Source organism: Cervus canadensis, chromosome 2, assembly GCF_019320065.1.
Source record: "Cervus canadensis isolate Bull #8, Minnesota chromosome 2, ASM1932006v1, whole genome shotgun sequence".
In the NCBI taxonomy this organism is placed as follows: domain Eukaryota; kingdom Metazoa; phylum Chordata; class Mammalia; order Artiodactyla; family Cervidae; genus Cervus; species Cervus canadensis.
In genome coordinates this window covers 44,652,078-44,796,256 of record NC_057387.1, presented here as the reverse complement: position 1 = coordinate 44,796,256, position 144,179 = coordinate 44,652,078, and the positions used below count along the sequence as shown (strand labels likewise).

General features: G+C 35.8%; 1 protein-coding gene and 1 pseudogene across 5 annotated transcripts; one reads left to right on the top strand and one right to left on the bottom strand.

The window, feature by feature from the left end:
* Positions 1-38,085: 38,085 nt before the first annotated feature.
* On the top strand, positions 38,086-121,200 carry PTBP2 (polypyrimidine tract binding protein 2). 5 transcript variants are annotated; one of them, XM_043460577.1, is made up of 14 exons: positions 38,086-38,227; positions 39,883-39,913; positions 62,995-63,070; positions 79,646-79,818; positions 80,773-80,916; positions 86,349-86,513; positions 86,604-86,714; positions 95,122-95,317; positions 112,224-112,363; positions 113,829-113,862; positions 114,281-114,373; positions 119,146-119,362; positions 119,468-119,545; positions 119,711-121,200. In XM_043460577.1, the coding sequence occupies exons 1-14, from the start codon at positions 38,220-38,222 to the stop codon at positions 119,838-119,840; spliced, it is 1,596 nt and encodes a 531-aa protein (XP_043316512.1). In that variant the 5' UTR covers positions 38,086-38,219; the 3' UTR covers positions 119,841-121,200. The 5 variants fall into 5 exon arrangements, with proteins under 5 accessions (XP_043316512.1, XP_043316511.1, XP_043316510.1 ...); XM_043460576.1 differs by having other exon boundaries at positions 119,708-121,200; XM_043460575.1 differs by having other exon boundaries at positions 112,209-112,363.
* LOC122437490 lies at positions 85,176-85,275 on the bottom strand (annotated as a pseudogene).
* Positions 121,201-144,179: the final 22,979 nt, after the last annotated feature.

The following is a 144,179-nucleotide window of genomic DNA, read 5'->3' as shown; positions in this document are numbered from 1 at the left end:
CTTTGCCAACAAAAGTCCATCTAGTCAAGGCTGTGATTTTTCCAGTGATCACGTATGGATGTGAGAGTTGGGCTATACAGAAAGCTGAGCGCTGAAAAATTGATGCTTTTGAACTGTGGTGTTGGAGAAGACTCTTGAGAGTCCCTTGGACTGCAAGGAGATCCAACCAGTCCATCCTAAAGGAGATCAGTCCTGAATGTTCACTGGAAGGACTGATGTTAAAGCTGAAACTCCAATATTTTTGGCCCCCTCATGCTAAGAGTTGACTCATTGGAAAAGACCCTGATGCTGGGAGGGATTGGGGGCAGGAGGAGAAGGGGACGACAGAGGATGAGATGGCTGGATGGCATCACCGACTCGATGGACATGAGTTTGAGCAAACTCCGGGAGTTGGTGATGGACAGGGAGGCCTGGCATGCTGCAATTCATGGGGTCACAAAGAGTTGGATATGATTGAGCGACCGAACTGAACTGAACTGAAAAGAGCATTAAATTTAAACTTAGAGACATAGAGCAATATCACTTGGATCTGGTTGATTGGCCATCATGCTCAACAATATGAGTTCACTTTAGATGCAATTTACACAAGTTAGCTGATAATAGTCCAAGCAGGGAAAAAGGCTGATTGAGAAGCATATCATCTTTCTCTTCATGTATCTCTGTTTCTCTTTTTCATCTTCTTTCTTCATTTCCAGTTCAGGAAATACAGTCCTCATGCAAACCTAGTTAAAAAGCTATTGCCATCTTGTCCTGCTCTCTTGGACCTCCCAGCATATTCCCTCCCCTAAATTTCTGAACTGTTGAGATTTACACATATTTTAATGATTAAAACAAATATACATATCTGTACTGAATAGAATAAAAGCCCTGCAAAACTTTGTATTATCCTCAGACTGTAGAGAACCTATTAAACAAAGAAAAAAATCAATAAAATTTCAACTGATTGAATAATTTAACAAAACCTTTTGCTGGAAAAAACATATATATAGATACCAATATCTGTCTATCTATAGACAGAGAGGAAGACATGTATACACATATATAAGTATCTTTGTATACATATGTATACATACATATACATGTGTATATATATATATATGCATGTGTGTGTGTACAGATATATATCTCAATAAACTTATGCAAATATAATATACACTATTTTCATGATTTTCCTGAATAAAAAACATCTAGATAAACCTACCTAAATGTTTTCCTGACTTATACTTTATAACAAATCAATAATTTAGTGCAGTAGCGTCAGTGGGGCATAGAGATTGTCCAAAAAATATATCTCAGGGTAACTTCATAAATTTTGTTTAATTTTTTTGTAAGACATATACATATATTCTTATCTTTTGCTAAGTGATTTGTCCAGTGTTTTTGAGTTGACCTTTTGTCCTTAATGGTCTTTCAGGTCTCTACCAATCAAATATCTCACTCTTATAATTGCAAACTTTTAAATAAGTAAATAAATTGAAATTTTCACCAATTCAAATTAATTCATGTCTTCCTAAACCAGGCAAATTTGTGATACTTCCTGGTACATAAATAGAGCAAGTATAATGCTTAGTTAACAAAGATGACCCACTTTATAGGTACTCACTAAATATTTGTTGAATGATTCAATGTATGAATCCTATAAAATCAGAACTGAAAGACTAACTTGGTTCATTTTTCTTTATTTCACAAAACTTCAACCCCCAAACATGGGGAAAGTCACTCAGTGAAAGAGAATGTGAGTATCTATATTAATTCCTTATGAATGCTTCAAAGATTTAAATACAGATTTACAAGATGAATTTGTCCTGGATGTATTTCTTAAATGATCTTTTTTTTTTTCCACTATCACAACTGCTTTAAATTATTGATTAGTCAGTAGAATATAAGTCAAGAGTACATTTTAGTGAGAGACATCTATGCAGGAGCACCATGAAATGTACATGAGTTTGAGTAAACTCCAGGAGTTGGTGACGGACAGGGAAGCCTAGCATGCTGCAGTCCATGGGGTGCAAAGAGTTGGACACAACTGAGTGACTGAAGTGAACTGAACCATGAAATAGGGTTCTCTTTAAGTTTTTGAGTATGAGGTTCCCTGAAGAGTCAGTGGGTGAAGAATTTACCTGCAATTCAAGAGACACAGGAGATGTGTGTTTTGGGGAAGATCCCCTGGAGGAGGAAAATGGCAACCCACTTGAGTATTCTTGCCTGAAAAATCCCATGGACAGAGGGGCCTAGTGGGCTACAGTCCAAAGAGTCCCAAAGAGTCAGACACAACTGAGTAACTACATACACGTGTAAATATTCCATTAAGGGGTTTTGCTGATGTGGTCATGATGATGTGCTGCTTATATCTCTTGTGGGGAGCAAAATTCATTGAAGGCCTCAGCAGCCAACGCTCCTTTAGATCCACCCCATTTGGAGGCTGATTACATCAGGGCTGTGGCTTCCAGACACAAACTGAACATGGTGAAGGGGAAAAGATGAGTCTTACAAGACATGGTACTCTTAATGAGTGGCTTTGGCTCAAGGACTCTCTGTTAGACTGATCAGAACTTTCTCAGAACTGAGCTTCAGTTGAAGACTCTTTGCATTGGTCTATCCTTCCTCCTCCCCTCTTTCACAAGTGTCAAACCCATCTGGCAGTCTGAATGTTCTTCCCATTTTTTTTTTGGATCAGTGCACTGATCCCTTTATCTTTTATACCCAATAAATCTCATACACTTCTAATCTCCCATTGGTTTCTCAGACTACCCAAACAAACAGAACTGAACAATTGAGTTGAAAGTGTTTTTTTCTCTTTAAAATCTTCTCCAGGGTTGGAGAATCATGTAGGCTTTTATAGAACTCTTACTCTGTCCAGTACAGATATGTGAATTAGTATTAACCATTAAAATATGAATAGATCCCAACAGTTTGAAACTTTGATTTATAGTAGAAATGGCAGAAGGGCAAGGCAAACCCAAAATAGCTTTCAGCTAAGTCTGCATGGGTATATTAAGCCCCTGGGTTGGAAACGGAGATAGGAGATGAAACAGAGAATCATGGCCTACGTCTCACTAGCCCAGAGTGTCTCTGCTTAGAGTTTCACTGGCTAATTCATTCAAACTGCCTCCAAAGTGAAGTCAGGTAGCTAAAAACACTGGTTGTTGAACACAATCAAATCCAAGAGTTATTGCTGCTTTATTTCTGACCCCAAGAATTAGTATTTTTTAGCACAGTTTGAAAGTGAAAATTTATGAACTCAAAAATTAGCATTTCTAGCACAGTTTAAATGTCATTTAAAAAAAATTTTTTTTATGGGTAGCCAAGCTTCATTTGTGAAATTCAAAGCAAAGTTTATCTTAAAAGATCTGATCAAACTATTCTGTTTTAGTACAGGTAAAAAAAAGTCAGGATTTTTTTTTTTTTTTGATCAAAAAAGTCTGTCTAAGGAGCCCTCAAATACATACTTATATGTTATCTAATTTTTAAAGCAGCATTTTATTCCAATTTAACTTCACTAGGTTGGCAGCAATGCTTTGGATGTACTTTACCTATTCAATGTAGCAATTCTTTTTTTTTTTCCATTAATTTTACATCGTTTGTTTTATTGAATTTTACTATTATTTTCTTATTGTAAATATGAAAATAATTTTGAAACAAAGAAGAAGTTATAAATTGCATAAGCTGTAGAAATGTTAAAATATAACATAAAAACTACAATATATAAATACTTGCATTGGTTGACAAAACAGAGGAAACATTACTTGAAGTCATTACAATTGTATACCTACACAACTATCAAAGAAAAATTCTTTTAGTATGAACTATTTAACAGACACTACTGGGACACCTTGAGGACATCTAGAAAAAGAATAAAATGGTGTTGAAAATATCAAATGTAAATGAGAATAAATGGAGAGGCCAGAGAGTGTTGCTTGAAATGGGTGTGGGACTCGCTGGCCTATAGAGGAAATCATTACAAAAACCCACTAAGGTAACAAGTTCCTTGGTCCCAGACATATTACAGTTTCTACTTCATATGTACAAAGTTAGTTTTCCTCGCCCCAACAAATATGCCTTTTGGGGGCTTCCCTGGTGGCTCAGAGGTAAAGAATTCACCTGCCAAAGCAGGAGACATGGGTTCAATCCCTGATCTGGGAAGATCCCACATGACGTGGAGCACCTAAGTCTGAGCACTGTAACTATTGAGTCTGTACTCTAGAGCCTGGCAGCCACAACTACTGAGCCCATGCAGTCTAGAGACTGTGCTCTGCAATGAGAGAAGCCATCTCAATGAGAAGCCTGAGCACTGCAACTAGAGAGTATCCTCTTCTTGCTGAAACTAGAGAAAAGCCCACATAGCAAGAAAGACCCAGCACAGCCAAAAATAATAAATAATTTTTTAAGTGTCCTTTGGAGGATGTGTAATCATGATTATATCGTTATTTGCCCATTCAGTGTCTCTGCTTGACCATGTATGAGTGGAGATGAGTTATAATGCAACCACTTCAAGTGAGGGGAAATTATGACACAGACCAGCCATACCTGCCTCCAAAAACCTCTGACAAAGACAAATCCTGGGTTTAAATCAGAAGATTCATCATTTACTAATATATTTCCCTGATTGTAAATCAGCTCTCTTCCCCAAAACCACTCCTAAGAGAATATAAACTCCTTTGGGGCAGGTGTCTTTGTAGATGTGTTCTACTGTTGCATCCCAAGCACCAAGAATAGTGGCTAGCATAGAGTAGGTACTCAAACAATAAAATGTATTGAATGAATAGGTCTCCCTCCCCGAGGAGACTGTAAGACACTTGGGAACAAGAACCATATTGAACTGGGTTTTGTACATCCACCATCCAGTTCACTCTCTGAGACCTCTCTGCATCAGTGAATATTTGTTAAATTAATTATTTGGAAGTAGAACCAGTAGAAAAAAAAATTTCTTTCCAATCCAGAGATAGGGCATTGGAATCTACCTTTGGGCCAAGCATAGATGTCTTTTGTTTATCAGGTGTCCTGCAAGCTCTTCTAGTCAGCTGTAGAGTTCAAGGACAAGTATGACAATGCAATTCATTTTCTATGAAATTCACATAGAAGCTGATTCAGTTCTCAGGAGAGAGCATGAACTAAGGTAGCATTTACTGGATCTCAAGCATTTAAGCATCACTTTTAAAGTTGCTTCTTCCCCTACATCACAGCTGCACTGATATATTTTTCAATTATTTATTATAAAACAATTTTTGATTTAAAGAAGAGTTGTACAGATAGTACATAGAGTTCCCATATACCCTTCACCCAGTTTCCCCTAATGCTGACATCTTATACAACCATGAAACACTTGTCAACACATGGAAATTAACATTGATACGGCACTACTAATTGTACTGTACTTGTATTTTACCAGTTTTTCTACTATCATCATTTTTTGTTCCAGAATTCAACCCAGAATACCATGTTGCATTTATAATGATTCCTTAGTCCCCTTCTAAACTGTTATAATTTCTTGGTCTTTCCTTGTTTCTTCATGATCTTGCCTAACAGACACTTATGAAGATTTGTGGTCAGTAATCCTATAGACTGTCTCTTAATCTGAGTATGTCTACTGTGTCATGATTAGACTAAGTTTATAGATTTGGAGGAAGAATCTCACAAAGGTGAAGTATACTAGTCCATTAATTTTTGTATTCCAAATGATGCTGCTATTTTACAAAACAAAGTGAACATTTTATATCACATGCAACACCTGTCAAAACTGGTGCCAGTATTGGACTGCGCTAAGCCTAGAAATCCCAGTACGTAGTTCTTTTGTTTACTAAAGCAGTGGAATACATGCACTAGAGATACAAACATAAGCTGGATGCCTAGTCTGGAGTGGAGGTCAAGGCCTAAATTAATTGTGAGGGTGAAAACACCTGCCCCTGCTTTGGTCCTTCTAGTGACTAATCTCAGAAGCTTCTGGAGAAAAGAAAATGAGAAAGAGACTATTTAGTGGGCAAATATCCAAGTTTCTTATATTGATATCATGAGTAATGACAGTATAATAAATTGCATATTGTAAATGCAATAAGTATTTGTTGATGAATAAACAAATAAATGGCCAGACAACAAAACCACATCATCTGTATGACTAACAGAATACTGAGCTCTCTGGGCAATGGATCTGGCCCAAGATGTCTGGCAGTTTTTCTCTTTAGATGTCATAGTAACCTGCAAAATTAGCTTTACAATAGGTAGTTGAAGAGAAACTGCTGGTAAGATCACATCAAAGGTTACATTAAGTATAAAAGTTAGAAATTAAGTCTAACCACACATAACAAGCTTCTTCTTGCTGCCTTTTTTTGAACCAAAAGGAAGATCCTAGGAAAGATCTTTTTGTTTCCCTTATTTTAATTAAATCAATATATCTAACAATCTTAAGGCACTTACATTTTTAATAACATTAAAATGAAGCATATTATAGACATTGCTGACAAGAGCTTACTTTCTCTTGCCAAACTTAATGCAGAATATATTATTGGTCATATTTTATTTTCATTATTTTTAAGGGCTTTACCTGGAGGAATCTAAAAATGCACACATCACTGAAAAGGCAGTTTTGCTCTTTCAGAAATAATTCCTCCTTAAAGAATGTCGCTGGCTTAAAGAAAATTTGGAATAGGTTTTCTCTTTGAAAAAACTCATATGATTGAAGAGATTTCACCTTCAAAGAGTTTTACTCCAGAGGGAGCCCCCTTTGAGAATTTTAAGCATTGCATGGGAAATGTATTCTTTGAAGATTTTCATGTTAAAAAACAGTTGCATGACTTGGGTATCCTCTTTGAAGTTTTTTTTTAAACAATATTTAAAGGATTTCCCCCTTTGAATGTTTTCATGTTATTGAGTACTGATTTTCTGAAAAATGTTATTCTCTGTTCAAGTGGTTTGCTTTTCTTTTTATTTTTCCCTATTATTAACATACCTTTAATTATTTTGTTCTGATAAGAGAGATTGAAGATATTAATATACCAGGACCCCTCCTAACTGCTATAAAACTAGGATTGGATTTCTTAGCCTCACGCTGCATCAAATCAGCTTCAGAAGTACTATAAAAATTACTACCCCATTTAAGGAACCAACATAGAAATATGACCTAGCATAGGAAGCTCTGTAAGAATTGTCAGTGTCTGGATGAATTACTCAAGAGCAGCATTAAGTGATTACAGATAATAGAGAACACCTTAATGAATTTTATCATCCTGTCCCTAAATCGGATACAGCTCAAGAAGAGACAAATCTTTTAGAGTAGATTAGATGAGGCATATAAAGACTAATATCTGATTTCTTTTATTTGACTAACTTCCTATGAGACTCTACAATATTGTATCAAATAGGACACAAAATAAATAAGATATCAGCCTTACTCTTGAGAAGTTTACAATCTTACAAGAAGGCATAAAATGGACACAAATAGCTATGATGTCAGATTTTGTGTTAATTAAGTGCATCAGTAGTAAAAGCCCTTATCAGTGTAGATAGAAAAGAAAGGCTGTTTCTGATTAGAGGGACAAACATCTTCATATAGGAGGGGACATTTTAGATAAGCATTAAGGCAGTGTTTCCAACTGGAGAATATAACAGTAACCCATAACTGGGTCAAGAAATCGATCTAGTGGGATGAGATTAGCATTTTCTTTTAGTGATATGGAATGGTAGAGAACAGAACACAATACAATCAAAAAGAAGTTTTCTATGACTCAAAGTAAGGGAAAATATACTTTGAGGAAAATTCTGCTTTTTTATTTTTTATGTACATATGTATGTGCATTAGGTTGCAAGTAAAACATGTTTCTTTCAGTAGGTCTCAGTAAAACAAAGCAAACAAAGCAAAAACCATTTGAAACTCACTATGTTAAAAATGGAAAAGATTCAAGGAAGGAAGTGAGCTAGGAGAATAGACATAGTTTTGGCAGAGGTCAAAAGATAGAAACACACTGAAGGATGTGTCTTGAAAAATAATTCAGTGTCTTGAAGATAGAGTTCACTAGAGGAGTGAGAAAAGAATGGAAAAGTAAAATGAGGTGAGGAAAGGAACAAATTTTGTATAAACTTGAAATCCAAGCCACAGACTTCACGTATTATTCTAATATAGAGAGGAACCACTGAAAATCTGGGGGAGGAAGTAACAATATCAGAGTTTGTACTAGGAAGATTAATCCATCAGGGATAGGTTGCAGGAAGTAGAAATTATACATGGGAGAGAGATTAGTGGTGTATTGCAATACTGGCTGAACAAGAGTGGAGTTTGTCATTTTTTAACTAAATATTGTGGCTTAGAGAGTAAAGTGTCTGCCTGCAATGCAGGAGACCCAGGTTCAATCCCTCAGTCAGGAAGATTCCCCTGGAGACGGAAATGGCAACCCACTCCAGTACTCTTGCCTGGGAAATCTCATGGACGGAGGAGCCTGGGAGGCTGCAGTCCGTGGGATCCTAAAGAGTCGGACACGACTAAGCGACTCCACTTTCACTTTCACAAATATATAGACATCATAAATCCAAATTTTAAAATTCTAAAGTAGGGTTAAGAAGCATAACTTATTGTGTTTTTCTTATAAAGAAATAAGCTTAAAAAAACCTTTCCTTCTAATTGTATTCTTTAAATAAGAATGAAAAAAATTACACAACATTGTGACAATGCTACAAGTAAACACTGCAAAAACTGGGAATGAATTCATAGGTCTTTTCTTATTTTTTTATTATTATTAGCGTTCTTTTTCCTAATCTCTTAAAAATTAAAACTTCAAGAATTTTTGAAGGTATGTCACTGTTATATTAATAATGTTTATATAAAGACGGAATTCATATTGCTAATATGGCTAAGCATCACCATAACTTAAGAAAACTACTCAAATGCCAGAATTCTACCTAATACCCCACATATTTCAGCCTCTAGCATAATTTCTGATAAACAGTAAGTTCATGGACACCACCAGATGGTCAATACCAAAATCAGATGGATTATATTCTTTGTATCCAAAGCTGGAGAAGCTCTTTACAGTCAACAAAAACAAGACCAGGAGCTGACTGTGGCTCAGATTATGAACTGCTTATTGCAAAATTCAGACTTAAATTGAAGAAAGTAGGGAAAAGCACTGGACCATTCAGGTATGACCTAAATCGAATTCCTTATAGTTATACAGTGGAAGGGACAAATAGATTCAAGGGATTAGATCTAATAGAGTGCCTGAAGAACTATGGACAGAGGTTCATAGCATTGTACAGAAGGCAGTGATCAAAACCATACCCAAGAGGAAGAAATGCAAAAAGGCAAAATGGTTGTGTGAGGAGGACTTACAAATAGCTGAGAAACAAAGAAAAGCAAAAGGCAAAGGAGAAAGGAAAAATATATCCATCTGAACGTAGAGGTCCAAAGAATAGCAAGGAGAAATAAGAAAATCTTCCTCAGTAATCAATGCAAAGAAATAGAGGAAAACATCCTGGAGTGTGAAGTCAAGTGGACCTTAGGAAACATCACTAGAAACAAAGCTAGTGGAAGTGAGCTATTTAAAATCCTAAAAGATAATACTACTAAAGTGCTTCACTCAACCTGCCAGAAAATTTGGAAAACCCAGGAGTGGCCACAGGACTGGAAAAGGTCAGTCTTCATTCCAATCCCAAAGAAAAACATTGCCAAAGAATGTTCAAACTACTGCACAATTGCACTCACCTCACACGCTAGAAAAGTAATGCTCAGAATTCTCCAAGATAAGCTTCAGCAACTGAGAACTTCCAGATGTTCAAACTGGATTTAGAAAAGGCAGAGGAACCAGAGATCAAATTGCCAACATCCATTGGATCATAGAAAAAGTAAAAGAATTCCAGAAAAACATCTACTTCTTCTTCTTTGACTATGCTAAAGCCTTTGACTGTGTGAAAGTCACTCAGTCATGTCCAACTCTCCGCTACCCCATGGACTATACAGTCCAAGGAATTTTCCAGGCCAGAATACTAGAGTGGGTAGCCTTTCCCTTCTCAAGGGGATCTTACCAACCCAGGGATCAAACCCAGGTCTCGCATTGCAAGTGGATTCTTTACCAGCTGAGCCACCAGGGAAGCCCAAGAATATTGGAGTGGGTAGCCCATCTCTTCTCCAGGAGATCTTCCAAACCCAGGAATCAAACCATGGTTTCCTGCATTGCAGGTAGATTCTTTACCAGCTGAGCTACCAGGGACTGTGTGGATCACAACAAACCATGGAAAAGTCTTAAAAAGATGGGAATATCAGATTACCTTACTTGACTCCTGGGAAATTTGTATGCAAGTCAAGAAGAAACAGTTAGAACTGGACATGGAACACCAGACCGGTTCCAAATTGGGAAAGGAGTATGTCAAGGCTGTATATTGTCACCTTGCTTATTTAATTTATATGCACAGTACATCATGAGAAATGCCAGGCTGGATGAACCACAAGCTGGAATCAAAGTTGCAGGGAGAAATATCGATAACTTCAGATATGCAGATGACACCACCCTTATGGCAGAAATTGAAGAGGAACTAAGGAACCTCTTGATGAAAGTGAGAGAGGAGAGTGAAAAGGCTGGTTTAACACTAAACATTCAAAAAACAAAGATCATGGCATCTGGTCCCATTACTTCATGGCAAATAGAAGGGGAAACAATGGAAACAGTGACAGACTTTATTTTCTTGGGCTCCAAAATCACTGCAGACAATGACTGCAGCCATGAAATTAAAAGATGCTTGTTCTTTGGAAGAAAAGCTATAACCAACTTAAACAGCATAGTAAAAAGCAGAGACATTATTTTACCCGCAAAGGTCCATATAGTCAAATCCATGGTTTTTCCAGGAATCATGTATAGATGTGAGAGTTGGACCATAACGAAAGCTGAGCATTAAAGAATTGATGCTTTTGAACTGTGGTGTTGGAGAAGACTCTTGCATGTCTTGGACTGTAAGGAGATCCAACCAGTCCATCCTAAAGGAGATCAGTCCTGAATATTCACTGGAAGGACTGATGTTGAACCTGAAGCTTCAATACTTCTGCCACCTGATGCAAAGAACTGACTCATTGGAAATGACCCTGATGCTGGGAAAGATTGAAGGCAGGAGGAGAAGGGGATGACAGAGGATGAGTTGACGTCAGAGGATGAATGACAGGATGGATGACATCACCGACTGCATTGACATTAGTTTGAGGAAGCTCTGGGAGTTGGTGATGGACAGGGAAGCCTGGTGCTCTGCAGTCCGTAGGGTCACAAAGAGTCAGACACGACTGTGCAACTGACTGAACTGAATTTTTCTATGCTTGCTTGGCATGTAGAACTACAGGATTCCCACTGAAATTTGAATTCATATAAACAATGGTATTTTTGGTATAAATATGTTCCACTTCAGAAAACAAATACTTTTTTACTATAAGGACGTCCCAAATATTCAAGTTACACAAAATTACACTAAAAAAATTGATTTTTCTGACATTCAAATTTCACTGTCTCATATTTTTATTTGGCGAACTGTAATAGTAGGAGTTCATTAATATTAAATTTTAAAAATGAATGCTTATATATGGTTCTTTTTTTATTGGTACAAAATAGACATAATATAAAATGTATAATTTTAACCACTTTAAGTGCACAATTCAGGGGCATTTAGTACATTCATGTTGTTGTGCTACCGTCACCATGATCTGCCTCCAGATCTTTCACCATCCCAGACTGAAACTCTGTACCCATGCACACACTATTCTACCTTTTGTCTCTATGAACTTGTCTATTTAAAGTCTCTCATATAACTGGAGCGGGCTTCCCGGATGGCTCAGTGGTATAGAATCTACCTGCAATATAGGAGACACGAATTCAATCCCTGGGTCAGGAAGGTCCCCTAGAGAAAGAAATGGCAACCCACTGCATTATTCTTGCCTGTGAAATTCCCTGGCTAGAGGAGCCTGGAGGGCTACAGTTCATGGGGTCGCAAAGGAGTTCAGCATTACTTAGTGACTAAACAACCACAACAACAGCTTAACTGGAGCCCTGAACCCCTGACACATTGTCTGACTGTGGATCCCTAACAAAGCCTTCTTCCCAACTGCCACTCTGGACTGGCACAATAACCTGTTACAACATGTTCAGTAAGCTACTAGAGCAAATATTTGTTAGTGTAAGTTGCATTCTTTTTTATTATTTTGAAAAATTTACAATCTCTAATACATCACTGGGCATTTTGAAATGATGTGTGGCAACTATAAATTTAATATTTAAAAATCTTTGTTTAATTTTCAGCTCTATTAAAGCAATTTTGTACCATTCTCCATATATATGAGATGGTTGCTAAGGAACTATTCAATGTAAATATCAAGTAATTCAGGTTTGGGCTTCAAAGGGCAAAGAGCTAAATTTTAGAGATCTTTGGAAGATAATAGTGGTTTTCTTTCTTTCTTTTTTTTTTTTTTTGTCCCCACCTTGAAAATGCAGAGAGATATTCTGAAGTCTCCGTTTGTTTCTGTGCAAGATGGATCAACCATGACGCCCGTGCTTGTCTATCATGACACTCATCCCATCTTACAGTGATTAACACCCTCCTTTGAGCTAAGAATTATTCTGTGTGAAAACTGTCTTGTGTATCCTCCTCAGTTCCTTGGGTCTAATAAATTGCTATTTATTTTTGCTTTAAGAAATCAATTATGTTTTGAAGAAATTTTTTAAATGAAAAAAAAAAAAACCTTTAAATATACCACATATTCACCTTTTCAGGCATTTTTATTCCTTCATTAGGATTTAATTCCCTCTCTAGTATAATTTTCCTTTTATCTGAGGAAACCATAGTACCAATATGCTGATAATTTTCTCAACTTTGTCTGGAATAGGATTTCATTTTCCTTAACTTCTGAAAGATATTTTCTCTGAGTATAGAATTCTAGTTTGAAAGGAAAAATTTTCAACACTTTAAAGATGTCATTGCACATCATCTGGATTGCAATTTTTTCTGGAAAGAGATCTGCAATCATATTTTATTTCTTCTGTCTGGTTTTAAGATTTTCTCTTCGTCACTGATTTTCAACAATTTGATTATGATGTGGCATATGTAGGGGGTTTTTGTGTGCTCATCATGATTGGTGTTTCTTGAATTCTTGAATCTGTGAGTTAATAGTTTTATCAAATTTGGAAATTTTTCATTCATTAATTTGTCAGGTATTTCCAGTCTTCCCTTCCCTATTCAGAACTTCAATTATCCATGTTTTAGACCATTTACTATTGTACCATGGGACATTGAAATTCTGTTCATTTTTTTTCAGTCTTTTCTTCCTTCTTATATATCAGTTTGGATAGTTTCTATTGATTTTTATGTCTTCAAGTTCATTGATCTTTTCTTCAGCAGTGTTTAAAAGCTCCATTAAACCTATCCACAAAATATTTTATTTCAACTATTATCTTTTTCAGCTTTAGAAGTTCCATGTGATTTTTTAATTTCTTAGTTATACATGTTATATAAAAATGATTTTATATAAAATAATCTTTTAACATCTTTTATTTCTGTCATTATATTTATATTTGCCATTATACTTATAAGCATATGTATAATCACTTTTAAAACTTCTGCTAAAACCCATCATCCCTATAATTTTGAGGTATATTTCTATTAATTTACATCTTTCTTGCATGAGTCTCTTTTTCTGCTGGCTTACATGTCTTGTAAATTTGTATTGAGTTCTGGACATAACAAAGTTTACTTTGGTCTGTATCATGTTTCACTGTCTTTTAAAGAGAGTTAAATTATTTTGGTAGACATTTAAGTTAGTTTTGGGCTTCCCTGACAACTCAGATGGCAATAAAGAATCTGACCACAATGCAGGAGACCCTGGTTCAAGCCCTGGATCAGGAAAATCCCCTGGAGAGAGAAATGACAACCCACTTCAGTATTCTTGCCTGGAGAATTCCATGGACAGAGGAGCCCAGTGGGGTACAATCCATGGGGTTGCAAAGAGTTGGACAAGACTGAGTGACTAATACTGACTTTCAGATCAATTTAGCTACTTTCATATCAATTTAACACATTTTTAGGGGGAGGGGTGCTTGGTCAGGGAAGGTGAAGAGTAATCTTAACACCGCAAGGGTTGTTTAGCTCCACTGTTAGAGCATGACATTTCTGTGGTCTCCACTGAATACACGGGAAATTCAATGAAGACTCTACCACGGTTTGTGTGTCTGTTTAGTCATTCAGTTGTGTCTGATTCTGTGTGACTCCATGGACTGTAGCCCTCCAGGCTACTCTGTCCATGGGATTCTCTAGGCAAGAATACTGGAGTGGGGTGCCATTCCCTTCTCCAGGGAATCCTCCTGACCCAGGGATGAACCTGGTTCTCTTGCATTGCAGGCAGATATTCTTTACCGCCTGAGCCACCGAGGCTATACCCAGACAAAGATACTGGAGCTCAAATATCTCCCCACCCTGTGAGAGCAGTGATCACTACTCAGCTTACAGATCATCAGTCATTCTTTGACCAGCTTTATGGAGGTTTATTCCATGCATGTGTAGCTCAGTATTCGCCAGTAGACTCTAGGGTAACTCTCATAGATTTCTGGAGCAATTCCTCTGCTTTCCTTCTGTTTCAGATTCTCATCAGTTCAAATTTCAAGTGATTCAGCCTCTTCTAAATCTGATATCTGTCACCTCAACTTAGTGAGACTGTCATATCGTGCTTTGTTTAATTCTCTCCTCACTATATTTCAGAAAGTGCCTTCAGGGACAAATTGGACAGATCATAGGGCTCACTTCATTTTTTTCCTTTTCTCAGTCTTGCACTGTTTGTTGTCCAGTGTATGAAAACATTTGTTTATATTTTTCAAGTTTTACAGTGTTTCTTATTTTAATGGTAGGAGGGCATGTCAGGTCCCAATTACTTTTTATGGCCAAGGATACTAATGAGCCCAGGCCAGATTCTTATCTGTGATTGACTTGTCTTGGCTATTTACAAACGAAATTTCCATTTTTCCCTGCTGTATTAGCCAAGAACTCTGATCTCACTATATAGAAATGTGTTCAGGTTGATTACTCCTGAGAGCTAGAGATAGAACACAGCAATCTTAGAAGAAAAAGTATATAGAGTGGCCTACTCCCTGTGGACATAATTTCTGCTTTAGGGAAAGGACCTTTTCCACACTGCAGCTGGGCCAGATGCCCAGATTGGTGAACTTTATGGCTACCAGGGTTCACTCAGGTCTTGGCCACTATTTCTTAACCCAGGTGGTATTAATTCCATTAATACTCTTTGTTTATGAGCACTTGTGTCTGGTATGGATGAAATATTTCACAGCGAAAATTCAGTTTCACACTGCAATACAATAAAGGATTTGGTAGATCAAGGTTGAAAAAAAATGTAGTTTCTACCCTCAAGGACCTATGAGGTATGTGTGGTAATATAGTTGTGGGCCCAGACTTAAAGAGAGAATTAGAAAATAACAGATAAAAATAGGTGATGGAGAGCGACAGGATATCATTACAGCAAAAAAAAGAAAGAGTTTTACTGTGACTTATTAAATGACTCCAGTAAAGTAAGCAGAAATTAATTAAGCAAAGGAAATGTGTTATTCAGTGTGGTGTACTGTGGGAAAGTTGGGAAGGTCATAAACAGGTGTAAACAAGGGCGTTGAGGCAAGAATGATATGCTAGGTGCAGGAACTATTGGTGTCCTATTTATCTGGGGCATAAAGTGGGAGACTGGGAGTGTCCAAAAGTGAGGTTCAACAACATGAAGAGTTTGCATACCATGTAAATAAAGCTTGGACTTTACAGTGAAAGGGAGTCATTAAAATATTTTGAGAAGAATGATTCCATATTCAGATCTGGTTTTACAGAAATCCTGTGGAGTGTAGAGTTCATATGAATAAGAATAGTGGTTAAAAGAGTCAAAAGTTATTATAGTAATTGAGTTAAGAGAAGATGCTTGTCCCTGAACAAAATTAAGTGATAGTGGGAGTCATTGATAGATTAAGGACCTGGATGATATAATATCCAGAAACTATAAGAGGTACCCTTCATCCTCAAAATTAGAGGAAAAGAGTAAGGGTGAATGGTTTGTCTAAATTATCTCATAGGTAAGGGATGTCCAGTTAAGAGAGATTATATATCATGGCCGCAGTTTTCTCAGTGGAAGTAGCCTGAAACTGAATGGAGAGTTTGATAAGATTTGTGCCAATTTGGATTCGGAGCTGAGGGAGAGGATGCTAAGTACAACTCAAGGGATTAATAGAAGAAGCTGAGGATCCAACCGAGTTTTTTGAAAATATGATTTTATGGAGGCAACATCTGTAAGACTGGGAGATGTTTCACAAGTGGCACTTAACTGTTCAGGTGGAGGAAAGAGAAGGTGATACATTAGAGCTTTGACTGGAATGCTATCGGGAGGAATTGGGAGTATAGCACTTGGGAGTTTTGTTGTTGTTTTTGTTTTGAGCAGTAGTTAAAAGCTTTCTCTAAATAATCAAATCTACCTTCTAAAACTTCTCTCTCATACTCCTATAATGAAGGGGAGAGAAATGTATTCATCAGAATTCCTCTAGGGAAGAACAGTATTACAAGGAAGAATTATTTCTTGATGTTTTGAGTGAGACCCTCAGAGACAAGTTGAAGCGATAAATGATGGTCACTAAAACTATACACGTGAGAGAGGAAGGACGTTTTGTTTTGCTTCAACGGAGAGGAGAGCACAAAATCAGGAAGAGAGAAGAAAAAGAAAGCTGTAGAAGTCTAACCTCAGCACAGTGTAACTTCATTGTCACCTCCAAATATTCAGGATCAATCTCATGGACGCTTGGTGGAAGCTGATTTATTACGTAAACTAAACAAGGGATTGAATTTCACATATATGTTAGTGCAAGCTGTAAGGATGTAGGAAACATAAACACAGGCTGCTGCTGCTGCTAAATCGCTTCAGTCGTGTCCAACTCTGTGTGACCCCGTAGACGGCAGCCCACCAGGCTCCCCAGTCCCTGGGATTCTCCAGGCAAGAACACTGGAGTGGGTTGCCATTTCCTTCTCCAATTAACGAAAGTGAAAACTGAAAGTGAAGTCGTTCAGTTGTGTCTGACTCTTTGCGACCCCATGGACTGCAGCCTCCCAGGCTCCTCCGTCCATGGGATTTTCTAGGCAAGAGTACTGGAGTGGGGTGCCATTGCCTTCTCCAATAGACACAGGAGCTGGAGGCAAAGTAGATCATAAAAATCTAAGCTCCCAGGAGTGGACACTGGTGATTCACACCAACTTTATCTTTAGTGGCAGGAAAGCCTCCACAATAGCTTCTCAGGGGTAGAATTCAAACCAGTCCCTCCATATCTCCTGACTGCCTGGCATGTGCCTTACACATGGGAAGCATTCAATAGATAAACTCCATTCTGAGTCATCTGTCTCAAGGATGCATGCTACCTTTTACAAGAGGAACAGGAAAGAAAATAGTGACTGGATCTGTAACCTTTCACTGCCTTCAAATAAACAACTCAAAGCACAGTTCCGCACTGTCATTTTCATATAACAAGGGCACAACATTTTCAAACACTGGAGTGCTAGGAAAGCACAGGTAAGTGTTCTAAGAAAGACTGGACTAACAGAAACACGCTTGCATTAAGTATCTATTGTGAATTTATGTGGCTGGGCTGTAGGTAAAGCCACTCATAGCAATCTGTACCCAAAGCCATAGGTGTCTGTTTCTAAAGGTTAAATGCTGGCTCTCTGTTCTCCTCTGGCTGGTTCAGGACATTATCTGCCAAAAACTTATCATGTTGGCCACTAAAGTGCCTAATACCAGGTTAACCGATAATCAAGCTAAATTCATGCTTAGGATTCTAGCAAGATAGGAGCGTCACATTTTTTGCTTGTTTGTTTCAATGAAAGGCTTCCAAACAGTCACTAGAGGAAAATGCATTGGTCAAGGTTTAGGGGTTTTTCCCCCATCCTAAATTTTGGATTAAATTGTGAGCTGGAGAGATTTGAGGGGCAGGGGCAGTTTTCTTAGGCCCCTTTAGAGTCTCTGGATGGGTCTGATAATCAAATTGACAAAGATTAACAAGAGAAAAGCATACAAATTTTATTGAATTTTTACATGTACGGGGAGCCTTCACAAGAGAACAAAGACCTGAAGAGGTGCCTAGAACAGGAAGCTGTTATTTTATTCCTCTTAGAAAAAGAAGTAGTAAGTTTGTGAAGAATTGACCAAAGCAGTTTGGGGTATGGGTGGTGAAGAAATAACTAGGAAGGTAAGGGTGAGTTTAACAAGGTCTGTTTGTGCAGATTTCCCCACCTCTGGTAATAAGAATGTTGTCTTTCATTCTGGTACAGGAAGTGAATCTTTCACATATTTTTCTTCTTCTTCAGAGAAGAAGAGTATTGGGGGGTGATGGGAGGTCAGAGTGACCTTCCTGCTTCTGCCCTTTTCAAAAAATAAGGTATTAACGGTAATAAGGTTACCTATTTTAGTGAGTCCAGACCCCATAAGATGGAAACCTTAATTTTGTAACTAATTATGTCTTTAAAAAACCACTCTGGCTTATAAAATATCTGGTGGATATTTTCAGCAGACATATCCAGCTTGGTGGCTCAGATGGTTAAGAATCCACCTGCAATGCAGGAGACCCAGTTTCGATCCCTCGGTCAGGAAGATTCCCTGTAGAAGGGAGTGGATACCCACTCCAGTATTCTTGCCTGGAGAATTCTATGGACAGAGAAGCCAGGGGGGCTACAGTCCTCAGGGTTGCAAGAGTCAGTCATGGCTGAGTGACAAACACTTTCACATTTCAACAGACATAATGGTGATGGGTCCTAAGCAAAAAGGTACCAAACAAGATGAGGTAGTCACTGAAGAAAGGGGAAATAAATGTCCAAGTTCACTTAACATAGATGAAAGGCAGCAACTATTTCACCATTTCATCTTATTCATTTGCTGTCAAGTCTGAAGTAACTCAGACTTTTCCAGCTAACAACATGTTGACTAATAAAAATCCTTAGGGGACTGATTGAACAAATAGATAAGAATTATTCATAAATTAACCATAATTATCATATCAATTGTATGTAAATTAATTACTTCTGAAGTACTTAAGGGTGTTGAAGGTGCTTAGAAATAGTTTATAGTTAATGTTATTTTAAACATTCTGCTTACACTTAGACAATTAAGTCGTGTTGTTTGTAAGTAAGGAATTCTTTTGGGGAAGATGAACTTTATATAAGTATGACTCAATCTCCGAAGTTCTAAAAGCCACAAAAATCTGAATATTGTGGAGTTTTTCTTTTAAAAGTTTTATTGTAGGCTTCTAAATCTTCTCTCTCTCTTTTTTTTTTAAGAGATTTTGGGAAGGAGATCCAGAAGATATGCCTACACTCGACAAGTATTAAAAAAGGTCCAAAGATATACTTCATAAATTATTAAAACCTGGGCTTAAAATATACCCAAATTGGTCACTTTGCATTCCAAAGCACATACAACATCAGAGTAGCCAGGCTGCCATCTTCTATTTAACTATATTCATGTGTCCAATGGAATGTAGGGAGGGAATAATCTCTTCCTCTGCTTATTTAAGTTCTCCAATTTGGACCTGTAAATTAGACTGACAAAAGACAGATTAACAAGAGAAAAGCAAACAGAAGTTTATTAACATGTATATCCCAGGTATGAAAGGAGAGACTCAGGGATTAGTAACTCAAAGGGATGGCTAGACCTTCAGTTCATACAGTATTTTAACAAAGGAATAAAAATTTTTAAAGAAGTAACAAGACAAAGGAAAAGGAGCCTCTAGGTCTCAAATTGTTAGAAGATAAATATCTGTGTATCCAATGGTTAGTAAAGGCTAGTTAGTAAACTTTGTTATGCTGATTCCTCTGGTGCTGTCTCCAAGCTGATGAGGGTCTAAATTTCTAAATCTGTCTCTAGTGGGGGACATCTTTGTAAATGTTTGTTCTCCTTTTAAACAAATTAGGAGGAGAACAGAGGACTTTTCTTTCATCTGCTTCTTCTCAATTGCCTTCAGCTCAAAATCATTCTTATGCCAAAGTGGCGTATTTGGGGTGGCAAATTCTTCTACTCTCAGGGACAAGATTTTGTTTGCTGCTGTTAAAACAGCAAACTTCTGTATTGGTAGACAATATAAAAAAGAGATAGCTTTTGATGAGACATAAATAAGCCATGCTGCTTGTTAATAACAAAAGAAAATATTTGTCCATTGCATTAATCAAGGTAAAATCAAAATAATATCAGATTACTAGCATTAACATTGTTACTGATCTCAGGTTCAGCTTTCACTGCTCAAAAGCCAATAATTTGAGAGACAAGTGTACGTAGAAGGAAAGGTGCTTAATCAAAATAATATCAGATTACTAGCATTAACATTGTTACTAATCTCAGGTTCAGGTTTCACTGCTCAAAAGCCAATAATTTGAGAGACAAGTGTCCGCAGAAGGAAAGGTGCTTTAATCAGAAAGGCAGGCAATCTGGGGAGATGGTGGATGTGTGTCCAGAGACTAACTCCAAAGATTCTGCTGAGTCATGACAGTTTTTAAAGTTTTAAAAGGGGGAAGAATCTCAGTAAGTCATCAGGTCAGGAGGTTGGGTTCTAGTCATTCTCCATTGAGTGCCGACTGGCTGACTCTCTCTTCAGATGTTATTTTACCAGAGTGATCTGCCTGGAGGAATCCTTTGGGAACTGTTAGGAGTAGAGAGCTAATTATTCTTTACTTAATTCTTCATTCTTCTTTATAGATAGGAAAAAAATCAACAAGTTAGACAAGGCTGGTGTGCATTCAGGAGAGCATAAGTCAGGTGTTAGTTTTGACAGCTTAGTGATCTCTTTCCTATAATTAGATTCTTTTAAGGTTAGAGGAGAATAGAAATTGGCAAACAGGAAAGGGGCAAAAAAGCTGCTTTCAATATCAGTGGGAAAATACCCAATTCTCCTTTTTAGAAGCTTCAAATCAAAGACAATCTCCAGGCTATACTAAGTGTCATGAAAAAGTTACTGACATAAATATCTTGGTGCTTTATGTATTTCAGTATTTTAGAGAAACTATGAACTCTTTATTTGGCTTTTCCCCCTCTTCAGAGATATCAAGAGTCTCCAATAGGTAACAGTTTTACAAAACAGTCTTGTAACTTTCAAAAATTTAAAAGTGGAAATATCTACCCTGATTTCCTACCAAAACATCTTATAGGAACCTCACGTATTCTGCTGCTTAAAACCTTCCAACAGCTTCTTGTTGCATTGCCTTTAGGATAAGGTTCAAAATCCTTTCTTTTTGTTGTTCAGTTGCTAAGTCATGTCTGACTCTTTGTGACTCCATGAACTGCAGCATGCCAGGATTCCCTCTATCTCCCAGAGTTTGCTCAAACTTATGTCCATTGAGTCGGTGATGCCATCCAAACACATCATCTTCTGTCGTCCCACTTCTCCTCCAGCCCTCAATCATTCCCAGCATCAGGGTCTTTTCCAAAGAGTTGGCTATTTCCATCAGGTGGCCAAAGTATTGAAGATTCAGCTTCAGCATCAGTCCTTCCAATGAAAATTCAGGGTAGATTTCCCTTAGGATTGACTGGTTTGATCTCCTTGCTTTACAAGGGACTCTCAAGAGCCAAACTTCTTAGGTAGGCACACACAGACATTTCATTACCAGGTTGTCTCTTCACACTCCATTCCTTACAACAAAATCTCCAACACCATTATTACCTCTCTGTACAGGTTCCGTGGAAAAGGAAATGGCAACCCACTCCAGTATTCTTGCCAGGAGAATCCCATGGACAGAGGAGCCTGGCGGGCTATAGTCCCTGTGATCACGAGAGTCAGACATGACTTAGTGACTAAACCACCACCACCACAGGTTCCAAAGACTTCATTCTATCTCCTGACACGCTCTTTTGCACGTGCTGTTTCCTCTTATCTGAAATGCTCTTGCCTGTCTCATTTATTGGCAACCTGAGGCCTGAAGCTTCAACCACCCAGAGAACTCTCTCTATCTCACATTCTCCCCAATACTGCAGGCCTTCCTTTATGCTTCCGATTTTACGAGAGCTGTACTGAATTTTCTTTTTTTTTTTTTGCACTGAATTTTAATAATTGATTTTCCTAGCTCCTCCTTAACAGTTCAGTTCAGTTCAGTTGCTCAGTCACGTCCAACTCTTTGTGATACCATGGACTATAGCATGGCAGACCTCCCTTTCCATCACCAACTCCCGGAGTTTACTCAAACTCATGTCCATTGAGTCGGTGATGCCATCCAACCATCTCATCCTCTGTTGTCCCCTTCTCCTGCCTTCAATCATTCCCAGAATCAGGGATTTTTCCGATGAGTCAGCTCTTTGTATCAGGGGCCCAAAGTACTGGAGTTTCAGCTTCAGCATCAGTCCTCCCAATGAATACTCAGGACTGATTTCCTTTAGGATGGATTGGTTGGATCTCCTTGCAGTCCAAGGGACTCTCAAGAGTCTTCTCCAACACCACAGTTCAAAAGCATCAGTTCTTTAGCACTCACCTTTCTTAATAGTCCAACTCTCACATCCATACATGACTACTGGAAAACCATAGCTTTGACTAGTAGGACCTTTGCTGGCAAAGTAATGTCTCTGCTTTTTAATATGCTGTCTAGGTTGGTCATAACTTTTCTTCAAACGAGCAAGCTTCTTTTAATTTCATGGTTGCAGCCACCATCTGCAGTGATTTTGGAGCCCCCCAAAATAAAGTCTGTCACTGTTTCCATTGTTTCTCCATCTATTTACCATGAAGTGATGGGACCAGATGCCATGATCTTAGTTTCTAAATGTTGAGTTTTAAGCCAACTTTTTCACCCTTCTCTTTCACTTTCATCAAGAGGCTCTTTAGTTCTTCTTCACTTTCTGCCATAAGGGTGGTGTCATCTGCGTATCTGAGATTATTGATGTTTCCCCTGGCAAACTTAATTCTACCTTGTGCTTCATCCAGCCCAATGAAGTACATTTCACCTGATGTACTCTGCATATAAGTTAAATAAGCAGGGTGACAATATACAGCTTTGATGCACACCTCTCCCGATTTGGAACCAGTCTTGTTCCATGTCCAGTTCTAACTGCTGCTTCCTGACCTGCATACAGATTTCTCAGGAAGCAGATCAGATAATCTGGTATTCCCATCTCTTTCAGAATTTTCCACAGTTTGTTATGATCCACACACTCAAAGGCTTTGGCATAGTCAATAAAGCAGATGTAAATGTTTTTCTGCAACTTTCTTGCTTTTTTGATGATCCAACAGATATTGGCAATTGAATCTCTGGTTCCTCTGCCTTTTCTAAATCTGGCTTGAACATCTGGAAGTTCATGGTTCACATGTTGTTGAAGCCTGGCTTGGAGAATTTTGAGCATTACTTTGCTAGCATGTGAGATGAGTGCAATTGTGCAGTAGTTTGAGCATTCTTTGGCATTGCCTTTCTTTGGGATTGGAATGAAGATTGACCTTCCAGTACTGTGGCCACTGTTGAATTTTCCAAATTTGCTGACATATTGAGTGCAGCACTTTCATAGCATCACCTTTCAGGATTTGAAATAGCTCAACTGGAATTCCATCACCTTCACTAGCTTTGTTCATAGTGATGCTTCCTAAGATCCACTTGACTTCACATTCCAGGATGTCTGGCTCTAGGTGAGTGATCACACCATCGTGATTATCTGGGTCATGAAGATCTTTTTTGTATAGTTCTTCTGTGTATTCTTGCCACCTCTTCTTACTATTTTCTGCTTCTGTTAGGTCCCTGCAATTTCTGTCCTTTATTGTGCCCATCTTTGCATGATGATCCCTTGGTATCTCTAATTTTCTTGAAGAGATCTCTAGTCTTTCCCATTCTATTGTTTTCCTCCATTTCTTTGCATTGACCACTGAGGAAGGCTTTTTTATCTCTCCTTGCTCTCCTTTGGAACTCTACATTCAAATGAGTATATCTTTCCTTTTCTCCTTTACATTTCATTTCTCTTCTTTTCACAGCTATTTGTAAGGCTTCCTCAGACAAACATTTTGCCTTTTTGCATTTCTTTTTCTTGGGGATGGTCTTGAGCCCTGCCTCCTGTACACTGTCACGAACTCTGTCCATAGTTCTTCAGGCTCTCTGTCTATCAGATCTAATCCTTTGAATCTATTTGTCAGTTTCACTGTATAATCATAAGGGATTTCATTTTCCCTATTTTCTTCAGTTTAAGTCTGAATTTGGCAATAAGGAGTTCATGATCTGAGCCACAGTCAGCTCCTGGTCTTGTTTTTGCTGACTGTGTAGAGCTTCTCCATCTTTGGCTACAAAGAATATAATCAATCTGATTTCAGTGTTGACCATCTGGTGATGTCCATATGTAGAGTCTTCTCTTGTGTTGTTTGAAGAGGGTGTTTGCTATGACCAGTGCATTCTCTTGGCAAAACTCTATTAGCCTTTGCCTTGCTTCATTCTGTACTCCAAGGCTAAATTTGCCTGTTACTCCAGGTGTCTCTTGACTTCCTAGTTTTGCATTCTAGTCCCCTATAATGCAAAGGACATCTTTTTTTTGGTGTTAGTTCTAGAATGTCTTGTAGGTCTTCATAGAACTGTTCAACTTCAGCTTCTTCAGCATTACTGGTTGGGGCATAGACTTGGATTAGCATGATATTGAATGGTTTGCCTTGGAAACGAACAGAGGTCATTCTGTTGTTTTTGAGAATGCATCCAAGTACTGCACTTGGACCATTTTGTTGATTATGATGGCTACTCCATTTCTTCTAAGGGATTCTTGCCCACAGTAGTAGATATAATGGTCATCTGAGTTAAATTCACCCATTGCAGTCCATTTTAGTCCACTGATTCCTAAAATTTCAATGTTAACTCTTGCCATCTCCTGTTTGACCACTTCCAATTTGTCTTGATTCATGAACATACCATTTCAAGTTCCTATGCAAGATTGCTTTTTATAGCATTGGACTTTACTTCTATCCCCCATCACATTCACAGCTGGTTGTTGTTCTTTCTTTCTGGAGTTATTTCACCACTGATCTCCAGGAGCATATTGGGCATCTTCTGAGCTGGGGAGTTCATCTTTCAGTGTCCCATAATTTTGCCTTTTCATACTGTTCATGGGGTTCTCAAGGCAAAAACACTGAAGTGGTTTGCCATTCCCTTCTCCAGTAGACCATGTTTGTGCCTCTTGGAGGGCACAGGCAGAACCTTGTGTGCACCAGGACCCAGGAGAAAGGAGCAGTGTCCCCACAAAAGACTGACCCAGATTTGCCTGTGAGTGTCCAGGAGTCTCCAGCGGAGGCGTATGTTGACGGTGGCCTGCTGCAGGGTTGGAGGCACTGAGTGTAACAGTGCATGGAGCTTCTGAAGGCGGTCACCATTATCTTCATTACCTCCACCATAGTTTGGCCTCAGGTAAATAACAGGGAGGGTAGGCAGCCCCACCCATCAACAGAAAATTGGATTAAAGATTTACTGAGCAAAGCCCTGCCCATCAGAACAAAACCCAGTCTCCCCCTCAGTCAGTCTCTCCTGTCAAGAAGCTTCGATAAGCCTTTTATCCTTTTCCATCAGAGGGCAGACAGACTGAAAACCACAATCACAGAAAACTAACTAATCTTATCACATGGACCACAGCCTTGTCTAACTCAGTGAACCTATGAGCCATGCTGTGTAGGGCCACCCAAGATGGATGGGTCACGGTGAAGAGTTCTGACAAAATGTGGTCCACTGGAGAAGGGAATGGCTCCTCCTTCTACCAGAAGTCAAATTAGATGAGGCTGAGGACTGTTGGACTGTTTTGTTTCTTTGCTTGTTTTCATCCTTATGGCTTCAGTACCTCACACAGAGATTTAAGATATGGTACATTTCTAGTAAATTATATGTTAAATAACTTAATTTTCAAAAATTTTGAACAGCCACAGTCAATGTATTTCCATACTTACACAGACAGTGTTATACTGCAGTCTCATACTGTTTTATCTTCTTCTAAGTTTCTTCTTAAATATTATTTTATCAGAATTGGCTTCCCTAATTTCCCTATTAAAACACATCACTCAGTTCTCATTTATTGCCTTTTTCCTACCCTGCCTTGCTATTTTTCTATCTAGCAGTTATCATCTCCTGACATATATATGAATATATATGAGTTTATGCATACATGAATATATACACACACACATATAGTGTGATTATATTCCTAGTCCCTAAAATAGAGTCCGAAACATAGAAAGTGTAAATTCTTTCATTTAACAAATATTTATTGTTAATAAGATTAGTATTTTGTAGATCCAGGCACCATTCTAAAGGCTTGGGGTACATTGATGAGCAAAGAGCTTTCCCTTGTGAGTGTCCAGGGTGAGAGACTATTGAAGGAAAGAAAGGAAACAAAAAATAAGTTTAATACAAAAGGAAATTGTTTACTATATTGAAAGATGTTATGAAGTGAAAGTAGGGTAAAGAGGATCAGATTTGCTACGGGGACAATTTACACTATTATTAAATAGGACAGTCAAACAAATATTTATGAATAAATAAACATTTATTGATTATATAAATATGTATTGTGTGAACACATACTTGTCTAATGAATGAATGAATATCTCTTATTGCATGTGGTCAACTATTTTATACCTATTTAAACTTGCAATAGTTAAATAACTTTGGCTCACCAACAACAACATGAATGGTAACTTCTAGAGTGGAAACTTATTTTTGTTTGAACTGGATATTTCACCTCATGTAAAAAGGAATCGAAAATCTATATTTTCAAGTAAAATAACCTGATCATAGACTCTTCAAGTTGGAAGGAAACCTATACACCTCTAATCATGCCATTTCACAATATTTCTTTTAGCAAAAAATCATTTAGTGCCACCCAGTTTAGGCAACTGACACAAGAGCCAGCTCTCCTGAACTACTCATCCTTTGCTCTTTCCATTTCTAATTCAGACAGTCTTTTCTGAATCAAATTATTAGCTTTATATAAATGCAACACACTTTATATCAATAGGTAAAGTCAATTTGTTTTTCTGTATTTCAGTCTTCCAAACTATGAAACAGGATAAGGAGGAAAAGATATGCCATCTACTGTCCAGCAAGATCACTAGAAATAATAATTTCTAAGTAAACTTTCTCCTAACTTTCCACTTTAGCTCATTTGTCTTATATATCTAATCACTTATTCATATATTCAAACATTTTTATTGAGTGTCAATTCTGGTCCAGGCACTGTGCTAAGCATGTACAATAGAGAGATGATTACCACTTGATTTAGCGAAGTCTATTCATTAATTCATTTCATAATGATTTATTGACTATTTGCTTTGTGCCAGGCATTGTTCTAAGTGTTGGAAGAGCAACAAAGGACAAAAAATGCAAATTTATTGTTCTCCTGTAGTTTGCATTTTGGGCGATGAGACAAATAATAATCAATTAAACATTTAGACATACAGTATACTCTTAGGCTGTTAATTCTTAAGGAGAAAAAAAGAAGTAAGGCAGAGAATAAAGTAATGGAAAAGAGTTGTTATTTCAAGCAGAACTGTTTGGGAAGGCCTCTCTGAGGTGGGGTCACTTCTGAACAAGACTAGAAGGAAGGCAGAAAAACATGCAAAGAGAGAAAAGCATTCAAGACAGCCCAGCCTGAGGCTGACATGCTTGGCAGTAGATTCTGGATTCAGCAAGGTGGCCTGTGTCAGTGGTATGCTGGAACTGGCTTGTGCACGGGCTTGAGAACCAACTAGGCTCACATCTTCCCAAATTCATGTTTATGGCTTGAAATCAAACATGGAGGAAATATTTGAAAGTGAAAGTGAAAGAAAGTGAAGTCATCAGTCATGTCTGACTCTTTGCAACCCCATGGACTGTAGTCCACCAGGTTCCTCTGTCCATGGGATTTTCCAGGCATGAAGACTGGAGTGGGTTACCATTTCCTTCTCCAGGAGATCTTCCCAACCCAGGGATTGAACTCAGGTCTCCTGCGTTGTAGGCAGACGCTTTACCTAGCCACATGCAAATCAGCAAACATGACCAATCAGAGCTTTTCTCCCAGTTGTGAAACATTTTCCAGTGTTCAGCCTCTGTTCCCATGCACTGAGGCAGAGGAGAGTAGTGGTGGTGAGATTATCTCAGGGGGCAGATCTGACTTCCATGAGACCGGTTCACATGGTGGAGATCTGGCCAAAAGCTTATGCTTGTTTTCTTAAGCATCCCTACAATTTCCCCACACTACATTTACTTTTTCCAATTGGCAGAGTATGAGTCCCAATTAATGTGTAGAGAGAATCTTAACCTTTACCCTTTATATATAAACAGTAGATTTCATTTATTAATCCAGAACCTAGAAATGCAGATAAACAGCGGTTAAAAGCAAAATAAAATATTTATTAAATGCAAGTAATACAAAGAATTTGACTAGCTTGTTAGCTTAAGGGGACAAATAGAGCAAGAGTGAAAATGAGAAAGAGAGAAACTCAAGAACAGGAAAACCATTGGGCCTTAGGAAGGACTGAAATAGGAACTGGAAAGCCTGATAGTCGAGCAGCATAAACACTCATTCAGTTTTATTCTTTCTTTGCATCAGCTACATTCTTTTAATCCTTCTACAGACCAGTTATCTATACTCATTAGCTCATATGGTAGAATTCATTTGCTAGAATATGATTGTTTTACTTCTGGATTCAGATGTTACCTTTCTAACCACATAAGAAGGCCAGTTGAAAGATTTTTCTCCTACCTCTAAATTTCTAGGTGGAAGAATCTGACTGATTCAGTTTCCTAAGCTGCACACCCCTAGTCTAATTACCTATGTCCAAAGGAGCTGGGCTCTCACAATACAAATCTGACTGCTGGAAGCCCATCCATGTAAAAAGAGTCAAGGAATGAAGAAGGAGGTAGATGTTTTTATGGGTAAAGCAAATATCCTATAAGTGCTCACATCAAAATACTTCAGATCTGATTCTAGAGTAGAAAATAACTCTAAAATTAGAGTTCAATCTACCGCCAAATGCAGTGACTTCTGCTATCCTCTCTCTGACCCATGGATGTATTCAGTATCTGCTTGGATAGCAGAAAGCTGACTAAAGCCTGAGGCAGCTCATTCCAGAGTGAGGCAGTTTCATTGTTAAAAGGTCCATTCGTACACAGAGCTGAGATCTCTATAACTTCAATCCATTCTGCTTTGTGGAACAATATATGCCTAAATTCTTCCTGGCAGCCCTTTATTCATTAGAAGGGGGTCGCAGAGAGTCGGACACGACTGAGCAACTGAACTGAACTGAACTGAACTAACACGTTCTTCACTGATGTTCCCCAGAGTAAAAACATTTCCAACTCCTTCATTCTTTTTCTCTGGTATGAATCACCTATCCTTCATACTTTAATAATTAGTTTGCTTTCAGTTGCCTAAAAAAGATATTTTTGTTTCAAGTGTATAAAGCCCTAAAGGAATCACCTTGGCTCACATCATTGGCAAGTCCAGAGTTTTCTGCAAGTGGGTGATCCAGCAGCTAGGTTGCTCATTCATCCTTTAACAAAGGATTGAGGAGCACCGACTATGTGCCAGGCATTTGTACTAGGCACTCGAGGTATGTCAGGCCCCAAATAAACCACCATTCTACAGCTTATATTCTAGTGGAGAAAGACTTACGGTAAACAATAAATGTAAAAATATAAACAAATTGAATAGTAAGTTAGAATGTGGTAGGTGCTTTTACTAAAATAAAAAAGTAGAACAAGGAAAGGGGGCTGAGATTATTGAGAGTGGGGTACAAAGGCTGTATCAGGGTAACATTCTTTGAGATTTGAATGAAGACTTAAAGATGAAGACTTTATTGAGGGTGTACATAGGAGATGGGCAGGGGATATTTGAAGGAAGAGAAGAGAAACAGATTTAGAGAAGATACTAAGGTGAGACAGTGCCTGCAATATTCTAACAGGAAAGGCCAGTACATCAGTAAGGAATGAGTATAAAAAAGGAGAGTCACTAAAGATGAGGACAGAGACAGGACAGGGGACCAGATCATGTCAGATTTATAAACCTTTGTAAGGACCTTGCCTTTTACTCAAAGTGAAATCAAGCTCCATTTCCAGCTTCTGAGCAGAGTAGTGACAAGATTTTGCTTACAAAAGAAACTTCCTGGCTCCTATTAAAAATAGATTATTGGAAAGATAAGGAAGCTGTGGTACATATACACCATGGAATATTACTCAGCCAGTAAAAAGAATTCATTTGAATCAGTTCTAATGAGATGGATGAAACTGGAGCCCATTATACAGAGTGAAGTAAGCCAGAAAGATAAAGACCATTACACTATACTAACACATATATATGGAATTTAGAAAGATGGTAATGATAACCCTATATGCAAAACAGAAAAAGAGACACAGATGTACAGAACAGACTTTTGGACTCTGTGGGAGAAGGCGAGGGTGGGATGTTTCAAGAGAACAACATCGAAACATGTATATTATCTAGGGTGAAACAGATCACCAGCCCAGGTTGGATGCATGAGACAAGTGCTCGGACCTGGTGCACTGGGAAGACCCAGAGAGATCGGGTAGAGAGGGAGAAGGGAGGGGGGATTGGGATGGGGAATACATGTAAATCCATGGCTAATTCATGTCAATGTATGACAAAAACCACTACAATATTATAAAGTAATTAGCCTCCAACTAATAAAAATAAATGAAAAAAAAAAAAGAATGTAGTATAAAGAAAAACAAATAGATTATTGGAAGGGAAGAGTTTCTTTCTGTCCTTCTGAGGGTTTATGTTTAGGTAGTCTCCTGTTGTGATTTTAGTGTGGTTACCAGCACTGATCAGAACTACATGCTTCCATGTTTGTGTCTATGAGATTTCATGCTGACTGACCCATCCTTAACACAACCTCTGTTTTCAATGGAATGCCATGCTCTGATTAGCCTTAGGTCTGGATGACCTGAAATTATCACTATGGAAGGAGGGGGATGATTACTTTGATTGGCTTACCCCTCACCAAATTGCATGGCTATCCATAAAGAGGAGAGGTCTGCCAACAATATTGTTTTCTACAATTATCCTCGTACAACTATTTTTTTTTTTTTAACACATTCCAACTAAACAAAGTCCATGGGAAAAATTTGAGTCAAATATAATGAAACTATTACCTTCTTAATTGAATACTTTTATTTTATTAAGAATCCTAACTGCTTTGGGTCAATGCTTCATTTTTTCTGTATAGAATGTATCATCAAGCCACATACCCCTTAACATGTAGAACCTTTTACAGTTGATTTTTTAAAACCTAAATAGAAGAATTTACATTTATATTCCTATTGAATTCCTTTCAGTATCATTTTGAATACTGATTGTATCTTCCTAATATAAAGTACCTGTCACTTGCAAATTTGGAAAAAATATTAAATACATTATAAATATTAAATACATTAAATAAGGACAAAATCATATTTGTTTCTTCTTCTTTAAAACATACCTTATTTTCTCTAATAGAAAATGGGTGTAGAGGGTAAGAGAATCAGACTTGAAGTAACAATGCTCCAACAGAAATATCTGTTGCAAGATAATTAAGAGATTTAGCCAAATCTGAACAATTTTCAGCTCTCATTTCTCATTTTTCATTGCTGGTGTTAAGGAGTAAATGTATTCAAATTACTTTGAACACTCTAGATTATTAAAATGGATTTTGAAAAGGCTGAAGGTTTCCATTTGTTATTTGGTTCCTTACTGTGTGAAGTTACCAAAGAAAGTTAGTTTGGAAGAGTTACTCATTCCGGGAATGAGCTTCAAAGCTGTAGTTTTATTTGCAGACCACTTGTCAGTCATCATTTGTGTGGTTATTTGCATAAAGGTAAGTAAATTATAATGTGGATTTTATAATACATTTATACTATTTCATAGTTTATGATATTATAAAACAAAACGATGTTGTTTCTTTTGTATTTAGCATATTTTTCATCTTTTACTTTTCTGCACATTTTTCTTTATTTTTTCACATTCGCTCCCTTAGTTTAGTTCTTTATGCATGATCATTCTAAAAACTGCTGATCCGCTTAAACTATTGTGTTCTCTTCCAAGAATAATCTTTATTATATGCACAATATAGGAAGGACAGCCAGCTATGCTGAGCTTTTTTCAGTGAACATGTAGATAAGCAGTCACTTTTGCAGAATACAAAAGAGGCAATGTTTGTGCTAAGACAGTCCTTTGCTCGCTGCCATCTAATCCTTTCTTTTTTTAATGTAAAATTTATTTTTACCAAAGTAACACATGCACAAAACTTAAAAAGTAAATAGTTTTGGAAGATTTATCATGAAATAAACAAAATCCAAACTATATTCTTTTGTCTCACTCTTTTCTTATCCCTAAGTATTACGCCACAGAAACAACTGCATTCAACTCTTTCCTGATTTTCCTGGTATTTACCTCCATGCTTCTGAACAGTATGTTCATCTGCCATTTTCTCATCTATAAATGCTAGACATTATCTATTGGCTTCCTACTTTGGAACAGGAGAATTTGCATTCCCATCACATACACATATGCATACATCCATGCTTCTCCTCCATCCTCCCATGAAATTGCTTCACACTCTTAATTTTATTAATATTCAGTGCTTACGTTTTTATGGAGATGTAACTATTTTTATAACTGATTCACAGTGTACATAATTATATCTCCTTACAACTTTTTATTTATTTTGAAGCTAATTTTTAAAAAATTTTCATGTATCTTTTATTAATTTTACCCCTAAGCTGGCCAACAGTGCTATAAAACTCTGCTCAATATAGTCAGACATTTTCAGTCTATAAGTTCCGTGTTTTTCCTTGGAGACATGTTTTCTGGAGCTCTCTGGTCTCATACTGCATTGGAACCCTAGGACTGCTATATGGCTGTATAGCTGTTGGTCTAGGCCTTCTTTCATTGGTACCTAATTTTCTTCTCTTACATGTTGGATCTCTGGTTTCCTGGGTACCATGTCTTCTTTACTGATACAATGCTTCATTGGGAAATATGTCTTTCAGAAGACTGACGAATTACAAGTGTGTAGGGAATAAACTTTTTGACATTTAGTATATCCAGAGGTGGGTTTCCCTGGTGGCTCAGCTGGTAGAGAATCCACCTGCAATTTTGGAGACCTGGGTTTGATCCCTGGGTTGGGAATATCCCCTGGAGAAGGGAAAGGATGCAGGTCAAGAAGAAAGAGTTAGAACCAGATATGGAACACCAGACTGGTTCCAAATTGGGAAAGGAGTACGTCAAGACTGTATATTATCACCCTGTTTTTTAACTTACATGCAGAGTACATCATGGGAAATGCCAGGCTGGATGAAGCACAAGCTGAAATCAAGAAGAAGAAATATCAATAACCTCAGATACACAGATGACACCACCCTTATGGCAGAAAATGAAGAAGAACTAAAAAGCCTCTTAATGAAAATGAAAGAGGAGAGTGAAAAGCTGGCTTAAAACTCAACAATCCCAAAATGAAGATCATGGCATCCAGTCTCATCATTTCATGGCAAACAGAAGGGGAAACAATGAAAACAGTGACAGACTTTGAGCTCCAAAATCACTGCAGGTGGTGACTGCAACCATGAAATTAAAAGATACTTGCTCCTTGAAAGAAGCTATGACCAACCTAGACGGCATATTAAAAAGCAGAGACATTACTTTGCCAACAGAGGTCCATCTAGTCAAAGTTATTTTTCCAGTAGTCATGTATGGATGTGAGAGTTGGACTATAGAGAAAGCTGAGCCCTGAAGAATTGATGCTTTTGAACTGTGGTGTTGGAGAAGACTCTTGAGAATCCCTTGGACTGCAAGGAGATCCAACCAGTCAATCCTAAAGGAAATCAGTCCTGAGTATTCATCAGAAGGACTAATGCTGAAGCTGAAAGTCCAATACTTTGGCCACCTGATACAAAGAAATGACTCATTGGAAAAGACCCTGATGCTGGGAAAGATTGAAGGCAGGAAGAAAAGGGGACAACAGAGGATGAGATGGTTGGATGGCATCACTGATTTGACAGACATGAGTATGAGCAAGCTCTGGGAGTTGGTGATGAACAGGGAAGCCTGGCATGCTGTAGTCCATGGGCTGCAAAGAGTCTGACTGAGCAACTGAACTGAACTGAACTGATATCTAGAGGTATCTTTATTCTACTTTCACAATTGATACTTTGGAAAGGAATCCTTTCAGTACTCAGCTTTGTGGGATATTTGCCTGAGGTGGAGGAGGGAGGTGGGCATTGACAGGTGAAATTAGTACAGTTTTACTTTGGATGTTTCTTATTATAAGTGAGGCTGAGGATTTATAATTTTTGCTTTTACTTTCCTATGATGTTTGTTAATATTTCATTCATATGCTTTCCCATTTTTAAAATTTGGTTGTTGGACTTTGATTTTTTTATTTTTAGGTGTATATTAGAGATATCAGCCCTTTTTAATGATAAGAATTGGTAATATTTTCCAGCAAGGACTCAAGGACCTGGAAGGTAATTTGGTAGGATCTTTTAAAATAAAAAGTGTATTCTACCCAGAAATTTATAGTATCTATCCAGAAGAGATATTCATACATGTGAAAAATGACCTAGAAATAGGAATATTCATCACAAAATTTTTTGTAAATAGCAAGATTGGAGGCAACATAAGTATTATCTATGAGTTCTAGTTAAATAAATCATTATTCTTATTTGATGGAATATTATGCAGCTATATATAAAGAATGGGGGCTTCCCTGGTGGCTCAGTGGTAAAGAAAAACTGCCTGCCAAAGCAGGAGACATGTGTTTGATCCCCGGGTTGGGAAGGTCCCCTGGAGAAGAAAATGGCAACCTACCCTAGTATTCTTGCCTGGGAAATCCCATGGACAGTGGAATCTGGTGGGCTATAGCCCATAGCGTTGCAAAGAGTCAGACACGACTGAGGAAATGAGCTTGCACATTGACATATATAAAGAATAAAATAGTTCTTAATGTGGTTACTGATAAGGACAGATCTCTAAAATATATTCTTAAGTTAAAAAATAAGTTATAGGACAATGTGTACTATGGTTACTACTTATTTTTTAACTCTGTATGTAGTCAATTTATACATTAAAATATATGTGGAAGAATATACCAGTAAACTGGTAGGATGGGTTTCCTCAGTAGCTAAAGATATGTGCTTTTTTTGGTTGACAGATTTATTGATATACAAATTACATATTATGAAAATCATCAGTATTAAGTATATAATTCAATGAATTTTTTTATATTTAGTATATTGTATAACTATCACCACAATTACTTTTAGAATATTTCCATTAGCCTAAAAATACATACTCCCCCAGAATTATCTAATTGACCCTACGATTATTTCCTCTTTTCATAAGAAGGAAAGCAGCATAAAAAAGTTAAAGGAAGTCTTTAGTAATATAGGCATGAAAGATGTAAAGCTAGGAATAAAATCAGAATATTATGAAAAGATCCTATCTCCTATTTTTAGTGCATCAATATTAGACCTCATTTTGACTTAACATACACTGAAATTTAGATTTAATCATTGTTCACATAGGTTTAAATCTCTGTAAAAGGTCAAAACATTTACCACTCAGAGGAGAAAGATCATTATACTGAAAAAAGATATTGAAATGAAAATAATACTGTACAGGCACTTCAACTTTTATTGCCTTATTTTGTTAGGAAGTCATAAACACTAATATAGTCTTGTCATATATTATAAACGTTGATCATCTGCTAATGTTGAGATTAATAATTTCCACCATGGTTAACTCATAAAATCACACAAATCTCAATTTGGATGAGGTTTTAGAAATTTATCTGTGACATTTTCTCAGATTTATTCCACTAGATATCAGCCAATCTAATTATGTTAGTGATGTGTTTAACCTTTGTGAAAGTCTTCATATAGATTTATTTATATGAATATTATTGGTGCTAAAAAATCCAAGGGCCAAAAATTTGCAACCTGTTCCTTCTCAAGTGAATAATAATACTTAGTAACAACAACAACAAAATAGGATGATGATAGCACCCTTTATTCCTTTATTGAGCATTTACTATATGCTCTAGTGAGCTAGAGTTCTGCTTTACATACATTAGGACTTTTAAGTTCAGTCATCTGGGAGGAAGGGCTTATTTTTAATCCCATTTTTATTTACAGTAGAGGAAATCCCACTAACATCAGTAAATGAAACTTTTTCCTGGAGAGGTTAATGAACATGTCTAGTGTCACACATCTACTAAACGAAAAGAGCTCTGATTTGATTCCAATCGTTAATCAGCATGCTTTTGTGATGTAGTTGTTGCATTAGTCTCACTTCTGGTTTTACGTTGTATCATCCTTTTATTTCTTCATTTCACTTTATATATTTTACCTACTACTTTTTGTGTCTTGACTTGTAAGGAAACTTAATTTTTTTCTAGAAAGTGATGGGTTTAAATAAGTAAGCACACTATTTTCTGTCCATAGTCTTGTATTTTATTAGGAGAAAAAAAAAAAAGAAAAACACGTTTTTGTGAACATTATAGTTTGGACTTGGTTAACAGGGTAAAGTTTTTTTGTTTGTTTTGCCACCTAAGGACAGGTTTCCTTTGGTGGAGCAGTTTGTCTTTCCCAAGATAAAACAAGAGCTAATGAATCAACATTGATCGAGTCACTGTAGGGGAATACAGAGAATTATGGTAGAGTTCCTGCCCTTTGGGAGCTTACATATTTAATTGTTGAGTGAAAATACATGTTCAAAACCACAAACGTTTGAAAAGTGATTATTAATGGCACTGATAATGGGTCCTCTATGTATCATAAGTTAATGTTAAAAGCAAAGGGAAGACACTGTAGGAAATAACGGTTATTTATTTTTTTTAAGAAATTCTAATCCCTGAAGCAAATCAAGAATTTTTAACATTTGAGTGCTTTGAAGAGTTCTATTTGGACCAGATGTTCTATAAGTTTTGTTCAAGTTAAAAACAATGTAATTTCATGAATCATAAAGTATATTTAGTACAGTAAAATTCCAAATAGTAAAAGGATAAGAGGTTTGTATGAAGGAGATACAGGAAAGCCCAGAGTAGTCACTGAGAGTAACTGGAGAGACAAAGAGAATATTTTTCATTTCCCGGGATTAGAAGTGTGCGTATGTGTGTGTTGTGGTTGCGGGGGAAGGACGGAGGATAGAGAAAATTCGCCAACTGAGCAAAGTTTTCAAAAACAGATGCCTTTTCAAACGTTGAGCCTCTGATAAACACACTTTAAAGGAATTGTCTAATATGCTTTTAAAATTTAAAAGGAGACAGGTGAGAGATCTAGAAAAGGGAGTCAATTTGAGTAGCCCATCGTAGTGTTTCCTCCATCTTTAACCAATGGTAAAGATGGAGCTAGTACTTCCATCCCCACTTGCTCTTTCAAGCCCCCAAATGGTAGATCTTACTGTTGGTAGCAGATTTCTTACCAACTTTTTAATACATCTCTCAACCTGTGTTCTCTTCCATCCAGGTATTGTGAATATTTCCTACAGGTGCCCACTAATCATCAGCTGAGTGAGGTGAGAATCATGTCTTTCTCCACTTGGAACTGCAAGTGTCTGGAAGCAAAGGCCTATGTTTCCATCTAATGTCTACTTGCTTCAGAAGGACTGTTTTCATTGAGCAGTGGTCTTGGTTAATGGGATAAAGTTTCTTTTGGTTTTGGGTTTTGAGAGGATGGAGAAGTCTGTTAATAAAAGATGGCATAGTAAAAAAAGAAAAAAGCTATGAAATAGTTTTTGCTCGGCCCATCTAAGTCAAGGGTAGCCAAGTTGGGACCTGCTTTGGAGGGAAAAGTGGAGGAGGTCTTTGGGCAGTCCTGCGGTCCAGGGAACACCCTCCCGAGGTCCAGGGCAGTGGGTGTGGAGGGCTGGGTGCCCTCTCGGGGCAACAGGGACTTCGGGCACGAACGTACACTAGAAGTCAAGCAAGCCACGCTGCTCAGCAACAGGCCGAGGCCCAGAGCGCAAAGGGCGGAGGGCCCCAGGCGCGCGGCGGCGCGTAGGAGGCCACTGCGGCGGCGCCCCCTCCCCGTCGTCCTCGCGCCCCGCCGCTCGCCGCCCGCAGCCGGGCGCCGGCGCGCTCGGCTCTTTCCGCCGCCGCCGCTGCCACGCGCTGCCCCGTGCGCTCCGGCACCTTCGGCAATTTCCGTCGGGCTCTAGCCGCCATTTTCTCTCCGCTTGTGTGTCTCGCCGGCTGCGTGGCTCGGTTCTTGTGAGCGAAGCTTTGTTCGGTTCGGCAATGGACGGGTAGGTAACGGGGTTGGCGAAGTGGTGTATGAGAGGGGAGTGGGGCCCGCCTGTGGCCCCGTCCGGGGTCGGGCAGAAACCCTCTGGCGGCCCCTCCCAGGGCTGGGCTGCCGTTACCCAACCCCCGCCCCATCGCACACACCCCTCCCTGGGCTTCCTCCGGCGGGCTCAGGTCGAGAAAACGGGGAGAAAGCGGACTCGTAGGCTTGGCCGGCATTGGGGCGACGACCCCGGAGAAGCAGCGGGTCTTGGAGGGGCGGCGAGGGATGGGGTGGGGGCCCCAGAACGTCTCGCCCGGCCCTTCCCCCCTCTAGGAGCCATTTCGATCCGTAACCGGGGACCCGGACCCCGGACGAGCGGTTCTGGTGGGAGCGAGTGTAGCGGCCGGAGAGCGAGGCCTACGTTGGCGGGGGGAGGGCTTCCCGCTGAGAGAAGAGAGGGCCCCCCGGACCCCCTCCCTAGAAGTCGCAGGCCTTCTTGGCCACGCCTGGCCCGCCCTGGCTGGGGGAGATGCCGGTGGCGGGAGCTCCGGGGAAAGCTAAGTGGGAGCCGCGGGGGAAGGGGGGCGGGGAGGCGTGCGGCGGCGGGAGGAAGGGGGAGGGCAGATGTCACACTCCTTTGTTTTCACTGGAGTCTGCTAGTGGGGGCGGGAGGCTGAAAAATGCCTTTCTGTGCGGCCTAAGAACGTTGAAGGCTTGGCAGAAGGGCCCAGAAATTAAATCATCTCAAATACGAAGTGTTTGTGGTGGACATCAGTCACATGGGCAAAGGCTAAGAGCTGTGGCCGAAAGAAGAGCAGATAGCCAACACAGGGCCATTTTTTCAGCTACTTTGATCAGTTTCTGGAAAAACAAAACTCTTAAAAAGCCAGAACCATCTTCACCTTTGAGGCTGGCGATAGAATGCTAAGTAAGTGAGGTGAGGCAAAGGCTTCGGGAAATGATACGGGACCAGGGTCTCCCTGGTACTTAACGTTCCACACCTGAAAAGACTCTAATAATTTAACTCATTGTTAAAGGAGACACCCTTTAGGGCGAAATATAACCGTATTCAGCCCGTTTGGGAGCATAGGAAAACAGTATCTTTTATTGGTATCTGTGGCTGTATTTGAAAGGTCAGAAGTAAAATACGAGGTATTTTTAAGCATCTGGAGTTCGATGTTTTTTAGAAGATACCAGGTGCAGATCTAATAAAAGTTAACAGACTAACGAAATTTGAGTCATCCTAGAGGTTCTCTAAAGATTATTTTCTAAATGAAACATCCAAATTTCCCTGTTTTCCCCAGATCCACATGGAAATAGATGGCAAAATTTGTACAGAATTACATGTTTCCTCATCCTATTAAGATAACTAAAGAGTTGAATTAAGTTTTAAATTAGTAACCTAAGTGTAGCGGGACATTATGTAGGCTTTGGGATTTTGTTCTTTTTGCTATTTGAAATTTAAAAAATACCGAAACTGAGTTTCCTCACGCGTTTGAAAGTCATTTCTAGAAAGCCAAGTTGATAATGTTCCACTGACCATCTATATGTGTGTTTTCCATCTGCATTTTGAGTGGAAGATGTATGAATGATGAACTATCATAAAAAGTTTCAGTCAAACAATGACCATTTGAAGAACTAGAGGTTGAAGCTTTTTGTTTGTTTGTTTTACAGAATTGTCACTGAGGTTGCAGTTGGCGTAAAGGTAGGAAAACAGTGTTTAAAATTAATGAAAACTGGGTTCCTCGATCTACTCAGTGTATTATCATTATTAATGGAAACTTTCTGTTGACTTTTGAAAACTATAATATAGCTTACAAAAATTCAAGTGGAAAGTATTTGTTGAATTTTTAAAATTGGTTTATATAAATAGTTTTAACCTAAATAGACAACCATAAATTTTCTAGCAAAGCAGTCTCTGAGAATAACATTTTAAAGTATGAATGGTGCTCAAGGAATTGAAGAAGCTTTCAGACATGGCTTCTTGTAAATATAAAATGATAACCCAATTTTCTGAGGGGAAATTATGGTTTTAAATGGACAAATAAGTGATTTGACATAAATGATATAATTATAGTAATAAAAGATTTTTTTCACTCTGCTTTTCTGTTATGAAGTCTTGAGATAGGTTCACCAGTAATAAGCTTCATTAGAAATCAGTTACCCTGATTTTTAAAAAAAGATCAACTTGTTCAGGCACTTCGCTTCAAATTTGAGTCAGAAGTTACAGAGTTGGTTTATGTGTCTATTAAAGAAAGTTAGTCCTTACAGTAGAGATTGTTTAGAATCTTGCCTCACTCACTTTGGCCAGAAAAACTATTCATACTTTAAACCTTAGATGTAGTGCTTAGGCCTTTCATTTCCTTGAATCCTTGTACATTTTAACATTGGGATGTATTACAAATTTTCGTTTGTAAACCTTTCTGCCCTGTTAGGGCACGATTCTTAAATCTTTAATTTTCCAAGCCTGGCAAAATGTCTTCCAAGCCTAGATCTCAAATACTTGTTGGATGCAAGACATTTACCTCCTTCAAGTGTGAGTGGTCATGAGAGGCAGTTTGCTCTTGAGAGTCTAGTTATGCCTGACTATTCTAAATAATTTTTGGAATTCTTAAAATTTCATCAATAATAATGTGATATTCTTTAGAACATTTGGAGATATTTTGTGTTTTCTTGCTTATTTTCTGTCCTCTCTAGTAAATTAAAGTCCAGGCTCTACTATTTTGCCTTATCTGTTAAGTTCATATTATGTAGATTGAAGGAGAAGTAATGAGCTTTTTGTGGGAAGGTGTATTTATTTTTATTCAGCAGCGCTGTTTTCTAAGTTAAGAGGGTCAGATATAGTAACCATCCAGGCATATCTTCTGGAAGTGAATTTTTAAGAAGAATATAAATGATGCAAGTTTGAGTTGTCAATTACTGGATAGGGAGAAAAGGAATTCACAAAACCTAGAACAAGCAGAAGGAAATAAAGATGCTTGGAAGAGGGTGTTCAGATGTGGTTTATTGGCAGTTTTCTACATCAGTAGTTTGAAGAGGGAATGTTAGAAAATGATGTTAAAGTGGTTACTAGCCTTTTTTTGGTCTATTGTTTAATATAAAAGTTTTGATAACTGAAGTTGTATTTTTATAATCTGCTAGGATAATAGTTAAGAATTTTTCCTTTGGCATCAGATTTATGTGCAAGTAATTAAGTTTTCATGAAATTTAAAAAATAATACATGTGTGTAGTAAAAAAAAATTCAAGTGAAAAATATTTCTCCCTGACTTCCAGTCCTTTTTCTTAGGTGTAGGTAATTACGTTAAAATCTTTTTGGTGCATGTTTTTTTTCCTGAACTTACTAGTTTACATATTACCACATACAAACATCCTTGTTTAGTTACACAAATGGATTTATGCCATGTGTACTGGCCCATATTGTGCCTTAAAAAAAAAAGCTTTATTGAGATGTAATTTGAGATAAACCACCTATATTTAAGGCATACAATGTTTTGACATATATACACCTATGAACCACTGCTATCAGGATAATGAACCCCAGGAGTATCATTTTGCCCCTTAGTAATTCCTCCCTTCTGCCTTTCTTTCCCCAACCAACCCCTGATCTGCTTTCTGTCACTGTAGATTAGTTTGCAGTTTTCAGAATTTTAAATAAAGAGTCATACAGTTTGTATCCTCTTTTTCCCTGGATCATTCCACTCAGCATTATTATATTGGAATTTCACTCATGTTGTGTATCAATAGTTGATTCCTTTTTATTGCTTAGTAGTACTACATTGTACAGACATACAGCAGTTTGTTTATCCACACAGCTCTTGAGGGACATTTGGATTGTTTCCAGTTTGGGTCTATTATAAATAAAGTTTCTGTGAACATTCCTGTGCAGGTCTTTTTGTGAACAAATGCTTTCATTTCTCTTCAGGAAATACCTATAATTAGAATGGCTAGATGATATAGTTAGGCAAATGTTTAACTTTTTAACAAATTGCAGTTTTCCAAAGTGGTTAAATTTTTACGTTGCTACCAGTTTACTGCTGGTGGCGTCCTCCATCTGCATCCTCTCTAGTGCTTGTTACTGTTTTTTTCTTAATTGTAGATAGTCTCATGGATGTGAACTGGTAATCTCTTTGTGGTTTTATTTTTCATTTTTTCAGTGTCTTTGGTGTTGAACATTTTTTCATGGACTTTTTTGCAAGCTGTATGTCATTGGTTAAGTCTGTTTAAATGTCCACTTTTCAAATTGATTTATTTCCTTAAGTTTTGAGAAGTCTACATTCTGGTTACAAGTTCTTTATCAGATATATGGTTTACAGTATTTTCTGCCTTTTTTGCTTTGATTCTCTCAACAGTGTTTTGAAAAATAGCATTTTAAAATTCTGATGAATTTAAGTTTACCAGGTGTGTGTTAGTGTGACTCATGCTTTTGGTCATATCTAAGTCATCTTTAGGGCTTCCCTGGTGGCTCAGCGAGGGCTTCCCAGTGGATCAGGGGTAAAGAAACTGCCTGCAATGCAGAAGATACAGGTTCAATCCCTGGGTTAGGAAGATTCCCTGGAGAAGGAAATGGCAACCCACTCTAGTATTTTTCCTTGGGAAATACCATGGACAGAGGAGCCTGGTGGGTTGCAGTCCATGGAGTCACAAAAGAGTCTGAAGTGACTTAGTGACTAAGTAACAAAAACAGGCCATCTTTGTGAAATTCCAGGTCACAAAGATTTCTCCTTTGTTTTCTGATAGATTTTATAGTTTTTAGTTTTACATTGAAGTTCTTTTTAACTTTTTTTAATATGATGCAATGTATGAATCAAGATTTTTTGGATTTGAATATGGACATTCACTTTTTTTACCATGATTTGTTGAAAAGACTTTTTTCCTATTGAATTGACTGTGCATCTTGGTCAAAAACAGTTATGTATCTACATATGATTCTGTGTCTGTTATATATTCTTTTCCATTGACCCGTTTTTGTCTTATTTAGTAGCCAAAAATGTACTGTCTTAATTACTGTAGTTTTATATCAAATCTTGAAATAAAGTAGAACTTTGTTCTATTAAAAGTTGTTTTGGCTCTTCTGGGTCCTTTACATTTTCCTATGAGTCAGTTTCTACAGAAAGGCCTGCTGGAATTTAATTGAAATTAACTTGAATCAATAGAGCAATTTGGGGAAAATTTAACGTCTTATTGTTGATTTTTCTTCACTCTTGAACACAAATTATTTTAACATTTAATTCATTCTTTTACTTTTTGGAGCAGTGTTTTTAGTTTTCACTGTACAGATTTTTTGTTTGTTTTTTTACTCAGATTTGTCCTTATTTTGTATTTTTTTTGGGTGCTATTCTAAGTAATTTTTAAAAATGTCCATGTTATTAATATATAGAAATATTATTTTTACTCGTTGCTTTTGTATTTTGCACATTTGCCAGACATTTTTTTTTTTGGTAGACGCCATCATTTCTGTGTACACTGTTTATCATATTTTCTATCTGGATGTCTTTTCTTTTTCTTACCTATGGCATTTAGTTGTTCAATCACTAAGTATGAAAAGGCATCTAGTGCAGTGTTTAAATAAGGAGAGCAAGCATTCTTACTTTGTTGCTGAAATTAAATACCTTAAATGACATTATTTTTTTTCTTAAATGTTTGGTACAGTTCATCAGTGAAGCTGTATGGGTTTGCTGTTTTTGTGGGAAGGTTTTAAACTACACATTCAATTTATTGAATAGATATAGGACTATTCAGATTATCCTTTTCCTTTTGAGTGAGCTTTGGCAATTTTGTTTTCATAGAATTAGTCTGTTTCATCAAAGTTGCTAAACTTTTTCATCAAAAGTTGCTAAACTTATTTGTAGGGTTGTTTAAAAAAAATTGCATTACATTTTTATGTTTTTAATATGTAGAATCTATAGTGATGTCACCTCTCTCATTCCTGATACTGATAATTAGTGTCTTCTCTTTTCCCTTATCAGTCTGGCTAGAAATACATTGATTTTGTTAACTTAAATAATCAGCTTTTGGCTTCATTGAGTTTTCCGTGTTTTCCATTTCCCATTTTATTGATTTCTGCTGTTCTAATGTTCTGCTTTGTATTTAGTTTGCTTTTTTCCTGTTTAATGTTGAAGTTGATGTAGTTGACATGGTATCTTTTCTAATACAGCAGATTAATGTTATATATTTTCATACAAATATTGCTTTCATGGCATCCCTCAAGTTTTGACATGTAAGCTTCTTTTCATTCAGTTCAGAGTACATCTACCATGTTTATTTCTTTGACCCATGGGTTATTGAGAGGTATGTTATTTAACTTCCAAGTATTTGGAATTTTCCATATGCTTTTTTTTTCTTTGCTTCTAATTTAATTCATTGTGCCTGGAGAACATATTTTGGAAGACTTAAATCTTTGTAATTTTTTCTTATTTTATGGTTTAGATATAATACATCCTGTTAGTTTTAAGTGCTTTATAGAGAGGTGTATTCTGTTGTGAGGCGATATGTTCTGTACATGTCAACTAGGTCATGCTTATTGGTAGTGTTGTTCAAGTGATGTCTTTCCTAATCTTTCTATTGCTGTCACTTACTGTAAAAATGATACTGAAATCCCCTATATTATGCATTCATTTGTTTTGCCCTGCATTTATTTCATTTTCACTTTATATTTTTGAAATTACAATTAGTACATAAATGTTTAAGATTACTATGTCCTCTTGATTCATTCACCTTTTTATTATTATACAGTGACCATTTTTATTCCTGGTAATCTTCTTTGCTTTAAGGTATACTTTTTCTAATTTTAATAGTCATCTTGGCTTTGTTTTGAGTAGAGTTCACATGGTGTATCTTTTTCCATTATGTTACTTTCAGACTATTTGTATCCTTCAGTTTAAAGTGTAGTTCTTGTAGACTATAGGTGGTCAAAGTATTGGAGCTTCAGCTTCAGCATCAGTCCTTCCAATGAATGTTCAGGGTTCACTTTCTTTAGAATTGACTGGTTTGATCTCCTTGCTGTCCAGGGGACTCTGAAGAGTTTTCTCTAGCACCACAGTTCAAAAGTATCATTTCTTAAGCGCTCAGCCTTCTTCACAGTCCAGCTCTCACATCTGTACATGATTACTAGAAAAACCATAGCTTTGACTATATGAACCTTTGTTGACAAAGTGATGTCTCTGTTTTTTAATGTGCTCTCTAGTTTTGTCATAGCTTTTCTTCCAAGGAGCGAGTGTCTTTGAATTTCATGGCTGCATTCATTGCCTGAAGTTATTTTGGAGCCCAGGAAAATAAAATCTGTCACTTGTTTCCACTTTTTCCCCTTCTATTTGCCATTAAGTGGTGGGATCAGATGATTGATCTTAGTTTTTTTAATTTTGAGTTTCAAGCCAACTTTTTCACACTCCTTTTTCACCCTCATCATGAGGCTTTTGTAGTTCCTCTTGGCTCTCTGCCATCAAAGTATTAGAATACTTCTCCCCTTTTGGCCTGTGTACTATTGTTATTGTAGCATTTTATTTCTACATGTTATAAATTCTATAGTGCATTCTTTAAGTAGCCATTTATCTTTTTAAAAGACTTAAACAACAAGAGAAATAACCTTCTACTTTACATAGTTATGCACTTGCCTTGAATACTCAGGGAGGATTCTCTGCAGATTTCCAGAGTTCTCTTTGTGCACCTCTCTTGAACTCTGCCAAACAAACTTGAGCTGCTTTGATCTTGGCTTTTTGACTTTTAACTCTCAGGGAATTTTTTGAAGTTCAACGTGGTTTCCTTATCAGAGATGGGCCTTGACCTGGACTTTCTCAAGCCAGTAAGCTGGGACAATCATGGCCTGTCCCATGGTCCATCATTGTCTAGTGTCCAGTGGTCTTGAAAAACAGTGTTGTATATATTACGTGTGACTTTTTTGTTTTCCTAAGTAGGGTAGATTGGTCCATTGTTACACCTTCTTGGCCAGAAGTAGAAGTTCACTTAAAAAGTTTACTTAATATGGTCTCTGCAATTATAGTTTTGTCTTCTTTGTTACATGGGTGCATCACAGTGTAGTTGCTTTACACATCACAGTTTAGTTCCACATCGACTAATGCTTTGATTTAATTATTTTTGCAGTTAACAGGTGAGCATATTAAAAGTAAAAGTAAAAATGCTGTGTCAAATTAAATTACAGTTAAAGAGTTTATTAAAACCGCAGTGCCAAAAAGATTCTTACTCATTTGTTTTCTACAGTTGTGTATGGGAGTGCTTGTTTTTCTGCACCCTTACCAATTCTGAGTTTTAATGAAAATTTAGAATATTAGCTAATTTTAGGGTAAAAAAAGCTTTGTAATTTATATTTTGAAATAGGTGAGGTTTTAAAACTTTGGCTTTCTGTTTCTGTGAACTGCCTCTTTGAATATGTGATCTATTTTAATGATTATCTTGTTGGTCCAACTCTATATAAAAAGATAATTGATTCATATGCATTATAGGTACTTTTTCCCTACAGTTTTATTACATTTTTGGGCATTTAGATGTTGCCCACCAGGCTCCCTGGTCCATGGGGTTCTCCAGGCAAGAATACTGGAGTGGGTAGTCATTCCCTTCTCCGGGGGTTTTCCCCAACCCAGGAATTGAACCCGTGTCTCCTGCATTGCAGGCAGATTCTTTACCCTCTGAGCCACCAGGGAAGCACATTTGAATTATTAAGTAGTATAATTCAGCTTTTTTTTCTGTTTGATACTTAAACATTTTAAACTTAAGTTTCTTTAGAATTGAGATTAAATTCTCAATTTATAAATTGAATATTAAATGTGATTGTACATAAAAAGTATTTTCCATGAACTAAGTCCTTTATTAATATTAACCAGTTTATACTACATGTAGAATATCCAGTTTTTGTATCTCTGGGGTATGTTGAAATCTCATTTTTCATTATCCCTATGAATGTTTTCATTGATGTTAATTAGTTTAGTCCCTCAGTTGTATACAACTCTTTGCGACCCCACGGACTGCAGCACACCAGGCCTCCCTGTCCATCACCAACTTCTGGAGTTTGCTCAAACTCATGTCCATTGAGTCGGTGATGCCATTCAGCCATCTCATCCTCTGCCGATCCCTTCTCTTCCCGCCTTCAGTCTTTTACAGCATCAGGGTCTTTTCCAGTGAGTCAGTTCTTTGCATCAGGTGGCCAAAGCATTGGAGTTTCAGCTTCAGCATCAGTTCTTCCAATAAATATTCAGCCCTGATTTCCTTGAGGATGGACTAGTTGGATCTCCTAGCAGTCCAAGGGACTCTCAAGAGTCTTCTCCAACACCAGAGTTCAAAAGTATCAATTCTTGGGCACTTAGCCTTCTTTATAGACCCCTTTTTATTTGGTTAGGTCAGTGAGACTGTGAAACAGAAAAATACAAATTTCTGTTTTGTAGATTTTAATAGAAAGTTTGTTGCATTTCTTAAAAAAAAAATTTTTTTTTTAATCTCTAGGTGATTTGTTTCAGAGATTATTTCTATACTCTTAATCATTTTGCCTCTGTGAAATTCTTTCAGAATAATGGGCCCAAATAGTTAGCTTTTTTCAGGTTAAATTTCACTAGAATTTTGAAAGCACCAGTTGTAATCTGCTGAATGCAAAGACAGTTTAAGTTGTAATATGGGTATTTTATTCAGCATCATTGGCTTTCCTAGATAATTGCAATAAAATAGTACTAAACATAACCTTTTCTGCAGTAGTTGAATATAACTGATTGATGACCAGTATTTTAACCATAAACTGTGTTATTTGGGTTTTTAGGTTTTGAGTTTTCTTAAAATGTTACATAATGCTTGCTAGGGTATTTATATTAGAAATTCAAATTAAAGACATTTATAGTGTGTCTACTAAATGACAGCACTGTGTTAAAACCTGGTGATGCGAGGACACTGAGAATAGAATGTCTGTGTCTTGAGGACAGAGACCTCACTTGTTCTGTTGATTTCCATCATTGGTAGTACATATTACATGATACATACTCAGTATACTTAATGACTCTTGAAGGGTCTCTGCCTTCAGTATGCTCATAATCTCATGAGCTACTTATCAGTGAAAAGGTCAGTGCCAATTTTATTGCTTAACATTCTTCCTTTTCCCTGGAGATCCAAAAGAGCTATATCTTCCAGGACCTCATCTAGTTAAAGTCATAAATATACTAAAACAAGGTTTATGAAAATGCCCTAAGGCTACAGTAGGGAACATTAGTTGGTAGAATCAGAGTAGATTTCATGAATTTGGTAGATTGTGACCAGTACATGTAAATGTTTGGGAGCAGAACTGAGCAATATATGTTGAGGGAAAGACATGTCTAAGGTTGTGTCAGTAGGCTGCCACAGATTCATAACCATTGAATAATCAGCTAAATCATTTGAATTGTACTGCATAGTTTGTATGTGGGAGGGAGAGAAAATACAGGATGTCAGATAGGTAGGCAGAAAGTTTGTACTTCATGTGGTGGGCAGTATTCCATATACCTGTTCAGTTCAGTTTAGTCACTCAGTTGTGTCCAACTCTTTGCGACCCCATGGACCGCAGCACGCCAGGCTTCCCTGTCCATCGCCAACTCCCGGAGTCTACTCAAACTCATGTCCATTGAGTCGGTGATGCCATTCAACCATCTCATCCTCTGTCGTCCCCTTCTCCTCCTACCTTCAGTCTTTCCCGGCATCAGGGTCTTTTCCAGTGAGTCAACTCTTTGCATCAGGTGGCCAAAGTATTGGAGTTTCAGCTTCAACGTCAGTCCTTCCAATGAACATTCCGGACTGATTTCCTTTAGGATGGACTGGTTGGATCTCCTTGCAGTCCAAGGGACTCTCAAGAGTCTTCTCCAACACCACAGTTCAAAAGCATCAATTCTTCTGCACTCAGCTTTCTTTATAGTCCAACTCTCACATCCATACATGACTACTGGAAAAACCATATACCTGTAAGCTACCATATATGAAAGTAGCTCATTATTCTATTTTTAGAATGTCTAGACTGAGCTGCAGAATCCTTAGCTTTGGCATTATATGGAACACTATGATTTAGAATCATGATCCTCTGTAGTTAACTGTTCAGATATCTTTTTTGGTTCATTTGTGTTGCTAAATTAAAAGCTGAATAGCTTTCTTAATTTAGTTTTAGCTATTCATGAAGGGCTAAGGTGGCTAGGTAATCTTTTTACTTGAAAAGTAATAAAATAGAAAAGTTACGGAAGAAATGTGTTTTTGAGTAATGATTCTTGTTATAGCTATTGTGGTGAATTTTGAACATAGAAAAAAGACGTAGTAGTATCAGAAACTGTTATTTATTTGTCACTCAGTCCAAACAATCATCAACAGACAACCCATTGCTAAAATTTAGGCTATCCACACTCTACTTTTCTTCTCTTATGTTATTTTGAGAAAAATTCTGGGTATTTGTTTTCATTCGTAAATGCTTGGTGTGTCTCTTTTAAAGATAGAGTCAGTTCTCTCTCCTTCCCTCCCTCTCTGATTTAAAGAAATACAACCACAATGCACTCCCTCCAATAGGAAAAAAAAAAACAACAGCAGCATCAGTAATTGCTTAATGTTCTCAAGTGCCAGATTTGTGTTAAGATTTCTATTTGCCTTGTAAAAGTTGTAGTATGTTTACTGGTTTTATTTTTAGGAGTACAGAAGGTTGAGGATCAAATAAGATCAACACATTCAGTAAATAAATTTTTTCAGTCTGCAAATTATCCTTTTATCCTTGTGAGGTTTTTATTATTATATTTTATTTTTGAAGAAAACTGGTTGTTGGTCGTACAGAGTTATCCATGGTCTGCATCTACTGATTGTATTCTGATGTTATAATTATTATGTTCTCCATATATGTCAGTTGGTGGATGGATCTAGAGACCATCACGTTCTCTTGATTTTTAGTAATATTTTGTAAGTGATGGAATGTTTTTCCATTAAAAGATACATAATAGCTGATTTTTTATTTTTGCGTATGTCTGTGTGACACTTTTTTCAAGAACATTCAATTTAATAACTTTGTTAAAAAACCTGTTTATGCTCAGCATAGTCTGCTCGGTAAGTATCTGTTCATCAGTCTTCTTAAAGGGTATATGTGAAGATGTGTATCTTGAAAGGCCAAATAAAATTTTTATAATAAAGATGCAGTATTAAAATATGGGTTGGAATTATTGATGGTGAAAAAGAAATGTTTTGTCAGTGTTCAGTTCAGTCGCTCAGTCGTGTCTGACTCTGTCAGTGTAGGTCTTGTCAAATTAAAAACACATGATTTAGAATTAACAGACGAGTTAATATTGAACAAGGAAACCTCTGAGTTTCAGTTTTACAACTTTTAAAATGGGTTTAACGGGACCTATTTCAAAAGTTGTCTTGATTGAACAGTATGTAAAAGAATTAGCACAGAATGGTACATAACTGCTCAAATGATGGTGATGCTTTTTATTATAGTTCTTTAATCTGTAAGTGAGCTAGTGAGTGCAGTTGCTCAGTCATGTCTGACTCTTTGCGACCCCAGGGACTGTAGCCCACCAGGCTCCTCCGTCCATGGGATTTTCCAGGCAAGAATACTGGAGTGGGTTGCCATTTCCTTCTCCAGAAGATCTTCCCGATCCAGGGATTGAACCCAGGTCTCCCGCATTGTAGGCAGATGCTTTACCGTCTGAGCCACTAGAGATTCCTGTAAATCTGTAAATCCTGAGAAGGAGCACTTTACTAGAAGTCAGCTTCAAAGTTTTCATTTATTTTCTTGGAGTTTTTATATATTGATTTAAGGAGTTTTTCCTTTTATTGATTCTTAGGAGTTTTTATGTATTGTGGGTACTACAGCTTTGTTGTACAAGGTACAGGTAAACTTCCTGTCGTGGCTATTTTTTTTTTTTTTTAATGATGTTAGATTTGGAAATACTAACATTAAATTTTTTTTAGCTTTAAGAAATTTGTTTTAAATTGGTCTTTTATATAATCTTCCAGATTTTATTTTGAACATTTAAAAATTTTGATTTTCACATTTAGGGCCTCAGTCTACTTGAAATTTAATTTTAGTGTGTTATAAAGGTTATATGATTTTTTCCTCTTATGGCTAACAAATTTGCTACAAACTTGATTGATTCATGTTTTTCCTACTGATCTGCAGTATTAATTATCATATTTCCATATATGTGAGAAACTTCCCTGGGCTATCTCTTCCGTTTCATTGTTTGTGACTATCCTATTGCTATCAATACATGTCTTAATTTAATGTAGCATCATGATAAGTCTTGGAATTTTGGTGAGTAAATTTCACAACTTTTCTTAAAAACTGTCCTTGGCATTTTTTTTTTCATATAAATATATTTGTGTGTATGTGTATAATATACAAGATAAGATGGCTGGGTTCCATGAGGACTTTTGATTTTTGATTATAGTTGTACTAAATTTATAAATTAATTGGAGAGCATATTTCTTCTCCATGATATTTTATTTGTAAAAGACATGCTCAATGCAGAAACTTAATGCTTTAGGCAAAAATGAAAATAAATCACTGGCAATTTTACCAAAGCTGATGCGTTGTACTTCCCATCATTTGTCCTACATGTTGCAAGGATTTTAAACAGCTTGTGTGTAAGGCATGAGGAGAGAGAGAGGCTTTTTTTGACAAATAGTTTGATTTCTTCCAAAGTTATTTTTCAGATTTATTTCTTTTTAATTGGAGGATAATTGCCTCTCAATATAGTATTGGCTTCTGCAATACAACAACATGAATCAGCCATAGGTATACGTATGTCCCCTCCCTCTTGATCCTTGCTCCCACCTCGCATCAAAGTTTACTGATTTATTCCGTTATTCAGTACTTTGCTATTTCTCAGAATTTTATAGCATTTTTTAATTCTCCCTTTTTTATTTTTACTAAAAGCACATATTCATATTTTACCGTTTATTTTTCTTGTCGGAGGCCTTATTTTACTGGTTTTCTCAAAGTACCAGCTTCTGTAATTTTTTTGTTTCAAATTTCACTGATTCCTGTTTTTATCTCTTTCTACCCAGCTAGCTTTGTTTTATTATTTTTTGTCACTTTACATGCTAAACATGTTTATTTTCTTATTTAAAAATGCATTTAAGATTAAGAAAAATCAGTTGATACTTTCGGCAGTAAGCTTGGATTTATAGAGTTCTTTTTCCTTTTTTTTTTTTAAGATTGTGATATAATTGACATATAACATTGTATTATTTTCAGGTATGCAGCATGATTTGTGAAACAATTACCAGAATAAGTTTAGTTAACATCCATTGCCATACATAGTTAAATTTTTTTCCTTGTGCTGAGAACTTTTAAGATTTACTTTAGGCAACTTTCAAATACTGTTAACTATATCAGCATGTGTACATGGTCAGGGCTAATTTATGGGCTTCCTTGGTAGCTCAGCTGGTGAACAATCCGCCTGCAACGTGGGAGACCTGGGTTTGTTCCCTCGGTTGGCAAGATCCCCCGGAGGAGGGAACGGCTACCCACTCCAGTATTCTGGCCTGGAAAATTCCATGGACAGAGGGGCCTGGCAGGCTACAGTCCCATCGGTTGCAAAGAGTTGGACACGATTGAGTGACTTTCACTTTGACTTTCTCACTTTATGTCAGAATTCCAAGTTTGTACCTTTTGGCCACCATCTTTACCGCCTCCCCCCACCTCCTACTGCCCCAGACTGTGGTTCTGGAATTCAGTGTTTTGGGTTTTTGTTTTTTAAGAGTTTATAGGTAAATGAGATCATACAGTGTTTATCTCTGTCTGACTTATTTCACTTAATCCTATGACCTCATTTGCATGTTGTTGCAAATGGTAAATTCTTCTGTTTATGGTTGTTATGAAGATTAACCACATTTTCTTCATCCATTGATGGAGACCTAAGTTGTTTCCCTGTCTTGACTGTTGTAAATAGTGCTACAGTGAACATGGGGGTGCAAATGTCTAGATAGTGATTTTGTTTCTTTTAGATAAATATCCACAAATGGTATTACTGGATCATGCAGTTATATTTTGTAAAATTTTTTGAGAAACTTGCATAGTGTTTTCCTTAGTGGGTACATCAGTTTACAGTCCCATCATCACTGCCCAAGTGTTCCCATTTCTCCAAATCCCTGCTAATGCTCGTTATTTCTTTTTTGATAGCATCCATCCACCTAACAGGTGTGAGGTGATACTTCATTGTGATTTTGATCGGCATTTCACTGATTTATGATTGAGTACCTTTTCGTGTATCTATTATTGGTCATTTGTATGTCAATTTAAGTCCTCTGCCCATTCTTTAATCGTACTATTTATTTTTTCTGAGTTGTATGAGTTTCTTATATATATTTGATATTAACATTTCATATATGATACGCACATTTTTCCTTCCACCCATCTTGTTGATGGTTTCCTTTACCCTATAGAAGCTAAAGTTTGACATAGTCCTAATTACTTTTGCTTTTGTTGCCTTTGCTTTTGGTGTCAAATCCAAAAAGTCACTGCTAAGATTGATTTCAAGGCGCTTACTACTTACGTTTTCTTCTGGGAGTTTTATAGTTTCAGCCTTTTTGTTCAAATTTTTAGTACATTTTGAGTTCATTCTTCTGCATGAGGCTGTCCAGGTTTCTCAGCATCATTTTGAAGAGACTGTTTTTCCTCACTGTATACTGTTGGCTCCTTCTTTGTAAACTGACCATGGATTATTTCTGAACTCTGTACAATTAATCTATAATAGTCTGCTTTTATGCCCATATTATACTGTTTTGAGTTACTCTGTATTACAGTTTAAGACCAAGAGGTGTGCTGCCTTCACTTTTGTTCTTTCTCAAGATTGCTTTGGTTCGTAGGGATTTTTTGTTGTTTCTTTTAGGATTTTTTCTATTCTATTTTATGAAGAATGTCGTTGGAATTTTGATGATTGCTTTGAATCTGTAGATGGCTCTGAGTAGTATGGGCATTTTAACAGTATACTTCCAATCCATGAGCATAAATGGAAAGAATACCTTTCCATTTGGGTCTTCTTCAATTTCTTCCATCAGTGTCTTTTACCTTTGTCACTTTTTTAAGCTTTGTGAAAGCTTCAAAATGTACAAACGTGGGGTGAATGGTATAATAGTACACTTCTTTTGCCTTCCTTTGGAAGAATGTTAAAGCAAATCATGGCGACAATTTTATATCATTCCTAAATATTTCAGTGTGTATCTCTAGCAGATGCAGTCTCTTGAAGATATTTTTTATCATTATACCTAATAAAATTTTAAAGAATTTTTCTGTTGCTGTTTAAGTGTAGTTGAGTGTGTTAATCGATCAGTCGTGTCTGACTCTTCGCAATCCCGTGGAGCCTGCCAGGTTCTCTGTCCATGGGATTCTCCAGGCAAGAATACTGGAGTGGATTGCCATTTCCTCCTCCAGGGGGAAATGTCAAATGTAGTTGATACACTATATTATGATTTAGGAGTACAACATAATGATTCAACATTTATACGCATTACAAATTGGTCACTGTAAGTCTAGTAACCATTTGTGACCATATAAAATTATTACAATATTGTTACTACATTCCCCATGCTGTGCATTACATCCCAGTAACTTACTTAGAACTGGAAGTTTGTATCGCTTAGTTACCTTCACTTATTTTGCCCATCCCACCCAACCACTAAAATGTGTTTTTTAAGTTACTTTTTGGTTGCGCCGGGTTTTCGTTGCTAACTTAGGCTTTATCTAGTTGCAGTGTGCAGGCTTCTCATTGTGGTGGCTTCTCTTGTTGTGGAGCAGGGACAGGGACTCCATAGAGTGTGGGCTCAGTTGTTCTGGTGCATAAACTCAGTTGCTCTTCTGCATGTGGGATCTTCCCGGACCAGGGATCAAGCCCGTGTGCCCTGCATTAGCAGGTGGAGTCTTATCCACTGTACCACTAGGGAAGTCCCTAAAATAATTTCTTAATACCATGTAATCTCCAACAGTAGTAGTCAGAATTTCCTGATCCCTTTAAAGAAATCTTGTATATTTTCTTTTTAAATCAGGGATCAAGGGAAGGCAGCTTACTGATTTGGCACTTTTAGGTCTGTATCCCTGCTGGAGGGCAAGACAACCCACTCCAATATTCTTGCTTGGAGAATCCGCATGGAAAGAGGAGCCTGGTGGGCTACAGTCCATAGGGTGGAAAAGAGTCAGATGCAACTGAAGCGACAAAGCATGCATTCAAGCAAGTCTATTTATAGGACATTTTTTTTTCCCTCCCTCCCCCTTTCTTGATTTTCTATTAAAGAAACTGGGTCATCTGTTCGTACAATTTCTTGAAAATTATGCTTTTGCTGATTTTACCTCTATGTTGTCATTTTGTCTGTTTCTCATATCCTTTATCTCTTGTGTACTTGTGTGTGTCGTTGTTCAGTCGTGTCCGACTCTCTGTGACCCTGTGGACTGTAGCCTACGAGGCTCCTCTGTCCATGGGATTTTCCAGGCAAGAGTACTGGAGTGGGTTGCCATTTCCTTCTCCAGGGGATCTTCCCAGTCCAGGGATCAAACCCGGGTTTCCTGCAGGTAATAGGACTTGATCAGATTGAGGTTTAATTTTCAGCAAGAATACTTTGTAAATGTGCTGTGTAATTTCAAGTGTATCACCCTAGAAGGAACATATCTAGTTATCTTTTTGTGATGTTGATATTTATCAGTAGGTTCAGGTGTTCTCAGCTTGATGCATCCAGCATAGAGTGCTCCATCATCTTTTTGTACTAATGGGTTTTAGTAGGTAATAATTGCATAATTCCACTGGGTGTTGCAAAAATGGTGATACTCTTCTCCTGCATATGTTACTTAGTATTTTTCTATTCAGGAGAACTTTTCCTCTCAAATATTTGGTTATACCAAAACACCCTTACTAAAAAAAAACAGGAGAGATTTTTGTTAAAAATTTTCCTTATGAGCTGCTAACTCTAGCCTAAACTCCAGTGTAATGTGAATTCTTTATTGTTGGTGAAAGTGTCATTGTGAAGGCAAGGATTTTTACATTTAGTCTTACTGCAGTGATCATTTCTTTAAAAATGTTTAAATTTCCTCATCTTGGGCCATCAGCAGCTCATAGTATCACTAGTTTTGCTACTTACCTAAAGTATTATTTTTTTCTCAAAAATTTTAGTTAGCTGGAAATCATGGGTCCTTTAGTGGGACCTGGTCTTTAGAGACAATAATAATGTGGGTGCAAAGGTGCCAATGACTTTTATGTTTGTTATTGTTTCCAATTTTTTTAATTGACAAAGCTAACAGAATAGGACATATATATTTGTGTTCATTTCCAATTCGTACATAATTTTACTATTTTTCCTTTTCCAATTTTTTGTTGGTATCTCTTGTAGGCTGAAAATGCTTGCTAATGTTAACATAATTGCATATATATTTCTTTAAAAAGCAACATCAGTGTTAACATTGTAGTATATTTTTTGTAATATAATGTAATTTTAAGATTTGTTTTGTAATTATTTTTGTTCTCAAAGTGTATTTCATGAAAAATGTATAATAGGTTTGCCAACAGGTACATTTGCTTTTTTCCATAAGATGACTCTAGTATTGCTTAGTTATCTTTGTATTAACTTCAGTTGGAACAATTTTGTTAGTTTTTTCTTTTTTCATTTTGTTTACTTGAGACAATTTTGTTAGATTGTATTCTGACAGCTATCATATCAGCATGCATTTTTAAAAAACTTACTAAAATTGGTGAATTTTTGTGTAACCATTTTACAATTGAGGATGGAGGGGAAAGCAACATTTTCAGCATATTATGCTTTATTATTTCAAGGAAGGTAAAATGCAACTGAAATACCAAAAAGGACTTGTGTAGTATATGGAGAAGGTGCTGTGACTGGTCAAGTGTGTCAAAAGTGGTTAATCAAAGTTTTCATGCTGGGGATTTTTTGCTGGATGATTCTCCAAGGTTGGGTAGACCAGTTGAAGTCCATAGCGATCAAATTGAGACATTCATTGAGAACAGTTGATGTTACACCATGTGGGAGATAGCTGACATACTCTAAATAAGTCACATCAAGCCTTGAAAATCCTTGGCACCAGCTTGGTTATGTTAATTGTTTTGATGTCTGGGTTCCACATAAGTGAAAAAAACCTTCTTGATGCTGTTCTCTACTTGAACATAGCGAAAACGTTCTGTTTTTAAAACAAATTGTGCCAAGCACTGAAAAGTGGATACTGTACAATCAGGTGGAATGGAAGAGATTGTGGGACAAGCGAGTTGAACTACCACCAGCCAAACACCAGTCTTCATCCAAAGAAAGTGATGTTGTGTATATGGTGGGATTGGAAAGCAGTTCTTTAATAAGGGCTCCCTCTGGGGAACCAAATGATTAATTTCAGTAAATATTGCTGACCAACTGGAAATTAGACCAACTGAAAGCAGCACTCGATAAAAATTGTGGATTTATTCAACAAAAAATGCATCATCTTCTATCAGGATAATGCAATACTGCATGTTTATTTGATGACCAGGCCCCCCCAAAAAACTACTACAACTTATCTGGGAAGTTCTGATTCATCAGCTATATTCACCAGATTTTGCACCTTTGGATTTCCATTTATTTTGGTCTTTATAAAATTCACTTAATGGAAAAGATTTCAATTCTTTAGGGGACTGTAAAAAGCACCTGAACAGTTCTTTACTCAAAAAGTCTTTAGATGATAGAATTATGAAGTTATGCCTGAAAAATGACAGAAAGTAGTGGAACAAAACAGTGAATGTGTTGTTCAATAAAGTTCCTGGTAAAAATGAAAAATGTGTCTTTTATTTTTACTTAAAAACAAATTTTTTGGTTAGCCCAATACAATTACAGGATTTTAAAGTTTATTGAGATAATTTTGTGTGTGGCTCTACCATCACCCTGATAGTTAGATTTATTTGTTACATTTTGATTTTCATTTTTACGGAATATTTTTTCACTTTGAATAAATTTTCCAAAGTCAAAGTTGCAAAACAAGCTACATTCATAGATGACTTCTACTGTTCATTCTACTTTGCTTGTTCTATCCCCTTACAAAGGGTTTCTACTTTGATTAATTTTTGGTTTATTATTTTATTTAATAGAAAATGTGAGCTTCTTCTGCATGCTCCCTCCTAGCATCTTAGAGAAAAGATAGCACAGAATACACAGGGTTTAATATCTTGACTTTTTAAGGTAATGATAAACATACCCTGGAAGGTAAATATACCCTGAAAATCACTCCATGGCTATACATGGAAAATCTTCTCATTTCTTTATCCTACTGGTTAGAAAGTATGCAGGTTCCTCAGTTCCCCATAGCCTGCCCAGCATATTGAAATGCTTGGGATTTTGCCAGTCTGAGAAGTGAGATGTCATCTAAGTCTAGTATTGACTTTTTTTTTCTTTCTTTCTTTCTTTTTTTTTTTTTACTATGAGCAAGATTAAGGGTAATTTTCATTTCATGTACTGAAAACTAATTTCTTGCTGCTTATTTTATGAGTAACTTGTCTTTTAAAGTTTCTTATTACTCTGTGAAATTTACAGTCATTTTTGGCTCAAATTTTTATAAACAGTTTCAAAATCTTACCTGAATAAACTACAACAATTAGATTTAGTTCTGTTTTTCTTTTCTCTTATTTTCATTAAAATATCTTATCATGTTTGATCAAATATTACGATCTGTACAATTTCTTATTTTTGAAATTTACTGAGGTATTCATTACATAGTATGTGATCCACTCTTGTGACTTACATATTCATAGATAAAAAGAAGTTTTCTTCTGAAAAGTTTTATAGTCTTATCTATTCTGTTTGTCTCTAATTTACCAAAAAAAAAATTTTAGTTACTACACTGTATTAACTGGGGATCTAGTTTTATTTCTTTTTGCTTGTATGGAACAGCTAGCCAATTGAAATATGCAGTGTCTTTTTTTTTTTTTTTCTTCACGTTACAGGGGTATGTATATGTTAAAGTGTAAGCTACTGTAACAAAATGTAAATGCAGAACATAGTGGCATGAATAGCCTAGAAGTTTATTTTTCATAAAAGTCCTGCAGCTGTAAGAAAATGGCGTCATTGTGCTCCATGAGGTTTTTCATTGAGCTAAGTGTTTTTCATCTGGTCGCTTCAGTTTTTCCCCTGAGCTTTTATTCTTATGTGCATGACTTAATGAGGTATAATGAGCTATCTTTTTTTGTTTTGTCTCTTTTGTTGTCTTGTTTTCAAAAACTCAAAAGCTTGATTTTATTGATCCTCTTTTGTGTGTCATTGTTAAATTTATTTTGTATTTTTATTGAATATGTGAGTTTGTGCTCTTGTGGTGTTTAGCAGGTATATTCCTCTCTCCATGGAATCTTCCAAGTGAGAAATATTGGAGTGGGTTGCCATTTCCTTCTCCAAGGGATCTTCCCAACCCAGGGATTGAATCTGCATCTCTTACATCTCCTGTATTGGCAGGTGGATTCTTTACCACTTGCATCACCTGGAAAGTCCATATTCATATATAGAAATACTCAATATTGTCAGGATGTCAGCTCTTCGCAAAATGATGTATAGAGTCAATGCAATCCCAGTCAAAATTCCAGCAAGTTATTTTGTGTGTATCAACAAACTGATTGTGAAGTTTATACAGAGAAGCAAAAACCTCAGAATAGTCAACACAGTATTGAAGGACAATAACAAAGTTGGAGGACTGATACTACTCAACTTCAAGATTTAATATGAAGCCACAGTGATCAAGGCAGCCTGGTTTTGGTGAAAGAATAGATAAGTTGATCAGTGAAACAGAATAGATAGCCCAGGATAGAGCCCCTTATAAATAGAGTCAAACCTATTTTTGACAAAGAGGCAAAGGCAATAAAGTGGAGCAAAGATAGTCTCTCTGACAAGTGCTAGTGAAATAACTGAAATCCATGTGCAAAAGAATGAATTGAGACAGATATAAACTTTTCACAAAAATTAACTCAAGGTGGACCATATACCTAAATGTAAAATGCTAAACCATAAAACTCTTAGAAGATAACGTGGGAGAAAAATCTCGATAACTTAGGTATAAAGGTATCTTTTCAGGTACAACACCAAAGACATAACCCAAGAAAGAAATAATTGATTAGCTGGACTTGATTAAAATCAGTAATTTTTTCTCTGTGAAAGATAACTAGAAGACAAGCCACAGACTTGGAGAAAATACTTGCAAATAATACACAGGACAAAGGGCTGTTAACTAAAATACACAGAACTTTCAAACTCGGCAGTAAGAAAGTAACCTGATTAGAAAGTGGACCAAAAATTTGACACCTCACCAAGGAAGATATACAGATGGCAGATACACATATGAAAAAATGTTGCACATCATATGTCATTAAGTAAATGCAAACAGAAACAACAGTGAGATACTGCTACACTATCAGAATAGCCAAAATCTGAAACGCTGGCACCCATAAAGGCCGGGGAGGATATGGAGTGTCAGGAAATCTCATAGATTCCTGGTGGGAATGCAGAATTATATAGCCACTTTGGGAAAAGGTTAAAGTGTCTGCCCACAATGCGGGAGACCCAGGTTTGATTCCTGGGTCAGGAAGATCCCCTGGAGAAGGAAATAGCAACCCACTCCAGTATTCTTGCCTGGAAAATCCCGTGGATGGAGGAGCCTGGTAGTCTAGAGTCCACAGGGTTGCGAAGAGTTGGACACGACTGAGCTACTTCACTTTCACTTTCTTGGAAAACAAATTAGCTGTTTTTACAAAGCTGAACATACTTGTACTATATGATCCAGCAGCTCCTTGATATTTATTCAAAGGTGTTGAAAACTTACGTATACACAGAAACCTGCACATGTATCTTAAGAGGAGCTTTATTCATAATTGCTAAAACATGAAATCAACCAAGATGTCCTTCAGTAGGTGAATGGATTAGTAAACTGTAGTACATAACATTGTGGTATTTATCAGCAGTAAAACAAAATGAATTTTCAAGCAACGAAAAGGTGTGGGGGTATCTGGTAGCATAAATGCAGATTACTAAATGGAAGAAGCCAATTGAGAATGCTGCATACTGTAAGATTCCAGCTGTATTCTGAAAAAGGCAAAACTATGGAGACAACAAAATTCAGGATTTGGAAGGAGTTTGCATGAATAGCCAGAGCACAGAGGATTTGGGGGGTAGTGAAAATAATGTTAAAAAAAAAATGTTAAAAGATGGATATATGTCACTACACATTTGCCCATACCCATTGAATGTACAGCATTAAACCTTAGGTAAACTGGACTTTGGGTGATTATGATACATTAATGATCGTTGGTAATAAATGTACCAGTTTGGTGGAGGATGCTGGTAATGGAGGAGGCTATGCATGTGTGGTGGCCAGGAGTATATGAGAAATCTGTTCCTTCTTCTCAATTTTATTTTAAATTAGTGTTCTAAAAAAATTAAAAAGAAAGCAAACTAGGAAACAAGAAGTTGTTGATAGTTAACCAGTAATGTTTATTAGCAGTTCTTAAACTTTAGCATTCATCAGAAACACCTGGAGGGCTTGTTAATGAACTCAGGTTGTTGGATCCTGTCTCTGTTGTTTTCTTCAGTAGGTCTAGGATGGATCTGAGAACATATTTTGCTAAGGAAATTTCCAGGTTTTTAATGTTGCTCTAGGGACCACAATTTAAGGATCTCTTAAGTATCTAATTCTGTATGTTATGTTCTTATAAAACAGTGCCATGCTGTATCTTTCATACCTTGATTAAAAAATTAAAGATGATGTAAATATGGCATTAATGTGACTTGATACTGTGTGTTTATTTTTCTTGTACTTCTCTGAGCTTGATGTTAGCAAATAGTTTGCTTTTAAAACAATGAGGACAATGACGTATGAATATTTATCACTTTTACATTTATTGTAATACAGCTTATTAAAGAATGAGTTTAACACAGATTAGCATGAAGCTTATGGTTAATTAGAATTATTTTGGACTTTCTGAAATGCTCTGATAAATTACCTCCTTTGTATATTTTTTTTCCATTTTGGTGGTTGCATTCAACTTTGTACTGTTTGTCTAAATCAGCTAGTATTGATTTAGTTATTTTAAATATTGCTTACCAGTGTTTGTAAGTACATACTTCAAATAGGCAAAACAGTTGATTTAGCTATTTTAAATATTAGTGTGCTCATATGTACTTTTGTAAGTACGCACATTTTAAAAATAGCTGAAACGGCATTGCTTGGTTTGAACAAACCATGCAGTTCTAAGAACATATAAACATATGATTCATATGATTTTTCTTTAAAGGATTTGAAGACATGATTTTCTCTTCTTATATTGGTAGAAAGAAATTTCTCATTCCATAGATTTTGCCTTTGCTTACAGTGTTCTAGCCATTGAAACATATACCTGTTTAATTTCAATGATTATGAAGATGAGTTGCCCAGATCATTACTGTGAAGTTCTCATTTTCTAAAGACCTGAATTACCTGGATGAGTAAAGGATATGAGGTTGAAGGTTCACAGTGTCTGTGAGAAAGTTCAACTGCTTTGGTATTTGCTTATTAAAAAATTGATATAGTTTTCCAAAGCTTTTGATTATGAAACCTAGTCATTTTTCCTACTTATTGCCTTTTGGACTTGGGTGAATGGAAGGAAGGACATACTGTTGGCTTTGTGAGAAAGGAAGTTATGGATAGGAGAGTGGAGTTAACGTATTATTTCAGGAATTAAATTATTTTTATTCCCAGTAGTGTAACACCTGACATTTTTCAGTGACACTATTTGAAAAGTTACAGAGAAGTGACTTTCAGATTAACATTTTTAAATTTAAAGGGGTCTTATGCTAGTCTGTTCTTGTTTTTATAGAGAGGATCTGACGAACTACTCTCAGGCAGTGTTCTCAGTAGTCCAAACTCTAACATGACCAGCATGGTGGTTACAGGTAAGTGTTACTCTCTTAACAGTCTCATTATTTGCCATTTTGCAGGGCAGAATGTTACAAGTTCGGTGTGCTTTACCAGAATAGCATTTATTTTTAAATGCTTTGTGTTGAAACATTTTAGAGGAAATTTTGCTACAGTATATATGTATCAAGTGGAAAAAAAAAACTGAAGTGGATGTCTTGTGGTCAAGTAATTAAATCTGATAGCTTTTTTAAAAAATGACAAATGTAAGCTTTTTTTTCTTTCATTTACAAGTTTCCTCACTCTCACTTCTTTTGTACTTTCGTGTTTAGCTCTCATGTTTGTATGTCATAAAATATTTTTACTATAAGTATTTCTTCTCAATCCCACAAATCCTACAGCCCCAAATACAAGATTCAGTTGCATAGTTGTCTTTTTTATGTGGTTTCAGTATGTTTCTCTGCTGTAACAGTATTGTAATTCTTTGACTTGATTTCCTTTATTTACTTGAAAATGTAAGATTTGTTTACTTCACAAGGTATTTAAACTTTATATATTTGAAATAATTGGTTGGTTGTATTGTCTGTCTGTAAATATGTGGACCAATATTTAGACCTTAGATTTTTGGCCAGTGGACCAAATTTGAATCTGATGATGAATGAATGAGTTTGCTTTATAACTGTACATTTTATGTTATTTACCTTAACCAAGGTTTCTTTTTACTAAACCCTTTCCTGAATTACTTGTTTGAGGAATCAGTTACATTGAGCAATATAAAGATTGTAAAAGAATGAAAGCATTTTGATTTTCTTTAGATAACCTCGCCCATGTATTTGTACACCTCAGTGCACACATACAGACCCTGCAAGTTAAATAAAAATTATAATGAAGTATTCTCCAAATATAGTTATAATAATGATAAGATGAATTTTTCTTCACACTGTCATTACTGAGTTTTCCATGTCACAATTACAAAGCAAAATTACTGACCATGATTTTGAAAGTCAGGGTACCATGTGCAGATAATTGAACGAACAAGCTCAGATGTCTGTATCTCTGCCAGTTTCATTTTTTGGAAACTGTACATTTAATGATTGATAATGGAAATGTTTTTAAAACTGATTTGTAGGGCTATGACAGACTAGTAGCAGCCTTTCCTTCTTTCCATCTTCCCTCAAAATGAAAAAATATAAAATAGAGTAAAATATGTAGGACAGCTGTTGTCTGGAATTGATGAGTAAATAGTGTAAGATGGTGATCCTTGAGATAAAGGAAACATGTGAAATGAATCTCATAGTTTGGCTTTTCTCCTTTGAGGTACCCTACTGTTGTAGAACATGGAGGAGGAACCCAAGCAGAGCATGAAGGTTTCACTGTGCTGAAGAGAGTAAGATTGGAATTCAGAGCTTCTGAGACATTTGGAATTTATGGAGAAGGATCCTGAAAAAGGAACTCGTTCGAGGGTTTGGGCATAGGTCAGAAGGCAGAATTTGGTGTAGGGATTCTTAAATCAGAATTTTGAATAATGACTGGGCTGCACATGTGCAGGTTAACACTCTCATAGTCTGTCAGGAATGACCTACTGTGGGGCTGAGAGTTAGAATGGTGATTCCATAGGTTGTACAGTGCTCTGAGACATTGGAGTTCTGGAAAGTTAGAATGCATACGTCTTGTGGATTACCTCAAACATTCTCTTTAGGCTGCAGAATGGTCAGGCTTTCAGAGAAAGGATCATACACTAATATTAATAGTAACAATCATTAAGACTAAGTTAAGAGACTGTGATAGTCCAGTCTGACAAGACGTGAAGAATTCACCAGTAATTTAATAGCCTGCCTAAATAAAACAGTATCCCCTAAGGGAGACAACATGATTCAGTCTTCCCACAATTATCCACAATATCCTACCTACATCAAATGTTACAATCATGTGAAGAAGTATTCAATAAGAATAGACCTCAAAATGTTCTAAATATTGGAATTTGTAGACAGAGACTATAAGTATTTTTAAAGCTGTGAAAGAAAATATTGAAAGAATGAACATGGAAGAATGTGTTGAGAAAGCTATAAAGAAAGCATATAGAAATGCTGTAACTGAAAAATACCATATTCACACAGTATTTGGAATGAAAAATTCACTAATTGAGACTAACAAGTTTGGAGACAACTGAAGAAAGGTTAGTGAACTTGAGTACAGATGGATAGAGATTATTCAGTTTCCAGAGAGAATAAAATTATGCCTTTGGATGATCAGGCAGTCTCATGTATGTGTCCTTGGAGTTCTCAGAGAGGGAGTAAAGAGAATGCTGCCAAATACGTATGTAATTGAAGCAGTAATAACTGAAAATGTCTAAAATCTGAAGAAAAATACCAAGTAGGATAAAAAAAAAAACGTTGCTCAGTCACTAAGTCATGTCAGCCTTTTTGCGACCCCATAAACTGCATTACTCCAGGCTTCCCTGTCCTTCACCATCTCCCAGAGTTTGCTCAAACCCATGTCCATTGAGTTGGTGATGCCATCCAACTGTCTCATCCTCTGTCGCCCCCTTCTGCCCTCAACCTTTCTCAGCATCAGAATCTTTTCCAATGAGTAGGTTCTACACATCAGGTGACCAAAGTATTGGAGCTTCAACAAAGATGCATAGTTAAAAGCTAGTAGAAATTCGGAGGACTGACTCCTGTTTTCAAGTTATTGTAAATCCTAAAGTAATCAAAACAATATCATATTAACATAAAGGTACGTAGATTAGTGGAACAGAATAGAGAGTCCAAGAAAAAAGCCACAGAATTACGGACAACTGGTTTTTGACAAAGGTACAAAGGCAATTCAGTAGAGGGGAAAAAATTAGATTTTTCAGCAGAGAGTTGTATCATATCATAGGATATCCATATGCTGCCAACAACAGCAGCAGCAGCAAGCTTCTTGGATCTATGTTTTGTTGTTTAGTTGTTAATTTGACCCCAAAAGCATGGTCTATGAGAGAACAAATGGGACTTGATCTGTTTTAAAAACTTAACATTATTCAAAATACAGTTAAGAGAATGAAAAGACAAGCCATAGAGTGGCAGACATCTTTACAAAGCATGCAGTTGATAAAGGATTTTTATCCAGAGTAAAAATTAAAGCTAAAGTGAGACAACATTGCCTATTTCTACAATAGCCAATATTTAAAAGAGTGACCATACTAAGTGTTGAAAAGGATGTAAGGGTACTGTAACACTCATATACTGTTGATGGGAATGTAAAATTGTAGAACTATTTTGGAAAACAATTTGGCAGTTTCTTAAAAACATTAAACATTTACTGTATGATCCAACTTTGTTTCCTAGGTACTTAACCCAAGAAAAATGATAGCATATACTCATCACTCATGTAAATGTTTATAGTAGCTTTATTTGTAACATCTAAAGCCTAGAACAACCCAAGGGTCCATCAGTGACTCTATTGGCATTGAATTTCATGCATACAATGAAATACTGCTTAGCCATATAGAGTGACCTATTGTTCTATGAGCTTTTCTGGTGGCTCAGTGGTAAAGAACCTGCCTGCCAATACAGGAGGTATGGGTTCCATTCCTGGGTTGAGAAGATCCCCTGGAGAATGAAGTGGCAACCTATTCCAGTATTCTTGCTTGGGAAATCCCATGGACAGAGGAGTCTGATGGGCTACAGTCTGTGGTGTTGCAAAAGAGTCAGAGACAACTTAGCAACTAAACACAACAACAAAGCCAAGGGTATGGGCCGGGGGGGGAGGGTTTGTAAAGGACATAAGGAATTTGGAGATGATGGGTATGTATATTCTTTTATGCTGAAGGTTTCATAGATGTAAACATATGTCAAAACTTGTCAGACGACTGTAGCTTTATATGAAGCTTATTTTACATGAATTGTATCTCAGAAACACTGTTTAAAATAAAAAACCCATAGAGGAATTAAAATGGAATACTGTCAAATATTGCAAGAGAAGAACAACAAAACACTGGACAGTTAGAAAATTAATGGCTAGATGTTAAACCCAGTCATAAATCTCTAAATGTAAATTGGCTAAACTAACATAGTCTCGTAGTAACCACTGGTTATATAAGGCTATAGAGCATGTAGAATGTGACTACTCTTAATTGATAAGTGAATGGGTGGTGTGCTTCAAAGATGTCATACTGAAAAAATAAGGATGTAAAACATCTAAAAAATTTTTTGAAGTACTGATTATATGTTGATGTGGTGGCTTACATTGTGAAGAATCTGCCTGCAATGCAAGAGACCCAGGTTCGATCCCTGGGTCAGCAAGATCCCTTGGAGAAGGAAATGGCAACCCACTCCAGTGTTCTTGTGTGGAGAATTCCTTGGACAGAGGGTAGGAGCCTGGTGGGCTACAGTCCATGGGGTTGCAAAGAGTCAGATATGACTGAGTGACTAACACTTCACTTTCACAGTAATATTTCAGATATATTGTATTAAAATATATATTAAAATTAATTTCACTTTCTTTTACTTCTCGGTATGGTTACTAGAAACTTAAAAGTATGTGATTTGTATATTTCTTTTGGATACTAGTGGTCTAAGAAGTTCAATTAAAAGACAAAGTCATACTGGATTAAAAAGTACTACACTGTCTACTTCTGAAGTCAGGTTGAAGTACAGAGACACAAGTTGGAAAAGGATGGAAAATAATATTTCATGCAAATATAGCACAGGAAAGTTCATGTAACTATATTGATATCAGATGAATTAGAATTCAAGATAAGAAGTATTGGCTGTATTGTTATAAAAAGACATATTTCTTAGTGTCAAAAGGGTCAGTATATTGGAAAACATAACGTTCCTTAATCTGTATATTAGTAATACCAGTTTCAAAGTACATTTTAAAAATGACAAAAGAGAAGCAGAAAAATCTACAATTTTAAATTTAAAACTGGGCATTTTAATATTGTTCATAGTAATCAATAAGACAAATCAATCTTAAAAAATACATGGAAGTTTTGAACAATGCTATTGGCTCAGCTTAACTTATATTTATAAAACATGGAGTAACTGCAGAATAACTTTTAAAGCCAATATAGGATGTTCAACATGATTTTAAAAGTAAATTTCAAATGATAGAAAGTTTGTACAGTATCTGATTATTCTGGGATTTAACTAAAAATAAAAAACAGTAAGAAATCTAGGAAATTGCCAAATATTTAGAAATTTCCATAATTCTGTACAGCACATGAATCATAGGATATTTCTGATTGAGTAAAAATGAAAACACAACAAAATTGTATTTTCTCAGAATATAGAAGAAAATATAGAAATGTTCCCCACACCACCTCCAAGAAGTGCATGGGGGGAAATAGTTTTGTACCTACATTAGATACTTATCTACCTTTGTTGGCTCCATATTAAAAAAAAATGGCTTAAAATTCCTTTTGAGAAAGAAAAAACAAATTACTGGTATCAGTAGTGGAAGTGGAGGTATTACTATAGATCCCATACAGTGATCCATAGATCCTTATTATAGGAAAATAAGACAGTATTACAGGCATCAGTAATGCCAATAAATTCAACAAATGAAATAGAGAATTTCTTTTATAAATTTAGTTTAAAAAACATATTTTAGATTAACTCTCTATACATTAATAGGTAGTATTATAGGCATCAGTAATGCCAATAAATTCAACAAATGAACTAGACAAATTTCCTTACAAATCTAGTTTAAAAAAACTGGTAGATTACCTCTTAAATATTATTATAGATATAGGTTATCTTTATATCTATTATCAAAATTGAATTTTTAATTTAAAAAAGTGTTAGTCACTCAGTCGTCTCTGAGTCTTTGCTTTGTGACCCTGTGGACTATAGCCTGTCAGCTTCCTCTGTCCTTGGAATTCTCCAGGCAAGAATACTGGAGTGGGTAACTGTGCCTTTCTCCATGGGATCTTCCCAGCCCAGGGATCAAACCTGGGTTTCCTGTATTGAAGGCAGATTCTTTACTGTCTGAGCCACCAGGGAAGCCCTAAGTTATTTTTCCACAAAGATTTCTCAGGCATAGGTGGTTTCACTGTTGAATTGTATGAAATGTCAAAGAAAGAAATAGTCATTTTTTAACCTTTTAGACAAAGAGAATGCTCCTTAATTCACTTTATGAAGCTACTGAAATCAAAATGTAACAAAGATAATATAAGAAATACAGATTTCACACTAATACTTTTCATTTACATAAATGTGGACATTCTTCACAAGATATTAGCAAATCACATTCAGCAGTATGTAAAAGATAATTCACGATGACTAATTGAGATTTACCCCTTGATTGTAGGGTTTACCAGTGGCAAATGAACTCTACATAATCACAGTAATAGAATAACAGAGGAAAAAAAATCACCAGGTTAATAGAAGCAGAAAAAGCCTTTAACAAAAAATACAGCATCTATTCATGATAAAAAGTTCTCAGAAAGCTAACAAGAAAAGGGAACCTTCTACAAGATACACAGAGGGGATCTACTAAGAGCCTACAACAAATTTCATTCATGATAGTGGAACACTGAATATTTTCTTAAAATTAGAAATGAAGTAAGGATGTGTCTTCCCAGAATATTTCTAGCTTTTACTTTCTTTAAGGCAAGTAAAATAAATAAAAAGCATAAAGTTTAGAAGGGGAGAAGTAAAACTGCCTTATTCACAGTCAACATGATTTTTAAAATAGAAAACTCAATAGAATCCAAGTGATTTTTAGAACAGATATGGGATACAGTTCAGATTTTTTTCTGATAGTCTTAGCAAATTTTTGGAAAATGAACTTTTAAAAAATCCATTTATGGGAACTTTAGAAAAAATATGCAACTTTTTGTTAAAGTTCTTGATGTGTTATACTAAGGAGACTGAACTTTTTTAGAAAAGATTTACATTTTAGAAAGGATTTTTGTTCTGTTTGTGTGTGTGTTTTTTTTTTTTTAAGGTGGCAGAGGCAAATTGAAGATATCAAGGTCCTTAATTTTAGAGTCTGAGAAGTAGAATATGGAGAAAATGATGTATCAAGAAATTGGAAGAATTTCTGAGTTGGGAAGTAGACTTTGATAGAAGTATTAAGAGTTTTGGCCTGGAATCACTGGGTAATGGATAGTACAATAGTTCTGTTAACAAAAGGAACAAAGTAGAGAAATTTGATTTGATTTTGTTGAAAAGAAAGAACAGTCTGTTAATTGTCTTCCTTTTTTTAAAGGATGTTTAGAATAACAATACTTTATGACTAAAGAATGAATCAAGTCTTTTTGTAGTGACGGAATAAAGTTTCTTAAAGCCTGTTTTAACATGAGAAATTTATATGCATTCATTTTATTTTACCTTTTCTGAACAGAGGCATTGAGTTTTAAAATTTTTGTGTTTTTCCTAACATAGATGAGGGTAGGATCTGTGTATATGCAGACAGATGCCAATTTGAATCATAAGACCTTTGAAAACCAGTAGCTGTACTTAGCTAGAAAAATAAACAATTGTCATCCAAATGTCTCAAAAATGGACTTTACAGACAATATTACTAGGACATTTTTATGATTGTCAGATGCAAAATAGTATTTCATTTTTATGTTCCAGCTTTTTCCATGTCTGTTCTAATTGACTTTATAGAATTCTTGCTTCCAGTAGCATGTCTCAGCAGCCTTTCCCTGTCTAGACTGTCTTCCTCTACAGCTGTATTTCTGTCAAAGAAAAAAAGAATTTAGGCGTGGGGGAAGTTAATGTTATTAGAAACTTAGTCTTGGGGAAATAATCTTGAACTATTTTGTATTAAACTAGTTCCTTTAGAAGTTAAACATTTCAAAGACACAGCTCTGATGGATTGGAATTGGATTTTATTGGAAGGAATGTGTAATTATTTGAAAGTGGGGAGGAGGCTTGACAGTGGTAAGATAGGGTCTGTCTTGAGTCCATTTTATATAGGTATGGAGATGGGATACTTCTTTAAGTTAGGTGTATTTCTGTCAGTGCTGGTGTTAATCTATAATATCAGGGTTTATTATTGCTGAAAGTATGACTTTTTATTTCATTATGTGAATCATTTTCCAGATTTTGTTACATGTTACTCAGAACTGTTTGAGATATGTCTGTTTTAACTTTTATATACAGACATTTTTTATATGATGTCATTTCATTTTATTGTAATGTTTTGAAACTATTCCAGCACATTGTTTCAGTTTGAATCTCTATGAGGGTCCTAACAACATGTCCTCTTGCACAGAGGTGATGGGAGCCTTCCTCTAATATAGTCTGCATGCTTAGTCGGTCAGTAGTCAGTCATGTCTGACTATTTGTGACCGTATGGAATGTAGCCCGCCAGGTTCCTCTGTCCTTGGAATTCTCCAGGCGAGAATACCAGAGTGGGTTGCCATTTGCTCCTCCAGAGTATCTTCCCGACCCAGGGTTGAACCCACATTTCTCCTGTATTGGTACGTGGATTCTTTACAACTGAGCCACCTGGGAAACCCCTTTGTTGTCCAGTTGCTCAGTCACGTCCAACTGTTTGTGACCCCACAGACTGCAGCACGCCAGGCTTTCCTGTCCTTCACCGACTCGCAGAGTTTGCTCAGACTCATACCCATTGAGTTGGTGATATCATCCAGCCATCTCATCCTCTGTCATCCCCTTCTCCTTCTTTCCCAGCGTTAGGGTCTTTTCTAATAAGTCGGCTCCTCGCATCAGGTGGCCACAGTACTGGAGCTTCAGAATCAGTCCTTCCAATGAATATTCAGGATTGATTTCCTTTAGCATTGACTGGTTTTATTTCCTTGCAGCCCAAGGGACTCTCAGGAGCCTTCTCCAACATCACAGTTCAAGAGCATGAATTCTTTGGTGCTCAGCCTTCTTTATGGTCCAACTCTCACATCTGTACATGACTCCTGGAAAAAATCACATCCATAGCCTTGGTAATACTGACCTTTGTCAGCAAAGTAATGTCTCTGCTTTTTAATGCACTAAGCTTGTCATTGCTTTTCTTCCAAGGAGCAAGCATCTTTTAATTTCATTGCTCCAGGCACCGTCTGCATTGATGTTGGAGCCTAAAAACATTGTCACTGTTTTCATTGTTTCCCCGTTTATTTGCCATGAAGTGTTAGGACCAGATGCCATGATCTTTGATTTTGAATGTTGAGTTTTAAGCCAGCTTTTTCACTCTTCATCAAGAGGCTCTTTTGTTCCTCTTCATTTTCTGCCATATGGGTGGTGTCATCTGCATATCTGAGGTTATTGATATTTCTCCCTGCAGTCTTGATTCCAGCTTGTGCTCCATCCAGCCCAGCATTTCTCATGATGTATTCCGCATACAAGTTAAAATAAACAGGGTGACAGTATACACCAATTTTGTGCCCAATTTTGAACCAGTCCGTTGTTCCACGTCTGGTTCTAACTGTTGCTTCTTGACCTGCATACAGGCTTTGCAGAGGCAGGTAAGGTAGTCTGGTATTCCTGTCTGTTTAAGAATTTTCCACAGTTTGTTGTGATCCACATAGCCAAAGCCTTTCGCATAGTCAATGAAGCAGATGTTTTTGTAGAATTCTCTTGCTTTTTCTGTGACCCAAAGAATGTTGGCAGTTTGATCTCTGATTCCTCTTGCCTTTTCTGAACCCACCTTAAACATCTGGAAGTTCTGGGTTCATGTACTGTTGAAGCCTAGCTTGGAGAATTTTGAGCATTACTTTACTTGCATGTGAAATGAGTGCAATTGTGAGGTAGTTTGAACATTCTTTGACATTGCCTTTCGTTGGGATTGGAATGAAAACTGACCTTTTCCAGTCCTGTGGCCACTGCTGAGTTTTCCAAATTTGTTTGCACATTGAGTGCAGCATTTGCACAGAATCATCTTTTAGGATTTATAATAGCTCAACTGGAATTCCATCATCCCCACTAGCTTTGTTCGTAGTAATGCTTCCTAAGTCACACTTGACTTCGCACTCCAGAGTGTCTGGCTTTAGGTGAGTGATCCCACCATCGTGGTTATCTGGGTCATGAAAATCTTTTTTTGTATAGTTCTTCTGTGCATTCTTGCTACCTCTTCTTAATATCTTCTTCGTCTGTTAGGCCCTTTATTGTGTCCGTCTTTCCATGAAATATTCTCTTGGTATCTCTAATTTTCTTGCAGAGATCTCTAGTCTTTCCCCTTCTGTTATTTTCCTCTATTTCTTTGCATTGTTCACTTAGAAAGGTTTTCTTATCTCTCCTTGCTATTCTTTGGAACTTTGCATTTGCATAGGCAAATCTTCCCTTTTCTCCTTTGCCTTTCACTTCTCTTCTTTTCTCAGCTATGTAAGACCTCTTCAGATAAACATTTTGCCTTTTTGCATTTCTTTTTCTTGGGGAAGCCCCTAGCCTTCTATTATTTTCCAAGTCATGCATAAGTTACATTTGGCAGCTAGGCTGTGCAGCTTCTCAGAAATAGAGTTACAGGCAGGTTTTACAATAAACCTAGTAAGATTTTTTTTGTTCAGTGTCTGTTGAAATTAACTAACAGCTAAAAAGTATTCTCTATCAATGTATACTCACATTTCTGGTTAACTGTTCTTTGAAATTTATTTTCCCATGTAGGGATGGAAAGATAAGAAAGATAAGTATGATCATTCATTTTCCTTAGCTCAGATTCTTTGTTTTTTTTAAAGCTAGCAGCTTGTGTAACACTATGCTTTGCCTTGAAGTCTAACTAAAACTTCTAGTCATACAACTCAATACCAGGGAAACAACCCAATGAAAGGTGGGAAAAAGACCTAAACAGACATTTCTCCAAAGAAGACATACAGATGGCTAACAAACTCTTGAAAAGATGATCAACATCGCTCATTATTAGAGAAATGCAAATCAAAACTACAATGAGATATCACTTCACACCAGTCAGAATGGCCATCATCAAAAAATCTACAAAAAATAAATGCTGGAGAGTGGAGAAAAGGGAATGCTCCTGCATGGTTGGTGGGAATGTAAATTGATACAGCTACTATGGAATACGGTATGGAGATTCCTTAAAACACTAGGAATAAAAGCACCATATGACCCAGCAATCCCACTCCTATGCATATACCCTGAGGAAACCAAAATTGAATGAGACACATGTATTCCATTGTTGATTACAGCACTATTTACAATAGCTAGAACATGGAAGTAACCTAGATGTCCATTGACAGGTGAATGGATAAAGAAGTTGTGGTACATATACCCAATGGAATATTACTCAGCCATGAAAAGGAACACATTTGAGTCAGTTCTAATGAGGTGGGATGAACCTAGAAACTGTTATACAGCACAAAGTAAGTCAGAGAGAAATAAATATAATATTCTAATGCATATATATGGAATCTAGAAAAGTGATACTGAAGAATTTATGTACAGGGCAACAATGGAGAAGTAGACATAGAGAATAAATTTATGGACATGGGGAGAGGGGAGCAGAGGGTGAGATGTATGGAAACAGTTAACATGGAAACTTACACTACCAGTTGTAAAATAGATAGCCAGTGGGAATTTGCTGTATGTCTTAGGAAACTCAAATGGGCTCTTATCAACCTAGATGGGTGGGATGGGAGGGAGACGGAAGGAGGTCACAGAGGGAGGGGGTATATGTAAACCTGTGGCTGATTCATGCTGACGTTTCACAGGAAACAGCAAAATTCTGTGAAGCGATTATCCTTCAATAAAAATTAATTTGAAAAATAAAACTACTTGGGAAAATAAATTTCAAACTTTTTAGGATTAAAACTGCATTGCCTTTCAGTTATCGTATTTGATAAAGGAAGTTACTAGTGCTTTTTTATAAGTGCTTGCATCTGAAAGACTTGGAAAATGAAAATAAGGAGAGAATACTTATGTTTTGTTAAATAATTTTCACTGAACAAATGAAGTATGTTTTGAGATGTTGCACTTCAAGTTGGTATATACAATTGGAAGTACACAATTAGAATATTGGTCAAATGAGTGAGATTAAAATAATGGGCATATAGAAAAACTTTTACTGGAGTGTTTATATGAGCAAGTAAGGATAGGAAGGACATGGAGACCAGAACAACTTGGGGCACTCTAACCATTTTGAGACATAAATGAGTTACCAGGTGGGGGCGGGGGGGGGGGGTGGTGGTTGTCACTGTAACCATTTTGAGAAGTAAATGAGTTAGCAAAGGGGTCAGTGTGTGAGTATGTCTACATCCACATGTGTGCATGCCTGTTTGTTGTGTGCACTCAGTCATGTCCAACTTTTGTGACCCCACAGGCTGTAGCCCACCAGGCTCCTCTATCCATGGAATTTTCTAGGCAAAAATACTGGAAAGGGTTGCCATTTCCTACATCAGGGGATCATCCTGACCCTGGGGTTAAACCCAGTCTCTTACTCCTCCTGTATTGGCAGGCAGATTCTTTACCACTGCACCACTGGGGAAGTAGCAGAGGGGTCCAAACAGGTATTAAATGAATCAGGAATTAAGGAAACTGGAAATGAGTATTACGGGTGCTGTGAAAAAAGAGATTTGGTAAGATGAGAGGGCCCATGGCTCTTTGACCACATATGGATTTAACAAATAACACAGAATCTTGGTGAGACCTTTTTTGTGTTAAAACTACAAGTATAAAAGCCACTAGAAAATAAACTGTGGAATATTCCGAAAGAGTTGGGAATACCAGAACCTGCCTTTTGAGAAATCTTTATGCGGGTCAAGAAGCAACAGTTAGAACTGGACATGGAACAACAGACTGGTTCCAAATAGGAAAAGGAGTACTTCAAGGCTGTGTATTGTCATCCTGCTTATTTAATTTATATGCAGAGTACATCATGAGAAACACTGGGCTGGAAGAAGCACAAGCTGGAATCAAGATTGCTGGGAGGGTATCAAAAGCCTCAGATATGCAGATGACACTACCCTTATGGCAGAAAGTGAAGAACTAAAGAGCCTCTTGATGAAAGTAAAAGAGGAGAGTGAAAAAGTTGGCTTAAAGCTCAACATGTAGAAAACTAAGATCATGTCATCTGGTCCCATCACTTCATGGCAAATAGATGGGGAAACAGTGGAAACAGCGGCTGGCTTTATTTTTCTGGGCTCCAAAATCACTGCAGATGGTGACTGCAGCCATAAAATTAAAAGATGCTGGCTCCTTGGAAGACAAGTTATGACCAACCTACACAGCCTATTAAAAAGCAGAGACATAACTTTGCCAGCAAAGGTCTGTCTAGTCAAAGATACGGTTTTTCCATTAGTCATGTATGGATGTGAGAATTGGACCATAAAGAAAGCTGAGTGCCAAAGAATTGATGCTTTTGAACTGTGGTGTTGGAGAAGACTCTTGAGAGTCCCTTGGACTACGAGGAGATCCAGCCTGTCCATCCTGAAGGAAATCAGTCCTGAATATTCATTGGAAGGACTGATGTTAGGCTGAAACTCCAATACTTTGGCCACATGATGGGAAGAACTGACTCATTGGAAAAGACCCTGGTGCTGGGAAAGATCGAAGGTGGGACAAGAAGGGGATGACAGAAGATGAGATGGTTGGATGGCATCACCAACTAAATGGACATGAGTTTGAGTAAACTCCAGGAGTTGGTGATGGAAAGGAAGGCCTAGCATGCTGCAGTCCGTGGTGTTGCAAAGAGTCGGACACAACTGAGTGAACTGAACTGAGAAAACAAAGATCAGTCAAAGAGAAAAACAGATGAGACTGGGACTGATCAAAAGTGAAGATATTCACTAGAACTGAGGTAGAAAACTTTGAAATTTATATTCGAATGTTCAGTTAGAAACAGTGTCTGTCTTGTTTTGAATTTATGAGTAGAACAACATCCTCACTAAGCTTTTGCGTTTTAAAATGGCATATATGGGAACTAGTATAATTAAAGATTTCTACAATTTATATGCAGCTTATCCATATCTGTTTTGCATAAATTCTTAAAATTTGTTTTAATTATTACTGTTTTTATATACCCAAACCAAAAGTTTTGGGATTTCTCTGGGAAATGCAAGGAAAAGGATTGTGGAAAGAAGTCCAAATTAAACTGAGGACCACTCAGTTGTGCCCTTTTCTTTTTCCAGGGTTGGGGTACTTTTATGTATGAAAATCAGCTTAGTTAATTTTAAAGAAATTTTCATTTCTCAGTTTTGCATTTTCATAGTAATTAAGACTTTCATGATATTTTGCACTAAAATATGAATATGTGAAAGTCACCCTTTCTGAAGCTATTAAATAAGAGGACTTTCAGGTAATGCAGAGTCTAAATATTGTTAGTTACATGGCATTTGGAAGAAAAGAACAAATATTCTTTAGCCATTATATGTTACATGAAGTTTGTCTTTAGAGTCTTCCAGTGGTATAGTGGGTTGAAAGCACAGACTTCAGACTCTTGAGTTTTATATCTTTTTCTGCCATTTCCTGTCTTTACCACTTTAGTAATTTCCTGACCTTGAGCAACTTCAGAAGCTCTCGTCTATAAATGGGATTGATAAGTCATAAAAGCAATCCTAGAATTATGAAGTGCCTGGCATGTAGGTTACTTTCAGTGAATGTTAAATATAAATGCAAATTTTCTATAAATCTTAAAAAAAATAAAAACCAAAACCAAGTTATTTGTCGTCTTCTTTGTGAAAGCTGTCCCATCTACTAAACTTTATTATTCAGTTGTTTCACTTACCCTCTACTGTCTAGAAATCATGCAGTACAAAATCAAACAGTTAACTCTTCTATTCTTTTAATAATAGGTTTAGGCAGGCTTTTGCCTTTTAGAAATTATATTCTAAGAATTGTTTGATAAAGGTAGAGTTTTTCTCTCCCTCTATGTGTAGTGATGGGTAGTATTTTTATTGTGATTTTTTTCCTTTGCTTTTTCCCTGAAGGAAAAAAGGCTAAATTAGGAGAAATAGAAAATTGCTGTTTGAATTTCCTCATATTATAATGTATAACTCATGTGACTGTAGGTTGGCCTATGAAGTATTCATTCTTGTTATTCAAATGAATGTACAAGAACTCAATCTCAAGACTGCTTTACAAGAAAAGGCCTTAGAAGAAAATGCATTTGTTATGTCGGTTGTATGTTTTATGGTGTATGTATATTTTTTGATTCCCTGATTTAACTTACATTATCAGTTAAACAGACCCAATGATATTGTTAAAATGAGATGCTACAAAATAAGAAATTCAGCCTGTTCCTGATAATTTCAGGTGCTTGTGCAGGAACAAGTCTTCTTTACTTATGAAAGGAGATGTGGAGAGCTTTTTGTAGTTTTTATTATTTCTGGAGTGATGAAGAGCTAGCCAGCAAGATTTTTCTGGTAATATATAGTAGTAAGTAGAACTTAACTAGTTTTCTGTTCAAAGTAACCTATGGAATCTTTATTGCATTGAACAACATTGCATTGGCTGTATAATGTATTGGCTATATAAAGTTCAATGTAACTCTTAAGCTGTGACTTAATTGACACTTCAAGTTGTATGATAAATCAGATGAGTTCACATATTTCTGATCATCCAGTTAAATCACTACAATATCACCCTCTTCAAATCCTGTTATGTTACTTTTAATCACATTACTGTGCTTTACTTTCTCCATAGCACTACCACTCTAGAAGTTATCTGGTTCATGTACTAGGTAGGCCATCTGTCTCACTAGACAACAAGAGAACATCAGGGCTCTTACTGCTTGCTGTTCACTGATGTACTCCAGAACCTAAAATGCCAGACATTTTCTTGATATTCAGTAACTGTTAAAAGAGTTGATGTTTGAGTAAATTTTAAGGATACTTTTAGAAGATCAAGATGGTCTTAGAGTTTTATTGTATTGAATGTTTGGGAGTATGTACTGTGAAGTAACAAAATTTGTATACAGAAATGGAGTATACATGTATCTTTCTCTGTGTGTAAGAGTTTCATTTTAATAGATTCTTAGAACTATCCTTGAGTCTTAGGTGATGTTCTGTTTATTGTACCTTTCATAAATTTTGTTTTTGTTTTTTTGTGTTTTGGTAAAGTTTTGGAATAAAGGCAGGCAACTAATTTGTTGTTCAAAATATCACTCTAAAGCTCAGAGTAACAGAAAAGATAATCAAGTCCATGAGTGATAATATAGTACGTAATTGTTGATAGTGATAAAATATTTAGGTAGAGGAATATAAGCCATACTGTGGATTGACTGCATAATAATTTTTAAAGCATTGTCTGATTCCATTTTTTAGTACATTTTCCAATTTGAGCAGTTTAGAATTTTTCAGGTAAAATACAGTATCCCTGATTTTTGCTAAGTCAAAATTTTCACTGTTTTTGTATTTTCCTTATTCTGTTAAGATGATTGAATTGTAAGATAATTGTTTTGTGTAGCCATTGACCATTTCTTTATGAAATTTCATTTTAATAAAATTGTTACTTGTTACTTGTCACTTGTTACTCTACATATGCTATCCAGAAATACCTCTACCCAATAATAATCTTAATTGATGAGTTCATTTAGTAGTAATTGGTGGATATGAGTTTTTTCCATTACTCTGCAAACCATGTTTTCAAATTTTTAGGAAGTATCACAAGTATGCTCAGCTATGTTTTTTTTAAGTTCTCTATTGAAGTTTGTTTTGTGATTTTTATTTATGCACATAAGATAAACATAATAACTGTTTCTTTACTTTCTTTCAGCCAATGGTAATGATAGTAAAAAATTCAAAGGAGAAGATAAAATGGATGGTGCTCCTTCTCGTGTACTTCATATTCGAAAATTGCCTGGTGAAGTGACAGAAACTGAAGTTATTGCTTTAGGCTTACCTTTTGGCAAGGTGACCAACATCCTTATGCTGAAAGGAAAAAATCAGGTACACTTATTTCTGGACTTAGAAAATGTTAAGCTCCAAACTGTCCTGTAAGTGTGAATTAGCTGTCGCCTGATGAAATGATAGTTTATGTAATTATACATAGTAGGTTACTTTTCTTAAGGAGCATGACAAAAGTTCTGCTCTGACTTTTCCTAGTAGCTGTGTATAAGAAATTAATGCTAGGGAATTAAAATGAGTAAGTCACTGTAGTTTTAAAATTTTGCTTTGTAAATTCACTTTAGAACTGTAGTGGAACTATTGTTCAAGGAGATTGTGGGAAATACAGATGTAATAACTTTTTTTGATTGTGGCTTTACTCTTTGTAATATCAGAAATCAGTAGGGACATTAGTATCATCTTACCTTTAAGCTTATCCCAGGGAAATATTTATCTGATTGCATTAGAAAAAAATAGTTATTAGTCCCAGATAATCTATACTGAATAGATACATCTGTAGCAGTAGGGTCCAGGTGTATTAAAAATCAAATTTTGTTTTAAAGTTCCTAATGATACCATTTAGAAGAATTTAGAGAAATTTAATGCTCTCTTAAATATAGTTAATATCGCTAATAAGATGACATTTAATTTTTTTCTTCTACTAGATTATAAATGCTTTAAAAACGACTTGGAGATCTCATATTTTCTAGGTTAGGCATGGTAAAATTCTGATTTTAGAAAATGTTTGGGTTTTATTTTCTCTAGCCTTTGTTGGAGGAGTTACATTTGTAATGTATGGAAATCCGAGGTGGAAGGCAGAAATGCTGTGTATGCTAAGAGCTGTCTACTGAGGTTAGCTTTAACTGTATCTCTAAGCTTCAGAAAGGATTTCTGATTGTACTTATTAGGGCAGTTCTCGGTAGTGATTTTTTTAATGAACCAAATAGATCACACAGATATTGAAGTTTATTTGAATTTAATTCATAGTATTATCATTTTTGCTATTGCAATTTTCAGGCGTTTTTGGAACTAGCAACAGAGGAAGCAGCTATTACCATGGTTAATTACTATTCTGCTGTGACACCTCACCTTCGTAACCAACCAATTTATATCCAGTACTCCAATCACAAAGAACTAAAAACAGATAATACATTAAACCAAGTGAGTATGTGTAGGTTCATAAATGAAATGTCCTAGAGCATATTAAGACTCATATTAGGAGAAAAAATATTTTTAACCACTGAGGAGATTTCTGTGTGATCTTTTAAATTTTTTGTTGTTGTTATATTTTCTTGCAGTATGTCCCTAAGTATTAAATGTTATGTTACTTTACAGAGTCTGTTATTTTCATATTTTACATTAGTACTGAATAAATTAAATAGTATCTTTTCAGTTTTTTTAAGGTTCTAGTCAAAGTTCTTTTTCTTTGTACAAATTAAAACTTATATAGAAACTGTCTGAGGTGGGACTTAACTGTAAACTGTTTATACAACTTTGATTAGATTTAATGTATGAAATTCAGTCCCTTTGGTTATTTGACTTTTTATAGGTTTTAATTTCTTATGGATAAATTCCTATTAAAGATGAATTAATGATTTTCCTGGAGGGAAATATAAGAATTGAGACTATATGAATATGTTGATCTTTTCAGGTAGAAGTTTCTAGTTATTTAAAATTAATGTTTCTTTAGAAAAGTATGGTGGTTTTAGATATAAACACATAGGATTGCAGTAAACAGTCATATAGAAACTTTAGTTCTTTTAATGTAGCTTTTAGCTAATTATATCTGTTTTAGTAAAATAAAAAGCTGTGTCTGGCTCTTGACTTAGCAAATGGAAAATAATCCTCACAAATTTTAACCTTTGTAAAAAAATAACTGAAGATCATTTTGATAGTATAATAACAATAAGCTTGTAAAACTTTTTGCCTAAAAGATAAGGCTAAGATTTCAGGTTTGTTTTTTTTTTAAGTTTGGTAAATTTTCATTACTTTTGAACCAGAAGTTGTACTTCTTACAGTTTATCAAAAGAAAATACCTATTCTCTATTCCTTTTACTTAAAGTGGCATTTAATATCCCAGTTGGGTTTAACATGTTAATATTTTCAATAAAGTAATTAGTGAATACATTCTCATTTTAAAAGATTCAAATGAAAAGGATGTGGAAAGGATAAAGATAAGGCATCTGTAGATATCTGTGGTGGGGTGTGAGGGTGGGGGCTGTAATTTCAAATAGGATAACCAGTGGACGCCTGATTGACAGGTGACATTTGAGTAACAAACCTCAGAGATTAAAGAGTAAAACACTTATTACAGTTTTGGTTATTTTTGACATCGGGAATAATCAGTGCAACGTTCCTTCTGTTGAAAAAAAGGTTACAGCCATATTTTTGACTTTCAAAAGTTCTTTGATAGCCTTTTTGTATTACAATTGGTCATTGTTTATAGATACTAATTAATGGTATTTTTAAACACTCTGCTATCTTTTACTTTCCTTAGTATTAGCTGTATGTTTATCTTGCTCTTTCTTCAACCCACCCGCTCTCATTGCCCGTTTTATATTTCAGAATCGACAGTTAGGTTTTATTGGACTTTACGTGCTTTCCTCTAGAGTAAAGTAATGAGTTGGATGCTGAACTAGGATTCCCCCAAATGCCAAAGAGGTTTTTACTTTGGCCTTTAAAACCCTCTTTAGAGTTTCTGTTCTTTTAAGGGGGTGTTTAGTTGTTGCTTTTGTTTTTACTAAGTTGGTTGATGGTGAGGAGGAAGAAGAGTTTAGCTGTTTGTTAGCCAAGCTTTCTGTTAATCCTTTTATTTTCACATTCCATTTCACCTCCTTCTGTGTACCTGCCAGTTTCTAATTTGACTCCTATAGCTGCTACCAGTGCAAACGCTCTTTGCTATGTGTTCACTGTGTCTTCAGTCCATGCAATTTCTGTGTTCCAGGAATCTGATAAAATTATTCTCAGCCAGTGATGACCTCTCTTCAGTGTCTGCATTTATTCCATTTTGTATTTATTTATAGGCATTTTAATAGTGTTTTATAACAAAAGAGAGATGAATGTGTACATCAACCATAAATTCTTCCACAACCTTTTATCAAGTTGCAAGTCCTATGAATTCACTCTTCTCAATATCTGCCCAGTTTTCTTTTCTTTTTTCTACTTCAGTTGCTCAAACACAGCCATCTCTTACCTAGTAACTCTTGAAGTGAAATGAAGTTGCTCAGTTGTGTCTGACTCTTTGGCGACCTCATGGGCTTTAACCTACCAGGCTTCTCTGTCCATGGGATTTTCCAGGCAAGATTACTGGAGTGGTTGCCATTTCCTTCTCCAGGGGATCTTCCCAACCCAGGGATCAAACCCAGGTCTCCTGCATTGTAGGCAGACGCTTTACCATCTGAGCCACTAGGGAAGTCAGTAACTCTCTTATCGACCTTTAATTTTTGTCTTGAATACTTTCTCCCTAGTGATGTGTGTGTGTATCTTTCTAAAATGCACAGATCTAACTTGCTCTCCTGCAGCAGTTTCTTTTCATGCTCAGGATAAAGGCCCTTTCTGAGATGACTACTGTTTCTGACTGTGGCTGCTTCCCCCTCCATTTTCTTGTGCTTCTATCTCAGTAGTAATGGTAGATCCTATAACTTGGCATACTTTCTCTTCGTTTGTCTTTGGAGGCCACTGTGTTTCTGTGTTGTCACTTTTGCCTGAAATATTGTGGCCTGCCTATGTTTGTGCCAAGTTTCCATCCCACACTTCACATGACCACTTGTTAGACATCTTCAAGATTCCGTAAGCCAGTTTCCTTGAAAGCCATCCTCTGATCTACGAAGTAGATTAGGTTTGGATTAAGAACCTTTAATGCAATTTAAAATCACTGTGAGATACTGCCATGTGCTACCCTATTGGATACAATGAGGTAATTCCAAGTGTTGGAACAATGTAGAAAAGCTTGAACTCTTATAAATAAGTGATGGGAATGTAAGTTGGTAGAATGGTTTTTAAAATCTTCATTTGTCTGCTAAAGCTGAGCTTATTCCTGTTCTTTGACTTAGTAATTTTACTAGTCATGTATCTGAGAAAATTTATATATATGTGCATCAAAAGATATGTATGGGAAAGTTCATCGCACACTATATGTAATTACCCAAGGCTGGAAATGATCTAAATGTTGAGCAGCAGTAGAATGTGTTGTGGTATATTTATTTGTTGGAATACTCTCTGGCAAAAGAATGAACAAGCTACTGGTGCATGCAAAACTTGAATGGACATCATAAAAATTATGTTTATTGGAAGAATCCAGACCAGAGTAGTACATTCCATTTATATAACTGGGAGAAAACATGTGTGTGGCTTTTGGAGTGTTGGTAATGTTCTGTTTTTTATCTAGATAGCGCTTTCACAGATACGGTTTACTTGATATTTTATTGAGCTGTGTATACTCATGATTTGTGTCCTCTTATGTGTATGATTGTTTCAATACAAAGTTTAATTAAAGTCTAGATTGGCAGATCACCTCTGCTCCATGAATATTTTTAAAACATGTATGAAACATGAATGAAGTTATTTGTTAATGATAGTAGAGAACATAATTGTTAAGGTAAAAAAGGAAGATGTAGAAGAGTGAATATAGTATTAGAAAGAAAAATATGCAGTAGATAAGTACTTATGTGCTTGTATGGAGTATGTATATACATACATGCTTGAATATGTAGGTGATGTCTCTGGAAGAATACCCAAGATGATTGTGAGGGTTCGTAGGGGAAAGCATACAGGATGAGTGAGTTGCAGAGAAAAGTTAACTTCTTACACTGTTTGGATAGTATACCATGATCATGTGATTCCTGTTTAGAAAGTGTTCAATTATTTGAAATACCAGGTGTTAGAGTTGTTGTAAGTTGTGATATTTCCATGCTTATTATAATAAATGTATGTAGACATGTTCACTAATGAAGAAATTGATATTGCAATGAGCTACTTAAAATACTTTATTTAAATTTGTATTGGACTAAATATGTTCAAATATTTAACAAACATTGTTCTACAAATACTTTCATCTCTCTTTTATAATAGCTGTGTGCTCTAATAGTAGTGTAAATGTGTCCATTGTATTAAATATTTATCATATATTTCAAAATGTTGGATTTTAGTCACTTTAGCTGACATAAATTTATAGGTCATGTTTTATTTAATTACCATTTAGATGATGAAGTTTGACTAGAGGAGTGTGTGATCTCTTTGAGATTATGCTATGTGATTTCCTAGTTAGAGTATATATTATTTCAGTGAAATGAGCATCCCCTCACCTTTGTTGAGATATAATAGACATATATATTGTGTAAGTTTTAAGATACACAACTAACTGATGTGATTTATTTATGTTTTGCAAAATGATTACCAACACCACTTTAGCTAACAGGTCCAGAAAATGACACTTCATGAATTTGGGGGTCATATTTGCATAGGACCATGCTAAACTCTGTATTGTTTCAATATTGGTATGTGTGCTGCTAAAGGGAGCACTGATCCTTCCTTACATAAGTGGTGGTATTCTTTTGTGTTTGTCTTCCTTTTCATTTATTGCTGTGCTTTGTTTATATGCCTGTTCATCTGCCAATATAGCTTCTTCAAACTATAAAGCTAGCGTAGAGGTGTTAATTACTATTATATTTAACAGTTATTTGCCTTTATATAAAGGTTTTTTGACCCCAGATAAGGTAGAAAACAAACTATTTCCTTATCAGTGAATCTGTCAGAGAAATAGAAAAGACATAATGGTAATAAAGGCAGTCTTTTTGGAGCATTTAACATAGATTTAGTTGACATATTTCCTAAAAATACTGTGTTTTCTCAATTCCATATATATTTTTTTCACTTTTAAAATCTCAGAAATCAAGATGTGTCTTATAAGTTGATCTGTCATGGTTCAATTAGCAATATCTTATTAGTCCTACATAAAAGGATAGTTCATTTTACCATTAATGATGTATTAGAAACAATAGCATGGATGGAAGATTCTTTATATTTTATCTTGAAGTATTCCTGAGAATTTTATGGCTGTGTACTGTGGTATACATCAGTTTCTGTTGTAAAAATTTTGGTTTCAAAAGTTACACTAGTATAAAAAAAATTTGTATCTGAATATTTCTCTTTTAGGATTTATTAGAAATAATAAGCTTTATAGGAGTTCTTTTAGATAATCTAGTAATTTCCTTTTAAGGTTTGCCATCTGCCTTTTTTATGGAATGAATAATGTTAAAGTTTCATTGTTCTCTAAGTTTCTGTTTAAAACATTTTCTGAATCGGTCAGACCACATCTTGTTGTTTTGAGAATAAATTACATGGCTTATCTATCTTATTCAGCATTGGTCCCAAACCCTCAGCAACTGTTTCGAGGTAAATACTAGTATTATACTTGAATTGTAAACAGACAATATGTGGCTTATGGCAGGTGCTTAAAAGTATATTTACTGAATGAGTGTTAAATTTTATTTAATCCGTATGTGTTCTAGAAAAGAATTTAATACTGTAGCATGTAGCAAAGTATCAGTGAATATACCGGGAATATTCTAAAGTGCTTATGTTTTGATTTTTAGCGTGCCCAAGCAGTTCTTCAGGCTGTGACTGCTGTGCAGACAGCAAACACTCCTCTCAGTGGCACCACGGTCAGTGAGAGCGCAGTGACTCCAGCCCAGAGTCCAGTGCTCAGAATAATCATTGACAATATGTATTATCCTGTAACGCTTGATGTTCTTCACCAAGTAAGTTTAATTTAATTTGCATTTTATCTATAAAATGGAGAAATAATAATACAGTAGATATAATTTGTTTTGATTTTAATATTTTAACAGATATTTTCTAAGTTTGGTGCTGTATTGAAGATAATCACATTTACAAAAAATAACCAGTTTCAAGCTCTTCTCCAGTATGGCGATCCAGTAAACGCTCAGCAAGCAAAACTAGTAAGTCTAGGTTTTTTTGAGAGCAATAATTTTCAGTGGCAGATATATATACACACACACACATATATAACTAATATCATTAATATTACAATTACAATTATTATTTATATATTATTAATATTACTATTATGTCAGTAACTAATACTGACATAACAGCAATACCATATAGCATTTTAGATGACATAGATCAGTGCCGTAGAGATAGTATTAGAAAGCTTATATTTGTGATAAAAAGAAATGTTTATTTTTAACAATTGTCATGTTTGTAGTTATCTATAATATAGGCTTATATTCTGCATTTTTGTTTTATTTAGGTCCAAATATTTTGTGCTCTTGAGGATATAGCAGGATTATATTATATTATGCATGCATACCTGTATAAGATTTTACATTTTCCAGTGGGAGTTTCAAAGTACTTAATTCGCTGTAAGGTACTTTGGCTGAAATATATCAGTACTCATGTGGCTCAAATGCTGTGATAAGCTCTCAGTTGATTTCCAGTATTCTTTTTAAGTATTTTTTTAAAAGACAGGTTTTTTCAGTACATTCTTGGGCTCCTTTTTATTCCAGTCACTTACCTTTTTGTTGTTGTTGTTATATATGGAGGGTAAGAAACTATTCAAAGCAGTAAAATGTACCCGTGTCACGGCTACTACCATTGAAAACTGCATACCAGTCTTTGTCTTATTTAAATCTTCCTTTGTCTCTTTAACTTCTTGTGCTGTAGTATAATATCATTATTTTCATTCCACTATTAAAAAATTAAATATTTATTGTGTGTGTAAAGTGTTAGTCACTTAGTCGTGTCTGACTGTTTGCAACCCAATGGACTATAATAGCCTGTCCCAGGCTTGGCTGCCCATGGAATTCTCCAGGCAAGAATACTGGAGTGGTTAAACCTTTTTTAAATCAGCAGTCTCTGCTTAAAATTGTCTTACTTCTTTTTTCTCTCTTTCACTCTTTTACTTTCAGACTGATTATGCTCTATTACTTCAGTGCTTCCTCCAGATCAAGATAGCTTGTTTGAAACCAGGCCATTTTTAACTACTGTTTCATTTCCATTCTTAGAATCTCATTTGGGGAGCAGAAGTAGCTTCAGGTAGCAGAAAGACTTTACTAGTAATAATAGCATAATTGAAATGATTTACCAAGTGCTGTTATCTCATTCTTTTTCTGACTACTATGTATTGTAAACTGAACAGGAATTTTTCCTGTTAGCAGATGCTCAAGATTCAAAGTGGTAAATGATTTATAATGTACACATCTGTAGAGTAGACATTTTTTCAGTCTACTCTTCTCCACTGTTTCTACTCAGTGGTTCCCGGTTGCATGATCTAATCATATTTCCCTTTTCAGGAATAAATTAGCAATTATAGTTATTTTTTCAAAAATAATTATCTTTCCTAACATGCTTCAGCCCTCCAACTTTGGAGATACTTTATATTTAAAGAGATACCAAAATAATTGTGGTATGAGGTTTGATCAATAGCAGACAGTCTAGAAGCCATGTTCTTGATGGCATTTTTCACAACTTCAAACAAATTTAAATATAGTGCACATATTTCTTAATGTGAAATATTTTCTTTTTGTCATTCTGATCCAGAGGAAGACTGTTTAGTAAAGGACCAGTGAAATGGAATTTGATTTAGAATTGTACCTCATTTGGGCTCTGGGATTCAATGGGGAAAGTAGTTTATATATATTTTTCAGTATTTAATAGGTTTCCATTTAACCAATCTTCTGCACAGAAAATAAGCATTAAACTGCTGGTGTTTATGAATGTTTATATACACTCAGGTCCTCTCTACAAAAATCTGCAAAGAGATAATTACTTTATTAAGCTTTTATTCTGGTATCTGAGCTCAACTATATTCCACTTATTGGAGAAGAAAAAAGGAGTCTCTTTTCTAATCTTGCTTGTCCCATTGTCTTGTAATCCAGACTCCATCTAAAACCTATACTTTTGATGACTCCAGTATTTTTCTTCATACCTTTATCTGGACTATTGAGTGTAGCCAGAGAATATCACATAATCTAACCAGTTGATACCAGTTTAAACTCATCAGCATTAACTACAAATAGGCCCTCTACTCTGCTTGCAAAATCTTACCATGTTTCTTCAGTCAGCATGTTCTCCCGTTTTCCACAGTTGTCTGTATCAGATAGAAATTTGTCTTTCCATCGAGTTGCCTTTCACTCTTATGACCTTACCTACTCCTTCTCAGAAAAAAATAGAAACTATCAGATAGAAACTCTTATCAACTTTTCTCACAAAATATACTTATACCCACACATTTCTTTCTCCTAAATATAAGTCATAGATATTTCTAAGACCAGTAAACACCAGATACCATCCTCTTCTGCCTCCTAGGAGTCTTTGTACTTTTATTTCTCCTTTCTCTTACATTTTTCTCCATGTTAGTTACTTCTCACCAGTGTTTCAAGCGTGCTTAAATGTTTCTCATTTTTTTTTAATGAATTTATTTCCCTTAACTCCATATACCATTTATTTGTCCATCTAACACCTTATCTCCCTTTCTTTTCATTTATTACCAGACTTCTTAAATAAGTTGTCTTTGTTTGCTTATTATACTTATTCCCTTCTTATTTCTCTACTTAACTGTAATTTGGTTTCAGCTCCCATATACACAAAAAATTCTCCCCAAAAAATTCTACTCCAGGGGCCACTGGAGTAGCTAAATCTCAACAGAATTGTTCAGTCCTTGTCTTACCTAACCTCTAGGTAACCTTTGACATTGAATCTGTCTTGCCCTTTCTTAAAATCCTCTTTTCTCCTGGTCTTTAACACTTCTCACCTAGATATATCCCACCTCTCTGTTCATTCTTTGTTACATCCCTCCCCTTCTTCTAGGGGGACCTCACCTGTTACACACAGTTTAGCTACACTTTGTGATTCTGACAGTACTCACATCCTTTTATTTCTAGGTTGCACATTGGAGAGACCCAGGCTAGAACTGTGGAGCACCTTCAAACTTAGTGTGTTCAGTTAAACTCCTGTCACCCCCACCACTACCAGCAAAAATACTAAAATCTGTATTTTATGTATCAATTTCTAGGTATTGATCAGGTCACAGGTCAATCTAAGAAATAAGACAGGAAGCATTGGATCATCTTTTATCTTCTTTTACTCTTCCTCCTTTCAGCCTATCACCAAGTCTTAACTGATTTTAGATCCTAAATTTCTGTTCAGGCTATTCTTTTGTCTCCAACTCTTGCTGTCGTCACCATAGTCTAAGCTAGTGTTTTTCAGAGCACTAGTCTCCAGCGCTGTAAGAAGCTTGTGCCAGCGTACAGACTAGCTGACTTTTAGCTGTGGTTTGTTTCATGCAGGATTGATCATGAATTCTGATAGACACTTCTCGTCATGCGAGGTGAACTGGGCTGCTAGTCCATGAACCACAGTTTGAGTAGCACTGATCTAAGCCATCAAGCCATCTCTTAAATCTGTGCCTCATTGGCCTTCTAGTCTAAATCCACCACTGTGAGTTTTAAGAATGATCTCAACTTAAAGTCATATTTCTTCCTCCTCTGTACCCTTCAATGACTGATTTTTGTCCTTGGTATAAAAATACTCTTCTTTAACATAGCTTATAAAAACTCTAACTCTTGTCTCTCCAGTCTCATCATATACCTCTGTAACCATATTGGGCTTTTTTTTTTTTTTTTATGTTTTTTTATTGTTCGAAAAGTCACATAATATAAAAGATACTATTTTAACCATATTTAACTGTACAGTTCAGTGGCACTCAGCGCATTCATTGTTGTGCAACTTTCACCGTCATCCATGTCCTGAATTTTCCACCTTCCTAAACTGAAACTGTCTCCATTAGACACTACCTCCCCAGCTTCCACTCCCAGTCCCCTGCCATCTGCCACTGTACTTTCTGACTGTGAATTTGAGTATTCTAGGTATCTCTTAAATGGAATCAACAGTATTTGTCTGCACCTAATGTGTATTGGACTTCTTTAATTCTTGGGTATGCTGTATATTCTCTGATCTCATGGGCTTACAACTTGCTATATTCTATGTACTAAAATACTTTTCTCTTCATCTCTTTATGACCAACTCCTCATTTCCCTCTTTCAAGTTTCAGTTTAGAAGTCTCTTCTCCAGAGAGGTCTTCTATAAGCTTTCAACTAGATTTGATCCCTTCTTTCCTTAGTTCTCACCACCACAGATCAAATTTATATTCACTTATTAAGTGTCTGAATTCTGGAGAAGGAAATGGCAGCCCACTCCAGTATTCTTGCCTGGGAAATCCCATGGACAGAAGAGCCTGGTGGGCTGTAGTCCATGGGGTCGCAAAAGAGTTGGGCCTGACTGAGCTACTAAGTGAAAAAGCGCCTGTGGTCTGCTGGACGTGAGCTGTGTGACAGGGGTCATCAGGCCTGCGGCATTCTCAGAACTCAGCACAGTGCATGACACATCACAGGCAGGAGGGCGTTGTTTCAGCATGTCACAACTCGCCCGGCATCTGGCGTGCTGTAGATCTCTTCCTGCCTTTCAACCATCCATGTACATCTCAGTGTATGATAAAATGAGTTAGATCTAAACTTTGTAATTCAGTTGCTATATTTTTATGCTTGTTAAAACAGTAGAAATCGTAAAATTTACAGGTAAGGAATAATAGTTTGGGAAGAGAATTTCAAGCCTGCTTCACTACTTCTATAGTGATAGTTGTTCAGATGATTGAGAGAATGAAAAAATGTCACCTGTGCCTTGGGAATTCACTTAGCAAGCATAGTGTATCTTTAGGTTTGGAGGGAAAGAGAACTTAGAGTGTTCTTTTAAAATATGGTTCAGAACCTTCTTATCATATAGATTGCTTATAAAAGATGGGACTCAGGCTCCTCTGAGCTAACAGTTATAATCTTTGGGGTTGGGAGCCCACTGCTCTGTTTTGTTTTAAAAGCCCTGGGAATCACTGCCATGTAAAGGCAATGTGAGTGACATTGCCAACCAGACTCTTGCCATGTATTAGTTACGATCCTTGGCAATTACTTTCAGTTGATTTGAATTCTTTCCCCCAGCGTTTTATTTTATAAGAGAATAGTAACTCAGGAAAAAAACATCTTAAAAATGGAGTTTTATTAGTGAGGGTTGGAGGGGAAAAATGTAACCATCTCCTGAATTTGTTCTGAGGTTCATGTATATTGCAATCCAGTCTCTTTAAAAACCTCTGAAGTCAGGGGGACACATGTACACCCATGGCTAATTCATGTCTATGTATGGCAAAAAACATTATAATATTGTAAAGTAATTATCCTCCAATTAATTAATTTTAAAAAAAAAACCTCTTAAGTCAACCAAAAAGGTAATGTTCTGTATATTGAGGTTGGCATTTAGGGTGGTAGTCACCACCAGTAATTACCAATCATTGTAAAAATGATAATTATCAAATAAGAAATAAATTATTTTAAATGATCCTTGAACTTATTAATGAAAATGCCCTAATGCCTTTTTCAGAAATCTTTTTCAGTGTATTGGCAAACAAAAATATCACTCACTTAACTGTGGCTTTCTAGTTCAGTTTCTGTATTTTCAAGGTATAGAAAGTGAAGTCGCTCAGTCGTGTCCGACAGTTTGTGACCCCATGGACTGTAGCCTACCAGGCTCCTCCCTCCATGGGATTCTCTAGGCAAGAATGCTGGAGTGGCTTGCCATTTCCTTCTCCAGGGGATTTTCCCGACCCAGGGATCGATCCTGGGTCTCCTGCATTGCAGGCAGACGCTTTAACCTCTGAGCCACCAGGGAAGCCCTCTAGGTATAGAAGTAGACTCCTTTTCACCTGAATCTTTAAAAATTATTTCATTTATACAACCCTGAAATTGTAACACACTTGGTAGAAAATTGTAACACAGCTTTTAGGGGTACTCTCTACTTTTATTAGGAATGTGTGCAGTTGACACTGCACAGTGACACTGTATCTTTCGGAAATCCTATCATTAATGGTTCCTTCCAGGAGAGTATATTTCTTTAAGTTTCATTAGTGGCTTTTCCTATTTTTATCCATATGCAGTGTTTCATTGTGTTGTTAATTATGCATTCTGTATTTAACATCTTTATTGAGTTTATCATGTTTTTGACATAAATCTTATATTTACTATGAAGATATTTTTTCCTGCTTGTTTTCATGTACTCTCCAAACTTTACCTTTGCATAGATACACTTGAGAGGCTTTTTTGCAAATTAACTTGGGCTTTTACTGTCAGAAATCTTTGCTCCAGCAAGATCATTACAATCTTGATTGCTGAACACTGACTGACTTGTGTGCTACTGTTATTTCCTGGAAGTTGGCAAATAACAATGAACTTAAAGTGAGCTTGCATATATAGTTTAATTTGATTTTTCTTCTTACTTCACTTGTAGTCATTTTACCTCAGCCAGCTATTGAAAATGCCTGGATTTCTGTTATCATGTGTCCTCAGCTCTCTTTCCTCTTCCCTCTTGCTAATATACATATTGTTTCCTGATTTCTCTAGCCCTTGTATCTTAGGTACAGTTTTGTGTATGCCTAGTGTGTATACCTTGTGTGTATCTTAGGTGTACCTGTGTATAACACCTACATAAAGTGTGGGGTTTTTTTTTTTTTTGGTTAAAGGTTTCTAGACAGCTTTCAAGCAGTTAGCATAGTCATTGTAAATATTTGGCAGTCAACCTCTTTGATAGAACTTGGCCCCAAAGAAACTCTGCTTGTTTTGAAGTTAGTCATTTTGTATCGGTACGTTACTTCTTGCATTAATCGAGGTACTATGATCCAAAGCCAGGTCTTTTCTTACAGTGTATCAGATTTTTTGTATATTATTGAAATAGTCACCTAAGAGTGAATTTTGACATTCATGTATAAGGTAGAGACAGATTCTGTTACCTGGCTCGCCACTTCTCCTATAGGAATGAGGAAATGAAGACCTATTTTCAGTGCTTTGTTTGCTTTTACAGCAGAGTATTGAATTAATTACTTACTAAGTATTGAATAAGAATTACTTATGAAGTATTGAATTAATACTTATATTACTCTGCCTGAGAGAGTTGATACTTCCCATTCTCTTGTGATGATAGGTGCTTTCCCTAATTCAAATAGAATTCAAATCCTGATGTGTATGTAGTCCTTTTATGTGAGTATTGAAATGGGTAAACTCATGTTGAATTGTATTTTTAAGTTAGCTTTTAGCTTGGTAAATATAGTCACTTAAATCTTAATTTTGTATATTAAAGGATTTTCCCTTTTTCACAGAGTGGGAATATTTTAAATAAATATTTAAAATATTTAAATATTTTAAATTTTAAAAATATTTTAACTATAAACTTTATATACATAAGCAGCTATTGAGATTTCCTTTTTCCATAACAGAACACTCTTGACTATTTTTAAGTCTGTTTCAGTTACGTTCCTTTTCCAATAATATAGCCATTAAAATAGTCATACTGAAGTAATATAAAAATTCTTCTTTCAAACATCAAGTGTGAAAAATATGTTTGTCTACTATTAATACAGTTCTATATTTACACACCTAGTAGATCTTGATCTACATAGGTATCAGGCTTGATCTATTTATGTATTGTTACCAGAAGAATTGTTGTTTTATTTTTGAAGTGAATTAGAGCTAAACATGTCCTTCATTTCTGAACTGTTACTTTATACAGAAAATATTTATTCTTCTAATAAAAAATCAACAATATATTCCCCTGTTCTCTAGTTTGTTTCAGGTGTCTGTCTAGCTGGAGTATAAATGGCGATTATATAGGATCAGAAAAAAACATACAGCAGCATGTTTTTTTCTATGCTTTATATGTTTTTTTCTATGCTTTATAATTCATGATACACTTGCACACATGTGGTCTTTTATCTAATCCTCACAATAATCCTGCAAGGAAGCATGGCAGGCATTGTCATCTGTCTTCCAGATTCTGAGATTAGAAAAGATTAAATAACTTGTTGAAGGTGACCTAATTGAGTGTAGTCTTTCAACTCTAGAGCATAAGTATTACCATCTGGCAAAAAATACGTGTGTAATAAAATTAACTTTAAACTATTGTGCAAACTATTGATATTACAGTACTACTTTGGCAGGATGACCTATATTTGTGACCTTTGTTTTTTTAAAGTAAAATATTTGCAGGTTTTTGAAGTTAAAAGTATATTAGCACGTATATTTAACTGGTTATATTTTATATTTAAGTAGCATTTTGTATTTAAAGACAGTAGTATTTGTGGAAAACAATATACATGCAGCTAGTGTAGCAAAGAAAAGAGTATGGAATTTGATCCCTTTTCTGGCAACTTTTATTATGTGCAGCTTTTCATTGTTGAATTTTTTATCAGAGTCGTACTTTTTCTAATTTTTATCTCTTAAAATTGCTGTTATACTTTATTCACTTTTACAGGCCCTAGATGGTCAGAATATTTATAATGCTTGCTGTACCCTAAGGATTGACTTTTCCAAACTTGTGAATTTGAATGTAAAATACAACAATGATAAAAGTAGGGATTATACTCGACCTGATCTTCCATCTGGGGATGGACAACCTGCATTGGACCCAGCTATAGCTGCAGCGTTTGCCAAGGAGACTTCTCTCTTAGGTATGATTTTTATTGTCTGTACCACTTCTGCCAAATGGGCAAGTGCCTGTTAAACTGCAGTAAGTATAGTGAATCTCCCATTTTGAAATTTAAGAAATTATGTTAGATATTTTTCCCTCTTCAGGTAAGAATGTATATGAATACTGTTGGAAGAAAAACCTAAATTCATAAGTATAATTAAAGTTGTGTCAGCATTCCTTTCACCTATCTCATCTTCTCTCCCAAAATAGAAGAGGAAAAGCTCTAATGAAAAAATACTGTTGAGTTCTTAAGAAAACATTTACACTTTAAAGTCATGCTATCTAGAGGCCATTGTGCATATTCAGTCTTAATTGTTTCAGATAGACTGGTGAGCCAGTCTGATTGTTTCAGTTTAGCCCTGCACAAAAAAAACAGAAAGTTAACAGGGGTAGCATATAATGGGAGTAGGTGTATGGATTTTTCAAAGCATATTGTAGTCTTAAAACACAGTTTTAACTAGGAAGAATTTTATATAAAATTTATTTTGGTATTTATTTGCATTTTGTCTTAGTTATTATATTTCACCTCATTCTGCAATGGATTAGACCCACCTAATAAAAAAACACAAATATTTGCAACTAATAGTTGACAGAGTCAAGATGAAGAAAAAATAACAGAAAATGTTATTTTGTAAGTAAAATAAGTGATTTGTAACTTCAGATGAAATTTTAGTTTCCTTTTGATGTATTCAGGAAATTCTTGGTTTCTGGTTTGTAAGATTATCATTATATGAATGTTTCCGGACGTATGTAACCTAAGATTGATGAATCACAAACTTGTTCTTATAGTTTAGCTTATTGCTATTATTCAGTTGCTAAGTATTGTCCCCGTGGACTGTAGCATGCCAGGCTCGTCTGTCCTCCACTGTCTCCCGGAGTTTGATGAACATAAGTTGAGCTTATATTCATCAATTTAAAAAGAAAAAGCATTAAAATAAAATAATTTTTGGAAATACTTATTTAGTGTGGATATGTAACGTGTTATCCATTTATAAATATGTTATATAAGTGATACATCATCTATGAACAGAGACACTAATGCACAAGAGAAGCATTTGATATGTGAAATTAATTTTGATAATTTTAGACAAAACTGACCCCTTATTCTGATTGTCTAATACAACTTGCAGAAGTTATAGCAGTTTATCATAATAAGTTTATCATGATAAATTTATCATAATGAATTCTTTAGGTTGATAACATTCTTTCCTGAGAGAATCTCCATCACTATGTGGGCTTAGTTTAAAGCTTTATTTCTTCCACTTGGCTTGTAAGTAAATAATATTAACTATTTTATGGTGTACCATTTTTTTTAAGTTAAGAATGAGACAGTAATGAGTGATACATGGCCTTTGGTTGTAATTGTTACTGTGAATTCTTAATTTTTTGCTGATAGAACTTACAGAAAAGACAAAAATCAACATTTATTTAATAGCTTCTAGATCCCAGGGGTTCTGCAAGGTACTTGGCAGATACATTATTTAATTCTTAAAATAACCAAAGTTGAAGATGATATCAAGATTTTATAGTCGTTTCTATGAAGTTTAAAATTTTACATTCAATTCATTAAAGAAACAATGGTAAAAGACCAAGAAATTTCAGCTACTTTCAAACATAGGACTTCCTTAGACCCATAATCACTTCCTTGGACCCTAAGAGCTGTGTATATTTGCCCATTGTGGGGGTAGTTGATGAATTTGTGTATGTATTTTGGATTCTGGGTGGAGTCATGGATTTGTCTATGGAGTTTATCATCATTTTTCTTGTAATGGCCTTGGTGGAATTCTTTTTTAAAGTAATAATAAATAAGAACTCTTTCTCTAAATCTAAATCTAAAAGATTATACAGTCCTGGCATAGCTAACTTTTGTTTTATTCAGTGCTTTTATCATTTCTCAAGTGTTGTACGTTTTTGCATTAAAAGAGTAAAAGTTGCTCAGTTTTTAGTAAATTTGGTGTCTTCTTGCTGCTCTGTCTTGAAGATTTCAGTGTAATATTCTGGCATACCTTGTTTCAATGTGCTTCACAGATACTGTGTTCTTTTACAGATTGAAGGTTTGTGGCAGCCCAGCATTTTCAGATGATAGTTAGCATTTTTTAGCAATAAAGTATTTTGTAATAATGGTATATATTTTTTTAAAACATACTATTTGCACACTTAAACTACCATATAGTGTCAACATAGAAAAGTATTTTGGGGTGAAAGTATGTGAATTCTTCTTCCTTGACTAAATGACTTCATTGTTTACATGTTTTAATGGTTTTAACTGGGATTTTTTAAATTTTAAATATCCTCAAGTAGTTTTTGAAAGGTGAGTTATAAATTTTAAAAATCAAATAAAGGAATTTATTTATAATTCATAAGAGATAACTACCTATATTTTGATATATTTTTTTCTTATTTTCTATGTAAATACACTTGTAAAAAATTAAAATCACACTATTTGCTGTTTTGTGTTTCATTTTATTGTTTTGTTTTGTTTTGTTTTGTTTTTTTGAAAAATGGTAATTATAATAGCAAGATAGCCTGCAAATGGATGTATAATACTTTTGGATATATGTTGGATGTTTAGTTTCCCTTCATACTTTTCATTAATGTAAGTGGCATTGTGACCACCAGTACCTGTATGTAACATTTTTGTCCCTTACTTAGACTAGATTCTAGAACTAGAATTGTTGTGTCAAAGAAATGTTAAAGCCTTGTGATTCTTGTTTCAGATTTCTTTCCAGAATGGTGATAATTAATTTAACATACACGGTATATGAGACTGGCTGTTCTACTTTTTCCTGTTCCAACATTGAGTATTAATACTTTTATTTGCTAGGGTATTAACATATGATAAGGATGTCATATTATTTTAATTTTTATCATTTTATGAACTAGTTTATAATTTCTAAATGCTCATGAGATATTTACAACTCTGAATTGGTTGTGTGGATTCTTTCTTTTGGAATATACAACACATGTTAAATGTATATTAAGGATATTTTGCTCATATTTTATGAGCTAAGCATTCAACTTCATACTGTTACTGTAGATTGGCCAGTTATGGAAAAAAATGTTTTAAAATAATTCATCATAATCCAAGCATTTCCATTTATAGGACATTAAGATAACGTTTTTTGCACCCCTACCCCCTTCACTCACCTTTGGTGGATAGTATAATCTTATGAAGAATCACTTACTATTTTACTTTTTAAAGTAGTCATCAGACACTGTAGTAACATGCAGTATTGCTCTAGTAAGGTCATACCTTCTGGAATGGTGACTAAATTTTTTTCTCTTGTTTATTTGCTTCCATTGATACCTAATCAGTCAGGTGACTTCAAATTATAACAAACTAATATTGATAGGATCCATTTTCAGCTTGAGTCTTTCGTAAGCAGTACTTGGTCAAAGTGAAATAATTTATAGGTATCCCTGTATTTCAGAAATTCTGTAAGAACACAGATAGAAAGAAAAGAGAGTGAAGTCGCTCAGTCGTATCCAACTCTTGTGACCCCATGGACTAGAGCCCACCAGGCTCTTCCGTCCGTGGGATTTTCCAGGCTAGAGTACTGGAGTGGTTTGCCATTTCCTTCCCCAGGGGAATCTTCCTGACCCAGGGATCGAACCCGGGTCTCCCACATTGTAGGCAGATGCTTTACCATCTGAGCCACCAGGGAAACATAACTAGGTGATATTTCTTTTCTGCTAAATATTTAGGAGGATTCACTTTATTTTGTGTGGTTTTTATATCTAAGCAGTTGACTAAGTTTAGTCATTTTGGAATCAATATTACAAATTTTAATTGGTTTATTTTACACAGTAGGTTTTTAAAACTAGCATTTATATGTGGCTTCTCTGCTTCTTTCTTTCAGAGTTAGGAATCACTGTGTCTTCAAAAATGCAGTTTATTTAAGAATGGAGATGAGTGCTTTGTAATTAGTTAGAAATCTGATGTTTAAATACATAATCACAAACCTGACAGACTATTAGTTATCTACATCAAAGAACAAGGTGATCAAAAATCCTTGAGATTATAAATTGAGATGTCATTATAATGATCATTTTATCATGTTTAAGAAGTGTAGTTAATTTATTAAGGGGTGGATCACTTTTAGGAAATTGCTAAAAGTAATTTTTCATGCTCATGCTATCTACATTTTAAAAATTAATCCAGTTAATACATTCCAAGAGCACTTCAGAGCCTTCTGTGTAGCAGTCATTCTCATCATACAGTTTTAAAAGAAAAGCAAACTTTGTGTAAGAGATTTTGATATTAAAATAATTGATGATTGAGAATAGATGTAACAACCATCTAGGTAAACCTGTAATCCTTATAGATCTGTGCTTCTCAGAGTTTTCCTGCACATCAAAGTCACCAGGCCCTACCCTAGACTGAAAATCACTATGAGTGGGGTTCCATGCATTTCTAATTGTTTAAGATTCCAAGATGGTTTTACTATGTAGTGGGAGTTGAGCATTACTGCTATAGAGAAAGTATGTAATATTTTAGATGCTTTATTTTAGCTTTTTAGCACGGTTATTAATGTTCTCATAAAAACATTCTTCATACCTGTTGACCCAGTATTTTAATACTTTTCTTTATTCATGCCTTGTAACTCTGCCTTGATACAGTTCCACTGATAGATGTTCAGTTTAACTGTTAAGTTGAATTTACTTTGGTTTTCTTTTCTGTGTGTTTATGATGCATAAAATTAACAAGCAAACTCATTTTTTAAATACTTTTTAAAACTTAATATATTAAAACTTACTTTAAATGACTTGTGAATGATTTTTTAATAGGTTATTTACATGGTGATTTTTTAAAAGCTTTTACTATCAAAGTTTTTTTTTATCATATACTGATGTAATAAACCCTATATATTCATCATCTCAATTCACTAGTTTCCACACTTGTTATATCTGTTCATTTTTTCTGTTATATTTTATTTTTTTCTGTTATATTTAAAAGCAAAACCTCAACATTATGTCATCTCAAACATTTCCATAATTTCTCTAAAATAATGACATTTTCTGACCAACCATACCTGATGGAAATCGAGTAAAACCTGGTAATAAAAACTTACCAAAATTGAGAATGGTCTCTTAATGTTCAATACGCAGTTAATCTTGAATCTCCCCAGTTGTTTCAAAATACGTTTTTTAGGGTTGATTTGTTCAGAATAGGATATTTTCAAGAGCCACATATGGCACTTGGTAGCTGTGTCTCCTGAGTGTTATTCTGAAGATTATTAATATAGAGGTTATTTTTATATAAAGGTTATTAAAGTCCTCTCCTTCCACCCAACCCTCAGTTTCATTGACTTATTTATTATAGAAACCTAGTTATTATATCCTTTTAGAAAATGCCACAGTCTGGATTGGTCTGGCTATTTCCTTTTATAGTAAACTGTTCTTCCATCCACTGCATCTTTTATATAAATAAGAAATTAGCTCCAAAACCTTGATTAGATTCAGATTCTGTTGTTTACATTTTTAAAGCAGGAATATGGATGTTCCTTATGATCTCAGTTGGAAGCATAAAATATATGGTTGGGTCACTTTTAGTGATTTTAGTGATGCTTTAAGATTGTGGTTTCAGGTGGTGACATTCTGATTCTTCCATTTTATTTTTCTATTAATGGTTATAATATCAACTAATGGCTGCTGCCTTTATTTCATTTGAAGGTTGCAAATTTTGGATTTTTCTTCTGATTTAAACATTTTTTCTACAGTAATTTGTTGAAAGTGTTTAGTGTTCCTTTGTCAACTAGGGCTGTTTACGGTTTGTGCAGGACAGTTAAGTTCTTGAATTTATTTGCTAATTTTTAGTGGAAGAAGTTATGTCCAGCTTTTGTTTTTAGTTTATTGTGTATGAGTGGGTACAAACTAGATTCTTCCCTACTTCTGCTTTAAACTTGAAACTCTTGGTTACCTCCAGGTTTTGATAGCCCTAGAGTGGTTTGAGATGGTGACCTTACCCTAGAAGTGAGTGTTTTTTGATTTATTTATGTTATTATTCAGTCTTAATGGCCCCAAAAAGGAAGAAGGGTGGTTAAAGGACTAAAGAGAGCTAATTAAATTTAGGTATGTTTATCTCAAACAAGAATTCATCCCATGAAATAACCAGGAAGCATAAAAACTTTTTTTGTAAAACCTAATGGACTAAAATCACTTCTCTCTTAAAACTAACTGGGGCGGGGGGTGGAGCCTCCATCTGTGTGTTATTAATTCAGTCAAAAAGTTAGCATCTTTTTCCTTATATCCATATATATGTTTGTTCTGTGTCTTTTTATTCTTTTTTTAATATGATTCCGTAGATGTGCAGTAAAAAACACCTGTGAAACATTACTGTCTCATATATGCCATTACAATAGAGTGATGGGGGCAGGGAACTACAAAATTGGAGGTTAGTATTGAGCTAATAGAGCAGTAATCAAATATTGTCTTAACAAATATATTTTAAGTGCTGCCTGTGATTTTCCTTTTGTGTATGTGTTTTAGAAAGTAAAATATATTTAGTGTTGTTTGTAGATACTTTGTAATAAATGTAAGCTGTTCATGGTTTCAGTATCCTCCAAAGATGAATGTTACTTGGAAATTCTTGTTTGTTTCAGTGTTTTTACTGAACCATTCAGTAGCACCAGAGCTTAGAAAGAATAAAATTGCCACTTGGTATATTGCAAGGCCACTTTTAGTTCCATCTTTGTGATATAGGTAAATAAATACTTCTGAGAAGGAAATGGCATTCCACTCCAGTGTTCTTGCTTGGAGAATTCCATGGACAGAGGAACCTGGCGGGCTACAGTCCACAGGGTCGCAAAGAGTCTGACATGACTGAAGGACCCACACTGTGTAGAAAGAAATGATGGTGAAAAAGGAGTCTTAAAAATACACATGTACCAGTTTCTAAGGAGTGAGATTTTTTGGATGATTGGTATTGATAGAAGGGATTAGCCTTTTTTCTTCCACTGTTTTCTCTCCCTATAAAAGTTTGGCTCCACTATCAAAGTGCCTTAGGGGATCCTTTTTGGGATAGTTCCTACCACAGGAATATCTGTTCAGAAAAGTAAAAAGTAATTATTTAGATTCCACCTTTGTGGCTTACAGTTCTTCATTTCATTTATTTTGTGGCAAAAACATTTAAAATATTGTGCTTTAGAATAGAATTGTCCCAGTCCCAGGAACCAAAAGGTTGATGCATATGGATGTTGATAATAGCCTACCATTTATTGAGTAGATTGCCAATGCATCATTCTTAACCCTCTTGTGAGTTAATCCCCACCATTCCTAAATGAATTTATCCTTATTGCCCCCATTTTATAGATTTAGAGACTGGAACACAAATTGATTAGCAGTTTTGCTCAAATTCCCATCATTAGTGAGGGCCTGAGCCAGCCAGGCAGTATGGCTCCAACAATCTGTCCTCCTAATAAACATTAAAATGAAATGCGCTACAGATTAGCTAAGCCTTTTAGCCTGCCTTTTTTCCCCCTATGGAGTTCATGTAGAGTAATGTCATGCATATAGTAAATTGGTAAGCTTGTAGTTTTAATTTCCTTTTTTTATATAGTGAGATATTTTCTGTTGCCATGACAGATTTTTTGTTGCCAAGTCCATCCAGTGTTTAACCTGGTTATTTCATGATTACAAAACCAAATATGAGTATTACTCATATACCTATTCTGTAATTAAATCCAGAACAGGAGCTGTGTGCCTCTGTATTTATATATATATGATCATTCATATACATATGATATATGTAAACCAATATATATGTATGGTCATTCATATACATATGTATATTATAGTAAACTGAATTTATATTTTTATTTTTTCACAAAATATACATTGAAACCTACATACCAAAATCTTAAACTTAGCAAAACCCTAATCTATAATATTCCATTATAAGACTAATTATAGCAAAGACAGTTATGGCCAGAAAATCACACCAAATAATTCATCTACTGCAGTCACATTGAAAGCTCCTAGAGACCAAAATAATTACTCACAAATATGAAAACATCCTAGAAATATTTCCTGGAAGTACTGAACCACACCCTTTTAAAGTATATCACTGAGTCTCAAAAAAAAATAAAAGTTTTTAAAAACTACATAATTTAAAAGCCAGTATTTTATCATTTTCAACATAAACCAGAATTTTTTCATCCAAAGTTCGTGAAAATACCTGTCCAATAACTTTGATTTTCTCATTTTATTTCTGTTTTAACATCTAAGGGTTTAGAAACTAGTTGATTGAGCTTGCCTACTTTTCCATGTGTGCATTTTAGAAAATGCTGAGTTCTTTGGATTATTAAACTATCCTCTGTTTTTCTATGGCTGAATTTTAAAAATTTTGTTTTGTTTTCAGTTTTTAAAATATCTCTTCTAAAAAGGAAGTTGCAAGAGCTGAAGTTGAATTGTTCATTTTTAAATTTGGATAAAATTTTCACTTGTGAATCACAAATTAACTTGAAGCAGTGACTTTTAAAGAGTTTATTTATTTCTTTTAGTATATTTTAAATAATATTTGAATTAATGTTTTAAATCTGGAAATTGTTTTTCTTTTTTTTTGATCTTCTGAGCAAACGAAATGGTAATAGCATACTTTGAAGATACAGTGGGCTGTAAACATTAGGAGAAAACATTAATGCATCAGTTAGCATTTACTTATGCACCAGCATTCTCAAATGGAATAAACTTGTAACTGTAGGACTAAAATGTTAATTCATAGGCTGCTTTTTAACTATCTTGGGTGCAAATTTTCATTCCCAAGTTTTTTGCTTAACTGATTTTGTTATGGTCATTGATTATATTGTTCTCAGCTGTAGCTTTAAGGAATTTCTTTTATTAATCCCGTGTTTACCTTCTCCTTTTCCATGATAGCCTGTCACATATTTGAAAACATTTTTCCTATTTATTCTGGCTTCATATTTTTAAAGCTAAACAGCCTGAGTTCAGTGGTAATCAACTTCCGCCTTTGGATGTAGAAAATAATTCTAAATTAAATCAGATGGTAAATTTAATCTTAAAAAAATTTTGCTTTTAAGAGTTGACAAGTATGTATATATGATACGACTAAAAGAAAAGCCTTCTAAAGTATATTACTGCTATCTCTGCAGTTAGTAGAAGAAAAATTATGTATTTGCGACCAAGTATGAAATGAGCCTCTTATCTGAAGGAGGTAAATATTATGCAGAAGGTTTTGAGTCTCTAAAGATGCACCAAGAAAGCAATAGATACATATAGGAAATTTCATTTAGAATTTTTTGTGTGAATTCTTCCTAGTTTCATATATCTCTTTTAATTTGTCAATATTTCTTTTTCCTGTTAATCTTAATTTTTAAATGGTATTTTATCTCCGAGTCTTCCTTTCCTTTTTAGCCCCCTTGTGAATTTTTCTTACCCTTCTTAAGTAATTGCACTGAGCTTTTCACATTCCTAGAAGGATTCTGCCTCAACTCAGTGGCATCCTGCTTTATTCATTCATTGCATTTTTTTTTTTTATTGTTTTAGCACTGTGCTGGGGACTATAGGGTCTCAGAAAAATTACACAATTTCTGTGCTTATAATCTGGCAGCAAGCATCTGAATATATATCTATTATGAGGCAAACTGAAATATGTAATCGTTATTATACTATTAGAGCATAATCAAATGGGCACTTTATCATCCAAAGGAGAAAGTTGAAGGGCATTGTAGGCCAAAAGCCATTTGATTGGGATAAAAAGACAGGATTTATTTATTTTTACTTACTTTTTTTTTTTTTTCCTGGCTGTGCTGAGTCTTCATTGCTGTGTGAGGGCTTTCTCCAGTTGGAGCGAGCGAGGGCTACTCTTCATCATAGTGTGCAACTTCTCCTTGTGGAGACTTCTCTTGTTGTGGAGCATGGCTCTAGAGTTCAGGCTCAGTAGTTGGGATTCACAGACTTAGTTGCTCTGCAGCATGTGGGATCTTCCCGGACCAAGGATTGAACCCATGTCCCCTGCACTGGCAGGCAGATTCTTAACCACTGGACTACCAGGGAAGTCCAGAAGAAAGGATTTTGAAAACACTGCATGAGCAGATGTGATGAAGAATATATCTTGCATATTTAGGAAGTGACAAGTATTCAGTTGTGAATGAGGCATGGGGTAATTAGGAAAATATGAAAGGCTGTGAGGAGAAAAAAAATTAAGTTTGGGACAGGATCTTAGAGTGGATGCTATCCGAAGAAGTATGCTGGAGACTGTTAGTCTAAGTAAGATAAAATTGTGAATCTATACTAGGGATAGAAATGAGAGTGGAAAGAAAGAAACAGGAAAATTAAACGTAAAAGTAGTAAGACTTGGCATTTATGATATGATGACTCACGAGGAGTTAAACTCGAGAAGTTGACCTGGACAGTAGGAAATTCAGCCTAGAACTTAGGCAAGAATTCTTTGGGGTTGAGAATTTGAAAGGCCAGAGGATTGATACTTAAAACTTTGGTTTAAAGAGATCAGATCAGACAGAGGGCTTGAGGATGGGGAGAAATTGGATAAAGGTGGACAAAAAAGTACAAACTTCCAGTTACAGGGTAAATAAGTACTAGGGTTATAAAGTATTACATGATAAATATAATTTACACTGCTGTATGTTATATATGAAAGAGTAAATCCTAAGAATTCTCAGTACAGGAGAAAAATTTTTTTCCTGTTTCTTGTTGTTATCTATGAGGTGATGGATGTTCACTATACTTAACTGTGGTGATCATCTCATGGTGTATGAGTCAAATCATTATGCTGTCTGTACACCTTAAATTTATACAGTGCTGTATGTCCATTATCAGTAAAACTGAAAGAAAAAAAAAAAACTTTGGTCTAAGATTCCCAAGTGTAAAAGAGCAGGAGGGCTAAAGTCTTGAAACTAAGCAGTGTACATTTATGTTGTGGGAAAAATAAAGAAGCAAGAGATCAAGAGATAAAATAAGATTAAAATTAGAAGTGCCTTTTCAGTTTAGTAGTGACCATAAAGTTTATTCTTACTCAATAAGAATTGGTATAAATCAAATTATAATGAATTAGGAATGTAAATATGATAAAATACTCCTCTTTGAAGTAATGTGCTCTTGAAGGAGAAATGGGATGGTAGTTGAAAAGCGAGGAAGTATGCATAATTATTTTGAGTGTAGGCTCAAAATCCAGACATCCTCAATTGAAAATCTGGCTCAGCTTTGCTGTCTTAGCTTTCGCATTTGTCATGGATATGATAGTAATCCCCATGTTCTAAGGCTAGTGTTGTGAGGATTAAATGTGTTAATGCATACAGAGAACTTTTCATAATGCCTGACATATAATGAGTGCTAATTTCATATTAGCTAGTATTTGTTTTGAAGGCTAGCTTAAATCCTAGAACTGATTGTAGTGGATTGGATTGAGAATAGTGGAAGTGTTGGGGCAAAATATATAGAAAATTTTTAGGGCTGTTGTGAGAACTAAAAGGAACTTTTGTCAAGCTCACATAGAAATTTAGGAGCAGATTTGGAGCCAGAACTGAAGTTGTCAGTCTTCTACAGTCTGTATTCTTTCTTCTCACCATTTATATCTTTATAAAGAAAGGGGAACATGAAAGAAGGGAGAACTTTTCATGTTGGTTGAACATTTTGAGGGAATTCTCTTCTCAGTCTTCCAAGATATTTGCTGAAGAATGCATAAGAATGAGGGTTGGTTACAGGAGTCTAGTGTGTTTTTAGGGAATTCTTGAAAACAGACTAGTAAATCAGCTGATGTTGAGTAACAAAATGTGGACTCAGTTGGTGGGGTGTGTGTGTGTATTTTCACTTTAATATTTTACAAACCCAGATGAAGGTATGTCCTTTAATTTATAAACTTTAATTTATCCAAGCCTGGCATAGTAGAGCATTAACAGATAAGTAGCGAGTGAGCCAAAATGCTCCAGCTACATAGTAAAGTCTAATCAAGGGAGAATAGAAAGGGAGGTGGATTTATCATATAGTCTAAAAATGGCTTAAGTGGTTGGTATAGAAGCAGAATCAAGAAGATAGAAGAATGAAGTCAGGAAAGGGGATTTAAATGTTAGCAATGAATGGCGAAAGAAAAAAGTCAAAGATGTAGTAAAAGAAGTTGATAAAATAGATCGATATAGAAAAATCAAGGGAGAAGTTGTTAAGGAATCATGAGACCAGCATGTCGGACAGATTGCAGGATGACAAGAGCTGAGCGAGGAGAAGGAAATAAGGTGTGAAAGTCTTTATGGCATGAGAGACAATGTCCCAGTGACTCTGACTGTTTTGATGAGAGATATTTACATGGTATTAACCTCAATACCATGGCGATACCATCAATACCATGGTGATAATAGAACAGCAGTTGGAAAGTAACATTGGGTGGTGGGATAATAGGATGAATAATGCATCCTTTATTTCCCTTTGGGGAAGAGTTTAGGGAGATAAAAATGACTGGGAGGGTTACAAGAGAAGTTTTATTAGGATCAACCAAGCTTTTAGTTAAACATTTTCTCTAAGGAACACATTGAATAAAAATGAAATTGTTAATGACAGAAAAGAAAAATGGGTTCTAGAGGGTAAAATAGAAATTAAAGGGAAAGTTGGTGGGAGAGGAGTTATGGGTTGTTTCAGGAAAGAAGAGCAGTTGTCATTCTTGTCAAAGGTAAAGTTTTTATTTTCAAATCAGGAAATATATTGTAAAAACTGCCTTCCCCACCCAGGACCCTATACTACATGAATTAGGATAAACCTCAGACGTTCCACCACCAAATCCTCTGTTGAGTCATATGTGAGAGTAACAATCAACAGATAGATGTCTTGAACAGGGAAAAGTATTAAGATCAAAAGATAATGGTACAATTGACACTGAATGAAAGTTTTAGAATAGGAAATGAAAGGATAAAACAAATCATGCATCTTTAAAAAACATAGATAAAACTGCCATAGTCAAGAGGAGCGTTAAGGAGAGAGACATGACTAAATTTAATAATAGGATCCTGAAATAAAAGACATGAATACATTCTGTGCTCAGTCATGTCTGACTCTTTGCAACCCCATGGACTGTAGCCCACCAGGCCCCCTCTGTCCATGGTTTTTTCCAGGCAAGAATACTGGAGTGGGTTTGCCATTTCCTTCTCCAGGGGATCTTCCCAACACAGAGATCAAACCCATGTCTCCTGCTTTGGCAGGCAGATTCTTTACCACCGCACCACCTGGGAAGCCAGGAAAAGAGGACATTAGATGCAGATTAAGGAAGTCTGAATACTTTATGGACTTTAATAATAACATATTAATACTGGCTGATGAATTGTAGTAAGTATATCATACTACTGCAAGATGTTAATAATGGGGGGAAAGGGGTGCCCAGGTTATAGGAATTTTGGAGAATGTTTAATTTTTCTACAAATCTAAAAACTGTTCTAAAATAAGCTTATTAAAAATTACAGATAAAATTGGCAAGTGGTTTAAGAGAAGTTATCAAAAACAGTTTAATTCTTCTGTTGTGATGGATAAGGAATGTCTGTGTGCCTCAGCAGAATGTGACCTGAGGGGACAGAGGGATAGATGTATAACTTAAAATCACTTCATCCGCCTGGACTTTGAGTCTCTATCAGATAGATACGTGGCAGTGTGGCCATCAGTTTCAGTGGAGGAATGGCTAGTAATGTGTCAGAACCATTACAGGAAATTTATAAAATGACTGAGTCACTCAAAATGCTGGGTGGCCCAGCTAATGAAGATCATTTCACATAGAAAGGATCCTTGTGACACCTTCCTTTTCCTTAGCATCTGGCAGTATATGAAGCTCTTTGATGTTACTTGATTCTTATAACAGTAGCAGTCCTAGAAGTAAAACAGGTGTTTTTATCCCCCATCATCGGTATGCACAGTGTTTTTTTCAGCACATTTGCTACCTTAAAGATGTTAATCATTAAAATTATTTTTACAGCTAAAAGTAATCCATTAGTGCCAATGTGTATAACATGTTCTATATGTTTTTTTACAAAAGGAAGATAGTGAATGTATTGTTTTCTCTCACGGCTAGAAGTTAACATTACTATGAAAAATACAATACAGAATTCCTTTCCAGAGTTCTTACAGTATAAATAGTGCATCATGAAATACTTTATAGGTTTTTGTTTTTATGTAGTAGAATTTGAGATTTACCTGGTTGACAGAATTTTTTAGAGAAGAACATATTGAAAGAAATTGTGGGATCTACAGAGGCTTTTAAAGGTCCAGTAAAAACTGCAAGACTATTCTAGTGACTTAGAACTGCAAAAGATGACTGAAATAGTTTCTCTAAGTTACCAGCATGGGAGAAGGAATAGTGAGGGAGAAGTACACACTAGTGGCACTGAGGACAGTGACTGCCCTGTATTTTGCACCATGCTCTGGACTGCCTAAAATGAAGGAAGATCATTTGGCAAGAGGTTAGATCATCTGGCTTAGTAGCAAGTGATCCAACATGGTAAGAATAAATGGAGAAATATGGAAACTGTGAAGTAGCATTTGGGCAGTAGCAACAACATTGGAGACGTCACAACTTACATTCCACTTTTTGCTAAGCTTTCCATTGCTACTTTACTAGAGGGAGGTAAATTGTATCTGCTTTGAGTCACAAAATTTCACGAGAGAATTAATAGTCTCATTTTTACTAAAGTGTAACATTTATTAAAATCTGGCGTTCTGGCTTTTTATTTAAGTCAGGTTTTTCACACTTAAAAAAGGGGCTTTAGCCTAGACTTTAATTCTTAATTACTATTTTAAATTAATTTTACTTATTCTTTTAATTCTCTGATTATTTTTCCATGATAAGGCTTGATAATTTAATATTGTACTACCAAAGTATCTCCATTACAAATCCTAGACTTAAAGTTTCTTTGAACAAAATTTCCATCATCTTTGAATATTTTGGTGAAGTTTTATGATTGTTTAATTGTGTATTGGCATGGTAGAGATGTATTTTAGAAGAAACCATTTTCTGTAGAAAGGAAGTGTTTGTTTACCTAGACTGTTGTGTGTAGACTGATATATCAAATGTATTGATATTTTATACGTGTTTCATGAATTAGTAGTTTTTCTTGAGTTAGCAACAAAGAAAAATGATAAAATTACCTAGAACTATAAATTTGGGAACCTGCATGTCTCAGAATATGCAGGAACAAAATGACTGTGAGTACATACCTAGGAATTAGGAATGTATCTTTACATTGGCAGCATTTTAAGATATCCATTGTATATTAAATGGAAACAACCTATGAAGTGTAGTGAGATCTATGGTATTTAACATGGAGAAGTTAGTAATACCATAGAATAAAATGGTAGATCCTAAAAGGTGCTAAAGATTACTTAGTATGTATAGTAATTATTAGACATGAGGAGTTTCTATGTTAAAATTAGATCCTTATTTCTGAAGTCACTTTAAAAATAAAATGAGTGGATGAAGCAAGATTGGCCTTGAATTAGTAATTGTTAAACAGTTGTGATGGATACATGGGGCTCATTATTCTAGCCTGTGTACTTGTGTATATGTTGGAAATTTTACAAAACAAAGAGTAAAAAAATCTAAAAAATAAAAGTGAAGAAATACTAAAAAGAGGGGACTCCCAAGATACTGTATTGGGGGAGAAAAACTGTAAACTCACCCAGAGCTTGAACATATATGAGAAACACCATTCCACTGATGAAAGGTGCTCAGTAAAGATCAAAGGAAATCAGAGGGAAAATGTTTACAAGTCGAAAACTAAAGAGGTTAAGAATTGTCAATCCTGAAGAAGCTTCAGCCTGCCAATAAAAGGTCATAGTAGTTTTTGTAAAGTAAAAATATAAACAAACTTGGCTAAAAGAGTAAGATCTAACACCAGAGTTAACAGTCCATCCTTATGACATGTACAAGAAAGCTGAAAAGAAGAGATAAAACATGAACTTATGGGACAACAGTACTAAGGGCCTGTTCTACCCAGGTATGTCATGAATTAATTTTGTATAGGTTAAATGTTTATCTCCTTTATCATGGGAAGAAAAAAAACAAACGTAATTTATTTCTTTACTGAACTAATATTTATTAACAAATAAGCTAGTATGTAAGAATATAAGCGATGAAAGGAATAAAAGTTTATTGGTTATTGATCAGTAGATTAAAGATGCTGAGGCAAAGGGAATTCTGTGGAATAAATGAAGAATCCTGAAGATGACAGAGCAATAGTAAGACTGGAAAGTAGAACAGTAGAAATAAGAAGGAAATGTTCAAACTGGTAGGTAAAGGATAGGAAAATACTGGAAGAGAAAGCTGGTGTGCTATATTGACTTTTTCTTATTCTTTCTGTGGGGCAAGTATTGTGTTTGAAAAACATTACACCTACTTGAATATGGAGTTAAGGAAAACAAATTTTGGTAAGATTTTCTTTAGGTCAGTTGAATACATTATATAATGTATGTTCAGGGTGATTTGTTTCTAAGAATAAAGGATTGCTATATATGTTTTGTGAGCTATAATTGTCTGATTTCAAGTAAGTTTATGAAGAAGATAGCACTTGTTATTTTTTTTAGATTTGACTCCTATGTGAACCATGGAAGTGAATTTTACAAGTCTCTGACTTGGAAATACATTCTTTTTGCTTTGTTTGCGTTTCCATAGGAAATGGAATGTTATATATTTAATATTGTGACATAATACAGGTATGTACCTTGGTTCTAATACTTAATGATTGATTTCATTGAAACCAGTGAATTTTCTCTGCTACTTACAACAACAGTTTTTCTTAATATTATGAAAATTAACTTTCAGGAACCATTTGGAACGGTCAGCCCCAAGCCATCAGCCATCGTGCTTAAATTGGTTTTTGTAAACGACTTGTGTGTGTTTCGTAAAATATGCTTTATTTTAAAATTAGGGCTTCCTGTTGCAGCTGTTCCAGGAGCTCTGAGTCCTTTGGCCATTCCAAACGCTGCTGCAGCAGCTGCTGCAGCTGCTGCTGGCCGAGTGGGTATGCCTGGAGTCTCAGCTGGTGGCAATACAGTCCTGTTGGTTAGCAATTTAAATGAAGAGGTTAGTAAAATAATTTTCTAATGTCTGTTTTTTAACTCCATTTCATTTGTGAAAGTTTTTCATGTTTATTTCATTTTGCACTTGCCTTTCTTTTTATGTACATTCATTAGTCAAAGTATTTTCTGTGTGTTTCTACTTCCAAATAAAATCTATGTACTTGTTTAGGTAATACTTTATTTCTGTAGCTAGTCATATCTCTTTATATATATATACATATATATTTTTAACCTAACTACCTATTTTTCCTAAGAAAAATATGGTGAAGTACTGTAGTTTGGCTTTTTATCTTTTTGTTGTTCTCAAAGGCAAATATCTAATTTGCAGATGTAACTGTAAAACAATTTTGCTCTTTGCCTTTTCTAATTATTTGCTTGTTCATTTCATGCTTATGTGTCATTGCATTTTTTTAAATCTTATTTTATGTGAACTACTCTAATACATTTTTCTTTGAAGGTTCTTCCAAAGATCTTGACGAGGCACTCTTCCAGTCTTTCTTAGTAATTTTTTCTTTGCAGTTATTAGTCATTGTCTTCTAAAAATATTTTTCAACTTTACCTCTCCCCAAACCCCTCCCACCCTGTTAAATAAAATTTATTGCTGAGTTATTTTCTTTAGTTGTACATTTTATGTCTGGTATATTTTATTTTGATTGCTATGGAAGCTGGTATGAAATGTGGGAAGCTCTATGTATCAGTTTATGATGTCTAATTTGAATATTTGTTTCATTTTTAATCGGCCTCTGTTAATACGAACATTAAGCTATTTTATCATTTAATACTATAGTCATTCACAGTTGTGCATGCTAAAATGTTTGAATCAGAGTGCCTTTGTTTTTCTTTTTAAGAATTTTGCCTGCATTTCATAACCAGCCATGCTTATGCAGTTAAAAGTTCAAAGTTTAAAATTCCTATGCATGCTTTCCTTCCCTATGTTGAGATGAAATGCTGTAATTTACTCTTTGATATAGATGTACTTTACCCATATTTGTCTTGGATGACTACATTTTACTCAGTTTTTCTTGTACAGTACATAAACCAACCATTTTCTGACCAAATCCTGCATTTCCTATGTACTGACCTATATTTTATTTTTTTTTTGTTCCCCGATTCCTTATTTTTTTCTTCTGCATTGCTGTTTCCCTTCCCCATTTCATCCTTTTCCCTGTGTGTTCACCTTCCCTTTCCTTGTCTTTTCCCAAATGCCCATTCCCTTCCCTGTCTTATCCTTTATTTTTCCTTGTCCTTGTCTTCATTCCCTGTCTCCATTCCCTATGTTCATGCTTCTGTGCTTGAACAAATGTTCCTCGGACCAACTTGCCCCAATTAACCGCCTTGAACCATGATCCATGACCACCTCACCATTCTGCGGGAACCACCCTTCGTTATGGATGATCTGTTCATCTCCGCTCTTCCTCGACTCTTCTCTCTTCTTGTCTTACGCTGCTTGCTCTTCTCTCCTTCTAAAGATGGTTACGCCCCAAAGTCTGTTTACCCTCTTCGGTATGTTATTGTTAGCACTATACTTTTATTATTGATTTGATTTTTGTTTCACCTTAATTCTTATTTGTAGCTAGCACTTTGGCTTAAAGTTGAATAGTAAATCTTTTGCTATTTTTCTTTGCTATTTAAAACTTTCCATAGACACAAAATTTGTTTTAATGCATGCTGATTTATTTTGCATGGTCTTTAATTTAATATCATTCACATAGCTTTGAGGGTTTATCAGAAATTATTCTTTTCAAAATTCACTGTTCAAAATCTTGATCTTCTTTATTCATTTGTGAGAATGATGAGTTTGAATGAGTGATCATGTTGATGTCTGAATGTTTCATTAATATGTCAGAAAGATAATCTTTAGCTAACTTGCATGTAAAAATTAATTCCATTTTTGGATTACCTCTCTGTGACTCCAAAAAAGGTGTTTATGGAGATGTGCAGCGTGTGAAGATTTTGTACAATAAGAAAGACAGTGCTCTAATACAGATGGCTGATGGAAACCAGTCACAACTGGGTAAGATTCAACTATGTGTCATCTATATGGCTTCAATCTGATTTCAAATGTATAATGTAAACCTGTGAATAAAAACAAACTTCTTTATATCAGTAAGAAACCGTTTATTAATAGCCAGGGTTCACAGTGTCATGTTAATTTTCACATTTTAATGTGAATAGTTGTACGTGATAAACATATTTGTATTTTTGTGCTATTCTCTTACCATTTCTTGCTTGGAGTTTAATGGAAAAAGGTTTTGCCTTTAAGATTGAAATAACAGTTTCACCTAAGAATTATGATACACGTATTAAAAGATTCTATAAGCATTTTTCATTTCTGGTTACTCCCTATAATTGAAGTTAACTGTTTATATAGTCCATAGAATCCAGATTAACGCCATGTTAATTTTAATTCTTCTAAGGTCATTTGAAAGTATTTGACTGAACTTAGTAGAGTTACATGAAGTGTATTTTAGAGATACCAGGTTACTATAAAATGAAAAACTTAAACCAAGTGCCCCACTTTAATCCTTTTTGGAACCTTAAAATGTACTTCAACAAGTTTCACTTAGATTATTAGATAAATAATTGATCACTTAATTAGCATCTCATTCAACTTCATACACAAAGCCAAATCACGTAAATCCAGAAGGTAGTTGCATATTCACAGTGTGATTGACTGTAAATGTCAGTATGATCTTAGCTTATAATTCTGTTCATTAAGATTCGGGGATGATGGTACCTCAGACCATGTGTATTCACATTATTAATTTTGAAATTTACCATTTTTGGTGTAAAAACTGGTGTATTTTTGCTATTATATCCAGTGAGACTCACAGACTAACAACATGATAAACCAGACCTTTTAGTCTTTGGCTTCAGGTAGAAGTTTGAAATTCAGTTTCTTACCAACTGTTAGGGTAGCCCAGGCAATGTATTACCAGCAACCCACACCAGGACTCTTGCCTGGGAAATTCCGTGGACGGAAGAACCTGATAGGCTATAGTCCATGGTGTAGATAAGCGTCAGACACAACTGAGTGACTTCATTTTCACTTTTCACTTTCATGCATTGGAGAAGGAAATGGCAACCCACTCCAGTATTCTTGCCTAGAGAATCCCAGGGACGGAGGAGCCTGGTGGGTTGCTGTCTGTGGGTTCGCACAGACTCGAACACGACTGAAGTGACAGCAGCAGCAGCAGGCAATGTGTAAAATTTTACATATCTGGCTTTCAATTTAAAAAAATGGAGATGTCTATCTTTAGTGGAAATTATATAAAAGTGCTGATTGTGTCGTCGTGTGTCTGTGTGTGTGTTAGTCATTCAGTCCTATATAACTCTTTGCGACTCCATGGACTGTAGCCTGCCAGTCTCCTCTGTCCATGAAATGTTCTTGCATGAAATGCAAGAATACTAGAGTGGGTTGCCACTCCCTTCTCCAGGGATATTCCTGACCCGGGGATCAAAGCCAGGTCTCCTCCTGCATTGCAGGCAGATTTTTTTACCACCTGAGCCCCCAGGGAAGCTGCTTGATTATGTCATAGATGCCCATTATTCTTTTCTTCTTTTTCTCCTTATGTACATTTCTGTACTCTGGTTAGGGATAGTCATTGCCATTATCTTTATGTACTTTATAAGAAGTCTTTTACAGTGTTTCATAGTTGACAAAGCATTCTCAAATTTTTATTTCTTTTTTCTCACTGTGTGAGCTGTGGGTGGTTTGTTGTTCAGTTAGTTGCTAAGTTGTGTTCGATTCTCTGCACGCCAGGCTCCTCTGTCTTCCGCTGTCTACCAGAGTTTGCTCAAATTCACATCCTTTAAATCAGTGATGCTATCTAACGATCTCATTCTCTGCCACCCCCTTCTCCTTTTGCTTTCAGTCTTTCCACATTACCCTTAATAAATAAGGGATACACAGTCATTATGGTTGAAAGTACCTGTTCATCAAATTCTCCCGGATACTTTTTGGTTTTTTATAGAAGGACTGTTTAAATAAGTGATGCTTTAATTCTTACTATACTTGTATTAGTCTGCTTGGGCTGCCATAACAAAATGCAACAAACTGAGTGACTAAAAAAACAGAAATTTGTTTTCTTAAGTTCTGGAGACCAGTAGTTAGGTGACAACAGATTTGGTTTCTGGAGAGGACTTTCCTTCCTGGCTTGCAGACTGGCTTCCTTCTCCATGTGTCCTCACATGGCCTTTCCTGGGAGCCTTCCTCAGCCTCTGAGGTGCTGATATCCTTTCCTGTACTTAAAAGGACATCAGTCTTACTGGATTAGGGCCTCACCCTTATGACCTCTTTTAACCTGAATTCTGTCTGTAAAGGCCCTGCCTCCAGATAGTCACATTGAGGGGTTAAAGCTTCAGTATATGAAGTTTGGTATAATACAATTCACTGCCTAACAGTATTTACTTACATTTTAAAATCTTTTATGGCTAATTTTTATAAATTATAAAAGATAAAATTTTTATCTTTTCACTAAAGCTTTGCTTACTAATAGCATGACATAGTTTTTGGACTATGTGTAGTGGCAAATTTCTCATTGCTGCTAGGTTAGATTTTGCTTTCTTGAAGTATATGTCCATAAACGGACTCACACCATTAAATCCTTTAAAACACAAATCCTATGCAAAACTAGGATGTGCTATGGAAAAAAATAAGTGAAACTTTTTTTAATATAATATACTTTGTTTATGGACTCTGTTCTTTTTGGTTTTCATGGGACTCTATTTGGGAAATATACTCAGTTGTTTTATAATATAAGCAAATATTTTTATGCTCAGAAAGTAGTATGGGAGAAATAAATGGCAAGGTATAGTCAGTAGTATTCAAGTGTGAATGGAATTATTGCAAATCTTAAAGGCCCTGTTAAATCATTTTAGACCAGAGTTTTAAAATTTGCAAACATTAAAGATGTTTCCATTTCTACTATAGCCTATTTAACTAATATACTAGAATTTTCTTAAATTAGGTAGTTTAGGAATAATAGAATTTGTAAATTATGTTTGAAATAGTATACTGATCTTCAGTGATTAAATGAATTCTAAGTACCAAAGAGTAGTTCTTTGTTAAAATAATTATTTCTCCAATTCATATTTTCAAGAACTACTTACAAAAGAGCCTCAACTGTTTTTAGACCATGTGTAGCTGCCATCTCAAAAGTATACTAAGTTTTTCATAATAGATCTTTACCTACTCTCTAGCAAAATGTGCTATAGCGGGAGTATTTATAACATACAGCAGTGTTAAATATATTTGTCATGTTGTACGTTACATCCTTAGTACCTCTTTGTCTTATAATTGGGAGAGTAAGTTTGTTTTTACAAATTAGGGAAGCTATAAATGAAAAAGATTTTTCAGAATGGTACCTTATACTTTTATAGCATTTTCCTTTTCAGACCTGTTTTATATTTAACTGGTTTATTCTATACAAGTAAGTATGACAAGATGCATGGATTTAACAAGTTCTGGGTATCTCCTGTGTCAGACTGTGTACTGTAGTGTACTAATCAAATTAAAAACATTTGAGAGTAGGGATTTTGTTCTCAATTCCCTGCTCTTCCATATTGCCTTTACCTCTCTGTTGTTAATACTCTAATACTTTGATTTGAGTAGTCAAATAGACATTCAGTTTAGCTAAACTATATGACTTATGACATGGTTTTCTTCAGTTGTGACTACTTGAATAAAACATAAAACATATAACTGTTCTCTAATCTCAGACCAGTTCATTTAGTTCAAAAGTAACCCAGCTGCTGCCTCAAGAAGTAGGCATGTGATGTTCTGTGTTTAGGCACTGTGCTGTGTGCTGGGGTAGAGACACTGGTTCCTGCTTTCCTGTATCTTACAGTCTGAACGAGGATAATAATGAAAATGTGTTGAATTTATAAAAAGAAATAGAACTGTATGGGGACTATCTAGTAAGGTTCTGAACCTTTTCTGAAGAGTGAAGAAAGAGTCCTCTTTAGGAAGTAACACAGACGAATAACTTAGGAAAGATAGTGAAGGAGATAGGAAATTGCTATAAATAGAAAAGCATGCATTAGGCTAAAGATAAAACACTAGTATTTGCTTAAAAAAAAATGTTTTGTACACCTGAAAACTTAAGTACAAGGAGGATAGTACTAAGATACTGTAAGTTCCATGAGGGTCAGGATGGTTCTTATCTTACCATTTGATTCTCAACACTAAGAAAGTTACTAGTATTATAAAATATCAATAAAATATTCATTCCAGGAGGTTTGAGAAAGATGTTAGGGTCAGACTGAGAAATGTAGAAGATATGTTGAAGAATAAGTTGAGTCTTCATCCCTAAGGATTTTAAGCAGGTAGTGATACAGATTTGTAAGAATGGGGGAACACAGAGAAAAATCCAACAAGACAAATTGGGAGACTGATTTGAGTTATACAGATAAAAAGTAATGGCAGTGGAAAGTGTAGAAATAGATGAATTTGAGGGATAATTAGGAGGAAGGGTTTCATAGGACTTGGCAGTTAGGATATTGAGCAGAAGGGAGAAAAAGTTAAAGTTTCTGGGGCATTATCAGCAGACCTGTCAAGGAAGATACTCATTCTGGATTTTCATTCTATGAAAGAAGCTGGCTTCTTTGCCTCAGTGCCTTGTTGAGTGCAGATGAATTTGTTTTGTCACCAGTGGCTATTGTAAATTCATGATTCATTTTAAAACCATAGCAAAATTAGGTATTTCAACTATTCTAAGAATTATTGTAATATTTTTGCTTTGAATGGTGATATTGTTTATTAATAGGCATTCTTCCTCTTTATAGCCATGAATCATCTTAATGGACAGAAGATGTATGGAAAAATTATTCGTGTTACTCTGTCTAAACATCAGACTGTACAACTACCTCGAGAGGGACTTGATGATCAAGGGCTAACAAAAGATTTTGGTAATTCCCCATTGCATCGTTTTAAGAAACCTGGATCCAAAAATTTTCAGAATATTTTCCCTCCTTCTGCAACCCTTCACCTATCCAATATCCCGTAAGTATTAAAGACAGAGTAGTTTATTAAGGATATACATTTTAGGAATAAAATATAAAATTTTTTAATAATGTTTTTACTCTTTTTTCCATCTAATTTTCCCAGTCCTTCAGTAGCAGAAGAAGATCTCCGAACACTGTTTGCTAACACTGGGGGCACTGTGAAAGCATTTAAGTTTTTTCAGTAAGCAAGCTTTCTTGTCTTTAAATTAGTGACTTGATAGAAGTAAAAGTTTTCTTCGAGTAGTTGTTTTCATTTCTAGATATCTTTTGATCCTGGAATGAGCAAAAGTATTTAAGCCATTCTGATTTTTATGAAGTATCTAATTTTATAATTTTGTTTCAGAAGAGATCACAAAATGGCTCTTCTTCAGATGGCAACAGTGGAAGAAGCTATTCAGGCCTTGATTGATCTTCATAATTATAACCTTGGTGAAAACCATCATCTGAGAGTGTCTTTCTCCAAGTCAACAATTTAAAAAGGGGGGGAGATGAAGATTGAGGGTGAATCACATTGTTTGGTGTCATCACCTATTGACTGTTCAGAAAAGTGGGGACCAGAGTTTGATTTTTTGTTGTTTTTTTTTTCCATGCTGTTATCATTCCTTGGTTATAAAATGAAATGGCGTATGTAAAGGCAGAGTTATTAACTGCTCTCTTTCATCTGTTCTGTAGGGAAGCCATTTTTGTCTGTTTGAAATTTTAGTTTAATTTTACTTTCCTTTTTCAACTTAGTTGACATACGTGCCTTAAAAAGGAAACTAGTGTTGCTATTGTGCATTTACTAGAAAAAAGGAATTGGTTGTCTAGGGCACATTGTTAAATGGGAATTAACAATATGTTTAGGCAGGGGTGTGTAAAAAGGTTAAGTTTTTTTTTCCTCCTGCTTGGAACTTATTTTGAATTATTGGCTTGTCATATTTCTTTATTTAATCAGATAAGATACATGATACTGAAAGAATAAAGCAGCTTTTTTTTTTCAGTTTTTACTACCTTAGGCTTTATTGCTTTAAAAAAACATTGGCCTTTTATATCTCACAATTCTGGTCTAGATTCAGTTATGAATGTAGGCATTAGTTAAAATTAACAAGATGCAGAGTATTACTTTCTTAAGACAACAAAGTGATTTCTGTAAGTTTGAGCCCTATGTGGAAAAGCATTGTGGAATCTTAACCTTTTTGTACACACTCTTGTGGGACGTATCATATAAATGTCAGCACTAAGTAATGTCTTGTTTGTGGCTGAATATTTTTCGTAGATGTTTTTGAAGTTGACATGACTTATGTGCATTTAAATATATATTGCCATCCTTAGTTTGTAATTAAGATTTGGAATATGGTTGTGGATTTCTGAGCATGTGCAGACCGGTCTAGCTAGTTCAGGAACTGGTGCATGTATTTTTCAAAGATAAAAGAAAGTGTACTGCAAAAATTTGCAGGAAGATTAATTTTGTGGCAGTTTTCTAAAACTGACAACCAGGTGGGACCAAAGTTTATGTGCCTTTAGTCTTAATTTACCTTGCATTGTAATATTCAGTTTTAATAAATCTTCAAAATATTTTGTATTTAGGAATAGATCTGACTTTAATAAAAACATGGCTCAGAATCTACAGGTCAAATTAATTTGAACAGTTCTTGTCAATCTGAATTGTTGATTCTGTTTAAATGACCAATACTTTTTTGAAATTGATGTACTTAGTTTCAAGATTCATAGATTCTGTTATCTATGTAGACAGAATGGTCATGTATATTTTCTATTAGTTGAGTTTTTACATCTTTAGAAATGTAAAATTCAGTATAGTTTGAAAGCGGCACAATTAAAAATTAATTTTCTAACAAAGTTGGGAGGTTTGATGGTTGTTTAATTTCCTTTTGTGTGTACTCTGCTTACCTCTGTAGCATGCTCAATAAACACTTCTGTAGCTCTGTACTCACCTCTTCTGTCTTTCTCTGCTGCCTTTTCTCTCTCTTTGTTTTCACTCCACTGTGCTTCTGAATTCATGTTTATTCTCTGCCAGGGTGGGAAAGGAGTAATAGTAATACAATTCTATGACTTTATACCATAAATAAATCTAGATGCTGTGAAAATATACCAGCTGTTTTTTTTTTTTTTAATTTGAAAGATGGTAACTGCTTTTCAGGAGGACACAAACATTTCCCACCCTGTTACAATCTACTGCTTTAAAGACATAACTTTTATTGTATCTTGTTAATTCTTTCTATCTCTTTTGTTGTTGTTGTTTTTTTTCCAGTAGACTTCTGCACTAATAGATCTTTTGGATTTGCCATGCTTTCTTGCTGCAGTTTCATCTTTCATCTTTTGTGTCTGCTAAAGATTTCCTACTTTGTGAGTTTTAACAAAGGATACTTGATGTTACTGAGAAGAAACAGAATCACACCATCTGCTTTTGCTTTGGGTGGGAGGGAAGATGCACATTAGGGTATTTAAAAACTTAAGGGTAATTTGTGATATTACCGTTTTCACTTTTTAAATGGTTTCAGTTAGGGTACTATTTTGTATTAAAATATTTTGGGGGGGTTCACTTTTGTCAGTAGTTAGGCATATTGGTGTCAGATAACTTTGCAGTTACTCATGTTCCTTAAGTTTGTTCTGTTATAACTGACAAATATGCAAAACTCACACATTAGGGAAATTAAAAACAAACGGAGTATGCAGCACCTTTCAGTGTGCTATATTAATGCAATAATTAGTCATCTCCAAAAAAGAGAGTCTAGTAAATAAAAATAATTGTGTACATTTGAGTTAACATGAGGGTGATTTGAAAGCTAAGTAATCAAATTTTTTTTCAAGTATCATTGTAGTACAGAAGAACTCTAGCAACAGTAGATGTGCCTAATATCTATTTAAAAAAAAAAAAAAAAGCCTGTACCATGAATGACTAGTAATTGAGCAGTTTCTTCAGGTGAAGTTTTTCTCAGAATGATTGGGGCAGTAGTTGAAATATCTGAAGTGAAGTGAAAGTCGATCTGTTGTGTCCAGCTCTTTGTGACCTCCTGGACTGTACTCCTCCAGGCTCCTCTATCCATGGAATTCTCCAGGAAAAAATACTGGAGTGGGCTGCCATTTCCATCTCTAGGGAATCTTCCCAACCCAGGAATCGAACCCCGGTCTCCTGCATTGCAGACAGACTCTTTACCATCTGAGCCACCAGGGAATCAAGTAGGTGCTACCCCTTTTCAGATAGTCCCTTACGGCAGCGGGGATTGGCTTGTAAGAAGAAAACAGAGGTCCTGAAATGTGTGTGGGAAATGAGGTTGCTTCCTTACTGAGCTGGGAAGAGTTCCCATTGTCTCTGAGGGGGGAGTGACCAGAAGCCCAAGTTTTTCCTGCCTAGGAGTAACAGATTCTTCAGCTTTCTACAGTGCACTCCAGTGCAACCTTCCTTCCAAAGTTCAAGCCCATGAAGTGGGAGTTTTGACATTCTAGAATATTTTCATATATTAACTCAGTCCTTAGCATATAGTAAATTATTTTAAGTGTTAATGTGAAAACAGCTTTGTCCTTGTCATTATTACCACTTAGATGCCTCTGTCTTACCTCTTAGATATCTCTAAGATAAGAGGAATGAACTAGCTAACAATGACCTGTTCTTAAGATACACTGCTTGTTCCTAGAGGCCTTTCCTTGAATATTAAAGAGATAACTTGATTTTTTTTTTCTACAACAGAGAAAAATTGATTTTTTTTTTTACATAGATTTTTTTTTAAATACCTACTTGAGGAATGGATTCATGTATATTTAATGTTAGAAATCTAATTTAGTATTTGAAAGCAACTGAGAACACCCTAGCTTAACAAGGGATAATAAGGAATCATTATATTTAGTTAACATTAGAGATACTAATACTTTAGAGGCATTTTAACTTCAAAATATAATTTTAATATTAACCTTATGAATTTTATTAATTATGTGGTGGTTAATTTGTTCATTAGTTCTATTTTGGGTCACCATACAGTTTGAAGGAAAAGGAAAAGTTACTTTTCTAAGTCTTAGTATCCCTTATGTATTTATATAAAATGTAGGCAATAAATTCTGCTTTTCCCACCTCACAGGGTACTGTGAAGTTCAAATAGTATGAATGAAGAAATACTATGCACTTGATAAATTTGTAGGAGGAAAAGTTGCAATGCCAGTTTCATGTCTGCCAGATCGAGTTACCAGCAATAAATAATACCCTGATGTCTTTCTTTTTGCTACGGAGGAATATTTTCATGTTTTTAAAAAGTGTTGCATCTGGTAAAGCAAAAAGATGTAGAAAGCAAGTCTATAATGCATCCCAAAGCCAAATGAAAGGAGACTGGATTTAGCCTTATATTTCCTGTTTGAATTATTTGGTAGCCCAGTAATAAAACCATAGATCCGTAATTGGGAACTTCATTAAAAATTAGATCTTCTATGTACACACCTTTAAAGGTGCTGCGCAACTTGGAGATAACCCTAACCCTTGTCCTGGAGCTCTGTGAGAGGGAAGGTGGTCTAGAGCAGCTCGGACGTCAGGATGGCCTCACTGCCTTAGTATTTTTAAATAGCGTAAATCTGAAAACATGTTTTTCATTCAGGAGAAAAGGATATGGAACTGTTCAGGGAAATTGAACATACATGGGTTTCTATTTTGGCTAAATATCTGTTTCAAGACATATTCAGGAGAAAAATCTCAATTTTAAGTCACAGGATTAGAGTATGTGTACCAATTATCAAAACCTTTAATTTTGGAGTTACTCTTTATTTTCCTAAATACACTTATTCCCTTTATCTTTTTTTTGTTTTATATTTTACAAATAATGTACAAATGTTAAAGACAAGAAGAGGTTGCCCCACATTAAAGACAAAATGAAGTATTCAAATATGCAGAAAAATATGAAGAGCATATAATAAACACCTGTGCACACTTACTCTTGCTGCCTAATACTTTCCATACTTTGTGTAATTTTAATGTATGACAAAACAGATTGAACTGACATCATTTTTGTACTCTCTCTGATCTTAACCCCCATATACCCCTTCTACAGGTAATCATTACCTTGAATTTAGTATGTTTTAAACTCAGTGGTTGTTTCCAAAAGGGATTTGTTCTGTAGTCTATGGCTTTAAAAAAAATACTGCAAAATTTATGTTTAAATGGTACAATATTTTGTTCAACACACTTTAAAATTTTTTTAAGATTAGGATGTCTGAACATTAATGGCTCCTTACCAAATCTTATGACATTTAACCAGTTTTAAGATTTTTAAATCAATTCCTTCAGTAAATATTGTTTAAGTTTTTTGAGTCTCAAGTTTCTTCTAAGGCAAAGTTGTGAAAACTAAACGAGAAATTTTTATGTGTGAGATCCTCAAATACAGATATACCCTTTCTAGCTTTAGATTATAGCTGCCCTTGGTGCAACTTAATGCCTCCCTCTCATTTCAGTGGACAGAAAGAGTATTCCCCTTAATTGGTGTTAGTGCTTAGAAAACAGTAACAAACCTCCATCATTCAGCTTCAGTTACCAACTAAATGTTTCTTGTTCTTCTGTCCACTTACCGCCCGTATTAGCACAAATCCCAGACATATTACGTCATCAGACTTTCTGGGATATTTTCCATGTCATGTTTTACTCCTGCTCATAGTTGCAATTGTGTAAGAATATCAGGGCTAGCCAAGCTTGTCAGCATTACAATTTCTTCAGATCTTAGAACTTTGCTACTCAAAATGTTGTCCCTGTACCGAGGGCAATTAGTATCACCTGGGAGTTATTAGAAACTCAGACTCTCTCAGCCTTGTCTGTGACTTACTGAATCTTCGTTTTTACAAGATTGGCAGGTGTGACCCATCTGGACATTAAAGCTCTATGCTGGTAGAACATTCTTTTCAGTTCAGTGAAAACCAGCTTTTTTCCTTCTTGTGAAAAAATTATAAAGAAAATTTAACAAGTTATTTGAAAGGCCTGTACTGTTAATAACACTAAGGAATAACGGTAGAGCTGAAAAGGACCCTAGGTATATGGTTTTAACCTGTAGTTGAGGTAGGTCAAATGAATAGTTTAGCAACATGTTTGTATAGACTTATCTGTAATTAGAATACAGGTCCCTGGGTTTCCAGTTCAGTCCTATAATGTGGTATATTAATTAAAGCAAATAGAGACCTGCTGTTATTCATAAATTAAAACTACTGGAATTCAGATTCAGTGTGCAAGTTAATAGGTAAATAGCCAATAATAGTAATCAATGATTTTTTTTTATTTAGTAATAAATCCCAGGTTCATGAAAGATCTTCCACATGAATTGATTTTGTTGAATGACTTGAAATTAACACTCTAAAGCCCTGTCTGTATTACATCATGCTTGCATATGTGTGTGCTCACTCAGTCATGTCCGACTCTGTGTGACCCCGTCGACTGCAGCCTGCCAGGCTTCTCTGTCCGTGGGATTTCCCAGGCAAAAATACTGGAGCTGGTTACCATTTCCTTCTCCAGGGGATCTTCCTGACCCAGGGATCCAACCTGAGTCTTCTCTATCTCCTGCATGGGTCGGTGGGTTCTTTACCACTGAGCCATGTGGAAAGCCCCGATTACATCATATGGTATAATAAAATGACCCTTGAGTCATTTTGGTAAATGGACAGCTTGCCTATTCATTGGGCTTCCCTGGATTCATTGAGTGCTGCTTCAATTCCTTTCTCCACGCCAATGAATAGCGAAGTTCTATAGTTGAAATACCTAAGCTTATTGAGTGATGCTGCTGATAACTCAAGTTAGAGCTGTGATATATAAATTCAACTGTGCCATACTATGCTTTCAGGGGCTATTACCCACACCCTTAACATAGTTTTTCATGTTCTTGTGACTTAACAGTTTTCTCCATTGTCTTGCTGAGTATTTCCTGCTTAACCACTCCCATTGCTCTCTCAACCTTGCTACTGCTTTAGCTCTCACTTATATTTATCTTTCTCTTCACCTTTCATCTGTCTCTTCTTTGCAGCTAATTTCTTGCTCCTGTGACTTATGTTTTTATAACTATAACCAATTAAAGTCTTTTCAACTGGTTAATGAACTGATAAATGATACTGCATTGTATGTAATATTTAGATGTTCTGTTTTTGTCTAGTTCAGCTTAAAATCCTTCCTTTTTAAAAATTATTTGACTTGTGGTATTATAACAATTCCAGGTGGTAGAAACCACCAAAGTATCCGGAAATCTGAAGTATTAATGTATTTATCGCTAGTGTGTTCAGTGCTGGTGGAGGAGAATTTGTCAAAAGAATTGGGGTTAAAGAGCTCCCTATCAGGACACTTGTAAAGTTCTAAAAGGTGGTTCCAGTTCACTCAATCACGATTCATAGAAGTTAAAGTGCATATGTTCAAAGGAATAATTACTGTTGTTTCTTAAAGATGTAAGTAAAACAGCCCCATGAAGAGCATAGTTACATTGCAGTAGTTGTCTCTTGCATAAGTTTGGCGTTTTATAATTATAAATGCATTAAATTATAACTTTTTTCTTCTGGAAAAAGCATAGGCATTTACATTAGACTAAACTATTCAAAGACCTTTTTCTGCTACCCAGTAGTTATGAGACCTTTCAAAGCCTTGATTTTCTCGTCTGTAAAATAGAGAAAATATCTACCTCGTATAGAAAGATCCCCTGGAAAAGGAAATGGCAGCCCATTCCAGTGTTCTTATCTGGGAAATCCCATGGGCAGTGGAGCCTGGCAGACTACCGTCCATGGAGTTTCAAAGGAATCATGCTTAAGAAGATAATGCCCAATAGTTTATTTTATAGTTTTTGTTAATCATACTCTCCTGAGCATTAGTTTCGAATTTTGGCATGGTATTTATCTTTCTTGAAATAATAGCATTAATTTCAACCAGTCATGAATACTAAAAATATTACACTCTGTAACAGTGGTATATTTATTGCTAAATCAATATATAGATTAACAGCACCAGCAATAAAACATGGCAAATGTTAAAATACTTTCAAAATAAAAAGGATTATTTTTAGTTTTAAACAATAATTCATGCAAGCACTTTTTAAAATATCAACTGCTGTAGAAACACAGCTTTGAGAATATCTAGTAATATTTTTAAAAATCACCTTTTGAATCAATTTTAGGATGAGATGATTGTAATGTTTTTCTGAACAAATGGAGGGTTTTTTTTTAACTCAAAAGTCCATGGCTGTTTCCTCTGTCCACCACAATGATATAGATTATTTATTGTTAGTTTTTTCCTTTCCTGTTTTTGTTTGGTTAGATAGTAGTTGAGTTTAATTATTTGTCCACATTTATAAAATTATAGTAGAGCACCTGAAGAAGTAGATTTCAGTTTTAAAAGATTGTCAGTGTAAAACATCCAGTATTATGCTTTCAAATGAACCACTAACTTCTAAACCTGAATTTCTAACCAGAAACATAAACCATACTGACCTGTTAACATCTTGAACAAATACTATTAATACTACATGCTAACTAGATGCTGTGATTAAGCATGAAACACAGTTCCTTCTTATCAAGAAGCTTTCAGTCTGGTGTGAAATAATAGCAGTTGTATAGTTGAATAAGTTTTATGGAAAAATTACTGGGTGCTATTGACTTCCCAGGTGGCTCTGTGGTAAAGAATCTGACAGCCACTGCAGGAGACCTGGGTTCGATCCCTGGGTAGGGAAGATCTCCTGAGAGATGGCAACCTACTCCAGTATTCTTGCCTGGGACATCCTGGACAGAGGAGCCTGATGGGCCACAGTTTATGGGATTGCAAAGGAGTTGGACACAACAGTTAAACAACAGTGGGGTGCTATTAGAATATATTCAACTTTTATCTGTAAGGATTCCTGGAGGTACATTTGAAACTTGAACAACATGGGGGTCAGGTGCTTATAAAGTTTTATAGTCCTTCCTCTGTACCTTTGGTTCCACATGTGGGGATTCAACTGAGGATCCTGTAGTACTACAACATGTATTTATTGAAAAAAGCCCATGTTTAAGTGGACCTGTGTAGGCCAAACTTGTGTTGTCCAAGGGTAAACTAGTTATAGTTGAGAGCTGGGTTAGAGGGAGGGGTGAGGAAGGGAAGTGTTGAAGACTGAATAGTTTGTTAAAAAAAAAATAGTACTGAGTCAAGATTGTGGCACCCTGGAGAAACTAAAAGTTCAACATTGCTAGGTCATATAGAGATGACACAAGGAAGCAGTAGAGAAATGTATTTTGGTATGAAAAGTTCAAATTATGGGCCAGGCTAAAGCACTTGGACTCAAGATCATGAGTAAAATGGATATACGAGAAGGGTCTGAGTTGGAGTGACAAAACTGGTCAATTTACCCTGCTTATTAAAATATCTCTTTTAAATGTTCTTTGTTAATTGTAAAAAATCAAACAAGTATTAAATTTGTTTAAACATGTCCTTACAAGAAACTCAAAACTTGATTTTAAATACTTTTAATGAATATAAAATTAAGACTTCTAAAAATACCCTGTTGGATGTCATTAAAAGGAAGACCCTTACTCTAAGGCTGCATTATCCTCTGATGATTTAAATGCCATGGCCATCCTATTCTAATTATATGAAAAGGATTAGAGAAATTCATGAAACAAACATACATGATTTTCGATTATCTTTTTATATGGTAATTTAAGAATATTTTGCCACTAAAACATAGACATATGAGAAGAATGGGAAACAAAGCATGTAAATTACAACAAAAGATTTAAAATGAAATCTCAGACCCATTTTAGTCACTGTACTTTTAGGACCATTTTAGACTAACTCAGATTCCCCTAGGAATATTGGTTCACCCTACTAAGCTATTTATGGTGCTCTTTTGGCTTGAGAATTCTGCAGTAGGATCCCTATTCTTACGTAACACAGAAATTTTAAATTTGAAATAGTTTTGTTGAGTCAAAAGTATTAATGTAAAGGAGCAAAGATCCCCTCCATAAAAATGTTTTAACCTTTAAAAATAGTGTCAAGTCCCACCATAAATTTAAATATTACTTGCCAAATAAATATATCAACCATATTTTTAGTTTGATTCAAGCAGAATTACACATGCAATGTATTTTTGAGTTTACAACCACACTCAAAACCAGTTTGACTGAAAATTCAACATAGTTTTCTTCACCATCTGAGATTCTAAATTTGCTCTTTACCTCAGCTTATCATTCGGTACACAAAAGCCAGATATATTTGAGTTTAACGAGAATTACACTTGAAGTCAAATAAGATGTCCTTGGAAATATTGACTTTAATAATAAATAGAATTGCCAACAATATTTGTGGGCATTTGCTTTCTGTCTGATCACTGAATCACTGGAACTCTAGAAGTTCCTTACCAATATATCGTCTCCCTCTGTTTTCTTTCTGCATCTCGTCTTTGTTTTTAGGTCAAATCCCACTTTAAAAATTCTAAAGGATGTCAGTTTTTTTGACACTTATTTGAATTATCACTAAACAAGTTTTAATTAGTTTAATAGTGTTTGGCCTAAGGAGATCAAAGGACTCATTCATCTATATTTAATATATTTACTTCATAAACTCCATACCATCTTGGTCTAACTCATGGTGTAATAAATGCAAAAAAATTGGCAAAATTAATCCAGATTTTGTTTTCATTTGCCGTCTGGTGTTTTTACTGAATTCTTAATCTGAACATGTATACGCAAGCACTAGTATACCGGTAAAAAAGAGTTTTTTTCTGTTAGGGAAGGAGAGCTTAAGTATGTGGTTCCTTGTAGATTTGTTGAAGCAAGAGATAAGAGACAATTCAGGTGATACAAGAAGACAGAAAGCAGAAGTCATACAATATTGTAACAGGATTTTTGAAAGAACACGAGGTTAGATGTGTCTTTTTCTTCTTTGTATTTATACTCAACACCATTGTTGAATATAGAGGTCTGGAGTCACGCGGTGTACCCTTTTCTTTCCCTGTCTGAGTGGGGGGAAAGTATTATGTGTTCTCTAAGAACCTAAATTTACAGTTTTATTTTCTATGATAAAGACATGATCAAAATCAATCATGGACCTAATCTAGCTCTGTTAGATTTGTAGTGCTTGAAGGAGACATGTTCCTTTAATTTGTCTATACAACCAGTACTAAAAGCAAGTTATCCATGCCCTTCAGTCAAAGGAAGATGAAAAAAAGATGTTTTTTTATTCTTGGTCCTGGTTGCTTTTCTATATACCTTTTATCCCTGACAATTTTACATATGTAACATTTCTTCTGTCCTTTCAGAAAATCTTGTACATTTTTATCGTAAGATCCTTTTAGTGCATTTTTGCACAGGACAGCCAGAACTTTCTGCTGTATTCCATCTTTCTCCTATAGGAAGGATGATCATGAAAACATCTTGTCTCCTTTTTCATATAGTGGGGGTGGGGTGGTGGTATGTGGGTTTAATAAAGCTTCAGGAAATGACACATTGGAGCAGTAGCAACAGGAAACACAAATCTGATGTCCTGTGGCTCTGGATTTACAGTTGTGGTCCTGTGTTATGTATTATAATAGCTAGAACGTGAAGAGCATTTGATAGTAACACAGTGCTGAATCTTGTATACACTTACATGTTTAATTCCTGTGGCAACAGAGTGCGTGCAGACTCAGTCACTTCAGTCGTGTCCAACTCTTCGTGACCTTATGGACCACAGCCTGCCAGGCTCGGTCCACGGGATTCTCCGGGCAAGAGTAGGTTGCCATGCCCTCCTCCAGGAGATCTTCCTGAGCCAGGGATCAAACTGTGTCTTTTATGTCTCCTGAATTGGTAGGTGGGTTGTTCATCACTAGCCCTACCCCAGAAGCCTAACAACAAGTGTGAGGCACACATTTCCGTACTAGAGAACGAGGCTCAGGAGGTGTTACTACCAAAGTTGCAAGGTACATAGCAATGCCTGAGCCCATGTTTTAAAAGCTAATCCTTCTACTATCATTTCAGCCCACAGACCTTCAGAGAGAACATTTTATCAGACACCTCCATAAATATGCACAGTTTTCTTTTGACTCAAATGTTTTTTATCCTGTCTTCCTGCCTACCCCAGCCTCTAGGGTTTAGAGCCAAGTGATGAGACAAACACAAAACTAGCCTCACTTTCTGGTGGGGGTGTGTTATCAGACACTAGGTGAGGGTATTCTTTGCTACTGACTAAGTTGGGCATTTCTGTTTTTATTGACATTAATGCACTGAGACCTCAGTCTACTCTGAGTTTCTCAGTACACTGGCCTCCATTTCCACCAGGGACCTACTCTTGCCCTGGCTTCAATATCCACAGATCAGACCTCCCAGGGCATCAGCCTATAATTGGTAACTGGCTCCATTCAACTTGGCAACACTCCCCTGGACGTTCAGTTCAGTTCAGTTCAGTCAGTCAGTCGTGTCCAACCCTTTGTGACCCCATGAACTGTGCCCCGACAGGCCTCCCTGTCCATCACCAACTCCCAGAGTCCACCCAAACCCATGTCCATTGAGTCAGTGATGCCATCCAGCCATCTCATCCTCTGTCATCCCCTTCTCCTTCTGCCTTCAATCTTTTGCAGCATCAGGGTCTTTTCAAATGAGTCAGCTCTTTGCATCAGGTAGGCACCTGCTGTGAAGAACTGACTCATTGGAAAAGACCCTATGCTGGGAAATTTTGAAGGCAGGAGGAGAAGGGGTTGACAGAGGATGAGATGGTTGGATGGCATCACCAACTCGGTGAACATGAGTTTGAGCAAGCTCCAGGAGTTAGTGATGGACAGGGAAGCCTTGAGTGCTGCAGTCCATGGAATTGCAAAGAGTCGGACATGACTGAGTGACTGAACTGACTGATAGCAGTGCATAGTTATATCCTTTCTTGTTAGCATATATTTAAACTTCAAAGGAGAACAGTAGAAATAACAATACATCATTAGCATTACTTTCCAAAAAAATAATAACTTTTATGTTCTTGAAAAGTCTCTAAAGTGAAAGTGTGTCTGGAGATATATGGTAAGTTCCACAGAACATTGAAATTTTTCCCTATAGTGGTATTTCATAATATTACATTCTTCGCCATAATTTACTTTCCAAATTATTCTCTGTGCTGAATTAAACAGAGAGCATAAGCAAACCTAAGTGCTTTAGAGATAAAAAAGCAAAGAGGGTGGAAAAAAGTTCTTTAGCAAATACTCATTCCTCTTGGAAAGTATCATTTTCTTGTGCTGGGTTCTTATAAATATCTGAAATTTGAATCAATCCTAGCCCTCAAAGAGCACACAATTTATTTTGGCAAAGAGGACTGATAGAATACAAAATAGATAAAAATAACCTTTGGTGGTGGTTTAGTCACTAAGTCGAGTCTGACTCTTGTGACCCCAAGTCTGTAGCCTGCCAGGCTGCTCTGTCCATGGGATTTCTCTGGCAAGAATACTAGAATGGGTTGCCATTTCCTCTTGCAGGGGATCTTCCCAACCAATGGGTAGAACTTGGTCTCCTGCATTGCAGGCATCTCTACCCATTCTCTATAGATGATCTGCTTAAACTATGATCTATATGTTATGGCCAAAATACTCCCTGGATATTATCTCCACTCCCGCCTCTCTTACAACCTGATCAAGTGCTCTGACAGTTCTTTACACTGAATATCTAAAACTAAAAGTTTAGTTATCTAAAAGTAGCAAGAGCTACTTTTTTTTCTACCTTAAGTTCATACAGCTCAATATCAGAAAAACAAACAGCCCAGTCAAAAAATGGGCAGAAGACCTAAACAGACATTTCTCCAAAGACATACAGATGGCCAAAAAATACAAGAAAAGATGCTCAACATCACTAATTATCAGAGAAATGCAAATCAAAACTGCAATGAGGTATCACTTCACATCAGTCAGAATGGCCATCATCAAAAAATCTACAAACAATAAATGCTGAAGAGGACGTGGAAAAAAGGGAACCCTCCTGAACTGTTGGTAGGAATGTAAAGTGATAGAGCCATTATGGAAAACAGTATGGAGATTCCTTTAAAAACTAGGAATAAAGCTACCATATTACCCAGCAATCCCACTATTGGTATATATACTGAGAAAACCACAATTCTGAAAGACATATACCCCAATGTTTATTGCAGCAATATTTACAATAGCCAGGACATGGAAGCAACCTAGATGTCCTTCAACAGATGAAGTTTGGATAAAGAAGATGTGGTGCATATATACAGTAGAATGTTACAGTCATAGAAGGAATGAGTGAGTCAGTTGTAGTGAGGTGGATGCACCTAGATACAGAGTAAAGTAAATCAGAAGGAGAAAGACAAGTATTATATATTAATGCATATATATGGAATCTAGAAAAATAGTACCGATGAACCTAGTAGAGAATGGACTTGTGGACACAGCGAGGGAAGGTGAGGATGGGATGAACTGAGGAAGTAACATTAACATAAATACTCAATCCTGTGCAAAATAGTGGAAAGTTGCTATATAATACTGGGAGCCCAGCCTGCTGCTCTGTGATGACCTAGAGGGATGGGATGGGAATAAGTAAAAAACAGCAGGGAGGGGAGGGGGAGGGAAGCTCACGAGGGGAGGACATGTATGTGTATATATATATGTATGTATACATACACGTAATTGTGACTGATTCACATTGTTGTATGGCAGAAACCAATACAACATTGTAAAGCAACTTTCCACCAATTAAAAAATTGAAATAATTGTGTAACCTTCTGGTCATTAATTCTTCCTTTTCTTTCACATCCTCTCATTAGTTCCCCAGTCTGTCTCTGAAAAAGTCATTAAATTCTCTTCCTTTCTACTGCCTGAGTTCACATCATTATTTTTGGCTTGCACCATTTCCAAGAGTTATTCCAGGGTCTCCTCATGCAATCCATCCTCATCTTTCCTACTGGTTATCTAATATAATTCTGATCATATAGAGCCCTTATTTAAATACTCACAATTTCTATCTATAAAGAAGACTAAACTCCTCAGCACGACAGACAAGACTTACCTTTTCTAGTCTTATCTCTCCATACTCTCATACTATATTCCATCAATACTGAACTATTCATATGAGTGGAAAATAATGGAAAGTCTTTTCCATTACTCTGTGCCTCTGCACACATATCTTTTATTGCATTAAGATGCCTTCCTTATCCCATTTTTCCTTCTGGCAAATGCTTGCTTGCTCTCAGTACTCTAGTCAAATGTCACTTCCTTTGTAGCATTAGTTTATCCTTCCCACATGCTCTCACAGCACAGTTATAGATACATCTCTATTAGAACCATGGCAATATGGTTGGTCTATGTTTTCTTTGCTAGACTGTGGGTCTATTTGCAATTTTTGCTTGAATTGAACAGATTTGGCAAGTGCAGTGACTCAGATAAACAGTTTGTTAGGAGACAATTTACCAAGTCTAGGCTGAGAAATCAGGGAAGGATTCCAGTAACACAGTTCAGTCTCAAGAATAAGTAATAAACAGCAGGCCAGGAAAGAGAAGTAAGAATATTATAGGCAGAAGGACAAATATGCACAAAAAGCAATGTTATGTACATTGATCCCTAAGTTCTATTTGCTAGTGGTAAAGTTGGAAATATGTATATATAGGCTAACAGAAATACAAAAAGGGAATTGACCTTGATCCTTAAAAAAATTTTAAGATGTTGCAAAGTACTTGGATGAGCTGAGCTATCTGTGAGGATGTATTAAGATTTTGTTCAACTGTGCTTAGTAATTATGGCAAAAAAAATACTGATCTGAGTTGGAATTTGCTGGTCAGATATGGCATAAGTAGACAGGTATAAGGGAGGTGAATTTGAGTGAGAGTGGTTCAGATGACAGTTCTTAATTACAGACTATGTAGAAGAAATGGCAAGAATCAAGGAACATAGGCTCTGTTTTCAGAAAACCACATAAACTGTTATTGAAAAATTGAAAGTAGTAATTTGTGGAATGACTACATCTTCAGTAAGCACTTCAATTCTGTTCACTCGCTCAGTAGTATCCGACTCTTGCGACCCCATGGACTGCAGCATGCCAGGCTTCCCTGTCCATCACCATCTCCCAGAGCTTGCTCAAACTCATGTCCATCGAATTGCTGATGCCATCCAACCATCTCATCCTCTGTTGTCCCCTTCTCCCCCTGCCTTCAATCTTTCCCAGCATCAGGGTTTTTTTTCCAGTGAATCAGTTCTTCACATCAGGTGGCCAAAGTAATGGAGCTTCAACTTCAGCATTAGCCTTTCCAATGAATATTTATGTCTGATTTCCTTTAGGATTGACTGGTTTGATCTCCTTGCAGACCAAGGGACTCTTAAAGAGTTTTCTTCAACACCATAGTTTTCAATGCATCAGTTTTTCAGTGTTTGTCTTTCTTTATGGTCCAACTGTCACATCCATACATGACTACTGGAAAAACCATAGCTTTGACTAGTTGGACCTTTGTCAGAAAAGTAATGTCTCCGCTTTTTAATAAGCTGTCTAGTTTGGTCATAGCTTTTCTTTCAAGGAGCAAGCGTCTTTTAATTTCACAGCTGCAGTCACCATCTGCAATGGTTTTGGAGCCCAAGAAAATAAAAGTCTGTCACTGTTTTCACATCTATTTGCCATGAAGTGATGGGACTGAAAGCCATGATCTTAGTTTTTTGAAAGTTGAGTTTTAAGCCAGCTCTTTCACCTTCTCTTTCACTTTCATCAAGAGGCTCTTTGCTCTTTGCTTTCTGCTATAAGGGTGGTGTCATCTGCATGTCTGAGGTTATTGATATTTCTCCCTGCATTCTTGATTCCAGCTTGTGCTTCATCCAGCCCAGCATTTTGCATGATCTACTCTACATATAAATGAAGTAAGCAGGGTGACAATATACAGCCTTGACGTACTTCTTTCCCAATTTAGAACCAGTCTGTTGTTCCATGTCCAGTTCTAACTGTTGCTTCTTGACCTGCATACAGATTTCTCAGGAGGAGGTAAGATGGTCTGGTATTCCCATGTCTAAGAAATTTCCACAGTCTGTTGTGATCCACACAGTCAAAGGCTTTGGCATAATCAATAAAGCAGAAGTAGATGTTTTTCTGGAATTTTCTTGCTTTTTTGATGATCCAGCAGATGTTGGCAATTTCATCTCTGGTTCCTCTGCCTTTTCTAAATCCAGCTGTCTGGAATTTCATGGTCCAGGTACTGTTGAAGCCTAGCCTGGAGAATTTTGAACATTAGTTTGTTTGCATGTGAAATGAGTTCAATTGTACAGTAGTTTGAACATTCTTTGGCATTGCCATTCTTTGGGATTGGAATGAAAACTGACCTTTTCCAGCCCTGTGGCCACTGCTGAGTTTTCCAAATTTGCTGGCTATTGAGTGCAGCACTTTAACAGCATCATCTTTTAGGATTTGTAATAGCTCAACTGAAATTCCATCACCTCCACTAGCTTTGTGGTAAAGCTTCTTAAGGCCCGCTTGACTTCACATTCCAGGATGTCTGGCTCTAGGTGAGTGCTCACACCATCGTGGTTATCTGGGTCTTGAAGATCTTTTTTGTACAGTTCTTCTGTGTATTCTTGCCACCTCTTCTTAATATCTTCTGCTTCTGTTAGATCCATACCATTTCTGTCCTTTATTGTGCTCATCTTTGCATGAAATGTTCCCTTGGTGTCTCTAATTTTCTTGAAGAGATCTCTAGTCTTTCCCATTCTACTGTTTTCCTCTAATCAATGCAAAGAAATAGAGGAAAACAATACAATGGGAAAGACTAGAGATCTCTTCAAGAAAATCAGAGGTATCAAGGGAACATTTTGTGGAAAGATGAGTACAATAAAGGGCAGAAAGCCTTCCTCAGTGATCAATGTACTGTATGGTTTTTCACCAAACATGAAAAAGGGCTTAGAATATCAATGATTATTCTGTAATGATACAAATTAGTTATAAATATACTACCAAAGAAGAGTTACACAATTCTCCATTTACACTGTATGTAAATAGGCTGAATCTATATTTGTTGATGTTTGTTAAAATTTTATTCCATTAAATTTGGCTTTTCTTCTTTAAATTTTCATCTATCTGGTTTAATGGGGTTTTTTTTTCCCCTCTCCTCCTTTATTCCATCCCCTCTTCCCCCACCTTCCTTGTTGCAATAGATTCTCAGAGTTAAATAAGCAATTTTCTAAGATGTCCTTGTCAGGTGACATTATGGAAATTATTTGAATATCATTGCTAAGCCAGGTGAGCCATTTAAAAATGTAAATAATTTGCAATACCATGAATCTAGCTGATGAAGAGCAACCTTAATGCTGATTGATTTATTAGAATCTTTTCCTGATTAGTAATTGCTTCAAAATCTCTTTTCTATGGTTCAGTTTATCATTTTTGTGCCAGATCTTAATATAAATCTGTATAGCTATCAAGTCTGTAATAAGCACTTCACATCATTAGTTATTCTATACTTTTCAAGCAAGTAATAGGGGGCCAATAGCTGTGCATTTCTTATAGCTGTTGATACTTACAGTATAAGTTGATATTATTAATGATCTGATTTATAAAATATTTGAAAACTTAACATTGGTCCTACTCAATGCTATATTTTAAAATATACAATATGGCACCAAAACAAGACTGTCAGGTTTTTATCCATTCTTTAAAAGTATTTTAAAGGAAAAGATACAGTCACGACCTTGAGGCATTTCAAACTTGAGCTTTGTTTGAAATTCACAATCATGAATATAATTTCAAGAAGCACTGTCTTAAAGTTGTCTTATTGCTGTAATGAAGCTGCTAGAAATTTCATTTATTCTCAAGTTAAATCTCAGGAAACCTATTTTATCATAGGAAATAAGTCAGTGCAAAAATATTGCCTTGACTCTGGGGTTCAAATTTATTCATGTAACTCTTGAGGAATGCCTATCAGTCAATCACAGAAATTTTATTGCATATGATATTTATTTTTTAATATAAATTTCAATTTAGCATTCTCTGAGGATAAGTACTCTGTGTATTTCTACTTTCATCACATGTGTGTCTTCATTTATTTAACTATAGATACATAAGGAAGCGTACCATACCCTACATATAACAGATTTTAGATGGGTAGCGATAGGAAAAGAATTTGAATACAATACATATTAACTCAAAAATATTACTATGGCTGATTTTTTAGCCATCTATTTAACAGAGTTACTATGTGCTATATGAGACTGTTTTCCACTTTGAAATTAACTTGACTGTGAAGTTATTTTGGCTGTTGTGATTTTCATAAAAACAGTGATTTACTCATGCAAGTCTAATAATTGATATATCCATGAAAAAGTTAGGACAAATCATTTACTAAAAAAAAGAACAAATACTTATCTCCTAAAACTGTTCACAGGTAGCTCAAATTCTTATACACTGTTTTGTTTCAAAAAATATCCTTTTGTGGAAACAAAGACTGCTCGTTTCTTTCCATTTCTCAAACTGTAACTGCATTTTTTTAAAATAAAAAGCATAATTATACATTTTGTGCACTGGTATCTGTTATGTTTGGGCTTCCCTGGTGGCTCAGATGGTAAAGAATCCGCCTAAAGTGCAAGAGACCTGGGTTCAATCCCTGGGTTGGGAAGATCCCCTGGAGAAGGGCATGGCAACCCACTCCAGTATTCTTGCCTGGAGAATCCCCATGGACAGAGGAGTCTGGAGAGCTACAATCCATGGGTCACAAAGAGTCAGACACGACTGAGCACCTAAGCACAGCACATCTATTATGTTTAAAATATTTTATTCTTTTTTTAAAATTTTTATTTTTTAATTGAAGGATAATTGCTTTGCAGAATTTTGTTCTTTTCTGTTAAACCTCAACATGAGTCAGCCATAGGTATACATATATCCCCTCCCTCTTAAAATACTTTATTCTTAAATGGAGGTATCTAATGTATTCAAAAGTCCAAAAGATATAACTAATATGTTGCAAATAAAATAAAATTTCTTTTTGCATATTCATCTAAATATTAAGTTGTATTTGTATTTGTACTGAGAGGCATGTCTAAGTTTTTTTGTTAAATTCTAAACCTTTCCTTATTTAGTACAGGTTAGTTCTATTCCATTTATATTTGATCTAGCAAGAATTCGTGAGGCCTGAAAAGACTACTTGTTTAGCATAATACAATATTAGAGTTTAAAATGAACCATTTCATTTCTAAATTCAGTGTGGAAGAAAGTGCAAACTGGTAGGATCCTACCTAGAATAAAAATTTAGGGTATTTTCTTCCCCAGAGATAATTGTATTAAACTAAGCCTTTTTCTGGTCCCATCCTCATGGGAAATAGATGGGGAGACAGTGGAAACAGTGTCAGACTTCATTTTTTTGGGCTCCAAAATCACTGCGGATGGTGACTGCAGTCATGAAATTAAAAGACACTTACTCCTTGGAAGGAAAGTTATGACCAACCTAGATAGCATATTAAAAAGCAGAGACATTACTTTGCCAACAAAGGTCCGTCTGGTCAAGGCTATGGTTTTTCCAGTGGTCATGTATGGATGTGAGAGTTGGACTATAAAGAAAGCTGAGCGCCGAAGAATTGATGCTTCTGAACTGGGGTGTTGGAGAAGACTCTTGAGAGTCCCTTGGACTGCAAGGAGATCCAACCAGTCCATCCTAAAGGAGATCAGTCCTGGGTGTTCATTGGAAGGACTGATGTTGAAGTTGAAACTCCAATACTTTGGCCACCTCATGGGAAGAGTTGACTCATTGGAAAAGACCCTGATGCTGGGAGAGATTGGGGACAGGAGGAGAAGGGGACAACAGAGGATGAGATGGCTGGATGGCATCACCGACTTGATGGGCATGAGTTTGAGTAAACTCCGGGAGTTGGTGATGGACAGGGAGGCCTGGCGTGCTGCTATTCATGGGGTCGCAAAGAGTCGGACACGACTGAGCGACTGAACTGAACTGAACTGAAGCCTTTCTTCAAATGAGAAGATAAGATATAGTTAAAAAATGATCAGTTGAGCTTATAAGTAAATAAATACTTCATAAATAAAAATAAGAATTTATTTGTTTATACTGATCTATTTATACAACCTGAAGACTTTGTAATCCCCAATTTGCTACTGATTAGCCAAAAAGTTCATTCAGATTTTTCCATAGCATCTTACAGAAAAATCCAAGTGAACTTTTTTAGGGGCCAACTCAATACATTTATTTAGTTTAACTGTATTTTTTAATCTAGAAAATGTTTATCATGAGAAGTTCTTAGATTTCAAACTGAAGCTTAATATATAAGGGAAACCATGTAAAAGTTCAGGCGAATGCACCAATATTGCCACTGACTTAAATCTGACTTTGAATAAATCAATTAATCATTTAGGAAATAAAATTTTCTCATGAATAGAAGTACTATAACTAATTGATGCAATTCAGAGAAACTAAAATATTATTCCATCTTGGAAAAACAGGAAATGCTACACATTTTTAAAAACATGCTGACAACAAATAATGGTTTTAGTGATAAATTAATTGCAGATTTGATCTCTAGGAAGAAAAAGCATTAAAAAAAATTCAGTAAATAGAAGAAAAAGTTACAAAATTGTAGGAAAAGCACTTATCTGAATTAGAAGAGCAGTGTTCCCAAGGCAGCCTCTATCCTAACTAGCTTAAGTACACCGAACACCAGTGCTTTTACCTTGTAAAGTATGATTGGTGTAAAAGATCTTTACATGGCTTTTGAAATGTAACCTCTGTGTTTTAGGAACAGCATAGGTTTAGGGTATATTAAGCATAAAATGATGATGGAGAGATCCTTGGGATATTACTACAGTTGCTTTGAAGAGATGTGATGTTTTAAAAGTGCATTAGACAGGATCCAAATGACAGTCTGTCCTAAATGTACTATCAGTATCAGCTCTTCATAGTATGTTTCGCCTATGCTGTTAATGAAGTTGTAAAATCAGATGTCTCCATTCACATACCTGGTTTAGGATCCCAAGAGGAAGGTAGGTTCACAACTATCAGGTTGAGGCCATCACAAGTTTAGGCTTTCTAAATCTCACTTACCATGGGGTCCAAAGAGTTAGATATGACTTAGTGACTGAGCCACAAAAACAAATCTCACTCAGTCCCCATTGCTCCCTATCAGTCATTTTAGTTGACCTTGATGAACTCCTGCCTCCTTTATTCTCAGCATATGTTACTCATCCCCTACCTAACAAATATATGCACACATACACAGCCCTAAAACATACATGCATGTGCTATTTTAGTCTGTTAATTATCATGTGATACACCCTTACCCCAATTTTATAATCAAAATAGAAATCATTGTGAAAACGCTCAACTCCTTGCCTGAATAACCATCACCAATGCCCTTCTCTGCAGCCTGGAGAAGAAGGCCATAATTCTCAAAGGATAATTCTCAGTTCCCCTCTTACTGCCCTTTTAGAAACTCCTCTATGAAGTACCCCCCTTTTCCTCTATCTCTGATTGTCCCTTTAGATTTCAAACTCATCCAAAAAATAGATGAGAGAACACTTCCAAACTCATTTTACAAGGCCAACATTACCCTAATATCAACACCAGACAAGGACACTACAAGAAAAGAAAGTTACAGGCCAATATCCATGATGAACACAGATGTAGAAATCCTTAACAAAATACTAACAAACCAAATTCAACAATACATTAAAAGGATCATACACCATGATCAAATGGAATTTATTCCAGGGATGAGAGGATGGTTCAAAATCTATAAATCAATGTGAGAAATCACATTAACAGAATGAAGAGTAAAAATCATGGATAATCTCAATAGATGCAGAAAAAGCATATGACAATATTCAATACCTAAAATGATAAAAAAAAAAACAAAACTCTCAACGAATTGGGTATAGAAGAAACAAAACAACATAAAAAGACAACATATAATAAGCCTACAGCTAACATATTATATAGTAAAAAGCTGAAAGCTTTCCTCCAAGATCAGGAACAAGATAAAGATGCCCACTCACTACTTTCATTCAATATTGTATTGGAAATCCTTGTCAGTTAGGCAAGAAAAAGAAATGAAAGATATCCAAATTAGAAGTAAAACTATTTGTAGATAAATAGACCATTCAGGTATGACCTAAATCAAACCTCTTAGGATTATACAGTGGAAGTGACAAATAGATTTAAGGGATTAGATCTGAAAGAGAGCCTGATGAACTATGGACGGAGGTTCATGACATTGTACAGGAGGCAGGGATCAAGACCATCCCCAAGAAAAAGAAATGCAAAAAGGCAAAATAGCTGACTGAGGAGGCCTTACAAATAGCTGTGAAAAGAAGGGAAGTGAAAAGCAAAGGGGAAAAGGAAAGATATACCCATTTGAATGCAGAGTTCCAAAGAATAACAAGGAGAGATAAGAAAGCCTTCCTCAGCAATCAATGCAAAGAAATAGAGGAAAACAATAGAATGGGAAAGACTAGAGATCTCTTCAAGAAAATGAGAGATACCAAGGGAACATTTCAGGCAAAGATGGGCACAATAAAGGAAGGAATGGTATGGATTTAACAGAAGCAGAAGATATTAAGAAGAGGCGGCAAGAATACACAAAAGAGCTGTACAAAAAAGATCTTCACGACCCAGATAATCACTATGGTGTGATCACTCACCTAGAGCCAGACATCCTGGAATATGAAGTCAAGTGGGCCCTAGGAAGCCTCACCACAAACAAAGCTAGTGAAGGTGATGGAATTCCAGTTGAGCTATTAAAAATCCTGAAAGATGATGCTGTGAAAGTGCTGCACTCAATATGCCAACAAATTTGGAAAACTCAGCAGTGGCCACAGGACTGGCAAAGGTCAGTTTTCATTCCAATCCCAAAGAATGGCAATGCCAAAGAATGCTCAAACTACCACACAATTGCACTCATCTCACACTCCAGTAAAGTAATGCTTCAAATTCTCTGAGCAATGCTTCAGCAATACATGAACCATGAACTTCCAGATGTACAAACTGGTTTTAGAAAAGGCAGAGGAACCAGAGATCAAATTGCCAACATCTGCTGGATCATCGAAAAAGCAAGCAAGTTCCAGAAAAAAACATCTATTTCCTCTCCATTGACTATGTCAAAGCCTTTGACTGTGTGGATCACGATAAACTGTGGAAAATTCTGAAAGAGATGGGAATACCAGACCACCTGACCTGCCTCTTGAGGCATTACTCTACTGGAGTGTGAGATGAGTGCAATTGTGTGGTAGTTTGAGCATTCTTTGGCATTGCCATTCTTTGGGATTGGAATGAAAACTGACCTTTGCCAGTCCAGTGGCCACTGCTGAGTTTTCCAAATTTGTTGGCATATTGAGTGCAGCACTTTCACAGCATCATCTTTCAGGATTTTTAATAGCTCAACTGGAATTCCATCACCTTCACTAGCTTTGTTTGTGGTGAGGCTTCCTAGGGCCCACTTGACTTCATATTCCAGGATGTCTGGCTCTAGGTGAGTGCTCACACCATCGTGGTTATCTGGGTCTTGAAGATCTTTTTTGTACAGCTCTTTTGTGTATTCTTGCCACCTCTTCTTAATATCTTCTGCTTCTGTTAGGTCCATACCATTTCTATCTTTTATTGAGCCCATCTTTGCATGAAATGTTCCCTTGGTATCTCTAATTTTCTTGAAGAGATCTCTAGTCTTTCCCATTCTATTGTTTTCCTCTATTTCTTTGCATTGATTGCTGAGGAAGGCTTTCTTATCTCTCCTTGTTATTCTTTGGAACTCTGCATTCAAATGGGTATATCTTTCCTTTTCCCCTTTGCTTTTCACTTCCCTTCTTTTCACAGCTATTTGTAAGGCCTCCTCAGTCAGCCATTTTGCCTTTTTGCATTTCTTTTCCATGGGGATGGTCTTGATCCTTGTCTCCTGTACAATGTCATGAACCTCCGTCCA

Bases quoted from the DNA above. Each gene is read 5' to 3' on its own strand.
- PTBP2 (XM_043460574.1), top strand. The intron at 80,917-86,348 runs GTGAGTATGTGT...TTTGATTTTTAG, and splicing joins CAGATAATACATTAAACCAA to CGTGCCCAAGCAGTTCTTCA. The intron at 119,363-119,467 runs GTAAGTATTAAA...TAATTTTCCCAG, and splicing joins CTTCACCTATCCAATATCCC to TCCTTCAGTAGCAGAAGAAG.